General features: G+C 51.0%; 3 protein-coding genes, 1 long non-coding RNA gene, 1 other non-coding gene and 1 pseudogene across 13 annotated transcripts; 3 read left to right on the top strand and 3 right to left on the bottom strand.

Moving 5' to 3' along the window:
- Positions 1 to 12,431: 12,431 nt before the first annotated feature.
- Positions 12,432 to 18,975, bottom strand: TRMT61A (tRNA methyltransferase 61A). Of its 3 annotated transcripts, none has more exons than XM_045823972.1 (4): positions 18,883 to 18,975; positions 17,939 to 18,297; positions 15,316 to 15,582; positions 12,432 to 13,493 (listed from the first exon to the last, which is right to left on the bottom strand). In XM_045823972.1, the coding sequence occupies exons 2-4, from the start codon at positions 18,267 to 18,269 to the stop codon at positions 13,222 to 13,224; spliced, it is 870 nt and encodes a 289-aa protein (XP_045679928.1). In that variant the 5' UTR covers positions 18,270 to 18,297; positions 18,883 to 18,975; the 3' UTR covers positions 12,432 to 13,221. The 3 variants fall into 3 exon arrangements, with proteins under 3 accessions (XP_045679928.1, XP_045679929.1, XP_045679930.1); XM_045823973.1 differs by having other exon boundaries at positions 18,660 to 18,968; XM_045823974.1 differs by having other exon boundaries at positions 18,828 to 18,966.
- Positions 18,976 to 22,599: 3,624 nt separating this feature from the next.
- On the bottom strand, positions 22,600 to 30,339 carry LOC123808729. The gene is made up of 3 exons (XR_006783827.1): positions 30,239 to 30,339; positions 23,289 to 23,508; positions 22,600 to 23,190 (listed from the first exon to the last, which is right to left on the bottom strand). It is a non-coding gene; the product is annotated as an uncharacterized LOC123808729 (long non-coding RNA).
- CKB (creatine kinase B) lies at positions 23,951 to 27,177 on the top strand. Its single transcript, XM_045823538.1, has 8 exons — positions 23,951 to 24,040; positions 24,339 to 24,543; positions 24,713 to 24,867; positions 24,951 to 25,083; positions 25,345 to 25,516; positions 26,203 to 26,326; positions 26,510 to 26,699; positions 26,788 to 27,177. Exons 2-8 carry the CDS (start codon positions 24,351 to 24,353, stop codon positions 26,964 to 26,966), a joined length of 1,146 nt encoding a protein of 381 aa, XP_045679494.1. The 5' UTR covers positions 23,951 to 24,040; positions 24,339 to 24,350; the 3' UTR covers positions 26,967 to 27,177.
- A 7,646-nt stretch (positions 30,340 to 37,985) lies between the features above and the next one.
- MARK3 (microtubule affinity regulating kinase 3) lies at positions 37,986 to 130,450 on the bottom strand. Of its 7 annotated transcripts, none has more exons than XM_045822273.1 (18): positions 130,320 to 130,450; positions 107,824 to 108,015; positions 99,608 to 99,661; positions 79,316 to 79,364; positions 77,359 to 77,424; positions 72,467 to 72,537; positions 67,532 to 67,588; positions 64,472 to 64,708; positions 64,191 to 64,310; positions 63,635 to 63,734; positions 63,208 to 63,320; positions 62,552 to 62,705; positions 58,990 to 59,207; positions 55,344 to 55,447; positions 46,605 to 46,862; positions 42,907 to 42,933; positions 41,596 to 41,640; positions 37,986 to 38,914 (listed from the first exon to the last, which is right to left on the bottom strand). In XM_045822273.1, exons 1-18 carry the CDS (start codon positions 130,368 to 130,370, stop codon positions 38,569 to 38,571), a joined length of 2,262 nt encoding a protein of 753 aa, XP_045678229.1. In that variant the 5' UTR covers positions 130,371 to 130,450; the 3' UTR covers positions 37,986 to 38,568. The 7 variants fall into 7 exon arrangements, with proteins under 7 accessions (XP_045678229.1, XP_045678231.1, XP_045678230.1 ...); XM_045822275.1 differs by having other exon boundaries at positions 62,552 to 62,657; XM_045822274.1 differs by lacking the exon at positions 42,907 to 42,933.
- On the top strand, positions 71,150 to 71,286 carry LOC123809053. Its single transcript, XR_006783928.1, has one exon. It is a non-coding gene; the product is annotated as a small Cajal body-specific RNA 11 (non-coding RNA).
- Positions 122,105 to 122,403, top strand: LOC123808042 (annotated as a pseudogene).
- Positions 130,451 to 139,567: the final 9,117 nt, after the last annotated feature.

Below are 139,567 nucleotides of genomic sequence, written 5' to 3'. Positions count from 1 at the left end.
AGTTTCCTCATTCGTTTCATTTGTTGCTTTCCCCCTGGTTTTTGAGGGTCTAGACTTACCCTGTACATACGTTTTAAGCAAAGCTTTTCCACTTTTGACTCCATCTGGCACTTGTACGAGCTGGGGACGTAGTTGCTGTTTAATGCGGCGTGTGCTGAAGGCACGTCACTGCAGCCTCTTGGGCTCCTGTCCCCTCTGTGCTGACTGGGTGGCTCTTCTGATAGAATGTCTTCCGTATCGGATTATTCAGCAATGTACCTGTCAGCGTAACCTTAATTACTTAATGAAGTTTAAAAGCCCTTCAGCTGACCTTTGCAGTGGAGAATGGGAGGGGGCCTGTTCCGGTGAGTCCTCTGCCTCGGAGGGCGCTGAACCGTGCCCGGCCCTGCCTCCCCGTGAAGGCCCCGCGTGGGCCCGCACAGCAGCAGACAGCCTGGGCCTGAGCCCACCCCCACCCCCCCCCGCCCCTGGACTGGGGCCCGCCGGGCCCTGCTCTGTCTGCCCCTCGGGGGCCAAGGCCAAGGCCCATGGAGTTGATGCGGCCCGAGCTCCGAAGGGCAGGACCCCTTTTTGTGGGAAACGGGAGGCTGCCTCACGCCGGCGCCCTCCTCCGCCCCGAGTCTGGGGAGTGGGTCCTCCGTCTCGTCCTCGAAGCGGGGGTGGTCTTGCCCCTCCGCACTTGGGCCTGCTGGCCACTAGGCCCCGGGCTCCCTCCCTGCCTGACCAACACGGTCTGCCTCCCTCTGCCTCGTCCTCGCCCCGAAGCCGTGGTGAGTGGCTGGTTAATCGGCGCAAGAACCTTTTGGCCCTGGAGCCGTTCCCCGCTGTGTGTCTTCTCACTGCGGGGGCCTGGGGGCCAGCTGGGTCCCGTGAGCCTGGGACGGCCAGGCGCCTGGCTGCGGGCCCTCCTGAAGCCTGAGGCGGGCCCGGGGCCACCAGCGGGGCCCTGGGCTTCGGGGTCCACCGGCCTTACTGCCTCCAGGAAGCCCCGGTTCCGTCTCCCCGTGCTCACCCCTGACCCAGCCACTCAAAGGAAGGGCAGGCGCCCTAGGACCAAGGAGGCCATTGGGGCAGCCCTGTGGTGAGGGGCCACGTGGTCTGCAGAAGAGTGCCCAGCCTGACCCAGCGTGGGGGAGGGCAGGGCCCCATGGGGCCGTGCTGGTTGTGGGAGGACCTGTGGGTGCCTGGGGAGGCAGAATTGCATCCCAGGCCAGAGAGCCAGGTTCGGGGCGGGGGGGCCCTCCCTGGCCCAAACCCGAGCAGCCCCCCAAGCCTGGCCTGGTGGCTTGGCCCTGGATGTCGGGTCATGTGCTAGGCCTGTACCCTGGCGGCTCCAGAGTGCCCCAGGGAGTCCCTCTAGGTGAGACCCGAAGAGGCTTGTCTGAGCTTCACCGCCTGCAGGCGGCGGGGAGAGGGCGGACCCTCAGCGTGGTGGGCCTGCACTGCAGCACCTCCACCTTGAAGTCTCCGGGCCTGTCTTGCCCCGCCCACCTGCAGGGTTCCCGAGTGGCCACCAGGCGGCGCCCGCGGCCCGGCTTCACGTAGCCCGGGGCAAGGAGGGCGCAGCTTGGGAGCGGGCAGGAGGCCTGTGCACAGCTGTCGCGCCTGGGCCCCTGCCGGGCGCACCTGCTTCTTGAGGGTGGCCAGGTGGCCACGGTCTGGCTGCACCTCCTGCCCTAGAGTGGCGCATGCGCTTGTGCTGGGCCCTTCGGCAGCGCCCACGCGCCACAATCCAGGGTCCACTGTGGGGGTCACAGATTCCCACTTGCCCCTCCTGGCGCTGGGCAGCCAGCAGGCCTGTCTCGGGCCCTGGCCAGCTCGCCCACCGGCAGCCCACGTGGCCCAGGCCCTGGGGTGACACGCACAGGCGGGGTGGGGCGGTCTGGGTGCTCCGCCCGCATCTCCAAAGAGCCTCCTCCTCACTCCTGGGTCACTAGCCCCAACCTTCACGCCCACACCCAGTGCCACGTCACTGCCAATGCCACCGCCCCAAGTGCACCCCGCGGGCTCTGTGGTGCTCTGGACTTGGGCAGGCCCTCTGCCCCTGCGCCCCCTGGGGCTGCTGTGTTGTGGGGTCTGGGGCGGCAGGGCTGAGAAAGTCAGGGGAGCTGGAGGGAGGGTAGGAAGGGCCCCAGCATGAGGGCAGCCCAGGCCCTCGGGGCCGGGAAAGGCCGCTGTGGGTAGTGGGTGGGAGGCTGTGGCTGCCCCGCTGCTCCTGGGGCTCAAGGGGCCCTGCCAGGCCGTGTCCTTCTCTGAGCCTCAGTGTCCCTCCGAGAGGCCTCTCAGGGCCCACCCCAGCCAACAGGGCCCCCACACTGCACTGAGGGGTCGGCAGGGCCAGGACAGCTCAGGTGACCTGACATGCAAGGAGGCCTCTGGAGGCTGGCCCCCCACCGTGTCCCCCCGCCCCCGCAGCCAAGCGGGATGGGGGTGGGGCTATGGCATCGGTGCCCAAGGCCTAGCTTGCTGTCCCAGGGCCTGGCAGAAGTGGCCCAGGGCAGAGCTGGGACGGGTGGGGGCCTAACCGCTGCTCCCCAGCAGCTCCCCCGCCGGTGCTCAGGCTCCACCCTTTGACATCAGTCTAGGACAGGACTCGGGTGGGCCCCAAGGCCGCTGCCCGCCAGCGTGTCTCTGGGCCACTGTCTGTGACGTGGGCAGTGAGCTTTGTGGTGGGGAGAGTTCAGTGAGGTCCACAGGGAGCCCGGGGGTGGGGGCGGCAGCAGCCACGTGTGGGGAGGAGCCAGAGGGCCCCCCCACCTCCCAGAGGAGAACCCTCACCTCTTCCCCTTAGGCCTGCACGGCCCCCAAACCCCAGGCCTGCAGAGCGCCCCCCCCCCGCCCAGTCGGCAAACAGAGGAAGTGGCAGGGCGGTCCCTGGCCAAGGCCTCTGAGGCTGGGCTCCAGCCTGCACCGCCCCTCCCCCGCTCTCCCCCCTCCGCCTGCCTGGGGGTGTCCGGGAGGCCCTCGGAGCCTGGAAACGCAGGGGCTCCCACAGCTTCACCCAGCACCGCGAGTGGTGTGCACGTATGCTGTGTGTGTGGACGTGTGTTCTGAGTGCACGAGTGTGTGCACACGTGTGATGTGTGCACACGTGTGATGCATGCATGTGTGCGTACATGTGTGGATGAGTGTGTTGTGCATGTGCACACACATGTGTGGGCATGTGTGTGTGCGTGTGGCAACGTGGCACGCACACGCCCTGCTATGGCGCCCTGCTAGCCTGTGGGTGGGCGAGCGGCCTGGGGGAGAAGAGGGCTGGGAGCCCCGGAGCAGCCCCCCACGGGGACGGGGCCAGGCAGGGCTGGGAGGGACGCCTGGCATCTGCTCCGGCGTCCTGGGAACACGGCCCGGGAGGAAGCCCACAGAGCAGCGCCGGCGGGGCCCTAGCAACGCAGCACAAAGACGTGGCCTACTTACTCCACACAGCCGCCCCGCCCGGCCCCGGCTCCCTGCTGGGGCGGGGGCAGGGCCTTCGGACTTCTGGGGGGCCCACATGCCCTGGCCTTTGGAGCTCAGTGCCCTGGACGCCTGGGGCCTCCTCCTGGTCCACCCCCCAACCAAGGATGCTGGCCCAAGCCCGGGAGAGGGTTTCTTCACTCTTAAAGGGGGCACAGGGATGTCTGGCACCCAGCAGGCAGGCGCTGTGGGCCTTTCCAGCCCCAGAAATTGGGGGGCTCCCTGTGCAAGCCTTGGAAGTCCCCGTGACCCCGGCCACAGGCCTCAAACCAAAGCCCCCAAGTCGGGACAGAGTTGGTGGCAGGGGCTGGCCAGGGTCACTGAGGACGAGCCTGCATTGCCTGCCCAGCCCCTCCAGCAACAGGGCCCACAGCAGGGACGCTCTTCACACATGACGCCTTCTCACCTCTGTCATCAGCCTGGCCGGGGCTTGGGGGACGGACACTCCACGGAGGAGACCCCTCGGACCCAACACTACGGCCCGCTGACAGCACTGGGCTGTCTCCTGACCGTCCAGGCCAGCTCCCTGCTCACTGCCGCCTCCTGCAGGAAGCCTGCCTGGCCCAGGGCCCTGGGGAGGGGGAGACAAGCGTCCCCAGTGCCTAGGGAGGCTGAGCAAGCCACCAGAGGGGAAGGGTGCACTCGTGGGGCAGCTCCAGGTTCTCTGGGGGACCCATGACGTCCCTGTGGCCCCGCTGCCACTGGCCGCCCCGGGCTGCCCCGTTGGGGATGGTCTAATGTGGGGTCATCTCCTGAGGAGGGAGGGCTGAGGGCCAGCAAGGCTGTGAGGATGCTTTGTGCAGCACCCGGGCCCTGGGGACAGGAAGTCCTTGGCCCCACGGGGTGGCTGTCACCTGACACCATGCTCGATAACCAAATGTCTTCCTGACCGCACCTGGGGAGCGCGCCAGGCTGCTGTGTAAGCTCAGGCCTGGGCTCCTGCTGGGCCTCGGTTTCTCCGCAGGGACGGACTGGGGGTGTCGAAAAGCACGCTCCGCCCGCTGAGTTGCCCTCGCCCTGCCCAGCCCTGGAGCCCGCGGGCCGTGGCGACCCCCACATCTGTCCCCATCGCCCCCGGAGGACGGCGTCCGCCCTCCACCCTTCTGATGTCTCCTTCACCCGCCAGGCGCTCCTCTGCGCCCCGGACCCAGATCTGGGGGACACGTGACGGAGTCGAGGTGAATGAATGCGTGGCCCAGGCGGGGGCTGGGGGGTCACTTAGGTGCGTGCGTGTGCGTGCGTGCGTGCGTGCCCCCGCCCCCACCCCGGCGCCAGACGCAGGCGCCCGCCCCTCCCCTACCACAGTCCCCTCCCTAATTTATGCCATGAGGGGGTGCCCACACGCTGGTCCCCCGCGTGGCCGCGGCTTTGTCCCCAGGCGGATTCCCAACGGCTGGCCGCCTTCGGGAAGAAAGGGCCCTTCTCTGGCGGGCGATGAGGTCACCGTCCGTGGCCGGGCACACAAAGGCCTGGGCCCCCACCCCGCCCTGCTGGCAGCTGCCTCTTTGTCCTCCGTTCTCCAGCCCAGGAGAAACCTGGGCCCCTTCCCCCGCGATGGGAGGAGTGGGGGAGGGGCCGGGCCGCCCCTGTGAGTGACTGTCCCTGCTGCGGGGCAGACCCGTCACACACCAGAGGCCACGCTGGGCCCAGGGCCCCTGTGGGGGCTCCGCCCAGTGCGGGTGTGTGTGTCCAGTTGTCTGGGTCCCCAGGGCAGGAAGGCGAGTGGGGGCTACCGGAAGGGGAAGCGGAGGCTGCAGGGTCAGGGCGATGCTCCTTGTCCTCAGCTGCTGAAACCAGTGTCTGCCTGGACCCAGGACTCGCGGCGCGTGTGCTCTGTGTGCCTGCGTGTGCATGCATGTGCCTGCCTGTGCATGCCTGTGTGGTGGGGACGGCGCCAGAGGCCTTGGCCAAGCCAGCTGCCCAGCAGCGTGTCTCTGGGCCACTGTCTATGAATCGGGCAGCAGCACCCGCTTCGTCGGGGGTTGAGAGTTGCATGAGGCGTCCCCAAGCACTTTTCCTTGCAGGAGCCCAGCTGGGGCACTCCTGTGGGCACCCCATTCCTCGGGCCTGGAGGCCTGAGGCTCAGGGAGGACCGGTCCTTTGCCCAAAGCCCGGGGCTGCAGTGGTGGGGCTGTGAGAAAGTTGAGGCCCTCTGCGTTCCTAACCTTCCGTGTGGAGCACAGTCCGGCCAGCACCTGCCTCGGGCTGGGGGGCCCATGCTGGCACGGGGCCAGCCCAGCGGGGGTCGGAGCCCCCAGAGCTGTGAGCCCTGCAGTGGGGGGTGGAGGGGCGCAGCGGCGCAGCGGGGCCTGGAGGCTGCACTGCTGTCCCGGCTGCACTGACCAGCACCTGCTGGGTCCTCCCAGGATGGGGTCGGTTTGGACACGTTCCTGGCGGGAAAGAACATGGGGTTTAGCTGGGACCCTGGGCACCACGGTGAGGTCAGAGACAGGCCTGGGCGGGGGCGGGGGGTGTCGCTCTCAGGGCTGTGGGGGTGCTGGGGGCTTCTGACACCCCAGTGGAGGAGGCCTGGGCCGGGCAGGGGGCCATGGAAGGGAGCAGGGCAGGGCAAAGGCCTGGTGACGGTCTCGGGGGCAGGAACGCCAGCCCTCAGTCCTCCCCGGGCAGCGGCCTCCAGGGCAGTCTTTCCGCAGAGCAAGGAAGTGGGGCCCTGGGGCTCTGGTCCCAGACAAACAGGCCTGGCTGGACTCGGAAGGCACGGGGCCTGCCGGGCGGGGCTGCGGGCAGAGCCCGTGCGGGCCCCTGAGAGCCCGGCGCTCTGCGCGAGAGTCGAGGGAGCTGGGTGCGGGGAGGCCAGGAAGGCGGAGGGGCCGGCGGGGAGGGCAGGGCCCCAGGTGTCCGAGTGCCCAGGGCGGCCGCGGGGAGGAGGCCGCGCACACAAGGGGCCCGAGCGCCTTCGCGTCCCGGGGGTGGGGGCTGGGCGGCCTGGGCCCCTCCCCCCGGCGGCTCCTTCAGCCTGCCTGGTGCCGGGAACGGCCATTGTGCCGGTAGCCTAGCAACAAGCTCGGGTCGCCGCTGCGGGCCGCCCCCGGCCGCCCCCCACGTGGCACTCCGGGCACCACCCGCGCCCCCGCCCGCCGCTGCCGTGGGGCTCTGGGTCGCGTCCCTGGGTGGGCGCGCTCTGCAACCACCGGAACCGGCGTTCGGCCGGGCGCCGTCCCTGCCCCACGCCCCTGCCTCGGCTCGCCATCTCGGCAAACGGAAGAGCAGGGACGGGAGGCAGCCTGGGGCCTGCGGGGCAGCGGCTGGGAGGGGCGGCGGGCTCGGCGCCTGCCGGGCCGCGCTGTCCGTGAAGTTAAAGGGCAGTGGACAGAGTTGGAGCCGTTTCCCGGAGGCGCTGGGCCGGGAAGCCTGCGGGGGGGCAGCAGGGCTGCCAGGAGGGTCTGCAAAGAGCAGACAGGGCGGCTGTCTGGAGTGCAGAGGCCAGAAGAGGGGCCCCCCTAGAACTGGGGTGCTGGGGGCGCCCTGGAGGCCCGTCCCCCACCGAGGCCAACGCCCCCGAGTCGGTGGCCATAGTGCGGGGCGGGGGGGGAGCAACGAACGGCCGGCTGACCGTGGCCCCTGCGGAGGGCGAAGACGGGCCACCTGCCCCTCAGAACCTGCTGTCCCCTCGCCCGGCCCCGCCCCAGGGTGCCGGGTGACCCTGGCAGGGGCGGCTGGAGAAGTGACCCCGGGCAGGGCAGGGCAGGGCTGCCTCCCGGAGGAGCGTGGGACGGAGACACGGTTGAAGCAGCCTCGGGCCTTTTCCCTTTGAACACGCCAACACCTTCCTACCCTGAAAAAGGTCACGGGGGTGGGGACAGACTCACGCTCCCGGGCCTCCGCTCCGCCCATCGTCGGCAAACCCACGCGTGTCCGCACTGTCCCCGGTTCTTGGAGAAAACTCGGTGTGTGCTCAGATCGGAGCCCGCCGAGGTCCCGGCACTTCCGCCGGCTCGCACCCTGGGTCCCGGGCACCTGTGAGGAGGAGCCCCCCCCCCCCGGGACGCAGTGACCCCGCGAGAGAGGGGCCCGGGGATCCCCCGCAAACGCCACGGCCACTGAGGGGGAGTTCAGTTCTGATGAACAGCGTGGCCTCACACGGGGCCCCGCAGACAGCGCTGGAAGCTCCCCGAGCCGTGACCCAGCTGCCTGAGTTCATAAAGGTGCGTTTTGTTTCAAGAAATCAAAGGAAGGAAAGAAGGCGCCCAAGAGACTCTGCCCCCACCTCCCTGGCAGTGACCGCTGGGCGGCCCCACCCTCAGGCGCGGAGTCTGCAGGTCTGGGGCGGGGACCTGCATGTCACGGGGCGGCCAGGTGATGTGTTTGCAGAGCCCGCCTGCCACCAACGTGCCTGTGTCGGAGGCTGCGGAGTGGGTGGTCTGTCACCTGGAACAGTCCCGGGTCCCTCAAGAGCACAGAGCCTGGAGCAGCACCCGGGATGGTGCAGCAGAGATGATGCCGCTGGTGGGGGGCGGTCACTACGTTGTTGCAAGGATGGCTTTGGCATCCCAATGCACCACTTGGTGGCAGTGTACCCAGGTGACAACGACATGTGGGCTGGGAGGACCTGTGACATCACCCTTTCGGGCCCCCTGGGGGGAGGAGGGGGTGAGACAGGGACACTCCCAACTGGCAGCAGACGGCTCTGGGCTTCCTGGTGGCAGAGAGGGACACGGGCTCGCTGACCCGGCCTGTCTCTGCTTCTCACTTCGATGCTCGAGCCCCCTCCCCCTCGCCCCGGGAATCCACCTAAATGCACCTTCTGGCCAGGAGGTCTGGGAGGGGGCCAGGTTCTGCCTCATAAGTAGCCCCCTGCAGCGGTGGGTGCTGCCACGCAGGGACCCCACCTGAGTACAGTTCTCGGGTCCACGGGAGGGAGAGAAGCCGGTAGGTGAGCTGTCCCGTCACTGTGGCACCAGGACCCTGTGCGGGGCGAGCACCCAGCTGCACCCAGCCGGGGCCACACTTGGGGCTGCAGTGTGGGCCCCGAGGGCAGCCAGCAGAGGCCTGAAGGCCAGGAGGGAGGACCGCCTGCCGCCGAGAAGGCGGCTTGGCAGACCAGGCACAGGGGAGGGTGCGCTGTGATGTTGCCATGGAGACAGGAAGTGGGGGAGCGCCGAGCTTTGGATCCTGTCAGAAGGGCGACCAAGCATCTCTCTCTCCTCCCAAAGTGAGCGTCTGAGCTCAGGCAGCCAGGGGCCCGGCTCCACACCGAGTCCCAGGACACAGGCTCTGTCTGCCTGTCTGTCCCTGCGGCCCTGGACCCAGGGTCCCCCCCACTGTGTGGGGCAGGCTGGCAGAGGGGCCGGGGCCCAGGGCAGGGCCCGGCTTGGTTGCCCTCTGCCAAGTGCGGGGGCGGACCCACAGGAGGCATCGTGGGGGGAAGGGCTGCATCCCCCCCCTCGCCCCTGCCCCCCCCCCGTGCAGTCGGTGTGGGGAGAGGGGGTCGGCCTGGCCCCGGGGCTTCAGGTCCGAGGGGTGGGAGGCCCTCGGAGAGGGGGCCTGGCCCGATCCCACCACCGCCTTGACCTGCCCTCGAATGAAGGAGTACTCAGGGGGGACTCGGAGTCGGAGGAGGGGCCCTGGGAACTCAGGACATCGGGGGCAAGGTCAGCGGGGGTGGCGGAGGGCAGTGGAGGGGCACTCCAGCATCCAGGCTGAGCCAGGCCGGCGTGGTGCCCCACCTCCCGGGGCAGTCACTCCACCTGGCCTGTGCGTGGGGGCCGGGGGGTCCCAGCAAGTGGGGTGGCCGCAGGGTGGGCAGGGGGGTCGGGGTGCCTGCCAGGCGGGGGCAGGGAGGGCGCGGACAGCAGGAGGAGGGACGGAAGGACGGCCTCGAACACACTGCCCTCCCTGTCCCCGTCTTCTGGACAGGGACACTGTGCCCGCTCTCGGCCGGCCCCTCGCGAAGGGACAGATGTCGGGGAGGAAGCTGATTATCCACAAAGGCTGGAGGCTGCGACCAGAGCGCTCGGTTAGCGTGACCCAGTTCCGAGCTATTCTTGGCCTGGTGGGAGCTGAGTAATTCCCTCCGGCTGAGGCCGCCCTCCACAGGCGGCCTGACTTTGAAATGCCCTCAGCTGGGCACAGAGATGCAGCCCGCGGAGGGCAGCCAGGCTGGCCAGGCCCTGCCGTCCCCTCCCGCTGGGGACCCGCTCCGCACCTCTCCCGCTGCCGCTGCCCCCCACCCCGCCCGGGCCTGGGGCCATGGACCCCCGCCCTGAAACCTCAGGTCTCTCCAGCCCCTGACCTGAGGGTGGGCCACGTGAGTGAAGGCTTGAAAAACGGCCCCACGACCGGACTCGCCCTTGGAGTGTGAGCAGAGGCTGGGAGAGGGGGTGCCCGACTCCCTGTCCAGAGGGGACATTTCGCCCCCCCACCCTCCTGTGCACGGGCCTGGCTGAGGTCAGCCAGGAGCCGCCAGGCCAGGGATCCGAGAGGACCCGCGGCTGCTTCAGGCCTCCGAGCTGCCTTCCCGGCAGGGGCATGGGGCGTGCTTGTTACGCAGCAGGGCTGTGGGGACGGCTTGCTGATACGATGCCTCGGAAGTTGTGCAGGTTGGCCGACGCGCTCCCCGCCCGTGCCCAGCTGGAGGCTCCCCGTTCTTGGTCTTGTTATGCAATGAGCTAAGCACAGTGGCCAGGGGACCTGCGTCTGCCGGACGTCCCGGCGTCCACTCCTCTCCCCCTGACAAGCTGTTCAAACACCCCTGAAGCTAAAAGCCGTTCAAGTGCCTCAAAGCACAAAAGACAGTGTCAGGTGGACCCAGAAGTGGCCCCCAAATTCTGGCCTTGGTGTCAGCCATGGAGAATGGGGGGCTCCCGAGGAGGAGGGCGCAGCAGCCCCGCTGAAGGTCACGCTTGGGGGCAGCCCGTGTGCATGCCCGTGACCGATGTGGCACTGCATCCCCCCCCGCCCCCACCCTGCCAGAGGCGGGTGTGGCCCAGGCGGGCCCGGAGCCTGGGCCCTCACCCAGGGCAGAGTGTGGCCTGGCTGTCACCCTCCTCCTGTGACTGCAGGGGCCACCTCCCGGCACAGGGCCTGACCCCTCCCCTGCCCTGCTCCCACCCGACGGTGCCTGGTCCCCGGGAGCCCCTTGGGCCCTGACCTGCTGGATCCAGGGTGCCAGGGGCTCCGGCATTTAGGGCGCTCAGCTCACGTTGCCCGAGTCCTGAGGACTGGGCAAAACCAGCCCCCCCCAACAGCACACTCCCCCCTGGGGTGCATCGGGAGCCCCGAGGGCAGACAGGGACATGCCCCAGCCGGCAGTGAGCCTAATAGCCCCCGGGCAGAGGGGCCCTGGGCCCGGTGACCAGCCTGTGCTCAGTGGCCTGGCCAAAGGGCAGGCAGCGGGGGCTCCTGCGGCCTGAGGTCCCTGCCGCCTGCCTGCTCCTGCCTGGGAAGGCCTGCCCCCCCTCCCACCTTCCAGCAGCCCCTCCAGACCCTGCACAGTGCCACCTCTCCTGAGCCTTCCCACACGACAGCAGGAATCCCTCCCTTCTGGCCTGTGTCACGCCCTAGGGGGACGTGCCCGGCAGGGGCCTCTGATCTGGGAGGTCTAGGTGGGTGGGGGTGTGGGGGCCTGGACCCCCGTGAGCGGTATCTCCTCTGGGCCTGTTTCCCCACCTGTGCAGTGGACTGGGGCGGGGCAGGAGCCCACCCACCCACCAGTGAGAGGCAGCGGGCATATTGCCTGGACGACAGACAGGCTGGAGAGGCACTGGGAGGACTGGCACCCAGCACTGGGGGAGAGGAGGCCGGGCCAGGCCAGGGCTTGCTGGGGTGGGACCCTGGCCTGGGGCCCTGTGGGCCACAGGGGGAGCCGGACAGCAAGCCCCAGCTGCTCAGCAGGGGTGGGGCGGCCCGGGGCAGGGTGTGGGGATTTCCGAGGAAAAACTGAGGGCCCCTGAGTGTTGGGGCGGGCAGGGGAGTTGCCGGCTGAGTCCTTGCCCTGTGACCAGCCCCAGGGGCTGATTCAGTGACTGGTGTGACAGTTGGTCACTCGCTGGCTCTGCCTCTCTGGGCATCAGGCTCCCCACCTGCAGAATTGGGGTGTGGCTGGACCCCACTCCTCAGCCTGCAGGCAGCCCCCTGAGCCAGCCCGGGGCCTGTGGGTGCAGAGGAGGGTTGAGCAGGACGCCCCTGCGGGGGCGGGGGGGAGCAGTGCAGAGAGACACAGCTCAGAGGGGCCCTGAAGGGGGCGTGGGAGCCCGGCGGTGCGCTCTGTGGGCCCCGGAGAGTCCGCCAGCAGCCGACACCCCGCAGGCCTTGCCCGAAAGCCAGGGCAAGGCCACGTCCCTCCCCTGTCCCCTAGGCCAGGCAGGCATTTGGTCCAAGGTCAGGACAGGCCCTGGAAGTGGGGGTGGGAGCCCTGGGGCAGGACTACTGGTTCCAAGGACCCCGAGGGATCCTGAGGGGACAAGAGTGGACCAAGGTCTTCCCCGGAGGCTGCACAGGAGAGGGAGCGGGGAAGCCACCTCGTCTCGGGACACTGACACTGGGAGACGGGTCCTCCCGCGGGCCCGCCGTGCTTGGCACCCCTCCAAGGACCCACAAATCCCAGGGGTGGCCTCGGGCCAGAGTAGCAGGTCTCAGGGCCCTTCAGGGAACACTCGAGCCAGCAAGGCACCCACGCCGTGACTGAGACATTGGGGTGGGCTGGGGCGGCGGTGGGGAGGGCACCCAGAGCTCCCAGGCCAGCGGGCTGCACTCCGCTTGCTTGCACACACTGCTCCCTCCTCCCTCCTGGCCCACCCGTCCCAGGGACAGTGGCCCTTTCTGCAGCCTGATGGGGGTGGCCACACACTCGCTCCTTTGTCCCAGGCATCCCAGACCTGGCCCTGCAGCCTGGAGCCTTTGCTGTGGGACCCGAGGACCAGGGCCGGGAGGGCGGTGCACGCCGGGGTCCAGCCCGGATGCTGCAATGGGGGTGGGGCTCCAGCTCCTGGGGACCCCAGAGACCAGTCAGCACGTGGGGCCACAGTGTTTATTTCTGCAGGAGGCTCGGTCAGGGCCAGCCCCTCGCAGGTGCCGTGCGTGGGCTTCCCGGCCCCAAGTGGGGAGGCCAAGGGGGGACACCCAGGCCCTTCATGCACGGCGGCGGGCAGGGACGCCAGCCCCACACTACAGAGCAGGAGGCAGCTGGGGGGCGGAGGGCGGGGCACAGGAGGCGGGTGGGTGGGGCCGCCCCTCCCCCCTCCGGAGCAGGTTAGGCAGCAGGGCCTCCTCTCCCTGGGGGCGGAGCCAGCCCGGCCCCTTCAGCACTGGGGATGGTGGCGGAGGGGCCAGGGCAGAGCGGACCTCTCGACGGGCTGGTCCACGGACCTGGTGTGGCAGCCGGGCCTTGGGGGTCTGGGGTCCATGGCAGCACCAAGCCCCCGGCCCTCCTCCTTGAGTCTTTGCTCCCCCACCTCCTTCCTTGCGTGGGGCCGCCTGGGAAGGGGTGAGACCTGGCCCCACCACCTGCACCCCTGGGCCTCAGCACTCAAAAAGCCCTATGGTCGTGGGGACTTCACGTGGCAATAAGCAGGAGGGCAGGAGACAGGCAGAGGCCTCCCTCCCTGGGAACTGGAGGCCTGGGGCTGGCCGCCCGCTTCCGCCATCTAGGAGGCCCCCACCCCGCACCCCACGCCACCCCACCCCCTGTGCATACACAGGCGCGGCAGGCGTCCGCTGCCCACGCGAGTCGGCCCGAGGCAGGCTGCGCCTCCCTGCCCGGGCCCACACGCTCCCATCTCCCTGGCTCTCCTGGCGAGCAGCCCGCTAGTCTGGAGTCTTGGTGGCGAAGGTCAGGTAGCCGGTGTGGCCCACGGCCTCCTTCATGGGCGTGCCGCTGCGGAAGGGGGCGGTGTCGGGGGCGGGGCCGGGGCCGGGGCCGGCCCCCAGGTCCGGCGCGGGCAGGCTGACGGTGCGCACGTGGTACAGCTGCGGCAGCACCTCCAGCGTGCTCAGCTCCAGGAAGCCTCTGGCCGCCAGCGCCTGGCACGTGCGCTGCACCTGCTCGATGCACGGCGAGAAGGAGCAGAAGCGCCCGCCTGCGGGGGGCAGGACGGCGCGTCAGAGGGCGGGGAGCCTGCCAACGCCCCCCGCTGGGCGGCCTCCTCCGGACGGGCGTGTGTGGCCGGGGAGTGCCCCCCCCAGTCCTTCCAGGAGGGGGGTCTGGTAAAAAGAACAACCTACTGAGAGGGAGGAGAGTGAATACTGGGCCTGGCCCTGGGCCTGAGGCTGGCCATGGGCTCCCTCAGCCACGGAGAGCTGTGGTCAGGGGTCAGGGGTCAGGGCAAAAGCTGGGCTGGGGTCAGGTCGGGTCTTGGCATCACAGCTGCTGGCGTGCTGCACCCAGAACAGCTTTGGCCACACAGCCCTCACCACACACGTCGGCACAGGCTGGGGCAGGGGCAGGGGCGCCCAGGCGGCCGAGGGCGCGGCCATCATGGGAAATCAGAGGCTGTCACCAGCTCCTGGAGCTGGAGGTGCCTGCTCTGAGCTGGGCCACAAGGCCGAGGGCAGGAGCTGACGGCCTCTTCCTGCCGCCTCCCACGGGGGTGCCCACTGCGCCCCTCGGCCTTGTCCAGAGCCAGCCCAGGTCCCAGCCTTGGCAGGGAAAGTCTGGGACACCAGGACAAGGCAGGGGTGTGAGCCGGCAAGCCATCGAGGGCCCGTGAGGCCCAGTCACTGCAGTCCTGACCCCAGGGCCGCAGGGCGGCCTGGGCTCGGAGGAGGCCTGTGTAGCTGGACGCCAACCCAGAGAGGAAACCGTGTCACCCCCAAGAGGGGACCCTGCCTCTGTGTACCTTACCGGGGAAACTGAGGCCCCGCCAGGCAAGGGTCTGAGGCTGCCGGCCAGCCCGGGGCCTGGAGAGCACGGACTGCTGCTCTCGAGGCTGGGCTCGCCCAGCAGGCGGGCGGGAGAGCCGCTGGAAACCGCCAACAGACGCCAGCCCCACGAGTGAGTGAGTCAAGAATCTCTGGGCCCAAGACAAACAGATCCGGGGAACAAAAAGGGCCCGGAGGAGGGGCTGAGAGGGACGTGGAGGATGGGCGCAGCAGACCGCACGGCTCCCCGGCTGGCAACCAGCCCGCGGGGGCCTCCCTGGGCCCAGGGCCTGCACCGGCCAGTGTCCACAGAGCAGCGGGCAGGGGGGCGCTGGTATCAGGGCAGAGCTGGGGAGGGCGCAGATGTGGGGGAGCCGGGGCCACCCCTTCCCCAGCCCCAGCCACCTTGGCAGAGACCAGGGGCCCGGGAGGCCAGGGCGAGCCTGAGCCAGCTGGCAGCGGACCCACTGGCCACTGCCTTGCCGCGGGAGCCACCGGGCATCTGTCTCTCCGAGGGGCAGCCTCCCCCTCGGTACGGGCCCCGCTGCTAGGAGGGGGCTGCTGCCCGACCAGCTCCTTCTCCAGAAAAGGGAAGGACCCAGAGCCCAGCCAGCGCCTCCCTGGCCGGGAGCCTGCTTTCCGCCTCTGCACCAACTTCTTCCCTAAAAGGGGCCGACTTGCCCGGCTCCTGGCTGGGGGGAGGGGCGGCTCTGCAGGGAGCCGCTGGGGTCAGGGGCTGACCTCTGGCCTCTGGCACACCCTGCTACGCAGGGCCGCCTCTCTCGCAGGAGGGGCTGCCACACTGCCCCCACCCCAGCTCCAGACCTTCCCACCAAGCAGGCGCCCAGCTGGGGCCCTGTTCTCCCGTACCTGTCCCCTCCGGCCCCACCGGCTCCCCACACGACCTCCCCGAGGCCGCCCGGCCAGCCCCAGGGACCCCTCGCTCAGGCCTGTACAGTCGGGGTCCTGGCCAGGCCCCCCGAGCTGTGTGGCCGGGCCCAGCTCGGCGCCAGGGCACGCCCCTCCCAGAACCCCACGCACCTTCGACCTTGAGGGCGTCCCAGGCGTGGCCCACGGCCTCCCACGGCGATGGGATGTCCAGGAAGACGGCGTCGGCCTCGTGGCTCACGCCGAAGCCGCTGCGGCACACGTCCTGGTTGTGCACGGTCACCCAGCGGCCCACGCGGTGCTCCCGGAACTCCTCCCGGGCCTTCTCCGCTCGCTGCTGGTGGAACTCCACGGTGTGCAGGTGGCCCGTGGGCGCGATGGTGCGGATGAGGGCGTGGGACACGGAGCCGCTGCCGGTGCCTGGGGGACGGACGGGTGTCAGGCAGGACTCCTGGGTCCACCTGGGGAGCAACCCTGGGAGCCTCGAGCGACCCCCAGAGGGCCCACCAGGCCGGCCGGCCCCGGCCCCGGCAGCACCCCGCGTGAGCCACATGCGGGGCCTGGCTGCCCTCTGGCCTCGGGCTGGGGCGGGCAAGCGGGGACTGCCCACGTGTCCGCCCCGCCCAGAGCCAGTGCAGGAGCAGACCGCACCGCCCAGACCTGGAGACCGGGTTCTGCCAGAGGCTGGGGCAGGCCCGAGGCTCCACAGTGCCTGCTCGGAGCAGACAACGTGGCCTGGGTCCGTCCCCCTCGCCTGCCATGCGGAGGTCGGCCCCCAGGTCCCTGAGCTCAGGCCCACTCAGGCTGGTCCGTTTCTCTGCCCCCCAGCCTCCTCCGCCCTCACCTCGCCGCCCCTCCGGGCACTGTGACGCCAGCTCTCCACGGAGCCCCTCCCCTCACCATGCAGCCGCCCCTCTCGGGGTTCTCTGTCCTGCAGCCGCCAGCTGGGGCCTGTGCCCCCCATCTGCCCCCTGACCTCCCCTCCCCCCCAGCCGCAGCTGCCGCCTACGTCGTGACAACTCCCCAGAGCCACATTCCTCCACTCTCCTCCACTTGACTCCCACCCAGCACCCCCAGCACACTCGCCGCCTCCCTGCAACACCCAGACAGCGCGGCCAGATTCGACGCCAAGTGCACTCCCTGCCAAGCCTTCCGCAGCCCCACCCACCACACCCACTGCTCAGCAGACGCTGCAAGGCGCCCTGGATGCTCTCCTCTCCCACCCACATCTGATCCACCAGGAACTCCTTCCACATCTCTCCGGGACCCGCAGCTCATCCTGTCCCCACCTGCCTGCCAAGGCTGCCTGGGCCCCTCCCTCCTGACTCTGCAACCGCCCCCACAGCCCCATCAGGCCAGGCTGACTCCCTCCGCACGACCTGGCCGAGCTCGCTTCCACACAGGGCGGGATCAGGCTCCTAATGACACTCTGAACTGAGGCCGCGCCCTCCCTGGCCTCGCTGCTTGCTCCTGCCATGCTGGCCTCTGTGTGTGACCCTCGCCAGGGGCCTCTGCGCACTCTCCCTCGGGGTGACATTCCCCCTTGGCCCTTGGCAGATACCTCCTCCTCGTCACCTCCAATTCAGTGCTCCTCTGCGGACAGGTCTCCCCTGACCGCTGGAGCTGTGGGGACCCCCCTCTGAGTGACCCCAAACACGCAGCCCTGCCTCACAAGCCTCAAGCAACCACCACATGGACACGGTCCCACTGAGGAGCAGAAGTCTGGTCTGCCTGGCCCACGGCTGCGCCTGCAGTTCTTAGAGGAGAGCCGGCACCCCCGAGGGGCCTGGAGCGCGTGCCTGCTGGCCGAGTGCTTTTTACTCGAGTGGAGCGAGGCCCTGGCTGAGGGCACAGCAGGGGACGGGCTGGAGCCGGCTGCCCACCTGCCACTGGCACCCCAGGGCCCTCATGCTGAGGACTCGGCCTCTGCGCAGCCCACCCACTCCTGGCCCAGAGCCTCGGGCCTGCATCGGACCCTTCCCCTGGCTGGGCAGCAGGGACCACCCAACCATCCACATGGAGAGACCTCGGCCCAGAGAGGGCCAGGGTGGCCTGAGGCCCTCAGAAAGCTGGCAGCAGTGGGGCCGGGGACTCCCTGTGACTCCTGACCCCAGCTGTCCAGCCATAAGGAACACGCTGGGAAGCTGGGGTGCCTGGGCCTGGCTGTTCCTGGCCAGGCTGCGTGCCGCAGGATCCCCCCCTCAACCACCCCAGTGCCTGCGGCTGTGCTGTGTGTGGGGCGGCCTGGGAACAGCTGGCCTTCAGGCACGCCCACCTGCCCCCCAGGGCCCGGGTTCCGCGACACTGGCACTGGTCGGGCACGCGCACGGGGCAGGCTCCCCACACTCCCTGGGGAGCACCTCGAAGTAGCCCTGGCCACCCTCCAGGAGGGGGCGCCCCTCAGCCCTGGGCCAGGGGTCCCGCTCGCAGCAGTTGGTGACGTTGGGCCTGGAGCTGGGCATTACTAGAACGGCGGTCAGCACCTCGGTCAGCACCAAGCAGCTCGGTGGCCCCAGCCACGGCCACCTCGCTCGGGCCCATCCTTGGTCAAACCCCACCGACTCTCACTCAGATCACAGCACCAGCCTCCTAACCAACTTCCTTACTTCTGCCCTCAGTCCCTGCAGTCAGCTCTGCAGAAAGGTCCCGTTAAAACAGAGACCAAATAGCGCGCCTGTCTTCAGGAAGGGCCCGCTGGACGCTGCCTGAACATTGGGCCTGACCCCCGCCTTCTTGTCGACTTCCGAGGTGGCACGGAGGAAGCTGAGGAACTCACCGGACTCACAGACCACGGAGCCGGGCCGCAGCTCCAGCATCATGGTGAGCAGGGCAATGTCGGTGGAGTAGAGGATCTGGGTGCGGTGTGGCAGGTTCAGCGTCCAGAGCTCGGGCGTGGGGTGCAGCACGTACACCCAGCCGCCTCGGCCACAGGTCACCTTGGAGCCGAAAGGGCGGCCAATGAGGTCTACGGAGTGCCTCAGGACGCCGTGCCGGGTTTGGGTCTGCGCCCCACGCTGCACACGCACTGCCATCATTGCACCGTGGCCCAGTGACAGGATGGCTGTGTCACCCTCTTTGATCAGCTCTTCGTAAGCCACGAAGCTCATGGTGCTGCTCTCCGGCGGTGCCAAGGCCCTGGGAGGAGGCAGAGGGTCATGAGCGTGCGGAGGAGCGGGGCGGCGGGATGTGCGTGGTGACTCCCAGATCCTGGGCCGTCGGGTGGGGGCGGGGTGGCTGGTTCGAGCCCTGGCACTGTCCACCTGGGGCGCCCAGTAGGGCTGAACCGGGCCGGCACTTGAAGCCCTTCTTGGTCTGGGTCACGAGAGAGAAGCCGTCAGCCCAAATCGCAGATGGAGAGACGGGCCAGGCGACAGCAAGATTGCCCACCAAGTCGGGACCGGGCGCTCTCATCGCCCTTATCCCGGGGCCTGGCGCCCATTCTCCGGCTGTGAGAGGCCGCCTCGGCTCCAGGTTAGATTCAAAGGGACACTCCTCACCCCAGCCTCCCCAGGGCGGGCTTCTGGGCGGATGGCGGCAGGGGGATGCCGGAGAGGCAAGGGCTGGGGACGTCCAGCGGGCTGAAGACTGATGCACCGGCCCGGCCCGTGCAGAGGGGGCGCGGGCCGGGCCAGGCTGGCACGGGGCTGGGAGGCTGAGGGACGCACCGCGTCCGCCGGGCGCCCCCGCCCGCGCACCGCCGGTGTCCCCGCAGAGTCCCACCTGCGATGCCGGGCCAACTGCGGCCCGGGAGGCTCCGCACGTGGCTCGGGGACCGCGGCTGCAGCCCTTCCGCCTCCGGCGCGGCGCGCGGCGCCCACCGATGACGTCACGGCGCCTCGCCGCCTCTCGCCCCCCCCCCCGCCCCCCGCGCGTGCTATTCCCGGGTTGACGCTAGCCGGTGGGAGGCCCCCGGTGGACGTCCCACGGTCCCCGCAGCCGGACGCCATGGACTGCGACCGGGCAGGGACCTCGGCAGCCCGGCAGTCACCGGCCGCCGGGCCGGCGGCCCCCTGCCCAGCCCCAGGAGGACCCTTTCCGTGGACGCTTTGTCACTGCAAAACGCTCTGCAACGCCCCCGACTGGGCCCCAGGGTGCCTTCCAGAACAGGGAAGAGGGCCCCAGGGCGGAGGGTCGTCCCAGAAGGCTTTGGCTGGGGTCAGCGCGGCCGCAGGAGATTGGGGGTCTGGCGGGGTCTGCGAAGTGGCTTCCTCCCGGCCTGCCACACCCTCGGAGGGCGGAAGCTGCTTACGGGAGGGAGGCGGCGCTGGGTCCCCTTGGGCCCCGGTGCAACGAGAGCTGGAAGAATTGGGCACATTTGGGCTCGGTGGGGATAGGGCCAGGGGCTGGGGGAGGGGCAGAAAAGGGAAGGCGAGACTCTCTGAGTATCTCAGCAAGGCGGATTCTGAGCTGGCTCCTGGGGGAAGTGAGGGGCGGGGTGCAGGGGCCCGGACTGTCTGCCTGCGGCACTCCGCTTCCTGCAGCCAGAGCTTGTCCTGTTAGCCCCGGGACTGGAGACCTTGGTCAGAGAAGCGCCAGTCCATCCCACTATCCTGGGGCTTAGCCTGCACCTTAACCCAGGGCCAGTTAGCAATGACCCTACACCACACTTCTATGGCCCAGCTGCTCCAGCCTGGTAAAAGGGGAGTGGCCAGGCCTCCGCAGAGCCAGCCCCTCCCCAGAGCCCCGCAAGCCCCTGGGGCTCTAAACTCTCCCTCCTCTGGGGCCAGGACTGGCCAGCCTGTGGTCCTTGCGGTGGGTGCCTCGGAGTCCATGGTGGAAACCCAGGTGCCTGACCCCAGCCCTTGCCCTGGCCGGGCCTGGGTCTGGGAGCCCCAGGGTAAGAAGGTGAGGGGCTTTTGGTGACCCCCTACCCTCTGCGGGTTCATGCACCTGTGGGGCCAGCACTCCGGCCACCAGATGCCTGGGTGGCTGCATCACGGCCCCACTGCCGCCTGCTCTCAACATCCGAGACAACCCAGCCCTATCCACAGCTCTGTGACCTCTGCTCCAGGAGACTGCTCCACCCCCTTGGCGATGCTTGGCCCGAATCTCCCCCTAACTGCTCCCTTGAGAGAGCTCGACTTTCCACTTCTCTGGGTGCGGGGTTCCTCTTTTCCCGGTTACTCGGCTGTGGTGTGGAGCCCAGGCAGGGCACCCGTGAAGTCCAAATTAGGGCTGCATGACTGGGCAGTGGTTTCCTGAGGTCCCAACTTCCCATTTTGGCGGTTACTGGCTGACCAGCGCTTCTGTTGCCCCCTCCTCCAGGCAGCCTTCCCGGAGCTGCCTATCTGCGCTGGCCTCCCCCAGGGCCCAGTCTGTGTGTCAGGACTCCCCTACTAGTAACTGATGCCACGCAAGCCCCGCTGAGTGTCACTGCAAGGACTCCTGACCATAGCCTTGTGAGGGGCCACTTTATAGATGGAGAAACTAAGGCTCAGGGAGGTTTAGTTACACAGTCAATGTGGCCCAAGTGGAACTGGGATTTAAAACCAGTAAACCTGGACCTGGCTGGCGTGAGTGTCGTCCCACAAGTGAAAGGTCGCCGGTTCAATTCCTGGTCGGAGCACATGCCTGGGCGGCAGGCCTTGTTTCTCCCCCTCTCTCCCTGGCCCGCTCTCTAAGTAATACATAAAATCTTAAAAAAAAAAAAAACCCCAGTAAATATGGCTGCAGAGAACTAACGGTGGATTTGAAGGAAAGTGGGAACAGGCAGGAGGAAACGGTCAAGGTCACCCTGGAGGAAAAGGAGAAGCCAAGGATGCCCACGGCTGTGGTGGCTGTCTGCCCGCCCACATCCCTGGCAGGGGTCATGTGACATGAGGACCCCCCCCCCCCCCGCCCTCTCAGGCCAGCCCAGCCCAGCCCAGCCCAGCCCTGTGCAGGCGACTCCGAGGCAGCCCCGCCCCTCCGGGCCCCAGCCAACTTCCCCTGTGGGGTCTGCAGAGCCCAGGCGCGGGGCAGAAGGAGGAAGCAGCAGCTGCACCGACTCCAAGGGTGGCCCCTGGCCCCCAGCCCGGCCCTGGCACCAGGCCCCCTCTGCCAGCCCTGCCGAGTGGCGGATGAAAGGCCAGGGACTCCTTTGAGGCTCCCCTCCCTCTCCAGGGCAGGTGTGATTTCTGAGGACCGTAAACTGGCCAGGTGATGTCACCCAGCTTCTCTCCTAGACGCCACCAAACCGGCTTCTGTGGGCCCCCGGGGGGAAACGGAGGGTCCGGATGGGAGCTAGGCTGGCCGGAAGCACCCTGCCAGTGCCAGCCCCCTTGCTGCCCTGCTCTGGGACCCCCGGGCTCCCAAGCAGCCACTGCCTGGTATGGGGCCTCCCCATGACATTCGGGTCTAAAGGCCTCAAAGGCCTCCTCCCCTTCCTGCACCATTGTAGCTGCTGACCACCCTTGCCATCAGTCTGAGTCCAGCCCGGGTCTGGCCTGCCAGAGGTCCCCAGGGTGGGCCCAGGCAGGTTGCCACAGGGCCAGCCATTCCAGGACCCAGGGTCACTGAGAGATTGCTGCACCTCTGACCTGGCCCCTGCCACCACTTTCTGATCTTCCCTTTGCTCATTTGCAGAACGGGGACAAAACACCCACCTCGGGAGGCCGAGGAGTGCCAGGGCCCCGGCAGGACACCCCCAGGGCCTGACCTTGGCCAGGGCAGCCCCAGGCCTCTGGGTCCCCCTCTGCAGTATGGACCTTCCCTCTCCCCAACCCCCAAAGCGGCCAGGTCCTCCGTGGCCTGAAGGTGGGGGTGGGGGGGGGGCCTTGTGAGGAGCCGCAGAGGCTGCAGACAAAGAGGAAGCTCCGAGTGACCCCCCCACCCCCACCCCTGGGGTCTGAAAGTCAAGTCAGCCTCCAGGAGCCAGCAGCTCTGGTTTCTAGAAACAGAAACTTGAGCCCGTTAGGCCTCCGGGGGTGGGGAGGGTGGCCGCAGATATTTCTGAAATTGGGGGGAAGGGGCTGCAGGGGGCACAGATTGCAGGAATTCCGGGCTTAAAGGAGCCTGCCGCCCGACCAGCCTGGGCCATTTTTACGACGGTTTGTTTTATGGGCCTAAAAAAAAAAAGGAATAAAAAAAAAAAACCCAAATGCAGACTGGGGACAGGTCCAAACAGGCCAAGGTGTGGGGGGTGGGGGCAGAGAGCAGGAGTCCCCTCTGCCGCCACCACGGGGACAGCCGGGGCAGCAGCGAACGGGACTCCACACCCTCCGATGCGATGCCCACTCCACAGGGAAGGGATGCCCCATCCCCAGCCAGCGCACGGGGCTCCCTCCGCCCGCCCCGCCGCTCCCAGCCCCGCCAGTCTCCTCCCACCTGGTGTTTGGTTCCCCGGCTGCTCGGCTGCTCGCGGCCGACCGTGTTCGCTCACCCTGCTGCCCGCAGAGCTCGCGGTGCAGGCCCGGGGAGGGTTTTGTCAAAGACACACACAGATCAGGGTTCTCCCTCTTGCTTCAGTCTCAGAGCTACTGTGACGGAGAGGAACCACAGAAGCTGTGGCTCACTTTTTTTTTATTTTTTGAACCCCCAACCGGCTGAGCCGCACGAGGGACACTCTGTTGGAATAGCCGTGTACGATTCCACCCCGGGCACAGGCCCCCTGCCCCGGCCAGGGTCCAGGTGATGGGCATCGAGCTGCATCCACGCTGCTTTGTGCGAGTGTTTCCCGGTGTGCATCTTTCGGTCCGACTGCGAAGAGAAACGCGGCCGGATCTCTCTGCGGGCTGAATTCCTAGAAGTGGGGTCACAGGGTCACGGAGTGCGAACATTCTAAATTCCAGCGGATACTGCCAAATTACTCTCCGAAAAGGATGTAGCAACCCACAGCGGCGGATGCCTGCCCGCCCGCATTCCGCCCCACAGCCGGCACTGGCTGCTGTCACTCTCTCTGTTTGGATTATCCGGGTGTGTTGGGGGGAGTGGAAGGTGGAGTCTTCGTTGTTTTCATTTGCGTGATTCTGACTCGCAGTGGTTTTTAAGTCTCTCACGTACCGTCGGTTCGCGCTTCCTGCGGGCTTTGCTAGCGTCCGGGCTGGCTGCCTGTGGGGGGGGGGGGGGGTGAGGCTGAACCTGTCCCCTGAGGAGAGGGCCCTGGGGCGGGGGGGGGGGCGGTCTGCAGACGGAGGCTGTGCACTCACCGGCGGCCTCTCCGGGCGTCAAGTACCAGGAGAAGCAGGGCCCGGGGGTCTCCGGCTGGGATTCCCCAGAGCGCTCAGGGACTCGCCCAAGGTCAAGGCGTCGTGGTGCCTGGGGCTGGGCCGCGGCCAGGCTGCGCCTCTGGTTGCCTTTCGCTCTGCACCAAGACCGCCCAGGAGATGCCTGCGGGCACCTTGAAGAAGGTCAGCCTCTGGGAACCAGCTGGGGCGGGGGGGGTCAGGAACTGCTGCGGCAGCCCAACGCGCTCTAGACCGGCCCCTGGCCGCCGCCGCCGCCGCCGCGGGGACTGGCGGGAGGAGCCAAGTGGGGGATCCAGGATGCAGAACAACCCCAGAGTCCTTAAGTTCTCGGGAGCCCGGTGGCTCCCCTGCCTCAGTTTCCCGCCCAGAGGCAGGGCCAGGGGCAACTCCAGGATGTCCAAGGGTCTGAGCTTCAGATCTCGGGGTCCCGGGGCCGGCGACCGGTGGGGTAGGCGGACTGTGCTGGGTCCCGGATAAGTGGGTCCTTAGGGTGGGTGGCCAGGGGGGTTGGTCTAGGGCGACGGGCAGCGGACAAAGGGGCGACACCACCCCGCAGTGTGGGCCAATAGAATGAATGGGCTATAAATAGCGGCCAATGGGCGGCCCGCGTTGCATCCCTTAAGAGCCTCGGGAGCGCGGAGGAGCTGCTGTTCTCCTGCGCCGCTCCCGGAGCTGAGGAAGGAACGAGCGCTCCCTGCACGACCGGTCGCCGGGTGAGTGGGCCCGAGGACCGGAACAGCGGCCGCGCTGGGGGCCAGGGCGGGGGCGCGGCGCACAGAGGGGCGTGGGGGTGCGGCATCCTGCACTTTGGGCACGACGGGGACCCCCGCCTGGAGCGGGTGCGCCCGCAGGGCCGGGGGTCCTGGGCGGTGCAGTTGCCCCTGCGCGCACGCGGCGAACCCCACTGGCCTTGGCCACGGCCCGGGTGGCCGGCGCCGCGGGGCCCCGGTGGTCTGCGGGTCCCTGGGAAGCCGGCGGGCCCGGCCCCGCTGATGCCCGTGTCTTCCGCAGCCCGCTGCCGCCATGCCCTTCTCCAACAGCCACAACGCGCTGAAGCTGCGCTTCCCGGCGGAGGACGAGTTCCCCGACCTCAGCAGCCACAACAACCACATGGCCAAGGTGCTGACCCCCGAGCTGTACGCCGAGCTGCGCGCCAAGTGCACGCCGAGCGGCTTCACGCTGGACGACGTCATCCAGACCGGAGTGGACAACCCGGGTACGGGCAGCCCCGCCCCGGCCCGCGGGCGGGGGTGCAGCGCCCTCGCGACCGCACCTCGGGCCGGGGTCCCCGCGCCCCCTCCCTGCGCGCGGCTGCAGGGCGGCGCTCAGCGGCTGCCTCGGGCCTGGCAGTGACGTCACTGTCCCCGTTCCGCTCCCCCCCCCAGGCCACCCGTATATCATGACCGTGGGCTGCGTGGCGGGCGACGAGGAGTCGTACGAGGTGTTCAAGGACCTCTTTGACCCCATCATCGAGGACCGCCATGGCGGCTACAAGCCGGGCGACGAGCACAAGACCGACCTCAACCCTGACAACCTGCAGGTGCGGGGCGGCCCGGGGGCGGGCCGGGCCGGGCCGGGCTGGGCTGGGGGGCGGCCCGGCGCTCACCTCCACTCGACCCGCAGGGCGGCGACGACCTGGACCCCAACTACGTGCTGAGCTCGCGGGTGCGCACGGGCCGGAGCATCCGCGGCTTCTGCCTCCCGCCGCACTGCAGCCGCGGGGAGCGCCGCGCCATCGAGAAGCTCGCCGTGGAGGGTAGGGGTCCCCGCCCCCCGGGCCGCCTGCCTTGTTTACGCGTCACCCGAACCGCCGCCGCGCGCTCTTATCTGCAAACGCGGTCCGGTTTCCCAAGGGACCGAAGCCCAGCCCGCGCCGGCAGCCGCGTGGGGCCCGGCGAGGTCACCACCTCGGACCGCCGCCAGGAGCGCGTGGACTGGGCTTCCCACAGGGCCGGGCGCACGCGGGGAGGCGGCGGGCGCGTGCCGGCGGCGGCCCCCTGAGCGAGCCTCTCCGCAGCCCTGTCGAGCCTGGAGGGCGACCTGGCCGGCAGGTACTTCGCGCTCAGGAGCATGACGGAGGCGGAGCAGCAGCAGCTCATCGACGACCACTTCCTCTTCGACAAGCCCGTGTCGCCCCTGCTGCTGGCCTCGGGCATGGCCCGGGACTGGCCCGACGCCCGCGGCATCTGGTGCGTGTCCTCCCCACCCTCCGCGGGCCGCGCCGCCCCTCCCCTCCCCTCCCCTCCCCTCCCCTCCCCTCCCCTCCCCTCCGCCCGCGCTCTCCGAGGCCTTGGAGGAAGAGGGAGGGGCCGCGCTCCTGGGGCCCGTCGGTGCCGCCCCAGCCTCCTCGCAGGTGACCTTGAGCGCCCAGGTGAGCGCAGGGGCCGGGCTGGTGGCGGCCTCCCCCTCTCTGGATCTTGGAGGTGGGGGACAGATCGTGCTGGCTTCTCGCTTCCACCCCCCTCTTGGGACCTGGAGCTTCTTGTTTTCGTTCTCAGCCGCTTCGCGCCCCCCTCCTCCGGGACTCTGTCAGGTGCTGGGTGACGCAGCCGCCTCCCAGTGGGGGTGGGGAGGCTTACAGCCTCCGCCCTGCCCTCACCTCGTGGGCGGGCACCTTGCGCCCCCTCAGCGCCCACCCCCCAGGAACATGACTGGCAGGGTCAGGCGCAGCAGCTCGGGGCTTTTTGAACCCTTTCCAAGGCGTCCTGGCCTCCCTGCTGCGCGCCCCCCGCCTCCCCCCCCCCTTCCGCACTGCCGGAAGGACACCTCAGGGACTTGCGAGGTTCCTCAAGCCGGGGGACCCCCTGGAGTGTTTTTCTGGGACGTGCCCGAGACCACAGCCCAGGAAGGCGGCTTGACTGTGCCCCTCCCCCAGGCATAATGACAACAAGACCTTCCTGGTGTGGATCAACGAGGAGGACCACCTGCGGGTCATATCCATGCAGAAAGGGGGCAACATGAAGGAGGTGTTCACCCGCTTCTGCAACGGCCTCACCCAGGTCGGGCCGGGCCACCCCACCGGGGCTGGCGGGGCCGGGCTTCAGTGCCGGGCAGGGCAGGGCCAGGCCCCCGAGTGCAGGCCCTGCTTGCGGGGGAGGGGATCCTGGGCCCAGCCGGTCCCTTGGGGGAGGGGTGTCTCCCGCCGCAGGCCTCCCCTCTCATGCCGTCTTCCCCACCTCCAGATTGAAACGCTCTTCAAGTCTAAGAACTTCGAGTTCATGTGGAACCCTCACCTGGGCTACATCCTCACCTGCCCGTCCAACCTGGGCACAGGGCTGCGGGCAGGTGTGCACATCAAGCTGCCCCACCTGGGCAAGCACGAGAAGTTCCCGGAAGTGCTCAAGAGGCTGCGGCTCCAGAAGCGAGGCACAGGTGCGCGGGGCGGGGTCTGCCGCAGTTCCCTCCCCCCGGGGCCGCGCCCGCCCCCGCGCCAGCCCTGCCCACCCGGCTGTCTCCCCAGGTGGCGTGGACACGGCTGCTGTGGGCGGGGTCTTTGACATCTCCAACGCCGACCGCCTGGGCTTCTCCGAGGTGGAGCTGGTGCAGATGGTGGTGGACGGCGTGAAGCTGCTCATCGAGATGGAGCAGCGGCTGGAACAGGGCCAGGCCATCGACGACCTCGTGCCCGCCCAGAAATGAGGGCCCGGCCCACCCCTGCCACGGCCGCCAGCCCTGCCGCTTCCTAACTTATTGCCCGGGCAGTGCCCGCCACGCACCCCGAGGCTCGCCGCCTGGCGGCTGAGCCCTTAGCCTCGCCGTAGAGACTCCCGTCACCCTTGGTAGAGTTTATTTTTGTGATGGCTGAGATGTTGCTGACGCTGAAATAAACCAGGGTTTTGGTCTGCCCAGAGTCTGCCCTTTCTGCTTCGTTGTCTGTAGGACGGAACAGTGGCCAGCAGGCGGTCACCCTGCTGTGCCCATCCAGGGCCAGGCCGTCCTGTCGACTTGGCTGCCCTGCAGGCCTGATGGGGTCGGGGGACAAAGCGGGGGGAGGAGCTCCAGGGTGGCAGCGCCCCGACCTGAGCGTCTGAGAGCATCTGGGCCCGGGGGGGGGGGAGCTTGGCCCTGGCTCAGCCCCATCTCAGAGTGGGGGCAGTGGGGCTGCTGTGAGGAAGGGGGGCGGGAGCCCGTAAATCTCCCCCAAACACTCCACCCCACCACCCCGGTCCCCTCCCCAACACCTACTCTGTTAGAGTCTCTCTCCTTGGGCTGAACCAGGCCCTCTGTGGTCCCAGCCCAGCCCTCCAGTTCCTTCCAGGCAGCCCTGGGGCCCTTAGGTCTCCCTCCTCCTCACTGGTTACATTTTATATACTGACTTTACACAGGAAGGAAGGGAGAGAGGAACATCAGTGTCTTGTTCCACTTATGCATTCACTGGCTGGTGCTTGTATGTGCCCTGACCAGGAATCGAACCTGCAACCTTGGTGTTATCAGGGCAATGCTCCAACCGAGCCACCCATCCAGGGCACGGACTCCTCTTCAGGAGCCTCAGGTGCCCCAGCCCCCTGGCCTCCCACAGTGGGTCCCACTACAGGGTCCACAGGGTGCCTGGCAAGGAGGACTGGGGCTGTCTAGCCATGCGGGACGGCCTCGGGGCTTGGGGAGCAGGGGTGGGTCTGCAGAATCTTACAGGGCACGGCTGCTGCTTCTCTAGCCCTTCAGCCCCAAGGACAGTCTGTGCTGCCACCTGCTGGCCAGGGCCGCCTGCTACACCCCCAGCCCCTCCAGGGTCTCGAGTTTCCCGACTCCTTAGGCTTGGTCTGGGCAGGCCTCACCCTCCCAGGGTTACACCCTGTCCTGGGCTGGGCAGTCTTGCCCACTGAAGATGGTGGGTGCTCCTTACCTGAGTCAGGTGGGAGTCAGGGGTAACTGGTCAACCCAGGCCCTGGGGCTCAGGACAAGCTGGGAGGTGGAGGGCAGCAGTGGAGCCAGAGCCGCAAGGGTGTCCTGGCATCTGCCTGAGGGCTGGGCTCAGTCCGAGGGGCCCACGAGGGCAGTCCTTGCGAGTGGACACCCGGCGGGGCTGGCCCCCTGGTGCACAAGGCTGGCAGGGAGGGGCGCTCTGCACCCACGCTTTGGGCCCCGGGCTGCGCAGTCAGGAAAGGCCAGGCCAGGGGCACGCGTCAGGCAGGGCTCCCATTCCTCAGCCTCAGTGTCCCCGGCCCACGGGGGCTGGGTCAGACCACCAGGCTGCAAGGAGCGTGGAAGGTGCACCCCTGACCCGGGGACACTGGTCAGCCGGCCCTGCAGAGGGGGTGGAGGGCAGTGCCCTCCCCGGCCAGTCTTGCAGCCACTGAGGCTCTGCTGCGCAGTGACGGCCTCTGCCCCTCTGCAAGGAGGTGGGCCACCGGCATCTGGCGGCCTGCTCAGGCCGGCTCGCCACGTCTCGCTGCCTGCACTGACAGACTGGGCCCTCCCTCAGCACGTCCCCCAGGAGGGCCTGGGGTGGCAGGGCCCAGCTCATCATTCCCCGGGCAGGGAAGCCACTCAAGCCGCCTCCCTGGGGCTGGAAAGGCGGAGCCCTGCCCTCGCCAACTGGCCCTCAGGAACCTGGTCAAGGGGGCTCCCTGCTGTGGGGGCTGCCTCAGGCTCTGCCATGCCTGGCCGGACCCCGGGGCTGCCCTGCTGGGCACCCCCCTCTCCCTCTCCCTCGGGCTGCCTTACCCTCCGGGCGAGGCCTGCGCTCAGCAGCCCGCACACGGACCTCCGTCCAGGGCCCCACGACCTTCCCTTTCCTCTGGGCTCCAGAGAGCTTTAAACAGGGGAGGTCAGTCTTCCCTGAGATCACGGTCGAACACGGGAAGCCTAAGGAACACCACACACGCTGCTGAGGGAACATACTCGGCTCACTCCCTGTCTCGGGCAAGGACACCAGCCGGCCACACTGGCGGCATCCAGACCCGGCACTGCCGCTGCGGCCGGGAGAGGAGCCCGCTGCCTGGCCCCACAGCTGTGGCCCCAAGGACATCCGGACAGGAGGACTCTGGGGGGGGGGGCGGCCCGCTACGGGCCTCCAACTTCTAGATGCCAGCAGCACGGGGACCAAGACTGCCCCCGGCCAACACCCACTGCCCTCCAGAAACAGTTGAGAGACAGAATTACTCAGAACAGGGAGGAACGGGCCGGGACCATCGCCACCACCACAGAGGGCCGGTCACACGCCCGGGACACCTCCCCCGACGCGGAGCCAGGCAGGCACCGACAGCAGCGCGCGAGGCTGGGGGAGAGGGCCGCCCACGTGCCGCGGGAAGCTGACGCGGAAATCGGTTATAAAACAGCCTGTCCTTAGATCCCACACGGAACATGTATGGAAAAACCCAGGCACAGCAGTGAGCTGTAGGTGGTGAGCTGACAGGTGACTTCCTTCTTTCAGTGACTCCCCAACTCCCCGCAGTGAACATGTATTAGTTACGTAAGCCGAGCCAAGTTCTCTCAAGCGTTTTTTTTAAAGTGCTCCTGTGTGTCACAGTTCGTGGGAGACCACCGCGGCAGGACTCCGCTGTCACCGCCCCTCATCTGCTCTGCTCGAATGACCACCGCCCCGGGGTGGACACCAGGACCAGGGAAACCGAGGCTCAGAGAACAGGGAGGACCGGCCGGCCGCGGCGCCATCACGCCCCACAGCGCCCCAGACCCGAGCGTGCAGAGCTGCCGCTCCGGGCGGGAGCTGAAGAGGCGGCTGCCTGACGGTTCCTTATTCTGCGTTTCTATTTGGAGCACCCAGCTGACACCAAGGCCTCCCACGGCACCCTGGGGGCTGCACCCTGGCCTCGCCGGGTCCGGGGTTAATCTCCTTCCCCACAGGTGACAAAGGGAAACGACCCTGGATGACGGGAGTCCCCTTTCTGGCTGAGGTTTTCAGGAGCAAGGGACAGAGACTCGGCGGGGAGCGGGGGGGCGGGGCTCCGTACCGGAGAGCTGTCTGCGGAGACCTTGGGTCCCACGTCTGGCGGGCAGGGCCCGGGGACGTGTGCTGCGTGAGGACTCTTCCCGTGGCTCCCCCACGTGCTCCTGACTCTGTGGGTGCGGCTCTGCTCGGTTTCAGAGGCCCTGACATTCCACACCCTTCTCAGGGCTGGGGCTTGTCAGAGTGGAAGGCCTGACTGCAGTAAGTAACTGAAGACCCAGAAAAACTACACGCACTCCCTCCAGCTCCTCCCATTTCCGAGGAATCCGTGTAGCCAGCCACTAGCCACCCAGCAGACACCTACCCACCCCTCCGCCTCCTCATTAACAAAACCTGCTCCGGAGCCTCCTCCCGGCCTGCGGCCGCCCAGGCCCAACAGGAGCGGCAGGGTTCCGAGGCTGTCACCGTGGGACAGAACACGCCTGTGGCCGTCCTGGGATGAGAGGACGAGGGCCCTCCGCCTGGCGCACACGAGCCACAGCCAGCGCTCCTGACTCGGGGACGGGGGTCGGGGCTGGGACCCCACCCCGCCATCACTAACCCTCTCGGAAAGGCGGGGCCCAGGTGGGGGCTTGCCGGTCTGCCCAGGGTCCTGCAGGGCCTGCAGCTGCAACCGTCCAGTCAGAGCTGAGACCAACGGCTGCGGAAACAGCCCGCACTCGAGCACCCGCCGTCCTGCCATGTCCGTGTGCACTCAGGGCCGCACGTGCAGGGCCTGGGCCTGCTGGAGGCGGTGGCACCACCTCCAGGCCTTTGCGGTTTGGGTCTAACCTGGGGCTCCCTCCTGCGTGTCCCTCTCTGCTGTCCACACTCTGCCCTGCCCTGCCCACCCAAAGCCCGGGGCCCTCCTCCAGGGGAGGGCCTCCCCCGCCCCCATCGTGCTCCTCGGGAGGGACGCTCCGTCACGCTGCCCAGTCATGTCACTGCGTCACGGTGGACGCTGCCTCTGAGAGTGCAGACTGGGGCTCAGACTCGGGGTCTCCCCCCTCCCCCCGCCGTCACTCGGCCCCAGCCCAACGGGGCTGCCTCCATGACTGGTACGGGTGGTCGGCGTTGCCATACACTTATGCTCAGGTTACTCCAGAAATGCATAAGTTTGTGCTCCGCGCTTCAAATGCTTTCCAGTTCCAGGAAGAAATAACAGGCTTTACATAACCGTCCACACTTAACACCGCTGACACCGCGCAGCGGTGGAGGGCCACCTGCACTGCCGCACAGATGCCGCGGCTGCAGGGCCAGTCCAGCGGGGCTGCCGCCTCCTCTTCATTCTTCCTGGAGGCCAGCCTTGAGGACACGGCTCTCTCCTCCTGTCCAGTCCCAGGGTTTCGGCCCCATGTATCAATGACACGACAGCGGGCCCTGTGGCCCCGCCACGCGCCTGGACGCTGAGAGACACCAGGCTGGGGAGTGCAGCAGGCCTTCCCGGGGGCAGGACTCCCCTCACCACTGCAGGCCGAGCGCCCCAGGACAAGCCCGTCAGGGTTCTGCAGAACTGAGCACGTGGAGAGGAGACCCAGGGACGAGGGATGGGGCGGCAGAGGGGGGGGCAGCCGAGCTGGGGCTGGGAGCAGCAGCAGGCACAGCTGAGCGGGGTGCTGGAGGGCCAGAAGCTGGCCTGGGGGCCGAGCAGAGGAACCTGCCCCAACAGCGCCCAGAGTGCACAGTCCCGGTGCCTCATGAAACAAACATGACGCATGTGCTACTTCCCGGCTTACTTCCATGCAAAACATGCCTGCTTTGAAAAGGGACCACGTCGCCGCCGCCTGCTGGCACTCCCTCCCGGGAGGCGGAGGCAAGTTGGTACAAAGCTCGCTCTGGAAGGAGCCAGCATGCCAGGTGCCCCGTGCCAAAATGCTTCCTCTCCGGCCCCCAGGGACCTGGCTCCCCACCCAGGGCAGTGGGGCCTGTTTCGGTCAGGGGCAGCAGGAGTCTGCCCCAAAGCCTCCCGGGTCATTCGTGGAGGATGCGTTAGGCCCGAGTCCCCTTCATAGGACAGACGTGTGCTGAGACACACCGCATCGTGACGACGACAAGACAGAGCCTGCCCTGGACGGCCCAGTCCCTGCCCTGCGCGTCTGCATGGGTCCCACCCACCCAGACCTGCTCCCTGCTTGGCCTCGAGCCCTGGCATTCCTTCGCCCGGCACGGGCCCCACCAGGTTCAAGACCGTGTCTGCACTGCTGTCCTGCGAGGAGGAGCGTCTAGGAGACAGGGCTCTACCTGCTTTATTTCTGGATTCCCCCAGCTCAGCACAGGGCCCTCTGGAGCAGCTGCTGCTCCACCCTAGCCTGCCCCAAATAAGTATGTGGGTGAAGGAACGGAGGAACAAACAGTGATGAAAGTCTTCAGGTCTCTTCCCGAAACACCGGAGAACTGGGCAGTCTGGCTTGGAGCAGCAGCCCTCAGGGACGGGCACAGTGTTTATCTTCAAACCCTGAGCCTCGACCGGAGAGCGGAGGACCCCCCCCGGGTGGGGGTGGGGGTGGGGGGGACAGCCAGCACTTCTGCCCAGCTAGCTACTGGACCCCCGCAACCCCGCTCGAGGGATGAGTTCTAGACACTTAAAGTGACATGGAGAGGTGGGCCACATGGGTGGGAGGAACGGTGTGAGCAGGAAATACGAAAGGCACAGGTTGGGGGGAGAGCCGAAGTCTGATCCCCTCTTTTCTGGGTGACGCCCCACGCGGGCCCCTATTCATCATCCCGCAGGGTGAGAAAGTGTTCCCCCACGGCCAGAGGCCACAGCAACGAGTACCTGGGGATCTGGAAGAAGACGAGGACCTCAGAGCTTGTAACCCATCGGCCCCAGCACACAAACAGCAGCAAGAACGCACATGGATCGGCTCAGTCACGAGACCAAAGCCGATGGCGCCCGGAGGCCACAGTGCGGCCCTCGTTTCCCGGCCTTCACCCTCGGAGGCCCAGACCCAAGATCTTTGCGGGCAGTGGTCTCGTCTCCACGCCCAGGTGACCCCTGGGGACCGGCTTCCCTGCATCCTCGAACCAGGACCCCTGCTCAGCAGATCTCCCCGAGGGACCGGTGCCCCCGACGTGGCGCCCGGGGGCGAAAGCCACTGTCAACACCACGACTCTCACCCTGACGAGTCCCAGGTCGAAATCCAGACCCACTGACCGCGTGACTCCGTGGTGAGGGACACAGCTGAAGGCGCCAAGCCAAGTGTTTCAGCCCCGGTTCTGGTCTGAGGGCCGGCGCCATCAGAGGCACAGGACTTGCCCGGCCTGCCCCTGCCTGCGCTCAGCGACGCGGGGCAGCACCAGCCGTGTGGGCTGTGGGGGAGGGGAGGAGGGGCGCCTGGACCCCCAGAACCCACTCGGCGGGCTCCGTGCCGGTCCCCAACCGCGGCTGTGATGCGGCAAGGGCGGGCATGAGGGCTGCGGGAGCCACCAGGACCTCAGAACAGTTCTGACTGAATGACTGAAGCCACTCGAGCTGCCTGGTGATTCTGAGGTATGTCTCTTGCCTGTGCTTTACTATTACCATTTGAATACTTACTGTGCACTATGTACCAGGTGCTATCCTAGGTACCTGGGATACGGGGGGTGGGGGAGGGAAGGATGAAGACCTTTGCCCTTTGCTGCATGGGGCTGACGTTCTAGTAAGGGTGGGAGGTAGACACGAGGCAAGTTTGTGAAGGCTGCTGGCTGCTAGTGTCACAGCAGAGCGGGGACCGGCGAAAACGTGAGGCCAGAGCAGGCTTCCCTGGGGGGTGTGTGTGGCGGGGATACATGGGCCACGCCTGCAGGGGCAGAGGGTGGAGGGTGCAGTCCGCCCTCTCCGGGTCCTGCCTGTGCTCTTACACCAGCTCACCGCTCTTGCTGTCCCCCGGGGACGCTGAAAGGCATGGAAGGTGGTTGGCACAGGCTGCCAACTTTTTCAACAGCAGGCTCTGCGGGAAACCAGTACCCCATGCCTGAGGAGCTGTGGGGTTTCCTTCTCCTCCTCAGCTGGGAGGGCAGAGTCCCAGAGTCCGAGCCCGCTGCCCTAGGGCTTGGTGCCCCCGCCAGCTGGGAGCGAGCGGTGGGGCGGGGAGGGGACAGCCTGTGATCCTGCGCCTGTGTGAGCAGCTGTTCTCGCCAGCACCTGCCAGGCGCCCTGCCCTGCCCCTGCTGTCTGCTGGACTCTGCCCATGCCCCAGAGGGAGATGTCACTACCACGCTGACTTTCTACGGGGAACCCGATGGCACGAAACTGCAGCCTGGAAACCAGGATGCCTGGGTCAAGGGCGTACACCTCAACCACGAGGCCACACGGCCCGAGGCACCTTCAGACAGGGTGTGCCCTCTCGGTGGACTGAGTCCTAAGAAGTCCTGCTTCGGAAGGAAGCCCAGCCCATGCCAGCCTTGATGGCCAGGCAGACCCTGCTGCGGGGGCCCGTGGGGCAGGCCCACAACTCTGCCTCTCCGGGGCACCCTGCCTGGCACGGGTCGTCCACTCTGCTCTCGGCTCTGGTCCCCGGCACACTGGCCCCCCTCCTTGGGTCTGGCCCACACACGAAGGCAGGCCTCAGCCCCACCCACCCCACTCTCCCTGTCCCCAACCTTCCCCGTCTCGTCTCCCCCCGCTGCTCCTCCCCATCCCGTCATCTCCCTTTCCTGGGGACACGAGACAGGTCCAAGGCCCTGCCTGAGCTCTTTCTGACCCGAGGACCACGAGGCTGCTGAGACACTCTTCGCCCCGAGTCCCCTCTGACCCCAGCTGCTACACTGCCACCACCTCCGAGAAGTGTCACCTCTGCCTGGTTTCTAGTGCCTCAGAGCGGCAAGCCAGAGACCACCGAGACCACCGCTGGGCTCGGTCCCCCTCCCTGAACACCTAGACGCCCGGGTCCCACTGCCGGGGAGTCGCACCGGGGCCCGTCTGTACACTGTCAGGACACCTGAAAGACACATCGTTCGCGTCACACGAGTCCCTCAAGAGCAACACTTACCCTCGTGAAATGACCTCATGGTAAATCACCAATTAAAAAACCCACCCCCCCGAATCAATAACCACCAATTACCGCCCCCCCCAAAGCACAGTTGTAAGCGTCAATCCAGGCCCGTGCTGACCCCTGGCTGCCCACACATGTCCCAGCGCTCCTGTGGTCTACGCCGGCCCGGGGGACGGCCCCAGACGGCCGCCACTTCCCACGCTCAGCAGCCACTCCCGTGGAGGCCACGGCCACTGCGCGTCCCTCACTGAGCAGGAACCGCCTGGACAGGGTGTTTCGGGGCGGTTTCCACAGCAACAGCACCTTGCTCCTCGTGCGCGCAGGGGAAGGCTTTCCTCTGAACTCCCATTGCTTGCCAGGCCCCCGGAGAGCCCTCCGCCGTGCCGCAGCCACTGCCGCACTTTTCCCGCGAGTCAGCCGTGTTCCTGCTGCAGCTCTCAGCGCGGGCGGGTCTCCAGGTGCAGAGGCCAGGGACAGCCCGGGAGCCCGCACGCCACTCAGCAACGGCGCCTTGGTTCCTCGCGTGCTGACCCCAACCAGAGGCCGGGCAGCACAGCCGACACTCGAGCCCCGCTTCTGGAGCAGGGCGGCGTTCTGCTGCCCGGGGACGTGACACCAGCAGCGCTGGCCGGCCAGGTCCCTCTCATCTCAGCTCACCTCACCTCACCTCCAGTCCAGGGACGTGAATGAGGGAAAAATGGGGCCTCGTCTTTGCTGCTTACATGATTTTTAAACACCCTCGAACATTCCCTTTCAAAATTCACTGTACCCAGAGAAGGTAGCATCTAGAGGGAGGGGCTGGGCCCCCTGGGAATGGGTGAGAGTTCATGTTTTATCCTCGGTACAGGAAACACCGTGCTGCCTCTGAAGTCAAGTCAGTAAGCGTCTGTCAGTAATAAAGCCCTTGGCCGTGGCTGTCTCCGAGGACTCCCGTGGGAGGACACTGTGTCTCAGACACGCCCGTCGCCCACGGGATCAGGGCTCAGGCCGTATCAGACTGCAGGCAGGCGACAACAGAGAAGCAATGGGAAACCACACCAACTTTTCTTTTGCACGGTGGTCACTTCGTCAGGGCATATGGTGAACGAGCTTCTCTGAAAGGAGTTCCCCTCAGTGTCCAGTTTGTCCTTGAGGACAGGAGCAAGGACAACAATGTGAAATGTGTCCCAGGTGTACAGACAGGAAGAACAGGCTGCAGCCACACCTGCGCTGGGCAGAGCTGGGCCACATCTCACCAGCTCCTGCAGGGCGGCCAGCACAGGAGCCCGCACAAAGGGCTCAGTCAGGGAAGCCCATGGGGAGGGGCGGGTGTGGACAAGGAAGTGAAGTGCCCCCAGGGAAAGGGGGGGACCTATTTATTTATGTACTAGGGAAGGTTCGAAATGTTCTGGTGAGGTGAAAAATGACGCGCTCCACACTTGGTCAAAGGGCACCCCCCCACACTTCCCCCGGAGGCCCCGGGCCTGGGCTCCACCTCCCTCCCTGGCTGCCTGTCCACGGGGTGCTCCGGGCCCAGGGCGGGTCCTCTCCTCTCCTCTCCTCCAGAGAACTTCTTTCCCAACTGTCAACAGGAACCAGCCAGACCGTGGGCCCCCAGGGTCCCTCCAGTCTCCACCTGGTGTCACAGCCTAAGGAGGCTCCCCCACCCAGCCTAAACCTCTCCGCAGCAATCTGCCCTGACCCACCCCACACCGCACTCTCCTTGCTGTTCATGCCAGAAATCGAACAGCTGCCCTTGGCTTTTTCTCACTCACTCGTATCTGACCCCAGAGCAAATGCATGTGACTCTTATTTCAAAATGTACCCAGAACCCACCCACCGTCCCACCAGGCCAGCATCTCCTAATTACCGCCAAGAGCCTCCAAACTTTCTGGGTTCTCCCTGCTCCCTACAAGGAAGCCGTAACACAGCTGCTAGCGTGGTCCTGTGCTGGAAACCCCCACTGGCTCGTGTCACACAAGGCCGGCACATTTGCAGTGAGTGGCCTGCAAGGCCCGGGTGGGGTCTGCCCTGGAAGCCCCGCCTCCGCTCAAGCACCCCACCCATCATCACTAGATTGAACACAGCACCTCTCCAAGCACTGGGACCCCTGGAATGCCTTACCCTGCGCTGCGATTCTGTTCATGGCTTTTACTGCTTTGATCCAGAGCAGGGACTTTACTTATGACGGCTGACTGACTGCCATCCTACTGGAACATAAGCTTTAAGAGATCAGGGATCTTTGTTTTGTTCGTGGACGTGTCCCAAACACAGGACAGTGCCCTTCGGTGGCAGACGTAAATGTCGTGACTGAGTGCCTGTGAAGAGTTTCCTACTGTGTGACCAACAAGAAACCCAGACCAGTCAAGGCGACAGCTCCCCGGGGAGCGTGGAGCGTCAGACTGACTGATGGGCTCGTCGCCCCTCAGACAACCGGAGGGGTGCGGGGAAAAAGCTGTCAGTCGAATTCGTGTAACGATTCACAGAGAACGAGAAGAAAAGCACATACGTCACAGAGGAGAAATCCAGAGCCATCCAGACCTCTGCACACGGACGCGTGGAGTCTCTGGAGGACGCCAGCCCCTCCTGACACCCTCCTCCGCAGGCTGCCAGGAGGCCGTCTTCTCCCTTTATGGCCTCTGGGGAAAAAAGATGCTCGTAATCACAAGATGTCAGGGTCCCCGCTAAGGATACAGTGGCCCCAGGCCTCAGACACTTTCCCACTGCTTCTGTTCCACTTGCAGGTGAAGGCAAAAACAGGTGCCTTTAGTCACTACCTTAATCTGAGTCTTAAATACAGTACTAAGAGACAATGCGAGGTTTTACTGAGAAAAAGTGAATTTTTAATTATCTTGTGAATCTACTTATAAAAACACAAGCAATGTTCACAACTATAAATTTAAACCTTTCGCACTAAAAAAACACGAAACAACAAACACAAAACCACAGGCATGAACTGTAAACCTGTATTCATTATCCACTAGTCTTAAGGTTAATTCTTAGTAGTAGTTCAGTATTTTCCTCCTTGGCAATTTTAACGTTTTAGCACCAAATGATCTCTCACAGAGGTCCTGCGAACACCTCCGGCTGCCAGGCAGGGAGAGGCTTCTGTATGCACTACCCCCCACGGCCCATGCGTGCCCACAGAGGCACGTGGAGGGGGGTCCCCCGCTGACCGCCAGGGCACTGGAAAGAAGACAGAGGGCACACGTGTCACACAGCTTTAATGTAGTGCATTCGTGGGGAAAGGCCAGCTCGCGCTCCCAGGCGTGCTCTCGTCCTCGTGTCTAATATCATGATTCAGAAGATGCAGACGTTATTGCCTAAATATTATTCTATACATTTCCGTCAGTGTTCAAGAAGACTGTAGACGGCTACTTTAATTTACACCATAATTACTGGGTTACAGCTTTAGCTCATTGGCAATTTTGGAAGCAATATTTTTGAAAGCTATGGATGTCCCTGATATCCGCTTGAACCGGACCCCGTTCAGAGACAGTCTTGGCAGCTTGCACACCTCCATCTCCCACTGCACGAGGTTCTCGGCGTGCCCGTCCCCGTGGACGCAGAAGAGTAGGAAGCGCTCTCTCTGCTCGTAGTCGCAGTTGTTGGCGTCCAGGACTTTGCGGATTTCCCGCATCATGTCATTGGGGTCCATAGAACTAGTGGTTTTCATGCTCCAGGTGAAGCGCAGGGAACGAGGTTTTGCTTCTTTGTTTTCATCCTTTTGCTCCGCAGATACGTTGCGACTGAAACGCACAGTGGCAGGTTTATTTTCATTTGCACAGGACAGCCAGCCCTTTCTACTCTAGCTAGTGCGCGACGGACTCTTCTCCAGTGGGAGAGCCGACGCCCATGTTTCTCCTGCACAGGCTCACACGCCTGCTCCTTTTCTAAGGCGCATTCATCTATTTGCTTCCCCCAAAATCATAAGCCACAAGAGGCAGAAAATCTACTTGGCTGTAAAATCTCCACCAGTCATGGTAGAGACTAAACTAAAATTAGAGACTTTTAGAGACTTACTAAAATTAAAAAAAAAATAGTAATAATTTGTTTCCACGCTGGTGTGGCTCAGTGGACTGAGTGCCGGCCTGGGAACCACAGGGTCGCCGGTTCCATTCCCAGTCAGGGCACAGGCCTGGGTTGTGGGCCAGGTCCCCAGTTGAGGGCGTGTGAGAGGCAACCAGTCAATGCATCTCTCGCACATCAGTGTTTCTCTCCCTCTCTTTCTCCCTCCCTTCTCCTCTAAAAATGAATACATGTAATAAAATATATGAAAAAATAATGTGTTAAATCAGGCGAAGTAGGGATGGGGCTGGGGGCGCGTGCAGGTGCTGAGCCCAGCTCGTCCACCACGATGTTCCTCTCGAACTCACACGGCCCCCACCGTTAACCGTCATCCTGGATCACTGGTGAGCTGGCACGGCTCAAACCACGTTCCCTGCCAACGGTCCCGGGGCTGAGTGCACAGCTGGGTAGGGGGGTAGGGGGGTGGGCCACCCTCTCACTCCCCTCTACCTGTACCTCAGTATTTTTCCTTCTATTTTGTTACTTTAAACATCTAGTTTCAGTTTAAAAGAATTCTTAGGTGACACTCTCTTACCACTGAAACAGAAAAATGAAATGTTAGGGCACATTTGCTGCTGAGCACCAAAGCGACCCATCTGAGTGCAAACTGCGGACTCACAGAGTACAAACTGCGGTCCCCACGCCTGCGAGGTGCTATCAAGGGGGGGCCCAGGCACGGTCTCTCGGGGGTCCCGAGAACAGGCCTCAACTGACTCACTGTCTGGGGCATTTGATTGTTACTGACACAAACTGTTAGGTATATTCCCTACGTGTCTATGTGGAGGCCTCAATGAGGACAGTGAATACCTAACACTGTTGTGCATGAAAAACACCCAGCACAGGATATTTAATACACTTAATCTTCTGGCAAATTCATCAGAGCTGAGGGCGGGCCACAGGTTTTATTGTGCATTCAGCTCTCCCTGTTGCCAACCTGCCTGCAGAACATTCCATTGGATTCACATCCATCAAAACTGGTTGGAGGCTTCCTATGTATAAAATGCTGTGTCAGATACTAAATAGATTATAAAAATGAGCAAAAGCTCTCAAACTAATTTGGGGTCAGGTGAGAGAAGCCTGCCTTGCAAGGAAGCAGCAGGCGCACAGGGCAGCCACAGGGTAGCCACAGCTACAGGGTCTCATGGGAGAGAGGCTGGGCCTGCCTCTTGGGAGGAGCGCCAGGGAAGGCAGGATGGAGAGGGAGGGAATTCTGTCTGGAGGGGCGGCATCTGGGAGGAGCTCTGAAGAGCCCTTAAGCTTTACCACCACCACAGAAGTGGGGCAAGGGTCCCTGTGCGTGCACAGGGAGCATCAGCAGAGGTCAGGAGGTTCGGAAGGTACAGAATGTTTGGGGCTATCACAGACCGCCTGGGGGCAGGTGTGCCCACTGCCATCACCACACCCAGGGGCCGGGCCTATCGTTCCTGATCACGGATGGGGAACAAACTTGAGTCTGGAATGGGGTGGACAGCTGCCCGAGCTCAACCCAGCACTCCGCCTGCACTGGGGGCTGCTGCTGAGGCCACACAGGGCCTCACAGGACATGGTGGGCCAAGCAATGGGGCCACTGCAGGTTTCCACTCAGTCATATGATCAGAGCTGTGCTTTAGAGACGAGGAAGGGAGCAGATGGGTCAGCGTGGACCTGAAACAGCGTGTGGCAACTACTACAAAGAGGGACAAAGGGAGGGAGCAGCTACAGAGATGGAGTTCTGAGCCTAGCTGGTGACACCCTGCCCAAGCCTGAGCAAAGACAGCTATACAAAATTTAAAGGCAAAACACTCAATTACAAAATCATTCCTTTAAAAGTCTAATTTGAAATATGAAAATTCTAAGCCCTGGCTGGCGTAGCTCATTGGATTGAGCGCGGGCTGCGAACCGAAGTGTCACAGGTTCAATTCCCAGTCAGGGCACATGCCTGGGTTGCAGGCCATGACCCCCAGCAACCGCATAATGATGTTTCTCTCTCTCTATCTCCCTCCCTTCCCTCTCTAAAAATAAATAAATAAAATCTTAAAAAAAAAAAAAGAAATATGAAAATTCTGCTCATTATTCTGCTTTCATGCCTTGAGACTAGAACTATGCTAGAAGTTATCAAGGTGTCCAGAAAAATCCCACCAACTCCCAGACCTCAGTTCAGGTCATTAGGGCCCAGGCCAGGCAGGACTAGGAGGAGACTCCCTGGTGCCCTCCGGTGGCACAGCACTGGCCCAGCTCAAGGGTGGCAATGGGGACAGTGGCAGCACTTGTGTATCCCAACCACAGAGTACGCACCCACCCAGCAACCCACAAGACAGCAGGAAAAAGCATCCCTAGCGCCACTTTTAAATATAAAATAGAGTTAAAAAGTCGACGCCCTCACCTGGAGCCCTCATATCTCCCGTTCCTCTCATATTCAGTCGGAAGCCTCAAGGAACAGAAGGCAGAAGCAGAGAAGTGGGAGAGAGAAAAGAGGTCTTACACAGCGGCACACGACGCCGGCACAAACACAACACCGCAGCCCCGACAAACCCCAGGTCACCGCGGGGCTCAGGGCTCTGCCCCTCTCTGTGGGGACCCAGCCAGCACCCCGGCTTCCCGGGCGGAGGGCTCCTGGCCTTCAGCTGGAGGTGTCATTCTGACCCTTGAAACTGTTCCCCCAAGGGCAGTGGGCTTCCACAAAAGGGAACTAACTGGGTTTAGCTGAACTTAATTACAAAGCTTTCTGCCCAAGGAAAACCAGGCGACTGGGAAGATCAATTCAGAACCACCACAGACCGGTGTTCCCCGCGGGAAGAAAGCAGTCTTCTCAGAGTGGCCAAGGACTTGGGTCAGCAGAGCCCCTGAGAAGCCCAGGGGAACCGCAGGCTGGCTGGGAGGCCGAGGCCCAGCGTGGCCCAGCGGCAGCTTTTCTGCCTCGCCCGTGTGCACTCCGAGGTAGTAAGCAACACTTTCGGTCTTTTGACTGTCAGCATCAAAAAACAGTTACCCAGTGGGAACAACATTTACTACAGTAAACGCTTTAATTAAAAATGAGACGTGGTTTCTTTGGTGGTTGGTGGAAACTGGCTTTGGATAGAATACTATTTACTCTTCAACTCTGAAAACATTCAGACATTTCTGCCATGCAGTTGCCCAAACCCAAACCTAATGAGACTGTAAGGTCTGACTATTACGCTTGTCTCCAGTATAAGAATATTAGCTCATTCTCCTGTCACTTTAAAACTTTTTGTTAATTCGGTGCTCCATGAAATTAAAACTGATGACGCACACATCCATCACCACTTACCTTTGCCCATTTGAGGCCAACCGTAAATGCACATGAATGTTACTGCATGTCTCATTCCTCAGACAGAAGCATGCTGAGGGGTATTAGTGTCAAGACAGAATTATCTGGATGCTACAGAGCTCCACAAAGAAAGACGGTGTGCGCGGCATGCGGAGGCCTCTTGTTACATGTGTGCCAAGTGCCTTTAAAAAAGCCTGACGGAGTTAATCTGCTGCTCTCCACAGTTTCTTCTCAAAGAAGTAAGTACTTAGTTCTCAGCAGAGTTTAGTTTTTTTAAGTAAAATATACAAAAACAAACAAAAAACAAACAACAACAACAGGGCTAGAAAGCCAAACCTGATGTTAATTGCAAGAGCCATTTTGGGGTGAGGATTTAAAAAAAATATGTGTATATATAAATCCTACCTTTTGATAAACCTGAATGACATGTTTCTAAAAGAAATTAAGCCAAAAAAAAAAATTAACAAAAATGACTTGCACAAATGAAATATAAAATCTTGTCAATTACAGATCTTTGTCAATAGAGAAAGAAAAACAACAAAGAAAACAGGGTTCCTCTTCTGTCCAATCAACAGTGAAACAGGGACATTTGTTGTAAAAGTAAAATTATTACAGGTAATTGAGTATGTAATCTTTTGAGCAGATTTGTAAAAGCCTGTATTGGCAAGCAAACACTGAGCAGTGTGAACAGCGGTGCCAGCTGAAGTAACACTTGTGTAAGGCTCTATTAAGGATCTATTAAGAAAGTCAACAACTTGTTTTAAATAAATGACTTAAGTCATTTGCAATAAACTAATAACATTTGTCAATTTCTTCAGAATATCTTATGAACAAAATTGTACATTCTTATACAGAACCTTTAAATGTTCATTATAAAATGTTTAACCATTAATAAAATCATTACTTCAGGAAGATGATTTAAACATTAACAGTGGTTATAAATTACTTTTTAATAAAAAATAGTCACTAGGGCTTAAAACAGAGCAGAATTTTTAGATATGGAAACAAATGGAAATTACGTGACAAGGTAACAGTAGAGGTTCACTTTTATGTCTCAGTAATAAGCTGGAAAAATGGTATTTTACAGAGGTGACTCTGCTTGTCAAAAACTTTAGGAAGATGCTTAGGATGTACTGAACATAACTGGACCAAAGAAATCAGAAACTACGGGTCAGGCTGGTCAGGCCTGTGTGACCACACCGTCAGCACTCCTGAGCAAGAGGGACCTGAACTAGTCAAAGTACTTCTAAACCCAGTGCTATGCCTGAACAGAGGAGGCATGTGTATGTATTTGCTGACTTACTGAATTAATGAACCCCTGGGTTTATTTTTTGTAATCCAGGATAACTTTGGCATTGCTTGAGGTACTGACCAATTAAAAAAATCTCTAACTACTGTGAGTGAACACCAACCACTTCACAATCACATTAAATACGGCACACAGCAAGTAGAGAAGGTCACACATTGAGAACATTTTGTAAATAATTATGCATTACATAAAGGCAGTGTCATTCAAAAGATTGTTTTAGCTGAAAATTGATTAAAAGGTCTTTAAAAAATATTTTCACCTCCAAGTTCTCTGCCTGAGGAAAGTCAGGGGCACGGCCAGGGACCACAGGGCTGCTTCTCCGGCCTTTCCCTCCCCCCGACCCTCGCGGGATCAAGAGCAGGCTCCCGCAGGCCCCCCCAGTGGGGGGCCCACAGCTCTCCCCACCACTCAGCCTGCGGGGCAGCACTGTGAGCAGCCCCACCCTCTGCCCACCGCCCCGGCAGGTCTCCCTCGCAGGTCCTGAGTGCCAGTGCCCAAGCCTTTGGAGCGCTCCAACGGCCTCGCTACACTCACTGCTGGGGGAGGACCCGGAGCTGACGCTGACGACAGCAGCGAGGACAACCGTTGTTAGGAAGGAACTGACTGCATCTAAGGACACACAGAGGGCGCTCCACGGGCCACAGCACACTGAGTACTGCAGACCCCAGCCTGCAGACTTGCACAAACAGAAGACCACCCATCGGAAAAATGTGGGGGTGGAAAACGTGAAATAAACGTGAAATGATCCACCCCTGGAATTTTTCAAAGGAGCAACCCAACTCTCCATTCAAAAGATTGATCTCCATTTCAATACAGATACAAGAAATAAATTTAGTTGAAACCCCAGGGCAAGGGCTCCCGCCCACACCAGTGCTTCAGGGTTTCCTGGGGGAGCACCATGGAGGGGCCTCAGGGGCCTTTGCTGGAGTCGCGGCGCGGCTCAGCACTCACTTGTTCCTGTGCCTTAATCTCTCTGAACCTCACCCCCTGGTTCTCCCACGAAACTGGGGAGCACCTATTCCCAGGGTAGGCTGTGCAGATGAAATGAGTGGGTGAGAAGGTTGTATTTACACATGTAAAACGAGTGTATCTGCACCTATAATTCTATAGACATCTACTTATCTTAGTCCACAGCTAGCACTCAATGAATGGTAACTGATACTATTCTTATCAGTAATGAAGATGAGTATTAAGATAAAAAAAAAAAAGCACAAAGGAGACGATTAAATAAGTTCAAGGACTTTAATGAGGAGCCCACTACAGAGGAAGTGCAGGGACACCAAGCTGACTGCCATGACTAGCCCTCAGCCCTGTGCTCAGAGCTGAGCGGGAGAAGCACCAGTGAGAGCAGGCAGGGTCAGGGGAGTGAGCGGCCAGGTGACTGACACCCAGGCTTCACCTTCCACCCACGTTTGAGAGGCAGCCTCCATTTCAGCCGCGTCCCTGTGGAAGGCGCTGGGGGACAGGATGGCCTGGGGTAGGCCGTGGGGTGACACTGAAAGGAAAAAGTGAGTTAGTCTGTAGGTCACCAGGCGCTCCTTGGACTGAACTCCAAGCCTGGCAAGACCCTAAGACCACCTGCTCTTCTGCTCAGCCTGGAGCAAGGTGTCTCAGCAAAGGGGCCAAGAAGAGAGCAAGGGGCCAGACTGGAACTTTCTGAAGTGCTCTGGCCTCTAGCTGATGCTACTGGATGTCAGAAGTCATCCCTAATCTGGTATTCAATGTCGCGACAACACACACCCCCTCTGGGGACACGGTTTAATGTGACCCATCTAAGTTTTAGATGACTGATCTAAAATAAAGTTGCTGAAGGGATTAAGGAGACTGCAGAAGTGGTATTTAGCTCACAGGTGGAAAAAGGAAGGTGGCATGACTCTGAGTGGTGGGGCCCGAGGGAGCACAGAGAAAGAAGGAGTGCGTCAGTTGTCTAGATCCGAGGAGGTGCCCCACCGTGCTGTGGGCGAGACACACACACGACGAACGAGAGGCCTGTGAGCAGGCTCCTGCAGGGCCCCCGGACGCACTGTTCCACGGCCAGGCTCCCTCTGAGTCTCCTCTGGGAGCCCTGAGCCCTCAGATTTCCTGGGTGAATTCCTGGCTAAAGGTGCCTTTGACTGTTTGCTTGTGGTACAAAGTGGCATATTTTCTTTATCCTCTTCTAGCAGCCAATGTTTCTAGGCTTTTGCAACCTCCAGCTAGATCATGGAAATAAAGTTAAAATAACTCAAGGGCCCCACAGAGATTTCTAGAGATTTCCCAAGATCCCAAATGACAGCCTACTGGACACATGAAGGATTTTATACACAACCAGATACTAGTTTCTTCCTGAGAATAAACCAGGAATTTAATCTCCACAGCTATACCATTTAAGAAAGTTACCCTGTTTTCACTATCACTTAGATCAACAGAGAGCATAATTTCAAGATTCAGACTCTAAGAAACTTAGTGCATCTCAGTAACAACGAAATGGAACAAGGGAGAGGAAAAGTGTCCTCCTTGGGAAACGTCTGTGCACTGAGTGCCAGCCCTGCCTACCTTGGGTCGGGGCTCCACTACACCCCGGTGACCATCTCTGCGGACAAATGTGTGATACAAAGGAACAGTGATTAAAAGCTACCACCTCCCAAGTGCTGGAGAACTTTTACTGGGATTTCTCTTCTAAAAGGTTTTAAAATCTAGTTAGATATGTAAACCAGGAAAGCACATGCTAAACACAAAATAAACAGCAGCCAGGCAGTGGCTTCACACACAGGTCTCCTTCTGTTTTCAACAACCACTTCTACCTGGTACTTACCTCCGTGTGAGTTTTGAGGTTAATTTACTGAAAAGATTAGTGGAGCCTCGGCTTCGAGTCTGGGACAAGGGTGTGGCTTCATGGGACAGGCTGGGCGAGGCAGGCGGGCCGTTGTACGTGGCAGTCCGCCGTTCCCGGGGCTGGCCGTGGAAAGTGCTGCGACTGGCGGTGCCTCTGGGGAAGCGGATCCGATCCGGGGTGGCCGCACTGCTAATACTGTGAGTGGAGGCGACTGGAGTTCTCTGATCAGGAACAGTGCTACGGGGTCAGAAAACATAGATCCTTTACAGCTCTGTTCGCCACATCCCATCTTTGTGGCAAACATGCACACAAAAATTTACAGTCACAATATACCTTTGATACAGAGTGGAGAAAATCAGTTTTAATAAATCCAGGTCCAAGGGGTGTTTCACAGGACTCAGGAGCAAAAGGTAAGTTAAATGGGGAAGGGGACCAGAGGAATCATATATAATGAATCAAAGCCTCGTGGTGTTTAAGGGGACAGCAGACACAGTTCCAAGGACAAGATAATGCAGTTCTGGACACAGAACAGCTTGAAACACAATCATTTCTCCTATGCTTCCCTCTCAGGTTGCTCCTGTGCAGAGAACCTTCCCAATACAAAAGAAACACAGTATGTGCCAGTGAAGTGGAAGAACAGGAGACTGGAAAGTTCTGGAAGCACACACGTGGCAAAACTTTCGTAAACCCACACACTGGAAGCCACCTGCAGAGGAGGGGGCTCTCACTCCCTCCACAGCACGCAGAGGCACGAAGACACACTCAGACAGCCTGGGACACCACAAGAAGGAGGTGCGGAACTAAAACCACCCACAGGAAGGGCACTCTGTGGACTTTACCAAAACCTCGGACTGTAAAACCCACAGCACAAAACTGAGCGGCAGCGGGTACACTTTAGTGCCACAAGGAATGTGCACGTTTCTCACACAGCCGTGAAGTTACCTCTTGCACTGTTTACTGGAGGTAACAGCACCTCGCGGTGCCCAGAGGCTGACAGGGACATCGACGACTGACGTCCCAGTGGACAGATGGGAGGTGTGGTGCAGACTCAGGCGGGGCTAGCTGCGTAAGCGGACATTTCTGTCAGGCTGGGAGGGGTGTGGGTTCAGGCAGAGGCAGAAACAACAGCTTGAGGGACCAGGGACAAAAAGAGCAACCTGTGGGGTGAAGCACACACCTCCTTCCCCAAACTGTCTAACTTCTGTCAAAACCCAAACTCTCTGAGACTGGTTTTGGGGATTCTGAAGTAGCGGCCAACTTGTAGCTGCTTTTTCCTCAAACAGCAGTTTAAAAGTTTTTAGCTTTAAAGGAAACATCGTACACGTCCGGATGTTGATGTCAGAGGGACAGTGACTTGAGCTACGGGTGAAAGGAAGTCTCTCCTGAAAGACAGGCGTCCGTGCACACGAGCCGGCAGCGTCAGTCTGGGAGGCGAACACGCTGTGGTCCTGCCCTGCTCCCACAGCAGTGACAGTGAAATCACGGGCACAGGGACCAGCTGTTACTAAACTTTGTCATGCTGTTTAAGTAGAGCTGAGAATTTTCCCACTCAACAGACATCCACTTCCTCAAAAACAAGTCCAAACTCCTAAGGGGTCAAAGGGGCCCCATTTTTCAAGGTGGCATTAACGAGCAAATGAACCATTTGTAGACTGACAGACAAAAGTGGCCTCACACCTGCAGCCGCACCTGGTACTCACAGCTGCAGGACAAAACCAGGACCTCGACATCCCGGTTTAATTCCAGCTCAGTCACCATGTCCTTGGCAGTGTCTCTGCTGTAAGGACAACCAGGGTGCAGCATCCTGGCCACCTTTTTTCAGTACTCGAAACCCAGGGACCACCAGGTTCTTTCCCTCCCGCCCCACCATCCAGAGCAGCCCCGTCCACTGCTCCGCCCTCTCCCGAGGACCCCTGGCCTTCACCCGCACACCTTCCAATCTGTCCACTGTACAGCTGGGAGCTGCCTGAAATACAAACCGGACCTCATCCCTCAAAGCCTTTCAAAAAGCACAGTCTTCAGGACGAGGCTCCAACTCCTCACCCTGGCACCCAGGTCACATCCGCAGGTACCCACAGCCTGGCTCCTGCCACGTCTCCAGGCTTTGCCTTCTAAGTCACTTCCTGGGACTCTCCCTGGTCCTCCGGACGCTGTGTAACCCCCAGTCACGCATCAGGTCGAAGAACGTGCGCAGGAGCTCTGGGCCCAGGAGGCTGATGTCTACTTCTACTCCCTTCAGTGCAGGTGATGCACACACCCACTGCTCCCCGCCAGTATTGCAGGACCCCCCCCCACTCCTGCCTGGCGCCCCGAAAGCCAGACCCACTCTCTCCCTCACCAAGGCACCTGTGTGTGAGCAGAAGGCCCCAGCCAGGGCAGGTAGCCCAGAAGCGCTCTCCTACCTGAGAAGGGATGTCAATGCAATGAGCCACTGGAGTTTTGACAGCCCCGGTATGAGGGGAGCGGGTCTTTCTAACAAATGCTCAAGAAGACCTGCTATTCCGTGACCTTTTGAGAATTCTGCCCTGAGACTTGGGTGAGTGGCTCTACCACAGTCCCAGAAATGCTAAAAACAAATGCCTCGGGAAAATAAAAATGGAGTCAGTTTTGGGTTTTTGCCACTTAGCACCCACTCTTTCCTTGTAGTAATACCACCTGAGTCCTGCTTTGCGGGGGAAGGATTCGGGGTCCTAGACGTTGCTGGCTCCACTCCAGACACTTCCGGCTTCCCTGGCCAGTGACAGGCATAGAGCCAGACCAACAGGGACGAAGGAGATGCCCCGTGCCCCTGTCTGAGCACAGCTGAGCGTGGGAAGACGGCAAGTCTGATGCCGCTGTGCCAGGCAGGGCCCACGACAGAGGAAGCAAAACAGAATAAGGAGTTGCGCCCTGGCTCTACTCTTAGACTTTCCAGTTTTAGGGACTCACAGATGCCTTGTTTCATTTTAGCTTTTTTTGTACAGGGCCGTGTCACTTGCCACCTAACTGATTCAACAGTTTGAAGGAATGCTTGCTTGTTCCCAATGTATACATACAGATATACATTAACATATGTACCTATGACTTAATTTTATTTTTAACAAGTTACAGATAAATTCAACTCTTTGGGCTCTACTATCTGTGGAGGACAGGACCAGGGTCAACATATTTTATCCCCCTGTCAGCTGCTGACACTCGCCTAAACTGAGAGCTGGGATCAATGGACACATTGAAGAAGGGAGGACAAGAAGGGGAGGTAGGGGTTGTTTGGCTTTTTCCCTGGGGAATATAAGGGGTCCAAAGCTTCTGGGGAAGAAACAGGCTTTTGGTCAGGTACTGAGCAAGCCCACGCTCCAGGTACTCCCTGAGGAACGGAGCCACTGGCTGGACAGTGTAGGCAAGGTCTACACTTGGCAGCAAAAAGGACTCTTCCTAGAGACCCTCCTAAAAAAAGAAATGTAATTGATATTTTCATGATAAATTATTGTTTTTGACATACTAATCTTGAAGGCAATTAAGCGAATTCTTTCCTTCTTTTTTAAAAAGATTTTATTTATTTATTTTAGAGAAAAGGGGAGGGAGAAAGAGAGGGAGAGGAACATCAATGTGTGGTTGCCTCTCACATGGCCCACAGTAGGGACCTGGCCTGCAACCCAGGTACATGCCCTGACTGGGAATCGAACTAGTGACCCTTTGGTTTGCAGCCCACTCTCAATCCACTGAGCCACAGCAGCCAAGGCAAGCAAATTATTTCTTTTCTTTTCTTTTTTTAAAGATTTTATTTAGTTTTAGAGAGAGGGGAAGGGAGGGAGGAAGAGAGGGAGAGAAACATCCATGTGTGGTTGCCTCTAGTGCGCCCCCTACTGGGGACCTGGCCCACAACTCAGGCACGAGCCCTGACTGGGAATGGAACCGGCGACCCTTTGGTTCTTAGGCTGGCGCACAATCCACTGAGCCACACCAGCCAGGGCAACAACTTATTTCTTTAGAAATTTAATCCACGTTGCACCACAAAGCAAGGAAAAAAAAAAAGGATGTGTTTTCTGACTTCTACAGTAGGCCTAACACTTTGATTTAGACAACAGTACCCTCAGTAAACGCTTGCTAAATTTTAAGTTTGTACAATCAAACTCATAAGAATTCTATTCACAACACACAACACACAACACCAACACCACAAGGGGCCGCACAGGGCACAGGTCCATTGGGCTGGCTGTTGTGAAAGCTGGATGGCAACTGCCCCATACCTTGGTTACCGGTCGGCTGGGGCATGTGAGAGGCAACTGATCAATGCTGTTTTCACACACTGTCTTTCCTCTCCCTTTCGCCCTCCCTTCCTTTCTCTAAAAAAATAAATTAAAAAACCTAAAACAAACAACAAAAAAAAACCTTCCCTCAAAAAGAGGGTTAAAAATGATGGTTCTATTCTGGAGGCCAGCCCAAAAAACCTACAGAAGCAAGACAATGACCACATCACATTGTTAGTAGTTCTGGGTCTAAGGAAGAACCATTTCTTAAACCTTAATAGAAATAACAATGTGTTTCTTAAAATTCAAATTGCACGAAGTTCCTATTACTCTTCCTAGGTGCTCTGTATTTTACATCTGATTTTTTCTTTTTTAATTTTAAACTCTAACCCACTGAAGGTTACTAGCAGATAAGTATTTTCAATTTGCTTGACATGACATCTATCCCATTCTGATAGGAAATGTTTTGGTTGCTGACTCAAAGTACAGGGGTGACTGAGCAAAAGAAGAATTAAAAAAATATAATCCAAAAGATACATGTGGTAACTGTGATCAAGCATTCTCTGCCCAGTCAGACCCTGGGACACGAGGCAGGACAAGTGTGTAAATGGGCAAGATACCAGAGCAACTGGGTAATTATGAAATTTATGTATGATATCAAATTCCTAAACCTTCTGTGAAAAGGGTCTGCCGTGCTTTGTCACAACGAGTGACAGCACACTAGTTCTTTGAGGGCCCCCCAACGAAGACACTTTGCAGTAGTGCCCCAGGGCCATCCCAGCACACGAGGGCAGGACGAAGCGTCCCTGCTGTGTGTGTGTGCTCAGCAATATCCCTGAACTGAGAGACTGCGCAGAGTTAGTGCAAACTAAGAAAATCCCTCCCAGTCACACATGGACAGTTCATAACCAACAGTGAGAGCTAGCACTCGCTGAGCACAGTGGTGGTGTCGGCGCTGCGTGGTGGGAGACCCCTGGGAACCCACAGGGCCCTGACAAGATGATGATGCAGTGAAGACGTGACTCCACCTCCTCACGCCTGGTTTACCCTGACTTTTAAAAAAAAAATATTGTGCTATTTTTATTTTTATTTATTTTTTAAATATTTTATTTATGTATTTTTAGAGAGGAAAGGGAGGGAGAAAGAGAGAGAGAGAGAGAGAGAGAGAGAGAGAGATACATCAATGTGTGGTTGCTGGGGGCCGTGGCCTGCAACTCAGGCATGTGCCCTGACTGGGAATCGAACCTGCGACACTTTGGTTCACAGCCCGTGCTCAATCCACTGAGCTACACCAGCCAGGGCTCGACTTTTTTTTTTTTTAAGATTTTATTTACTTATTTTCAGAGGGAAGGAAAGGGAGAAAGAGAAGAGGCAACACTGACTAGTTGCTTCTCACATACCCCCAACTGGGGTCCTGGCCTGCAACCCAGGCATGTGTCTCAACCAGGAATTGAACCAGCAACCTTTTGATTTGCAGGTTGATCTGATTAACCCACGGAGCCGCAGCAGCCAGGCCTACACTGACTCACGGCTGGAACACCATTGACGACTGACAGCTGAAGGTGCAATCATCACACCACGGTTTCAGCAAGAGCTGGCTGACTTCAGCATGCCTAGTTTCAAAACGACGGTCTTAAAAATTTCTCACATGACTTGTGCCAAAGCAACAATGTACTACATACCCTTTCCCCACTAGACACCCATGACTAGCTTTATTTTTCACATAGTAAAGTTGATAAAAAAGAAAGGTTGCACTAGTAAGAATCAATAAATAAAATTAATTTTTAAATGAAAATAAACTATATTAAATTATTTTGTGTTGGCAAGAGAAATACACTTGGTGAGGCTTTAAAACATTATTCCATGTTCAAAGCAGAAGGCTGAAGACAGCTGAAGAAGAGCTTGTCTCAGACATGGGATAACCTTTGGCTTCAGTTTCCATATAGTTTTCATCAGCAAGCATCATTCCCATGTTGGAATTCTGTATACACACTCACCCGTAAGAAAAAAGCCCAATACATTCAAGGCTAAAATTGGAAATCACTGTCCTTTCAGACGTTAGCACAGACCCTGGCATCCTGGAGCTCACCAGGACTTCAGTCAAGGAGTAAGATGTGCATGTGGGGGAGGAACAAGTGACAGTCTGCCCAAAAAGTCATTTGTGCACCGAGAAGGCTTGGTGCATCTAATTTCTGACTCATGCATCTATTCTAAGGGCGAGAAAGTTGTCCCATTTACTCACTGCCTTACCTCAAAGTAAAAAGTATGACCACTAGAGTGTGGCACTCAAACCTCCAATAATTTTCCACATTATTGGAAACCCACTTTCAATTCATTTGTAAGACAGAAAAGGAAAATCCAGATGTTATGGATTTATGGACATTATGGGCCCGTCTTGTGTGGTGTGGCGCTGAGGCTCTGTCTGGTTAAAGACAACACTTTCAGAGGCAAGGAGGCCCCATCGGGATGAGGAAGGGTCAGCCCCCGCGAGGACAGGATCTGCAGGCAGAAAAGACAGGCGATGACTGCAATGACACTCGAGAACTACGAGAACTACTTCCAGAGTGGAGTGCACTGTTGCAGGAAGGGGAGTTCGGAGGAGCATGTGCACAAATACACAGGGAGACAGATCCCGGTCCCAACAGCCTCTTAGAAAGTCGGGCTGAACCTCAGAGAATTGTACGCTCTCAAATTTAAAAGGAATCTGATATACTGTTCAACAATTTAAAAGAATTATAAAAAGAGGAAGGGCAATGAAACATTTTCCTAGTTCCACAAACTAAAATCTGTAACATATTAGAAACTTCTAATTAAGTCTTCTACTGACATCGTCTATTAAATCAATCTGAACTAGAAGAAGTAGATTTGAGAATGTAACTGTACTGTAATAAAATTTACCAGAACAGACTACTATTAAGAGATAAATACATGAATCAGGACTTACAAGCTATCTAGCCTAGTTGCTATATGAGTTATTAATCGAGTTTAATCATAAAGAAAAAGACAATGTCAGAACAAGCACACATACACACGAATCAGAAAAGAGAATACAGCCCTGACAGGTGCGGCTCAGTGGCTGGAGTACTGGCCTGCAAAGTAAAGTGTCACCAGTTCGATTCCCAGTCAGGGCACATGCCTGGGTTGCGGGCCAGGTCCACAGTGGGGGGCACACAAGAGGCAACCCACACCTTGATGTTTCTCTCCTCTTCTTTCTCCCCCTTTCCCCCTCTCTAAAAATAAATAAAAATTTAAAAAAAATTTAAACATAAGAGAATACTGGAATGTTAATATTTCTAGAACTTCAACGAATATCAGCATGATCTTATACAGGATGCTTTTACCCTCATACCAACTCAGACCCAGGAGCTCTGTGGGAGAGGAGGGTGAAATACTGCAGTTTGGGCTTCAGGACGACGGGGGGAGAAGAGCCTTTGCTCTGATGACCATGGCAACCCATGATCACACATCTTATGTGACGCATGACATCCAACAGAAAGAAAACTTACAGTGCAATTTCGAAAAGTGTATTTTGGGAAAAAAGAAAGAACCCATTTTGATGCTCGACGTGGGAACGTGACATGACCAAGCAAAGTTCAAGTTAAGTGGTCGAGGACAGTGATAGATGATGCAAACTCATTTTCTAGATTCTACCCCAGACTTCCCTGCTCACCTCACGGAATTTAGTTTATGTACTGCTGTTCCAACAAGAAAGAAGAAAACCCACACAGCCTGAGAACTGTGTTGTGTAGAGACTACACTTAACTGTTCCACAGACTCGTCCTCCTCTCTCCCTGACAAACCAGCTCCGTGTCCTGGTCTCTAGACCCACTCCTCCCACTTTTCTGACCCGACTCTCTTCTGCGGGTCCAGGGAAGCTGCGCGACGACGCTCCCCTCACTGAGGTGCTGCTGGGTGCTTTAAGTCGCAGTCACCGGCGTGCACCTGCCCCCCCGCCAGACCGCAGCCGTTCAGAAGACTGCACACGCCAGTACAGGTTCTCGGGCGGGTCTCTTCTACGGCGGAGTGTACGTGAACACTCATGCCCCGGCCTCTTGGGCACACTGCTCACATGCAGCTGAGGGCTCGCCCACGCTCCTAGTGGCCCGCCCCTTCCAGCAGCATGGCTTCCTGCCCCAGGTCCTTCCCCTCCCCCTTTCAGCCTTGATCAAGCAATTAATGTGCACAAAACAGTCTTGACTCCACTGTTTTATGATTAAACTACAGCTTACCCTCTACCTCCTCTGGGGAAGCTGGTTAACTCAACCCCTTAGTCATCAGACACAGCCAGCTGGCCAGAGGATAAGCTCTGGACAATGAGAAGAATTTGGAATTCTAGTATTTTACTAAAAATTCACACTCAAAATGAACTTGCCATTAAGAGAATACTTACCGTTATTGTTTCCATTTTGGTTACAGAAACTGAGAAGCAAACAACACGCTTCAATTTCCCTCAGGAAAAACAGAGTTCCCGCCAACAGGTGACGTCTCCTACCTGTTTTCTTTGCCGTTCTGAATGACTGAATGCCTGTCAGCTGTAGTTCTTTCACTGCAGACATATGTATTCCGCCGTGTCATTCCACCAGATGCTGTGTTACTCTATTAAAAAAAAACAGCATTTTAGTCTTATACTATTTAGTAAGTGTAGTACAATGAGAAAAAATAACTTGCCTACGTAAACACAAGTGCTCAGTCCTTAAGTAGGCCTGCACTAACACAACCACAGCACTGGCCAGAGAGGGAGAGGCAGCAGTGCCCTCTCCTCCTGGCAGAGGACAGGAAGGAGGGCCGAGTGGCTGGGAAAGGCTGGCTACAGTGATCCACACAGTAGTAACTCAAGGGTTACCTAAAGCAGGGACATGGAGAGACCCACTATTTAAAAACTGATACATGTGAAATACAAAACTAAAAAGCATTGTGAATGTACAAATAAAATAAGATATACACAGATATCGAGTCAAAACTACGAAACTATCAGGAAAAACAGGGGCTAATGAATCTGCATGGCCCTGGACTTGACAGGAAAGTCACAGACATGGCTCACAAAAAGCAGGAGTAACAACAACAACAACAACAAACTGGTAAGGTCGTCTTTACCAAAATGAGAAACCTGTGCATCAGAGCACACCATCAAGAACAATCAAGAGATGACAAAGAGAGGGCAGCGGCCTGGAAGACTGAGAGAAGGAGGGGCACCCAAGGCCAGGTGTGAACGGGGAGCTGCGAGCACGGGAGAAGCAGTCACTGAGGCCAGCCCGCAGACAGGTAGGGCCGGAGGGAACAACTCTGATTTGACCCAGTGCACGCTCTCCTCTGAGGTCATCACAGAGGAGTTGCACGTGGTGCCCCTGCCCTATGCTGGACAGACACAAGAGGGCCACGGAGTCCATGCTGATGTCCCTTCGTCCGTGCCTGCAACTGGGAACCTCATGCCGCAGTGGCTCTGAGACAAAAGCCTAGATATCAATGGAGCAGCAGATGAGTGTCAAATGTACTCGAAGAGTAAAAGGAAACTGAAGCTGTTGTACATCTCTGACAGTGTGATTCTGGGGCTGGTCCTTCACTCTGAAGAGGGCTGGGTCCTTACCTGCCAAATGTGACATCAGGACACTAGAACTTTTCCTAAGGAAGACTCTCCAGCATTTTGGAAGCAGGGAAATAGGGAGAAGAAGCACTGTCATTGTCCTCAACACATTACCAATGGCCAGTGGAGGCAGAAAGCCACCAGGGTCTCTGTGATGGACAGCCGGGATGGCAGAGGTGGGCTCAGTGTGCAGACACTCGCACTGCCGTTCTCCATCAGCAAGTGCCCAGTAAGATGTGGAGCACACACACTGTCCAGCCAGTCAGACCTGTGCTGTCCGCGTGGATCACGTGGTCTGGACTGGAACTGTTGCCCAGCCTCAAGGTGATGAGAACAGGTGACTCCCAGGGCAGAGGGTTCCATGTATGAGTGAGCTTCCACAGTTACTGCCCTTGCTTCCTAGTGAACTGTTTTAATTTTTTAGAGAAAACAGTGTAATTGTGGTATAATTCACATTTAAAGTGTATAATTCACTGGTTTTCATTAGATACACAGCTGTGACACGATCACCATAATCACTATGAGGATATTTTCATGACCCCAAGAAGAAATCCTATAACCTTTATAGCTTAAGCACCCTAATCCTCCGTTGTTCAAACCCTGGGCAACCACTAATGTATATTTTGTCCCTATAGATTTGCCTATTCTAGACATTTCATATATTATAAATGGAATCATATAATAAATATGGGATCTTTTGTGAAAGAAAAAAAAGGAATGTGAAAAGAACCTGCAGCACAGGAGAAAATCTTTCAAATCATGTATGTGGTAAAGGCTGAATATCCGGACTATATAAAAAACTCTTAAAACTCAACCACAAAGTGACAAACAACCCAATTTAGAAATGGGCAAAGGACTTGAATAGATATTTCTCCAAAGAAGACATCTAAGTGGCCAAGGAGCAGATGGAAAGGTGCCGGCCAACACTGGTCACTAAGGAAATGCGACAAAACCACAGTGAGGTACCACTTCACACCAGTAGGGTGGCCCTAAGAAAAATGGAAGATGACCTCTGGCAAGGATGTGGGGCAACAGGGACTCTCACCGTGACAGGGAAGCACAATGGCGTGGCCACTGTGGGAGACTGCTGGGCAGTGCCTCGAAAGAGGTAGATACAGAAGAATTAACTTGATGAGCCTGCAATTTCGTTCCTAAGTATAACCCCAAGAGAAATGAAAACTCAGTCCATGCAGAAATTTGCACCAGAGAGACTGGTGGTTGCCCGACGCTGTGAATACACTAGATGCCACTGAACAGCATGCTTCACAACAGTTAAGTATATGTCACATAAATTTCACATCCACTTTTTAAGAGCTAATACTTTCAAACCTAAAAAGCAAGGAATGAAAGTTGTAACGAAGGAATTCTATCAGGTAAGAACAATTTTTACAAAGATAAAAGCAACCACCTTTAACATGGCACAAGCAGGCCACATGTAGAACTCTAAAAACTATGGGAGAAATGACAGTAACGTTACGCTTCCCCTTTATGGATCATCACATACAGGTGACTGATAACGCGTGGATGTGTTTTCAAAAGGGCAGTGTGCAGATGAGCAAGGGACAGGGACAGAGCTATGAAGGCACAGAACAAGGTTTCTACCCTCCTCTGGTAACTGCCAGCGAAAGTTGGAAGCTAAATTTAAATTGCAGGGTTAAAGAATGACATTCCAATTTTATGGCATTAGGAAGCCCCCCCCAAAAAAGTCTTTTCATACAGGGTTTTCTGGGACAAAGCCCAAGGTCAGAGGCTCAACAGACAAAACCCTCCGGCCCTGCTATGTGCCCGCACCCTAGAGGGCACAGACAAGACCACCCAAGGGAGCAGCAGAGCCCCACCTGGCCATCACTGCAGGGTTTGTCTGGGGCGCAGGAGGGCTGCGCCCCTGTTCAGGTTGTAGGAGAGAGAGTGATCACAGAACATCCTTAAGACTCCTCATGCTCTGCGACTTCTTGCTAAAAATCACGTTAGGAGTGCCAAAGTGCATTACTACATTCGGCCAAATAGGCCACATTTCAACGATTGGAAAAGTGTCTGAAGCTGAATATATTCTATTCATTTTAACAAATACAACTTACAAACCAGGAGATTTTGTTAAGGGCGGGGATTAAGAGGTAGATTCAGGTCGGCAGTATAATTTTAGGCAGTCACCTTTCTTCATTTTCTTCACCTTGAAATTTAATTAATGCATGAAAAAGAACCCAGCACAGTCCCCGGCACACAGTAAAGATGCAGTCCAGGCTCTTCACTGTGAGACCTCTGAACGTGCGGCACAAACCCCCAGCCCAGGCCCACAGGCAGCCAGAGCCCTAGCACCCTGAGTGTGTGGCTACCTGTCCACACTGCCATCAGTTGGTTTGCTCGCCTCTGTTAGGTTGTGAGGTCTTTCCACAGCCTTTCTCGCAGCCTCGGACACAGCCTAAAGCTCAGCAAGTGTCCGGGGGATAACCAGACACCGCCTTGGACAGACAAGGGGCTCATCAAGTGGGCAGGCGAGCACACGGTAGCCTCTTGCCCCACAACCCCCCAGGTGGCTCTAGAGGTCAGCAGGACTTACACTGGGGACAGTGGAGCCAGTCTTGCGCTCAGGAATGTCTGCCTTGTTGGGATTGCTCGCATTCCCAAGCATGGGGCTGGCGGGAGCGATCCCCTTCCCTCCAGCTGCACTGCTGCCTGACCTCCGGGAGGGGGCGCCGTCTTCTTTGAGGTCACTGTCGGCCGTGCTGGTCTGACTCCTTTTTGGGTACGCCACGACTGCAGGGATAGCTGGTCCAGCTAAAACAGAGAGACCACTCTTTAAAAGTCAGAATATAATTTCACATTTTATTCTGTGAAAATAAACATTTTATAAGATGACCCAAGACTGTTATTTATTAAAAAAAAAAAAAGGACAGTAGAGTCCTCTAAGATGTTTCCCATTCATGCACAATGTTCACCCTGGGTAATGAAGTCAATTTTCAAATTTCACTTACTGGACCCCAGCTGTCCCCGGAAATGTGTAACCATGACTATTAATGGGGTCTGCGGTTATCCTCCAGAGGCCTCTTCAGGACAGTTCCTGTACAGAGACCTAACCGCACTAACGTGATACACACACAGCACTGAGCGCGAACGGCCTCACCCGGCACAAGCTGAGTAGAGGGGGGCATGATGCTAATGCGTATCTTCCTCCACACCACCACCAGAGCGTCTAGTAACACTGAACTTTTAGTGTTACTATTGATTTGCTTTGGAACTTTTGTTACCATATTTCTATTTAGAAAACACAGAATCTTTTAAGATTTAAGATTATACATGGAAACAGACACTGATACAGTCCACTGACCTCATTCAGACCGCCCACTTTCCTTGCATCACATCTGTGTACTTAGTTCTACACACTTTAATCACATGTGCAGAGCCACGTGACCACTGCCAGTCAAGACAGGAGACTGCCACCTCAAGGGTCTTGCAGACTGTTTTCCCAGCCACCTGTTGTCCGCCCCACTCCTCCCCTAAACCCTGCACCACTAACCTGGTCTCCATTTCTAATTCAGTTATTTCAAGAACTTATGTGAATGGAATCAACTGTATGTAACCCTTTGAGGTTTTTTTCACCACTCTGCACAACATCCTTGAGACTCAGGTATGTTGTTGTGCCAACAGTTTGGTCCCTTTAATTGTGGAGTGGTGTTCCACAGCATGGATGTATCACACCGAAATCCGATTTTTATGAAGTCAAATTTGTCAAGTGTTTTCTTTCATGGGTTTTAACATTTGCAGCCATAGTTAGAAAGGCCCTTTCTAGTCCAAGGTAAAAAGTAAATTATCTCACATTTTCTTTTACTATACCTGTGGTTTTGTATTTCTATATTTACATCTTCCTTCCTGTTGGAATCTACCGTTGTATAAGATGTGAGAAATGAATGCAAATTTATTTTTCTCGGTAACTACTAAACTGCCCAGTATCCCAGTACCATTTACTGATGAATAAATCAGTGATTTTTTATCTTTTTTTTTTTTTTAACAAAACAAAGAACCCCTTGAAAATCTGATGAATATCACCCTTCCTAGAAAGATATTTGCACACGCACAGGAGCTTCACACGTGGGTCCTGAGTTAAGAGCCACAGATACAAATGAAGTTGTGGTTGTGCAGGAGTGGCCTCCAGAGGCAGGAAACGGGCAGATGAGAGGAGGTGGGAGCCTGGCGACAGGCCCGTCGGCCTGCACTGAGTCTCAGGGGGCACGCTTTACCAGACTGGCCTCGGGGACCTAAAGGAAGAGTGTTCCTCTAGCACTTCGAGAACAGTGCCAGCAACGTAATTAAATCTTTCCTTTGCTGAACACTACCTTCTTCCCCATTAAAAATAAAAAAGAATGTGGAATTGTGTCAACGACTTCCTATATATGTACATGGATTTCTAGAAATATTCTTTATGAACTTCTTTTGAATATTACAGGATCCAAGAAGGAAGAAGACTGACGATTATGAAAAGACTCCTCCAAGAGGAAATGCGCACGTTAGTGGACAGTCACAGGAGCAGGGACCAGAAGTCTGGGGTTCTATCCTAGGTGTTCCCACATCTAAGTAACCTTAAGGGACCTGGTGAGCTCTCTTGGCCTATTTCACTGTTGGTAAAATGGCAATTTGGTGAGCATATGATACCGTGTCTAAAGGCCTTTTTAATTCTAAGATTTTCTGAGCTGGGGAAAAGAGGTATTACCAATCCAGATGGAATCCATACACTTAAAGAAGAATGAATTTATCGAGACACTTGGTATATGAGAGAACTCCATTAACAGCTTTCTCCCAGGATCTAGGAACAATTCCATTTACTTATTTATCCTTTCCTGAGGAAACATTTATTCATTTTAGAGCAAGAAGAAGGGAGGGAGAGACAAATATCAACGGGCTGCCTCACATGTGCGGGGCATATGTCCCACAGGGGACTGAACCCCCAGCCTAGAAACATGTCCTGACTGGGAGCTGAACCTTTGGCATACAGGACAACGTGCAAACCAACCAAGCCACACCAGCCAGGGCAGGAATAAGTCCCTTTTCATTGGATGGTTTGGAGCAATATGTAGGTATTTTGATAATTGCCCTGCAGTTCAGAGGCCTTGAAAACCCCTCCTATTAGCAACTAACATGAACACAAAAGAGACAGAGACCCAGATGAACACTTGGTCTATGACTGCCACAAGCACAGTCCCAGGTCTCAGCTCTCCCCCGAACAGCACACACACAGGCAGTTTACTGACGAGAGTGCAATGTGCTGCTTCAGCCCAAACCATGCAGACAGATGGCACCAGCAGGAGGACAACTGGGAACCGAGCAAAGAGTCATCACTCTGGGTACAAAACCAAAGCTGTCCACACCTGGGATGCTCTGTGCAGTTATAAGTGCCAGCTCTCAAGGTGAAAAAAAGGAGGTGGACAATGTCTAGAGAAGGGAAGTAAAATGAACAAGAGAAAAACAGATGTTCTACGTGAGGATGTATTTTCAAAAGTTAGGACCAGTCCAACATGGATTTGGTCCCCGAACCCTACAATACTGGACTTAAATTAGACACACAAACAGCTAGAGTGGGGCTGAGAATGACACAGGTCAAAACCTGAAATCAATTAAGGAGAAACCAGGGTACTCTATATTGTTCAGTGCTGCACCATCCAATATGGTAGCCACTGTCCAGACATTAAATTAAACGGACAAATTAAATTAAATTAACTAAACAATACCGAAAATCGTTTCCTCAGTTCAAATGCTCATTATCCACACGTGGCTAGTGGCTACTGTCCTGGACAGCAAAGACACGGTACACTTTCAGCACAGCAGCAAGTTCTACCAGACATCCGAGACGGGGAAGAGAATGAGCTGAGAACAAGAGGCTGAAGAGGGGGCCACAGAGCGGCGAGTGGGTCAGGGCCCACCCAGACAGGCCTCACCTCTCAAAAGCCATGGAACGCACTGAGGTGCTGAGGCCCTAAGACAACCACGCCAGCAGCCAGAGGACACAGAGTCAAGCCCAGCCCGGCCCTGGGAGGCCCCGCGCCATGTGAGGAGGCCTCACGCCATGTGAGGAGGCCTCTGGTGTAAGGGAGACGCCCAAAGAGCACTCAGCAACAGTCTGGACTTACCATGGTCACTGTACCGCCGCTGCTTCTGGCTTGAAGAGATACTTCGCTGCACCTTGTGGTGAGGTGACTGGCCAGTGCTGTTGTTGAGGTCACTGCTCGGCCTCACCTTCGCAAGGGAGAGATTGCTGCTGGAGCTGGAATCGCTAGCGTCCAGCTGAGAGCAAACAAGAAAGAGCGAACCACACGCTGAACCAAATGGTTTATTAGGAAACTGAATTTCTCAGAACACACCAACCTCTCACCAACAGTTCCCTTCCAAAGAAGCCACAGCACCACGTACAAAGATGGCAACCCCTGCGGGCCCAGGCAGCAGTGCTGCTGCGACCGCTGGGGGATGGGGGACACCAGGGAGGACAGGTAGGACAGTCTTCTCAGCTTCTTGAATCTACGTAAATGCTCTAGCCACTGTATCTGACACTTGACCTCATTTCTAAACGATGCATAGCTATAGGTTAACTTAGAAAAATCAGGTCTGTGACAGTATCACCACTAAGGTTATTATCTTAACATACAAGTAATGAGATTTATTTGTGGGTACACCAAAAAAATGATATACCAAGTGTTATGTTTAAAAAACTAAAACATAAGACAACAGTTTACATAAACTGGTAATTTACATAAAGGATATTTTAGTTTTTTTCTCTGATTACCCTTACCTCTGAAGATTTTCTCCCCAACAACAAATATGTAGCTGTGATTTCATCATATTTCATTTTACTAAGAGATTCTTGAATTTCTTCTTGGGAATATCCCATTCCCACCATAATATCTAAAAGAAGGGCATAATATAAGGTTACGTGTTTTGTTGGTTGGGTAAGAAATCACAGTATTGTAGAATTTTTAAAATTCCTCTATTTGACCCAAAGATCACACATTTTCTAACACAAGTAGGCAGTTGGCTTATCTGTGAGTTGCTGAGTGCCACACCACAGGATACTATACATGAGTTCCTAAACATGACAAACAGCTAAGCGGGTTCATGTAACTTATGCTCAACTTCCCATGATTTCCGCTGTAGGCGTCCGAGTCAAAACAGAAATGTTCCTGTGCGTGCACACACATTTGTGCACACAGAGTAGTTACCTATTCTTTTCTGGTCTGAGATGTCCAGTTCTGGTTCAACAAATGGTTTAAGTTCATCTTCTTCATGCCCTGCGTTGATCCACCGGTCCTTCATGATTTGCTGAAAGGTGAACTTTTCATTAGTAGCAGGAAACAGTCTGACAATCATGGTATTTAGGAAAATCTACTTTCAACATTTTACTGATTACAGCTCAAAGAGTAACTTAAAAAAAAATGTTTTTAATCCCTGGCTGGCATAGCTCAGTGGATTGAGCGCGGGCTGCGAACCAAAGAGTCGCAGGTTGGATTCCCAGTCAGGGCACATGCCTGGGTTGCGGGCCACGGCCCCCAGCAACCGCATATTGATGTTTCTCTCTCTCTCCCTCCCCCCCTTCCCTCTCTAAAAATAAATAAATAAAATCTTTAAAATAAATAAATAATAAAATGTTTTTAATGTCTCAACTCCCACTGGAAAAGCCCTGGGATAGTTTTCAATATGCTATGTAAACCATGCCAAGTTCTAAAAATACTTCACGGAGCCTCCAAAATTGTTCGTTGTTTTCGCTCAGGCGGTTACCTCCAGAGTGCCTCGCTTTACTGGGTTGAGCACCAGGAAGCGTTTGAGAAGGTTCTCGCAGTCTGTGGACATGTAGAAAGGGATTCTGTACTTCCCTCTCAGCACTCTCTCTCTCAGCTCCTTTGGAGAGGTGGGGAGAAAAGAGAACTAGTGAGACAACTTCGAGATTCAAAAAGAACCCCCATGGCCCCTTCAGGACGTAACATGAAACTATTAACACTCATCGTCTTGTAAAATTCCGTCAGCTTTCTGAAGGACCGGGATGCGACTGCTTCTCATACCTTCAGGTTCTGCCCGTCGAAGGGCAGCGACCCGCTGACCAGCGTGTACAGAATGACGCCGAGGCTCCACACGTCCACCTCCGGCCCGTCGTACTTCTTGCCCTGGAAGAGTTCCGGGGCTGCATACGGAGGGCTGCCACAGAACGTGTCCAGTTTGTTGCCCACAGTAAATTCATTGCTAAAACCAAAGTCAGCTATTTTAATGTTCATATCAGCATCTAACAACAGATTTTCAGCCTAGAGGGAAAACATCAAGAAAAATGAAATGTAACCAAAATAGAGAAAACTGTGACAGATTTAGACATCTCATAAAAGTCTTTTGCAATGATATCAGTTAATACATCTTAATAAATAAGGAAACATTCTTTCCAGGAAAAAATGAAGATAAATCAGAATTTCAATTTTTTTAACATTAACAACTGATAAGATATGAGGTTCAGATGAATTCTAGCACTAATTTAATGAGCAAATGCTCCATGATAAGGAAACAGAACTTTAAAATAGCTTTTCCAATTAGGATATTAAGAGGCTTTTAAAAAATGAGTATTTGCTTTCAACAGATAGCCACCTTCCATAAAAAAACCACATAGCTGTGTAAGGGCGATTATAGGGGAGGGGAGATTTCTAAACCTCACTCAAGACACAGATCAGTGAGTTCAATTATTTCAACAAACATCACTTGTGGCAATTACATGCCAGGTGTTACGTCAGTGCCTGGATCTAAAATGATAAACAAGGGTCTCTGTCCTCAAGAAGCTCATGGTTTTGAAGGGGAGAAGCAGAAAAATAAGTAGCTACACTCTGGACATAAGTGCTGTGACAGAGGTGGTGCGGGGAGCTGTGGGCCAGCTCTGGAAGGGCAGGGTTCCCGGAGGGGGTGAAGTTGAAGCCGCTGCCTGGAGGTTTAGTTGACAGCAGTGGGCATGTTGATGAGAGATAATACCTATTTCAAGCAGAACAGTCTGAAAACCCAGAAGGTAAGAGAGAACGTTTTGCTCAAGAAACTGCCCTGACTGGCTTGGCTTGGTTGAGTGTCATCCCACAAATGACATGGTCACCAGCTCAATGCTCAGTCAGGGCACATGCCTGTGTTTCGGGCCCGGACACTGATGGGAGGTGCATGAGAGAGGCACTAATCAATGTTTCTCACCCTTTCTCCCTCCCTTCCCATCTAATAAATAAACAAATCTCTTATTTTTTATTTTTAGAGAGAGGGGAAGGGAGGGAGAAAGAGAGGGAGAGAAACATCAATGTGTGGTTGCCTCTTGCGCACCCGCTGCTGGGGATCTGGCCCACAACCCAGGCATGTGCCCTGACTGGGAATCAAAACTGGTGACCCCTCTGGTTCACAGGTCAGCGCTCAATCCACTGAGCCACACATGCCATCAATAAATTTTTAAAAATCTTTTAAAAATAAATAAAAATATTTATTTATTAGAAAAAGAAAGAAACAGAGACAGGGCCCTGGCCTGGTAGCTCTGTTGGTTAGAGCACTGTCCCGATAAACTATACATGTGGGTTGGCTCCCTGGTCAGGGCACATACAAGAATCAACCAATGAGAGCATAAATAAGTGGAACAACAAATAAAATCTCTCTCCCTGCCCGCCACCCCCCCCCCAAAAAAAATCAAGTGAACAAAAACAAGGACAGTACATGGGAGACAGATGCGAGAGAGAGGAGTGGCTGGGGACAGGGCCACGGCTGGCTCACAAAGGACCAGCACAGCAAAGTGACTAACAGTCAGGGAGTTTGAGTGCCCAGCCTCAGGGCGATGGGAAGCCACTGCAAAGTGTGTGCGAGCAGGAAGACAACAATCTTACTGGTGTTTGGGTGGTGAAAAGACTGTTCGGGTTGCAATGTGGGAAACACATGGGAGGGAGAGGCAACACAGGAAACCAGGAAGACCAGGTGACACGCTAGCATGGTCATCAAGTCCAAGGCGCTGGTGGTCAGAACCAGGACAACGGGCATGGGCACAGAAAAGAGCACACTGAGGACACCTTCAGGGGACTGTAGCAAAAGCACTGGGGACTGAGTGGACGGGAGAGCAAAGGAGACAAGAGGCCCCGGGACGAGAAATGAATGTTCAGTTTAGACAGGAAGAGCTTCATGCTGTGAACCTGCAGAGCCCGGGGTACCCAAGGATGCTTCGGTGAAAGTGTCCTCCTGTCAGCTGGACACTGGGTGAGCACTCTGGCTCAGCAATGGACTTGGGTGACGAACACGGGGGCAGCCACTGAAGTTACCAGAGCGGATGCTGAGTGCCACGAGGGTGGGTGCAGAGAAGAACCAGAGAGTCGGTGACAATCATGTGGGGGCCAGTTAGGGGGCACAGAGGCAGTATTCTGGGAAACATGGCCCTGAGAGGGAGGAGAGGACAGGGTGGGCCTGGAAGGGTGCTGGTGAAGGACGGTGCAGGCTCACGCGGCTTCGGTGAAGGCTGCTGGTGAGGGTGCAGCTGAGAGCGGGAAAGCGTGCCAGGAGGCAACACACGGGGCACGGCAGTGCCTGGGGGGAGACAGGACCCAGAACACGGAAGCACCTCCATCCTGTGACAAGAGGACAGTTCTGAGAGGTGAAGGGCGGGTCAGGTGCAGCTGTATGAGGACCTGCCAAGAAACTGAGGCAATTTCTGCCAGGTGTTTTAGTTTTCTCTGTGACACAGGAAACCTTACCCTAGGCCAAGAGCGAGGGCAGAGCGAAGGACTGTGAAGGACGTCTCAAACAGCCACTGCTGTTGACAGGAGAGAAACAGAAAAGGGGGCCAGGTGGCACGGAGGAGGCTGTCTGTCCAGGTGGGGGGTGCATGCTTGGAGGCCCCCATCTGTCTGCTGGTGTGGTGATTTTTCTCCAGAAACCAACTACTAGCCACGTTAACTGTGACGTAAAGTACTTCTAATGAACTCCTTTTCATTTCTAATGCTCTTCACTGTAAGTGGATTAAAAGTCAATCTCTACAGGACTGAATTCGTCACACATAAGAGCAGTCTACCCACGCCTCCTGTGTCCTGGCTGTGTGGACAGCTGCGCAGAGCGCCCCGGGAAGGCGCCAGGCTCACCTTGAGGTCTCTGTGAACGATCCGCTTCTGGTGGCAGTACTGGACCGCAGACACTATCTGGACAAGAGAGACGCCACATTAACAGTCATCACTGCTGCACACCGCAACTGAGGCGGAGATGCGTCACTCACGTTCGCACGTGCTAACTACTCAGTGAGCACTTAAGTGTCTTTGCGGACCTCCCAACGTCGTTTTCTCGGGCTTTGAACTTTTTAATTTGAAGAAGTTCAGGAGTGGGGGCAGGAAGAGGTGGGTGCAGATGTCCTTCTTGCTCTTTCTAGTTTAACTGGAATGGCCACCTCTTCTGGGGCCCCATCCCTTAACACGGCAGTATTTTTGAGGATCTGGGTGACCCCAGCTTTCCCCTGGTCCACGAGCAGATGGCTCTGGGGCAAACCTACCAGGCCCCTGTTATCAACTGCAAACCAAACTGGCAGTTCTGGACTGGCCATAGCCAGGTGTTCGCCCAGGTTGGCTCTCCTGTTAATCACTATCCTTCCCAGCAGTCTGCCCCCTACAACACTCTCTTCCTTTCAGCGGATGTGGGTTCAAGGACAGCTGAAGTCACTCCCCTTCTCAGAGGATCGGTTTCTTCTTTCTTAAAAGCAGAAGAATACATTATGTACATGGACTACAAACCATGAGAACGGTCACTGCTCTCTCAGTGAGGACCCTCCCACTCCTGGCAGTGGTATGCTTGCAGTTGGCTTCTCATCAGTCCTACGGTTAACACTGTGCAACAACTGTTTTGAGGAAATTTTGCATTTACTAGTAATTCCTTCCAAAGTCTCCTTTTCTAATTATAAAAGTCTATATGCTCATTATAGAAATTTTAGGGAATACAGAAAAGTTTATATAAATACATTCCAGTATTACCACCAAACAGAGAAAACATTTCTTATTTTGGTGTATTTGCTTCTAGTCTTTTAATTTTCTAAAAAAAAAAAAAATAATAATAATAAATTTAAATTGCTTTTTAGAGAAAGGAGGAAAGGAGGGAGAAAGAAAGGGAGAGAAACATCAATGTGTGGTTGGTTGCCTTTTGCACACCCCCAACTGGGGACCTGTCCTGCAACCCAGGCTTATGCCCTGACTGGGGACCAAACCGGCAACCTTTTTGTCCATAGGCCAGCACTCAATCCACCGAGACACATCAGCCAGGGCTCTAGTTTTTTTTTAGTATCATACACGTGTGTGTGCGTGTGTGTACACACACAGAAAGCTGGGGTTATAATGAAAATACCACTTGTTTCTTCAATCATTATCAAATTTTAACTGGAGGCCACACGCACTCACCTACGCTCGACACAAACTCAGGGCTGTTCTATCAGGTGTGGTTTCAGTTTGGAATAAGCAGCAAGGAGAAGCTGAGCTGAGTCAAGGTGGGGTGGCACTAAGCCAGGGCCTCCCTCAGCAGACCTCAGCTCAGGATAAAGTGACTGTTGCGGGGACAGGACTGCCTCCAGCTGACGCGGCCCACAGCCCCAGTGCCAGCGCGTGCGGTTCGGAGCAGCTGGTGCTCTGGACATGCTGTTTCTGTTCCATCAGCAGGAAGACTGGAAACTGAAATAGCTTTGTTTTCCCAAACAAAGTTACAGGCTTACTGCCTAGAACACAGGTAACTGTTATCACACTTCCACCTGATCCAATTTTCTCTTAGACTTCCCTCTCATACTGACATTTCTCTAGTAGGTTGTTTTCACATTCTGCTTCTGAATCAGATTGAACAATTTCCTACACTTTCTCAAGGAGATTAAAGAATTTTCTTTTTTTACCTCCAAAGAGCTCAGAACCAAAATAATGCCACAATAACATGAAAATATTCAATTAATTATTGCCCCTTTTTTGCATTCTGCTTTCAAGCTGAAGCAGTTACTTTCAAAGAAGGCTGAGAACCCAGGTGTTTCCCAGGTCAGAATGGAAATGCAAGCCCAAGTCACTTCCGGTCACACGAGACAGGACAGAAGCGGCAGGGCCTCCAACCCACCAAGACAGGGGAAGAGACAAGGCAGAACTGGGAATCTAGTGTCTCTCGTTCAAAGAACAAGAGCTCAGCCAAAACAGTGTGAGCAGTAACTAGAATGAGAGTGGTGAGAAAGTGGGAAAAGGAAAACCCATCTGCTAATGACTGCGGGAAGAAGGGCTGATTTTTGATAGCAAACAGATCATGCACAGTGGACTTTGTGTGCGGCATACCTTCTGCTTTGTCATAAACAGAAAAGCTTTTTATCCATCAAAGGAAGAATGATTTCTGAACGTTTGGGAAGCATGGCAACGAGAAACAGAGAAACGCGGGAACAGCAGCACCATGCCCGATCCCCCCAGGTGTGATCAAGCAGTCTCACAGAACTACTGTGGCAAGGAGACAGGGTCACAGGCACTGTTCAGTGCGGTATACCAAGTCATTCGCTGTCAAAGCACAGACACACCATTCCCGAACGTACAGAGCAAGAGCAGAGCGAACTTTGTGGACACTTCTGACAGTCCAACGTGGAGCCACTGTGAGCCTTGAGAACACTGAGGTAGTGGGGTGTAACGGGAACACCCTCGGAGGGGCTGGAAGTCTAAAACCACAAATCTGGCCACTTGGATAAGGACCCTATCTGGACAATGACATGAGTAAGACCTCCGCCCCTGGTGGCCTCGACCGCCCACTGCTCGAGCTCAGCCACACCTCGGGTCAGGCTCGCAGCCTTGCTGGACTTGAACACCACTGGACGCGTGCTGCCACCGCAGCCCCCGGCTTGAGACCGACACCTGGCTCTTCACCTGCGGACACTGCCAGTGACCAGAACAGGACACCATACGCTCGCTATGCTCGCTTCTCTCACGTGAGCTCTCCCTCTCTGTGTGTGAGTGACCTGTTCCAGGGATGCTCCCTTGCTCACCACACTGCACCAATGAATGTTCCCCAAGTACAGGCCTCAGAACTCCTCAAGGAAATTAAAAATCAAAATCTGGAGAATTTCCCCAAGATTTAGGTTAGTAAATGTCTAAGTCCTTCTGACAAGCCAGGTCCCACCAGGGGCGTGGGCAGAGACGGTGGAAAAGAGAATTAGAGGTTTCAGAGCTAAAGGCCCCATAGGAGGGATCCAGGCTCAGAGGTGCTGCTGCCGCCAGCCTCCTCCTCAGTCGGTAAACCACAGCCCACTAATGTCCGCAAGCCGGACACATTCGTCTGAGTGGGAAGGAAATTAAGTTTTATGAGTAAAAAAATCTTGACTTTAGGCGGTCAATTTATAAGAATTAAGAGTACAGCTATGGAAAGGGCCAAACAGACTTGTCTTGTAATACAGAGAAATTGGAGTTTCCGTCCATAGGCCACAGGATAAAGTAATAGACCTGAGAAGAACTTCGTAATTCACCAATCATAATTTCCTCTTTTATAACTAGAACTGAGGATCAGAGAAGTTAAACAAGTACCAAAAACTTAGCTTCAACTTTCATACTTAATAGGTTTTAATTCCAAGTACCATTAGAATTTTTTAAACTTTTAAAATTCAATTTAAGGAACAGCAAAAGTTAAGAAACTTATAAGTAAGCCTTTAACTATAAAACTCTAGACTAAGCAAATCGAGAGGCAAATGTTAAGAGAAATCTTGAAAATCAGCTAAAACTTTGTCCTGGCCTATGCTTTCTCTGCTCCCCTGCGCTCAGCTGTAACAGGGGCCTGGCAGGACACACAGCAATCTCCCTCTCCATTCAGGAGGCTGTCCTGAGTACAGGGCTGGCGCTTAAAGGCACGAGAAGACAATAAGAAAGAAAAAATAAAGAAAATCTAAAACCGCCTGTCCAGTTACTGTCTATATCTCTATCTCGACAACCTTATTATAAGTGAATAAAACAAAAATTTTAAAGTTCTGAGAGAAATGAAGCTATACTGCCATTTAATGTAAAAAACGTATAATGATGGGAGTACAGAGTGCACCTCAAAGTAATCGAGTACATGCTCCTTCCCTTCCTCTAAATCAAGGGTGAGCAACCCTGGCCTGCAGGCCCATGCTGGTCCGCCCCTCGTTTTGGTGGAGAGAGCTTTGTTGGGGGCAATCGTGTGAGAGCATTGGTGACATACTGTCTACAGCTGTGTCTACACCACAACTTCAGAGCTGAACTGCTGTCACAGAGACTGTATGGCCCACAAAGCCTAAAATATTTACTACGTGGCCCTTTATAGAAAGAACCTGCTGAATCTTAGTCTGAAAATAGCACAACACAACAACCGAAACTTTGAGTTTCAGAGTCATAGGATCTGGCACTGAATCAATGGCAGGTCTGCTACTTGCCAGACAACAAATTTCGGGTACATTATTTAATCTGCTTGTGCCTTAGTTTCCTTATTTTTAGCAAATGGGCATAATACTCCTTAACTCACAAGGCTGCTGCAAGAATTACATTAATGTAGGTAAGGCACCCATTCCAGGGTCTGCAGGTAATGATCAATCAATAAATTGTCATTATTATTAATAAAGACAGGAGAGTTAAATCACCTTTATGCTGAAAACCTGCATCTCTTTAAAGGCCAGCATACAGACAAAACAAGGAGGTTAAGTCGTTATTTAACAGAGTAACTTCCGTTTGGTTTTGGCTTCTGCAAGACAAAGCTAATCATGAATTTTGGGATTCTAACACTCTCATTGCTAAAAACTTGAAGATGGTTATGAAAGGATCCAGTTTTTTTTTTAAGACTCAACTGTCAAAAACTAAGGGTAACAGTGAAGACTAAAACTGCAATTACAAACCCAGAAAGAGAGCCCAAGGACCGCATCGCTTCAGGCACCGAAGGCACTTAATGTGTTTGTGCTGAACTGAACAGCCCTAAGCCCTGCTCAGTCCTATGGGCCCTATAACCATTTATTGGGAAAACACTTGTTTGTTTCAGGGTTTAAGTTAGGTAACTTTATCAAATTAATAAACTAAAGGTACATAAATTCATACCTGTCTAAATTTAGCTCTTGCTTCTTTTTCCTTCATTCTTCCATGTGCAACCAAATAGTCAAACACTTCACCTATAATTGAGAGAAATAAAGGTAAGCAGAAGTCCTACTTCTGGGCACTAATTTCCCATAAATTGATGTTTCATTTTTAGCAATGCCTTAATTTTTTTTAAAAATATAGGTATGAAGATAAACAGAAGTATGTGGAATTTACACTAAGTTAGCCTTAAGTGTACTGCGGGCAAAGTTCATCAACAAAATCTTGAAGCTAGAGAAAAGCCTTGAAATTAAATTCTCAGGTGTAAATTATACAACTTTTATTTTAAAGATAATGTTTTAATAAAAACTTAGCAATGAAAATTGAAAGTTAAAATGGGTAAGTTATTTGTGTTAAAAGAGGATGTCTTCACTGTAGGATTATGACAAAACAGCATTTCCTGAATATATTCATTCATTCCACAAATATGTATCAAGTACCTACTGACTGCCAGGCACTGTTCCAGGCTCTGGAGAAACAGAGCTGTGAACAAAGCAAGTCCCTTTCCTCGTGGCGTTTACATTCTAGTGGGAGAGACAGGTGACAGACAGACAAAAGAACACACAGTATGTCAGAGGACCAGAAGTGCTATGGAGAAAAAATGGGGAAAGGAACAGGCAGTGCGTCTGGGTGTGCGAGCACGTTGCTTACTGCTGTGAGCACACAGCAAGGGAGGTGGTGGATGGGCAGAGGGACGGGTAGGAGGGGTGAAGGCCTGAGGGGTCCAGTGGACTTTGGTAAGGACCCGGGCACAGCTTATTCTGGGCCCTGACCCTCTCCCCCTCCAGCAGCCAGAGTGATCCTTGTAAGAGGTCAGTCATTTCATAGTCTCCTCTGCTCCCACAGACAAAGTCCAAGTCTGCCAACATAATTTTAAAACATTTCATATATGCAAATACAATGAAAACCTCTGAAGAGATTTAGGAGCCATAAAGTCATACTCACAATTACTAAGTTATCAATTAGGAATTCGATCCAGAACAGATCTCTTTCCCTCATTAAAAATGTATTTAGCACTCGGACTAAGCAGCTAACCTGAAAACCTCTCAAGGCTATCTGTTGGATAAACAACAGCAAACAGGTCAGGGACTTGACGGTTAATGGAAGGACACTGAATAGGGCAGTGCAGAAGGTCCTTGGGTGCAGGTTCGAGTCCTGCCACTAGTGATGGAACTGCTGGCACAGAACACCTTTCAAGGATTTAGTTTCATCTGCAAAATTAGGATGATTTCTGAGATTCTTTCTAATTCTGTAATTCTATGATTCTACTAAACTGAAACACATCAGGCTTGGGAGAAGTAGGTAGTAAATTTAAAGAAACTTTAGTTATTCACAATGGCAAATACAAACAATCAAAGCAAGAGAAGTCCTGGAGACCGAGAGTGCTGTGTTGAGATGATCAGAGCACACGGCCTAAGCCAATAAACACCACCATGGCCCACGCTTCAACAGTGCTCCTCAAGGGAGGGCCGTCTCAGCGAGTCCCTGAGAAACTCAGAGACATGTCACTTACCAGGCTGCACTGCATGGCCCACGAGAGGCACTAGCTAGACTGACCCCTCCTTTCTTCCCAGAGCCCATCCTCTTTCTACTAAAACTGGACGTTACCCTGACTGGTGTGGCTCAGTGGACTGGACGTCATCCTGCAAAGCGAAAGACCACTGGTTTGACTCCAGTCAGGGCTCATGCCTGGGTTGTGAGCTGGGTCCCCAGTTGGGAGTGTGCTAGAGGCAACTGATTGATGCTTCTCTCACACATCAATGTTTCCCTCACTCTCTTTCTCCCTCCCTTCCTCTAAGAATAAAAAAATAAAGTCTTAAAAAAAAAAGCTGAATGCTTCTCAGATGTTTTTGTCTTGCCCTATGTAAGAGCAATCCCTACAACCTGGTACCTAAACCAGATGGACACAGAAAGCCACAGTCAAATAACACAACCAGGAGGGGCACGTGGTGTCAGAAGGCTGAGCTCCACACCTGGCAAAGGACCGTAGTGAGATGTCCCAGACTCCACTTCTCAAGGGTGAAAGCCTGGCCACATCATGGAGGCATTGTGATGGTCAGAGAGAGATCGGGTTAGAGAAGGAAGGCACTTGTGCACTGCAGAGGTTACACAGACGAAAAGGTAATGAACATCACTCTGTAAGATGAGTAGAAGGTATAGGACTCCATATAGATTTTTGTTCTGCAATTAACCTCCAGCTCTTCCTACTACCGTTCAGTTGTGAAAATCCCAACCAAATTTTCCAACCACACATTTAAAATAGAAATCACACAATTAATAACAAATTAGGAGTATGAATAAGTGGTATCAGAGGCAATGCCTACTAGAACTTATTCTCAACAGGCGTCTAATTTTTTATTTAATAGTAAACTCACTACAATGAGGCTGCGATTCAACTTTCTGTCTTCAGGTTTTACAATCTGGATCAAAGTGCTAATGATAAAACAAAACTCTAACCCAAACAATTTAAGCTATAGAGTCAAACAGAGTATGTTTCCAGGAGTTTATCATTTCATAAATTCAGTTCAATTCTTATTTGTTGAGAATCTGCTAGACAATGTGCTAGAGATAGGGAACACAACAAAATAAGCAACAAAGATTCTGACCTCCACAGACAAACTCACACATGGTCCAAAAACTACAAGCCTACCCCAACCTCAACCCTACATTGATAATCTTCGTAAAAGGCAATAGCCATATACCAGGTCTGTCCATACTTTAAACAGCTGGTATACGAAGTCTGTCCAGAAAAAGCCCAGCCATTGCTAATACGATGAGAACAGTCTGCAGGACGTGGATGTAACCTGGCAGCCAAGGGGAGTGGACTGGAATGCTCGTGCGTGAACAATGATGCCTTCACTGCACTCGTCAGTGGGGCCGGTAGACGCCATTGAGTGAGCATGCGTGCTGTGTGGCCGTCGCATTCAAAGTGACTGAGTGAGCAGAGCAACGAGCCCACGTCAACTCTTGTGTTAAGCTTGAACATTCCTCCGCAGAAACTATCTGGGTGATTCAGAAGGCTTTCAGAGACGATGCAGTGAGTGTGGCGCAAACACAAGCGTGTGGCACAAACACACCAAAGACGGTCCAGAATCTGTTGAGAGTGACCCACGCTCTGGAAGGCCTGCAGCAAGCAGAGCACCTGAGACTGCTGAGCGTGTGCGGGCTGCAGCCAACAGAGATCGGCGACCGACAGTGTGAGGACTGGGAGCGGAGCTCCAGGTTCCAGAAGCTACTGCGTCCGAGATTCTGACGCAGGATCCTGGCATGAAATGTTTTGTGGCAAAATTCGTTCCGTGGCGTCTGCTACCAGAGCAGAAGGAACATCGTGCTGCAGTTGCCAATGACTTGATTCAGACGGCTGCCAATGACCTGGATTTCCTCAAGAAGGTCATGACTGGAGATGAACCGTGGGTCTGCGGCTCGTAAGACCAGGACAGGGAGGCCCAGTCGTCCCCACGGAAGCCGCCTGGTTTTCCACACCCGAAGAAGGTGCGGCAAAGTCGCAGCAAGGCCAAGACCATGTTAACTGTGTTTTTTGCTTGGGAAGGTGTTGTCCATCAAGAGTCTGCTCACCCCTCCAGACCCAATGATTAACAAGGAGCATGACCTGTGTTCTTCGTCAGCTGAGAGATGCAATACGATGAAAACGGCTGCAGCTGTGGGCAACTGGTGATTGGCAGCTTCACCACAACAACACGCTCATTCATGCATCACGTCTCGTGCAGAGTTTTTTGGTGAAACATCAAATCACCTAGGTGACCCAGTCCTCCTACAGCCCAGATTTGGTGCCCTGCAACTTCTGGCTTTTCCCCAAAACTACAATCACCTTTGAAAGGGAAGAGATTTCAGACTGTCAAGGAGATTCAGGAAAACACAACAAGGCAGCTGATATCGATTCCAACGAAGGATTTTGCAGAGTGTTTTGAACAGTGGGAGTGATGCTGGGAGAACTGTGTGAGGTCCCAAGGTGCCTCTGTTGAAGGGAACTCAGGCATCATTGTCCTGTGTACAATGTTTCTCACATCTTGTGTTTTCTTCAATCAGTGCCTCTATTTTTAATATTACATTGCTGGATACTTTCTGGACAGACCTTGTTTATTCATATCAAAAAATGTCTTCATTTATATAAACTTGAAGGCAAATAATTACTAGTCCTTAATCTTTGAGGAAAACCTAACCATATGCAGAAGAACCACTAGGTCTGGCCTTGGGAAAAATGGACACCTTTAACATTACGATACCACACACCACATACAATACCACATACCACACATACAATAATGGAATATTATACAGCCTTAAAAAGGAAGGAAATTCTGTCACATGCTACAACATGGATGAACCTTCAGGACATCATGCTAAGTGACACAGGCAGTCAAAAGCACAAACACTGTCTAATTCCACCCATATAAGGTCCCTAGAGTGGTCAAATTCTCAGGGAGAGAAAGCAGAAGGGTGGCTGCCAGGGGCTCGGGGCGCAGATCATGTTTACTGCAGACAGAGCTATAGTTTGCAAGGTAAAGAGAGCTCTGTGGATACATGGTGGTGACGGTCACACAACAACGTGTACTACTTAGTGACACTGAACTGTCCCCTTAAAGTGGTTAAAATGGTAACTTTTATGTTATGGACATTTTACCACAATAAAAGAATCCAAGTATTTAGATACTGTCAATTAAAAATGCTAATTGTGAAACAATAGCAACCTAAAAAATGCTAACAGTCAGGTTTTCTGATTCTTATCCTAGTGTATCATGATTGTGGATATTAAAGAAACCTTAACAATTACCTGAATGGGCAGGGTGGATATGTACTCTTCTAAAAGGGAAGAAAGAAAAACACCAATTTCTTACCTCCACTTGCATACTCCATGATAAGGTACAGTGTTTTGTCAGTTTCGATGACTTCAAATAACTTCACTGGTCAAGGAGAAAAGATACAGGAGAAAAAGTAACAAATGTTTGTATGCATATACCATGTACATATAAACTGTAACGACACAAAGTAACTTTCTGTGTTTAAGATTTTAATAGTTGGCCCTCTAAAACCTGCTTTTAGGAAGGTTATCAGATATCACAAGAACAGAAAAGAGCTGGTAAAGCACGGAGTTCCATGAAATTGATTTTTTCTGGGTTCTGGAACCATGGAAGCGTGCACTCAGCAGTCCAGGAAGATGTATCTGGCCCCATCCCTCTGTCACTGTCTGGTAGCGCGGCTACACTGGCTCGGTGCCCTCCCAGCAGTCTTTGCACCTTAGGAAAAGCATTCTTATTTCTCATTCACACTGCAGAGACTGCTCAGACCTACTCTACTCCTGCAAGTCTGTTGACTTCTTGTTCAGGCTTTAAGGATATATATCATTCCACTTGAGACTTTTGTTGCTTGGGAAACATCACAATTCTCCAAAAACATGGTTTTTTTGTTACTATTCTGAAGACAGAGATGGAAAGAAGAAGGGACTGTACTATAATTAATTGAAAACAATTATAGAAATAATTATTTTCAATGGGTCAGTGTAACTTTGCTATACCAGTTCCTGTTACAGATAGAAATAATATTCCTATTACTGCTAATTCATAAAACTATAAAACAATCAATCAGATATATACATATAAAACTGAAATTTCTAAAGCTATCAAATCACTACTTCACATTCTACTTTATTTTGGTAATACATACTTTAAAATTGAATTTATCACAGGAAGGAAATGGTAGTCATCTTTTAGATTTTGGGCTATTTTCTGATGCTTTAACATAGAGTATTAGACCAAATAAAGTACCTAATGCAGAATTTAATATATGTCTCTTGAACTGACAAAACTATCATATTTCTAAGATGATGTGTTCAGGATGTCAAGAAAAAAAATCACTGAAAGAAATTTAAGGCATATATGCTAATAAACTATCAACATATAAATAAAACCTTTCTAAAAATCCCAATGCAAATATTAGCTCTCCTGGGAAAACCCCAATGCAAATATTAGCTCTCCTAATCCAATAGGAATTTAAATTTTTAGACATTTACATCCATCATCAAAGATGTCATTTAGTAGTAAGTAGAGAAAATGCCAGTAAGGGTATAACTTAAGTAATTAAAAAATAAAATAAATATGTTTGAGTTAGCTAGTACCAAGCAATAGTAAGAAAATGTTTTTAGGTGAAAAGTTAAAATTTGAAATCCAGAATTGGCTGGCTAACCCCAAAGGTTGCAATAAAAAAGTGAAGGAAGATTTTCTTCTCATTATTATATTACTTGTTATTTTTCTTTTCCACGTATTTTAATGATTTTAAGATGAATATTTTTTCACATTTTAAAATATCACTGATAATGGGATGATGGCTTGGTAGCACTGCTATTTTCTTAGTAGTTCATAAAATAATGTCTTTTAAATAATGGTGGCTCAGACTGGATGAAACAAGTTTTTCTCTCCTGTGGCTCCATTCTCTTCTTGTGCCTCAGGAATAGGACAGGCTATGAACAGGAAAGCCTTAATATCAAATGTTACCTCTCTTACTTCCTAGAAGTGATTTTGATAATAAACTAATACAACGGTCTTCAGAGCCACATCACTTTCAAAGTAGTATTTTTAGATTGCAGTAGCTATCACTGTGTAAAGAAGCTGTTATATTATTTTTAACTAAGTTTTAACCCATTTTTAGTAATTTCAAAAGTTTAATACATGTGAAAAACAATCTGGATATATATTTTATTAAATGTGCACCTACATCTCCTGGAATACAAGTTTAGCCTTATGACATACTTTCAAGAATGCATTTAGACCCCAAAATATTTAAGAAAGCAAAAAGTACCTATGTTTGGATGATTTAAAATCTTCATTATTCGTACTTCTCTGAAGAGCTAAAAAACAAACACACAATCCCCCCCAACACAGGTTACTACACATCATATTTGGCTTTTGCAATGTAAGTTTACATCTTGATTTAGAGAACTGATTCGATGATAATGTTCAGTAGTCCACACTAGGACTAATATAAAGTCCAGCATAACTATGAAGTGGCTTTTGTTTTTTAATGGAATGAGTTACTCTTTTTTTTTTAAGATTTTATTTATTTATTTTTAGAGAGGGAAGAGAGGGAGAAAGAGAGAGAGAAACATCAGTGTGCGGTTGCTGGGGGCCATGGCCTGCAACCCAGGCATGTGCCCTGACTGGGAACCAAACCTGCGATGCTTTGGTTCGCAGCCCGAGCTCAATCCACTGAGCTACGCCAGCCAGGGCTACTATGAAGTAGCTTTATAACCCAATACCATGTGTTTCAATTTTACCTTGTTGAGGAAGCAGAGGTCCCAGGAGAACAATAACACAATCTGAACTCTATTTTGTAACCTTGAACACATAAGATCAGATTCAGGCAAGAATAGCTCGTGACTAAATTTAGTCTGACTCTGTATCTACCCTGGGGTTCTAATTCTGCAAATCAAAACTTCTATACTCCCAATAAGCTACCCCCTGAGTGCATCAGATTTATAATTACAACTGATTTCATGAGATTTTGATAAAGCACTTCAGGAAATCCTCACTGGAGGTAGGTAATTTAGCATGGAAGCTGTGAGAGACTTACACTAATGGCTCTAATCAGTACTGCCTCATGTGTTCACACTTTAAAGTGTGTTCACACTTTAGCACTGGCTATGTAACTTGCCTTGGCCAATGGGACATTATCAAATTCAAAGCAAACAGAGGCTGGGTAAAATGCATGTGCAGCAGGGCTTGCTTTCTTGGAATGACGTCACCATGATATGAAGAAGACAGTCTAGCCTCCTCTTTGAGGATGAAAGCCTGTACATTGAAGAGACCCACGGTTCCAGCTGAGTGCAGCCCCCACCAACTTGCCAGGAGAATGCTGCCAAACAAGTGACCCCAGGGGAGACTGTGAGAAAGCAGAGCTGCCCAGCCATCGCAGAGGAGGAGGAGAAACAGTAACTGCTGTAGCAGGGACACGTGCTGGGAGTTCAGAGGTGGATCACAGCATTAGGGCCCAGGCTCATATGAGATGATCTCAGAACATAATGAAAATTTAGAGGCCATCTCATCCAACCCTCTTGCAAACACGCAGAAACCAGAAAAAGAGAGGACAAGACCTTCCAAAGCGCAAGCCCTCCGCAGGGAGTCTGGCCAGAACCAGGTCTCCCACACCCCCCACACTACAGCCTTCAGGAGACGAGGGCTGGGAAGAGTGCTGACGGACTAGACAGAAGGGAAGCTGGAAGACACCCCAAGGCACTCACTGTCCTCGTCCTTGCCCACCATTGCTAATCTAGAAGTGTGCTAGCAGCTACCAACTGCGAGTATGGAGAGAGACACGGATGTATCTGACCTACAAACTGAGCTCAGCTCTTAAAAAACACAGAATCACATTGAACAGACTTTCTGTCTAGAATACCACACCACCTCTGAAGGCAGGAGCGCATCTTTCAGCAACAGAAACACCGCCAGGTGCTATTGTGGCCACTCCCCACCTTTAATGTCCTGAGAGGAGTCACCCTGAAAACCACTCGGGTCTGAGTTCTCCCTTTTCTCCCCTCTGCCAAGCTGCTCAGAAATCCTCTTTTCCAACCTGTTAGAGTTGAATTTGTCCCTATCACGTGATTCTCCCCATTATTTCCACAACTGCTAAGTTAGAAGAGCCCCAGGTAGGATGCCACACCACCACGGCTCAGGATACTGCACGCGGAACAAAGCCAGGCCATGGCAGCCTCTGGTCTCCCCACAACCTCAGCTCAGCCACGGGCCTCCAGCCCCCTCCGCTCCTCTCAGGCATCAGCACATGCCACGCTCCTTCCTTCCTGAGCGCCGTTTCTCCTTCTCATCCTTCCAGTCTCAGACAGATTCTCTGAAAACCGTGCCCACGCAGGTCTCCTGTGTTTTATAGCATCCTTCCCTAGAATGTTTTCCAAGATGTGATGGTACTTTTCTGTGCACCTGTTTACTGTCACTTCACCATCCACAGGGTGCACATCTGTCTCCTTTACCTGTGGTGTAGCTGAAACCAAGCCTGGCACACAGCAGGAACTCACATGTGTGACAAATACCAAGAACTGTATAGTGTGAGCTGCCCCTCTGGCAATACTTATGGCCACACTGCTCCTTACCAACCTGTCATAGTTCTGCTGGCAGGAGAGCAGGTCCAGAAAATGTAATCATTTTAAAAATTCCCACTAGTAGCACAGTGCTGAAACAAAGTAACGAGAATGAAACAAAGTAACGAGAACCAAAGAGCTGGAAAAAGATGGACTATTACAGGAGTTCAAGGAATAGGGAGCTCACACATTAGAGGGCATCATGGAAGTATTTAGGATCATGTAAGACCTAAAAAAGGATGTCCACAGTTGAAAGGGGTTATGTATGCTCTGTTCATGGGGCAAAGATATGGAGGTGTGACCAATGAGAAAGAACTATTTAAGAAAGACCGAGTGACCCATCTGGCAGAACAGCATGTTTCCAAGTGTGGACCCCGGGCCACCTGCATCAGGATCACTCGGGTGAACTAATGGTGCAAACTGCAGGTTTCTGGGCCCCACCTGTCACTAGATCTGAAATGGGCCTTGAGAACCTTACTTTTCAACAAAGTAAGGTGTGGTGGTTTCTAAGTATGTCCACAGACTCTGTGGCACTCCTCCCCCTCAAAAGGAAGAAGTTAATCTCCCTCCAAGTGTAGGGCACTTCGTGACGTGTTTCTAAGGAATGGAGTAAGGCTGAAACAATGGGGGAAAGGGAAGGCACTCAAGAGATTGACCTAGACAATAAAAGGTACTGTGGCTTCCTCCCTGCTCTCACAGATCAATGGTTTTTGTCATGAGGACACTAAGCTCCTTAAGGGACAGGCCCAGATGGCAAGGAGGCCTTGTGCCCACAGTGGGTGAGCAACTGCAATCTCTTGACAGCAGCCAGGCAAGAGGGCCCATTTGGAAGTGATCCACCAGCCCCAGCCAAACCTTCAGATGCCTGCAGCTGTGGCTCATCCAAGAGCACCTGAGTCAGAACCATGCAGCTAAGTCACTCCCAAACACGACTCAGAGACTGCGAGATAACACGATGTTTTGTCTAAGTTGCTAAGTTTTGGAGTAATTTCTTAGAGAGCAGTGGATAACCAACACACTACAGACAACACACAAAAGTCTGAGAATCCCTGAGCTACAGCGTAAGCTGCACCAAGGGATGGGCTGTGAAAACACACAGGAAAGATGCTGGGAGCAGGAACACAGCCTTCACGGCGCAGGCAGAGAGCACTGCTGGAGAGTCCCTGAGTAGGGCAGTGTCCGGACATCACCAAAATCACCAGCAGCATCATGCATCAGGTGGAAACGAATTAATGAACTCTACACCAGGGGTATCAGCCTCGAGGTTGCCTTCAAAGGGCCAAATGTAATTTCAACTCCTTAACAGTTAAGCAGTAGTTACATTTATATAGTCCTCAAATTATTTTGGCCCTTTGAAGGCAACTGCCAGGCAGATGTGGCCCCTGGTGAAAATGAGTTTGACACCCCTGCTGTGCACCAAGTCAGTTAATGGTGACCCCCCCCCCCGCCCGCAGGGAGGTATGAAGGGGAAGCAGAAGCTAGTGGTTATCACATGCCTACTGTGGCTGAAGCCCAGAGCCAGATGCTTCACGTCTATGATCACGTCTAACTTACTTTTCCCAACTCTGTCAGGTGACTGATCTCCAGCACCCAGGAAAGGAGGGCTGAGAGTTAAGGAATTTGTCCAAGGGCTCCCCCTAGCTAGGAGCTGCCAGAGCCAGGACTCGAAGCTGTCTGACTCCAATGTCCACATGCATCCCAGGATTCCACTCAGACACCTTAGACATTTACAAGGAAATTAACTGACGTATTACAAGCTGTGGATACAGAAAACTTCAGAGCAACAGGTGGGCTGGCACAGAACTTTTAAAAAAGTCAACAATTTGCATGTAAGAGATAAAAATGCAAGAGATTTCATATATTCCGATCAACTGTGAACCTGATGGCTTAGGATAGTTAAATTTAGACAGTAATAATTGAGAAGAAAACATGAAGTTTAAAAGTCCCTACGAGGACTATAAAAACACTTTAAATCTTGTTATTGTAAAAGAACATTTAAGACAGATTTACCTATTTCTACTATGTTAATTCAATTTACTTTTCTACATCCGCTTTCAATCTTATGTAAACACTAGCTGTAAAAAAATAACAGAAATGGCCCTGGCTGGCATAGCTCAGTGGACTGAGTGCGGGCTGCAAATCAAAGTGTCACAGGTTCGATTCCCAGTCAGGGCACATGCCTGAGTTGCAGGCCATGACCCCCAGCAACCACACACTAATGTTTCTCTCCCTCTCTTTCTCCCTCCCTTTCCCTCTAAAAACTAATAAATAAAATCTTGAAAAAAATGAACTGAGCATATAACAGAGGGCATGGGGGAAGGGGTGAGGGAGTTAAAGGGATAGAAGGGTGACTGATCAATAAATAAATTGCCATGACGACGTACTCCCTTCCCCAGACACAGAGGCATGAGGCAGAAGGGACAGGCCAGAACGCAGAGAGCCTGAAGGACAGGACAAATGACTACTTATGTGCAGGCAATACTGGAAGGGAGTCCATGACCACCCTTGTCTTTAATAGGAAATAGCTGCATCATAAATCCAAGGTTAACAAACAAAGAGCAGCAGCCTTGCATGAAAAGGAGGAGACACAATCAAGAAATATTCAGAGGGGGAAGGAGGTGGAGGCCAAGCTGACACTGACACCCACGTCTGTGGAGATGGGTGCGGGGCAGGCTGAGCCTGGGCAGTCGAGTGAGGACAGTGCGTACACAACTTGTATTTGGTAACTGGGCCTGAAGTTCAGGACAGAAATCTGGGCTAGAGATTACCAGTACAGAGGTGCCATCCTCAAAGGAAACGGCACAGCCTAACTGTATAAAAGGAAAGACAGAACCACCAAGGGACAAACACTTCAGAGAGACGAGTCCACAATGCAGGCGGGGAGAAAATGAAGTCCAGCCACTGGAGCCCCGCAGACCAACCTGTGGACTCAGAAATGTTTGAAAACAATTCTCAGATCCCGGAGCACCTCTGGGTGCTTCCTGAAGAAGGAAGGATGCCACACCTGCCTTCCCTCATCATCATACGGAAATCTGTTCCTTTGTCTCACTCACCACACTGGTCACAACACCTCTGCTGAATGGAAAGCATACAAGACCCTCTCAGACAAACCAGGGAGAGAGGCTGGGAAAAGCCCAGGGTTCATGGAGAAAAAAAAATTGTCGAGAAAATGCATTGGTGTAAAAAAAGAAAAAATATGTCTTTGGTTCTCCACACACAGAAGTATCTCTGGAAGGACTGACAGAAACTGATGCCACCAACTATCCCAATGGCAGAGACCTGGGTGTCTAGAAGTCAAGGGGTAGGTGAAGACTTCCTTCTGTATTTCTTATGTCCTTTGAACCTTGAACTACATAATTGTATTACCTATCTCCCTTTCTCAATTAATCTGAATTTTAAGAAAAAGTGTTGAGAATAAACAAAAGTAGAGTGTTTCTGGTTACAAGAGAAATTCCTAAATAAGAAAAGCTAGCTGAAAACCAGTGTATTTTGGTAACTCAGCAAGAAACAAGGTTACTATTCCTTTGCATTATGTGATTCAAAGCTGCTGGGGGTGAAAGGTGAGCAAATCTCCCAGGGCATAGGTTTCAAACCAAGCAAATATGGGAACCAGAGCAGTAAGGCAAAATTTAAGGCATATTAGAGATTATCCTCACTCTCAGAACCACCTTAACACGAAAATAAAGAACAGAATAGGAAAGATGACAAATGCCAGGGGAATACAATAACTACCAGCATCATTAAAGACCATTTGTTCAACACGAGCCAAAAACAGTGACCTCGCCCACCCAGGGAACGCTGCCTGTAGATGTGTGGAGGCAGGGTATGTGCAGATGTGCTGCAATGTGCTTAACCAGAATTTCACTATAGGCTGTCACTAACGTTTTGCTATTATAGCATTACCGTGATCACCCTTGTATACACATCCCCGCAACTGTATTGGCAGAGTAGATGCCCAGAAATCAATTGGCAAGGGCATACATGCTTTTAAAACTTTTGTTACTACTGTATTACTCTAAAAATATAATTTATTTACACTATTGTCAAAATTACAAGATTTTCCATTTCCCTGCACTATTGTCAACACTATGGATTATCAGTTTTCTACAGATCTGATTGGTATCGTTTAGGGTGGTGAACATTTTTACTCCAATATTCACTATCTGTCCTATTAACTGCCTAGTGTGTCTTCTGGTGATTTCTATTACATTATATACTTATGTTTCTTATTAATTTACAAGACCTTTTTATAAACACTTGATTCTTAAGTGGGAGGGTCAAGGGCACTGACCCCCTGCAGAGTTGGAAATCCACATGTAATTCTTGACTCCCCCAAAACTTAGATGTCCCACAGATGGTATCTGTGGAAGACTGGTTCCAGGACCCCCGTAAATACGAAATCCACTATATAAAATGGTATAGATCAATGTATACAGTCAGCCACTGGCATCTGCTGACCCCCAACTGCAGGTGAAAAAAAGTACAGGTATTTATCAAAAAGAAGTAATGCATATAAGTGGACCCACACAGTTCAAACCTGTGTTATTCGGAGTCAACTGCAGGAGAAAACAAGACCTTCCTCTGCCATGGCTGACAATGTTGGGTACTAATCCAAAGCCACTAGGCCCTCCTTTGCTGCCTTTGTAGGAGCTATGCTTTCAACTTCACTATTTCATCTACGGTTCACCTACACATTTCTCAAAAGCTTGAATATACTGCCCTGGCTGGTGTGGCTCAGCCTGCGAACCAAAGGGCTGCCGGTTAGAATGCCAGCCGGCACATTCCTGTGTTGCGGCCCAGGTCCCCAGTAGAGGGCGCACGAGAGGCAACCACACACTGATGCTTCTCTCCCTCTCTTCCTCCCTTACCCTCTGTCTAAAAATAAATAAAATCTTTAAAAAATTAAAAAAGGAGTCTGACTACCTATTGTCTCTCTCTACCCTCAATCCTCGTTCACAAGGGCAAGCACTTTCAGAACTGGTATTTGCTGCCTTACTTCTGAACAGCACGTTTGTGAGGCTCTTCAATGACTTTTCAACCCCGCCCCTGGGCTATCTACTTTGTTAACACGGGCAGTTATGATTTGGCTTTCACATCCTGTCCTCCACTCCACATCCCTTGCCTCCTTCCTCCTAATAAGTTATCATGATGTTTGTCTAAATTACTCATTTACATCATATAAATATTACTTACAGCCATGCTAGAAATATATTTCCACTCATTTTATTTATTTTTAAATGGTTTGTGCCCCAGCCAGGTATCTCAGTTGGTTAGAGCGTCTTCCCAATACGCCAAGGTTATGGGTTTGACCCCAGGTCAGGGCACATACAAGAATCAACCAATGAGTGCATCAATAAGTAGAATGACAAATCAATTCTTTCCTCGGTCTCTCCCCTAACCTCCTCTGTCTCTCTCTAAAATCAATAAATTAGAAATATTTTAAGCCACATTTAGCCCTGGCTGGTGTAGCTCAGTGAATTGAGTGCCGGCCTCTGAACCAAAGGGTCACCGGTTCGATTCCCAGTCAGGGCACATGCCTAGGTTGTGAGCCAGGTCTCCAGTAGGGAATGAATGCGCAAGAGGCAACCACATATCCGTGTTTCTCTCCCTCTCTTTCTCCCTCCCTTCCCCTCGCTCTAAGAATTAAATAAAATCTTTAAAAAATATATTTAAATGTTCTTTTATTTCCTTGGAGATATTACCTGGCTCAGTTATTTTGTTAAATTTTCTACATACCTGTCACTTTACTAATGTACCCTTAAACTTTCTGACAGAAGTGTAAATCTCCTCTCAAATGCTTGCAAATAATTATCTTCCCCCTTTATATCAGTAGACACTCCTATTCTGGAGGCCTTGGTTCTGTCCTCAAGGACCATTATGTTAGATTTTCTGTTCTGGAGTCTTTGCTTGTCTCTTTCTTGGCATTCTCTCTTGTGTCGGTGAAACGTAACCCACCGACAGCTCCTGAGGAAGGAGCTGCTGCCTAACTCAGGATGTTTTGGTTTCATCTTCACATCTGATTGACAGTTTGCTGGGTAAAGAATTCTAGGTTAGCACTGTTTTCTCTCAGAAAATCCACCCCCAAGCTTTAATGAGATATAACTGACATATAATATGTAAGTTTCACGTTTTCAATGTGGTAATTTGATACACATATATATTGTAAAATCTACCACAGTAAAGTTAGTTAACGCATCCTTCACCTTACAAATTACCATTTTGTTATTTTTATAATGAGAACATTTAAAATCTACTCTCATAGCAGCCTTCAAGCACACAGTACAGTAGTGTTAACTACCGCCACCAAGCTGTACCTCAGATCCCAGAACTTGCCCATCTTCTGTCTGTAATCCCCTTTAACCACCATCTGTCCAACTTCCCCATCCCCAATCCACCTGGCCACCACTCTGTTTTTATGAGTTCAGTTTATTAAGATTCTATATATACATAAATGATATGTACTGTCTTTCTTTGACTTAGAATAATGCCCTCAAGTCTATCCATGTTGTGGCAAACAGCAGGATTTCCCTTTTTTTTTATGGCTGAATAATGTTCCAATGGGGGAGCATGTTTCTTTCAAGGTAGATATTATTTATTTCCCTTTGATGTTTTTTTTTTATTTTCACTCAATTTACCGCAGTGACACTGGTTGATAAAATTACATAGGTTTCAGGTGTACAATTCTATAATAGATCATCTGTATACTGTATTGTGTGTTCACCACCCAAAGTCAAGTCTCCTTCCATCAGCAGTTATCCCCCGTCTACACTCTTCTACCTCCCCCCACCCAGCAATTTTTTATTTCTGCAAATGGATCCATGGTATGCCCCAAGTTAACCTACTTAAAATACTCGGTTCTTTAGTAACTCTTTAAAATAGCACAATGAATAATTGGTACAATTAAAAATAAAGTGTAATACTATCAATTCTCAATTTACTTTAAATATCAACTTCATAAATTCCTGCCAAAAAGAAAATAAGTCTGACAATAAATTAAAAAGTTTCCCATAAGGCGGCAGCAACACCAAATCAGGATTTTCCATTTCTATTACTGCTTTTAAAATCTCACAATAAAGAAATATACATCCATTCTCAGTCTCCATACGTCAAACATGTAGAATCAAGAAGCGCCGCAGTTGCTTTCACTTCCCACAGTCCGTTCCTGCCAGCGGAGCAGAGCCACCTCGCGCTGGGAATGCAGAGGCCAGGCTGTCGGCAACAGTCAGGGCTCTCCTAATGGACCCCTTTTGTTAACGGCCTGAGCTGCTAGCCTGCTGCAAGTCCACAGGAAAAGAGGAAGGTATCAAGACAGGAAAAAATGAACCAAGTTGTTCAATGAAAAGGATCTGTGCTTCACCGAGAGGAAAGCGGTGAAACCCCTAGGCATGGAGTCACTCCCTGGAGAGCTGGAGAGAGCAGGACACAGTCAGCAGGGGCAGGAGTCGGAGACTTTTAGGACACCGGGGAGGTCAGCTTCAGGAAGGGAAAAGGAATTACAGACTTTGACGGGAACCAAAGAAGTCTAGGAACCATTCTCCCCTGGGCTGCACACTGGGGGTCCCTCAGCCTCACCCTGGAGTCGTCAAACCAGGACCTCTGGGGGATGTGCAGTGGGCATTTTGAAGAAACCATGGCTTTTTGTTTTTTAAACTCCACAGATGATTCTAATGCACAGCAAGGGTAGAAAATGACCGGTTTAAGGAGGCTAAAGCAAAAAGCACCCCAAATAACCCAGGGTGGTAGCAGTAATTTCATCCTAGACCACATGAAAAGCATGAGCTGGCCCTCTCTGCCCTCAAATTACATAGTTCCCTGATCTGCTCCATGACTGAAATTCCCTGAGATGCCAAAAAAGGCCACCACTGTTACAGAGCTCTAAGCATTACCCATGGCTCTAGAATAAACACCGGCTCAAAAAAGACGGAGCAGAATTTCTTCACAAAAAAACCTGATAAAAGGAATCTACTGTCAATCATACTTCAATAATCATTCAGCAACCTACTGCATATTTACCATAGTATCAATTTGATGTTCGGTCTTCTTTCAAAACACAGGGAGTTCCCTTTGTCTCTTACTAGAAGTGTGGACTTCAGAATGGCACTTGAACCTCACTCAAAAAATGCCTTATTATTGGGCCAGCAGGATCAACTAAAGGATGGATTCTCCACCAAAGGACCTTGTTGGATATTGGAAGTAGATGAATTCGTCCTCATCCAATTTATGTAGCATTGAATTAGAAGTGATAGCTCATACAAAGACTCATTATTCAAAAATACCCCAAAAGACTGGAATTACTACAGAAAACCAATAGCTCTTTAGCAGGAATCAAATAAATTCAGGTAAGGGGAAAAAAATGACAGTTGGCATGAAATGAAGTAGGCCTGTGTTGAGGGCAATTCCTGTGGCTGGCCCAAGAGACTGAGTACTTACTCGGGAGATGGAACCAAGGAGACCCAAAATAAACTGGCTATATCTGGAGTAGTAGATTTAAACTCTATAGCTCTGTATGGCAGAATAGAGAACAGTGTTGCTGAAGTTTCTAGAAGACAGATGCTAGCGCAAATGAAAAGGAAAAACCTGGTAACTAGAGCATCTGACACTGAAACAAGATAGCAGAGCAAGGAGCAGCATCCATATCTACACACGTTTAAAGCTGGCTAATGAACCAGTTACCATAAATGTGCATTTCTTAAAATCAATTATTTCACCCTCGCTGGTGTGGCTCAGTGGATGGAGAATGGGCCTGTGAACCAAAGGGTCACTGATTTGATTCCCAGCCAGGGAACATGCCTAGGTTGTGGGCTGGGTCCCCAGTAGGGGGCACGCAAGAGGTAACCACACATTGATGTTTCTCTCCCTCCTTCTCCTTCCCTTCTCTCTAAAAAATAAATAAAATCTTTTAAAAATCAATTATTTCGGTAGATGTTATAAATTTCTTCTTTTTAATTAAGTGGTTCCAGTGTAAAAAATACATTATGGTATAAATAGTGTCACAGTTTGGTGACAATTAAGTTTCTGCCACTTAGTAAACCGAATAACAAAATCTTAGAAATAAGGACCCTGGGGAAGGTTAGGGAATCACTGAAAAGTTCATTACAGAGACGACTGTTCCTTAAAAGGTCTGTGGCTTTTAGTGCTCCTGGTTGGGCCAAGACAAACCTCTAGCTCACATGTGTCCAGCACGTGGCGCTGCACTGCCCCCGCACGCCCGCAGGCCGCCTCCACCCCTCAGACTCTGTGTGCACTGACACCGAGAACCCCCGCATCAACTCTGCAGTGAGAGCTACAGGGGTCTTCCCATTCTTTGTCACTTGGTGAAAAATATTTAGATCCTTCAAAGAAGAGGTAAAATTTACACCAACCACATGGACTCACTGAGAGTCCGCTGCCCTATGCATCTCTTCATCTAGCTGTCAATTTGGATAGCCTTTACTATCCTTTGTGATTAATCAGTGATCAAGTGAGTAGATAGGTTTTCTTGAGTCCTGTGAGCCAAGAAGAGGGTCATTAGAACCCAGACTTTGTAGGTGGTCGGTCAGAAGCACAGACATCTGAAGGGAAAGGCAGTGTTGTGGGACTGAAGCCCTTACCTGTGGAATCTAACTCTATCTCCAGGAAAACCGTGTCAGAATTCAGTTGAATTTTCAGACACCCTACTGGAGTCAGAAAATTGCTTGTTGGTGTGGGGATGCCTGCACACACATACTTGCACTGGGTCCAGGAACCCTTTTCAGATGTCGATTCCATGAAAGCAAGAACTTCATTTGACTCAATATTGTATCCACAGTGCTTAGAACAGTGTCTGGCATACAGCAGGTGTTTAATAAGAAGTGTTTGTTAAATGAGTGAATAAACAAACAAACCTGCATAAAAACATGGCTTATGCAATTTTTGGAAGAAATGGTAGGGTATAAGGTCTGCTTGTGTCAAGTAGTTGAAATAGTCCTGCAAGCTTGAAAGTATTAGACACTTTCTTTATAGCTACCAGAAAGGAAAGCCTCAGGTTTGCTCCCATCCAAGTTTTCATAAATCCTGAATGAGGGAAACTTAACTAATCACGGTGAGTGGCATAACGGAATGCAGAAAGTCTGTATTTCAGAGGCAGACCAATACCCGGGGTCTGTGCTCCATCTCTCACTGACTGAAAGGGTGGACTACATCCACGTCTCAGTCTGTCTCCTCACCGGAAAACCAACATGGTAATAAGACTCAGGCAACAGAGCCTGAAGAAGGAAAGAGACCTATCAGAGCAGCTACCCGGAAATTACGGCCTGCACGTGTGAGAGCATGGGAGGCACAGGCTGGCACTAATGACAGTGAATTCCTACGCCCTAACAGACACTGCTCAGCACCAGTGCTCCACGCTCCGAACCATGGCGAGCACGTGTCATTGAGAACTCAGCAATGCCTGAATTACTACTGACCACACCTACCAAAGAATGACTGCCCACGCACCCATCACTTACTAGTTAGGTGACTTTGCATGGGTTAGTTTATCTCCCTAGCATCTATTTTCTGAATAACAGAACTTTACAACCTCGTGAAACTGAAAGCATTAAATGACTACTAAGAATAAATTTTGTTACCCCCAAATTCACATGCTGAAGTCTGAACCCAGAAGGCAAAATGAGAATCGACTAGGTTTAGATGTGGTCATGAGGGTAGGTCTTCATGATGGGCTCAGTGCCCTTCTCAGTGGAACCACTAGGGTGCACCCACTGGCACCGTGCGTTGCAGCTGCAGCCCCAGCCCCAGCCCCAGCAGGGGCAGCAGCAGGAGGAGAACTCTCACCAGAACGGACTGTGCTGGGTCCTGACTTGGGACTGCTCAGCCTTTGCAACTATGTGAAACAAACACCTGTGGGTTCAGCCTGTGGCATTTTGTTATAGCAGCTTGAAAAACTAATACAATGAGTCAGTTTGGACAAAACACTTGAAACCAAGCTCCGCATGTAATAAATGCTCAAATATTAGCTGTTATCACAAGTAGTCTAAAATGAAGACAATTGTATTTGAACAATAAAAAAAAAGTAGTCTATAGCAATTAAGTCCTACAGAAGAGACCTAGCCAGAACCTACCATTCCATTCCTAAGCTCTACTTACTTCCTGTGAGGAAAAATTATAAACAAAAACATCCCTCACCCCCTAAAACCAAGCAAACAAAAACCTAATTTTCCACAGGATGCACAATAATGGCATGGCAAATACCCCGACCTTACCGTGTGCCAAATACTATTCTCAGATCTTCCAAGGCGCTGTGAATGTTAATTTATTTAATTCTCTCTACAGCCGTTAGGAGGTAGTTATTATTCTCACCTTACAAATAAAAAACTAACACCCTGCCCTGGCTGGTGTGGCTCAGTGGATTGAGTGCTGGCCTGTGAACCAAAGTATCTCCAGTTCGATTCCCAGTCAAGGCACATGCCTGGGTTGCAGGCCAGGTCCCCAGGAAAGGGCACACGAGAGGAAACCAGACACTGATGCTTCTCTCACTCTCTTTCTCCCTCCCTTCCCCTCCCTAAAAATAAATAAATAAATAAGTAAGTAACCCCTAAGACCCGGGGAGGTTAAGCGCCTTGCCACAGCAAGGATGGGTTGAAGCCTGGTTTTGAATCCATGCAGCCTGGCTTTACCATGTTCCTACACTACTTACACTTCCTCTCTTTGTGTTCAAGCTCTATTTACTCCAAGACTAAAGAGAATGTTAATAACTGTAATTGAGCTACACTTAGTGTACTGGCACATCTTACTAAAGTCTAGTATTTTTTAAAAGGTAATCCACGTTTTTTTTTTATTTTATTTATTTATTTTTAGAGGGGGGGGAGAGAGAGAAACACCAATGTGGGGGTCATGGCCAGCAACCCAGGCATGTACCCTGACTGGGAATCAAACCTGAGACACTTTGGTTTGCAGCCCGCGCTCAATCCACTGAGCTACGCCAGTCAGGGCTTGTAATCCACGTTTTTAAAAAAATGAGCTACAGCTTACTTCTTAATGATAAACTCAGATTTAATAAAACAAGACGCAGCAAGATTACCTGGGTCTTTTCAGCTTTTTGAGCTAAAGCTAAAAGTGACTTTAAAAAAACAGGAAAAAGACTAACGTATTATTCATGCTGTTTTCAAAAACATCAGAGTTATACCACATTACAAAGTTCTTTAAAGGCTGACCAAAAAGACACTGATGAACAGAAAACTTCCAATGGAGAAAAATACAGGGTCCAGCAGAAGTAACACCTGCTTCAGCGTGGTTGGTAGGGCAATAATATGGGTGTACTAATTTACAGTTTTAATTTGAACATTTCACCTAAAATGTGATATGGTGTGCTTGAGTGTGATACTGTTATGTTATAGAATTACATGCTTATGATTTTGTAATAAAAGATTCTGTACTAAAAAGGGGGTGTTATATCAACTTCTGGCCAAGATGGAGGCGTAGGTGGACACACTGTGCCTCCTCGCACAACCAAAATTAAGGACAACAAAAATTTAGAAACAAAAAACAACCAGAATAGACAGAGAATTGAGCTGTATGGAAGTCCTGACAACCATTCATCCAGACTGATAAGAGGGGAGGAGTCGGCGGCCGGTGAAGAGGGGTCCTGACAGGAAAAAGCAGTGGTTGGCAGACCCAGGCGCACAGGGCGCAGGTGGTGGCTAGCAGTTGCCGGTGGCAGACCCCAGGCATAGGCGTGGGAAGGCAAGAGCAGACCCAGTGAGGCGCACAAGGCAGCTGGCTGTCCACAGTCACACATTTGCGCACAGATAAACCAGGTGAAAACGAGCAGAGAGACAAACCACGCAACCCAGGGCCCCAGCGCCGGGAAATAAAGCCTAAAGGCACTGATTAAAAACACTTTTGGAGGTTGAGGTGATGGGAGAGACTCCCAGCCTCACAGGAGAGTTTGTTCGAGACACCCAAAGGGTCCTAGAACGTACACAAGCCCACCCATCCGGGAACCAGCACCAGAAGGGCCCAATTTGCTTGTGGGAAGTGACAGAGGGAACTGAAATCCAGTGGAGAACAGAGCAAGCACCGTTGTTCCCTCTCTGACCCTCCCCCATGTACAGTATCACAACCCACTGACCTGGGTTGACCCGCCCTGGTGAACACCAAAACTCTGCTCCTCATTCACTATGCAACAGGTGTGACCAGACCGCCCCCCTCCCCTTGCAAAAAAAAGGCTCAAACAGAAACATAAATCAAAGCTCCAGAGCCAATACTTCTCAACGACCAAGAGATAGCCAACCTATCAGATGCACAGTTCAAAACACTGGTGATCAGGATGCTCACAGAATTGGTTGATTTTGGTCACAAATTAGATGAAAAAATGAAGGCTACACTAAGTGAAATGGAGAAAAATACACAGGGAACCAATAGTGATGGGAAGAAAACTGGGTCTCAAATCAATGGTGTGGACCAGAAGGAAGGAAAAACCATACAATCAGAAAAGAATGAAGAAACAAGAATTCAAAAAAATGAGGAGAGGCTTAGGAACCTCCAGGACATATTGAAACGTTCCAACATCTGAATTATAGGGGTGCCAGAAGGACAAGAGGAAGAGCAACAAGTGGAAAACTTATTTGAATAAATAATAAAGGAGAACTTCCTCATTCTGGCAAAGGAAATAGACTTCCAGGAAGTCCAGGAAGCTCAGAGAGACCCAAAGAAGTTGGACCCAAGGAGGAACACACCAAGGCACATCATCATTACATTACCCAAGATTAAAATGAAGGAGAGAATCCTAGAAGCAGCAAGAGATAAGGGGACAGTTACCTACGAAGGAGTTCCCATCAGACTGTCAGCTGATTTCTCAAAAGAGACCTTGCAGGCAAGAAGCGGCTGGAAAGAAGTATTCCAAGTCATGAAAGGCAAGGACCTACATCCCAGATTATTCTATCCAGCAAAACTTTCATTGAGAATGGAAGGGCAGATAAAGCACTTCTCAGATAAGGTCAAGTTAAAGGAGTTCATCATCACCAAGCCCTTATTTTATGAAATGTTAAAGGGACTTATCTGAGAAAAGAAGATAAAAAAATACGAATGGTAAAAAGACAGCAAACTCACAATTATTAACAACCACACTAAAACAAAATCAAACTAAGCAAACAACTAGAACAGGAACAGAACCACAGAAATGGAGATCACATGGAGGGATAGCAACAGGGGAGTGGAAGGAGGAGAGGGGGGGAAAAGGTACAGAGAATAAGTAGCATAGATGGCAGGTAGAAAATAGACAGGGGGAGGGCAAGAATAGTATGGGAAATGTAAAGAACTTATGACCCATGGACATGAACTAAAGGGGGGAGTGTGGGTGGGAGGGGGTGTGCAGGGGGAGGGGAGTAAAGAGGGGGAAATGGGACAACTATAACAACATAATCAACAAAATATATTTTAAAGATCATGAATAACCAAAAGGGGGGGTGTTATTTGTGCCAGACCCTGTATAATTCTTCCTAGAATCTCATATCATTAAATCAATGTGTGAGCCTAAGTATCGTCAACACTTTGCAATGGACACGATTTTAACACCTGTGTTCTAACACTGCCTGAATAGGCCAGTCCATATTTTTGGGTAGTCACATTATAAAAAATTACATATTGTTGATAACAGAATGTTCCTGAAAGTGACTGTTGGCTTTTAAAGCAGTGCTCCAAACTCCAGGGCTTAATATTACAATAGAAAGAGAGCATGTTCCATGGGAAGCACAGGCTGGCACTAATGACGGTGAATTCCTACACAGTGAATTCCTATGCGGTGAATCCTGGCTGGTGTGGCTCAGTGGATTGAGTGACAGACTGGGAACCGAAAGGTCACTGGTTTGGTTCCCAGTCAGGGCACATGCCTGGTTTGCGGGCCAGGTCCCCAGTTGAGGGTGTGAGAGAAGCAACCACACATGGGTGTTTCTTTCCCTCTCTTTCTCCCTCCCTTCCCCTATCTCTAAAAATAAATAAATAAAATATTTTAATAAAATGCTTCTAATTTGTAAGACAAGAATATAAACTTATACACATAATTTATAAATTACCCTACAAACTGAAACATTACACTTACTAAGCTGTTTCACTTGGACAGACCTGGCTGTAGAGTAAGTCTTTGTGGTTGGCTCATACTTGAACTACATTGACAGACAACCTCAAAGTTTCACCTATCACATTATGTGCCAAAATTAACATTGATGCAAATCTGCATAATCATACTATCAACCTATAATGCACTAGACTGATAATAATACAACAAACAGTAATTTTTAATAATAATAAAATAGAACAGCAATTAAAATCTAAGGTTAGCCCTGCTATAGCTCAGTTGGTCAGATCATCACCCTGATATACCAAGGTTGTGGGTTCAGGACCCAGTCGGGCAACCAATGACAACATAACTAGGTGACAACAAGTCAATGTCTATCTGTCTCTCTCAAATCAATTTAAAAAAACAAACAAACGAAAAACCCTATGGCCAAAAATAAGCAATCAAGAAAAGAGGAAAAATTACAACCAGCTCAAGAAAATACTATGATAAAATTCTTTCTAGAAAACTGCTAGGATTGCCTGCAAGGACACTAATGGTGGAAGATTTGTAATATCATTTGAATACTGACCTTGAATCCTCAGTGAACTTCTTTATATGCTAATTTTAGTTCTGAATACTAAATTTCAGTAATCCCTAACTTACTATTAGTACTGAGTCCTTAGCTCTATAAAGACAGAAAAGTTTAGCCCTGGCTGGTGCAGCTCAGTGGACTGAGCGCCAGACTGCGAAGCAAGAGGCTGCCTGTTCAATTCCCAGTCAGGGCACGGGCCTGGGTCGCAGGCCGGGTCCTCAGTGCAAGGCACACAAGGGGCAATCACACAATGATGCTTCTCTCCCACTCTTTCTCTCTCTCTTCCCCTCTAAACAATAAATAAAATATATATATATAAGAAATGAAAGTTTAAGGAAAGGAATACAATTCCATCTTCAAAACAAAGGACTGGAATTTTTGGATCTGTTCCAGGGCCACTTTGAGAACCCTGCTTACGGCCTACCTATTATGCCTTTCAGAACCACTTGTTTAAATATCACTTCTAGTGCAAGGTAAGGTCTACCCCTGCCACCCCACCTCACATACACAAAAAGGGATTCAAAACCCTTAGGATATAAATGGGGATAACCATTAGGAATGTACACAGGGCATTCCACTTACAGTATCGTACACACAGTGCTTTGCAGTTTTCAGAGCTTTTATAATATGCATCATTTCATTAATAATCCATCCTGAGGAGATGAAGTTACAGTCGAACCTCAGTTCTTGAACTTAATTGGTTACAGAAAACTGTTCAAGAAGTGATTTATTAAAAAACCTAATCTTCTTTGTTTGTTGCTGAGAGACACGTGACTGATCACACAGGTTATCAGCAAAAGAGTTGTTGGGTAGAGCAGTAGTCTCCACCTTTTTGGTACCAGGAACCAGTTTTGTAGAATACAATTTTTCCACGGGCAGCAGGAGGGACAGGAAGCTTTGCTAGATCTCCCGCCACTCACCCCCCGCTGTGCTGCCCAGTTCCTAACAGGCCACGGACCTGTACTGGTCCGAGACACAGAGGTGGAGGATTCCTGGGGTAGAGAATTGAGATCTGAAATTTTGTTAGACAACCAAGACCTTTTTTTCTGAGAACAACTTGGTCAAGAACTGAATTGTTCAAGAACCAGGGTTTTGCCTATATATCCGTTTTATAGGTGAGAAAATTAAGTGACCTGCTGAAGGTCAAAGAAGACATATGGCTAAGTGTCACAGCTAGGATTAAAATTCAGGACTTCCTGCCTAGTGGAATGTCTGTTTAACCCCCACCTACTATAGACCAAATCAAGAAATCAAATGAAGATACAAAAAGGTTTTGCAAAACTAAAAATACTAGGAGGATCTTATTATAAAGATCATTAGCCCTGGCTGGTGTGGCTCAGTGAACTGAGCACCGGCCTGTAAACCAAAGGGTCGCCCATTTAATCCCCAGTCAGGGCACGTACCTGGGCTGTGAGTGAGGTACCCAGTACGGGGCACACGAAAGGTAACCACACATTGATGTTTCTCCCTCCCTTCAAAATAAATAAATAAATAAACAAATAAATGAAATCTTTAAAGATCATTAATCATTTGCAGATGCACCAGAGAAATACCTACATTTAGGCCTTACCTGAGCAATTAAATCTCCCCTGCAGGCCAGTCACTAGGGATCTGAAGAGACCCAGATGATGCTTATATGCAGGAGGTTAAGAACTCCTGAGTTACATTAGGTGATACAAATGACAGGAGTGCATTACAAATGTTTTTTTCAACTACCACTCAGTTTTCCATTTGTATGAATTAACCATTACTCCTTAATTCAACCTAATGCGACAATTTATAAAGCCAAAAATGCTGACCTTAAAGATCTTAGTATTACCAATATGGTGTATAATGCTGACTAAGACTAATTACATGAAAATACATTGTTCTGTCTTTTTTTTTTAAAGATTTATTTATTTTTAGAGAGAGAGGAAGGGAAGAGAAAGAGAGGGAGAGAAACATGTGCAAGATCGATTGGCTGCCTCTTACACACCGCCAACTGGGGACCTGGCCTACAACACAGGCATGTGCCCTGACCGTGTATCAAACCTGCAACCTTCCAGTTCGAAGACTGGCGTTTGATCCACTGAGCCACACCAGCCAGGCTGTTCTGTCTTATTTTTAAAAACTCTGTTCTAATCACTACTTAGAACATTCAGTTTAAAAGCACAGCCTTCTGTTTGCTATTAAGAACATTAAAAAGCATTATTTTCAACTGAACAAAAAAATTCAACAACACTACAGCGCTACATTTAGATAATACTACAGTTAAGTTGTATGCTTTTGAGTAATATACAGCTTTACTGTACTAAACATAATAAATAAAAATAATGGTAGCAGTATTTAAGAGGCAAATTATATGGCAATTAGCACAGAAAATCATTTTAAAAGTACTGGATACCTGACCAATCTTACCTTTTGTAGACTTGTTGGATTCAACTGAGTTTTGTCTATTATTTTTATTGCAACCTAGAAAAAATAAATAAAAATTTATGGATTTTAAGAATTTGATGATTACAAACTGGTAAATTTTGTAAATGCCCAGACGTGTGGCATTGTTAAAAAGCAAGTAAACCTTAAAACCTAAAACTCAACTACTTTAAATAGTATTTTATATTTTATAATTGAAAACAGGGACTTTGTGCAAATAAGGGTAGTATTATAACATTTTATATGAAGATACCTGTTGACACAGGACAATAATATCTCCCACAAACCAAAAAATAAAAAGACAGATTAACAATAAAAGCACTTGTAAAAACATTGCAATGCAGCAAATCTATCTATTCACTATTTACTGACCCTTTAACCATGTCTGATTCTGAGACCCAAAGGCAAGCAGCGCAGTTTTGATAGGTTTAAACAGCCCCGAATGCCCCCCGGAGTGTCTTGCACACAGTGGGAACTTGGTAATTGAGCAAATATATGAACAAATACGTAAATGTTGAATCTGCAAACCTTAAAAACCTTTTATTATCAAAAGGATAGAAAAGATATATGCACTCCTATGTTCACTGCAGCACTATTTACAATAGTCAAGATACGGAAGCAATCTAGTAGTCCATCGGTAGATGAATGGATAAAGATGTGATTACACACACACACACACAGCATATTACTCTGCAATAGAAAAGAGTGAAATTTATGACAGCATGGATGGACCTAGAGGATATTACACTAAGTGGAAATGAGTCAGACAGAGAAAGACAAATACTACATGATTTCACTATGTGGAATTTTAAAAAATCAAAACAAATGAACAACTGAAACAAAACCAGGCTCCTAAAAGCAAAGAACAAACTGATGGTTGCTAGGGTGAGGGGTTGGTGAAAAATGCAGGGGTGGGTGGGAAAGATTAGGGAAAATAGTCAACAACAGTGCGATAAGTGTACTAGACTTAGTGTGCTATTCACATTATCAAGTACATAAATGTCGAAGCACTATGTTGTATACCTGAAGCTAATGTTATATGCCAACTATGGTTTAATTTTTAAAAAAGATAGAAAAACCCTTAGGTGGTTAAAGAAGGAAAAGGGACTAATGCCACACTAATCTGTAGACTAATCAAGTGAAACATACAGAGGCAAAAAATGGGTCATAAGGAATGAGTGCGCCCTAGGCGGTCTAAAAACAAGCCACTCGGAAACCCCAAAACCCTGTAATTTCTAGTTATATGCATTTCTGATCTTAAAAGAAAAGCAAAGAAAAAAAAAAACAAAAAGAAAATCAGCTTCACTCATACTTAATAAGTGAGCCTAGACTCGCATCCTCTCCTGGCTGGTTTGTCATTTCTCTCATACGAGTGATTTCTAGAAACTATAAACATCCCGAATGGGGAGGTGGGGTGCCAGCGGAGGATGGAAGGACACCGAAGTTAAGAGAAAGGCTTTGCCGTGAACTGGGGAACATAAGTGTGTAGGCTCTGCACTGGGGTCCAGGACAACCAGTGCCCGGCCCGGTGTTGCCGAGGCTTGCTTCCTGCTGTGCGTGCACCTGGCAGCTCCAGTAAGAAGGGCCAGGAAGGAAGAGGCTGCAGCCAACGCCTGGGGAAAGCACTCACGGAGCCTGTATGTCAACGGTTCTCAAACATTTTAGTCCCCTTGCCACTCTGAAGAGTACTGGTGACACCAAATCAGTACTCCTCGGTACTGATGGTACTCACAGGCTGATTGAGCGCCAGCCTGTGAACCTAAAGGTTGAGTTGTATCTATTGATATTTATCCTATTACAAATGAAAACTGAAAAAGTGTAAAAATAAGTGAACAATTAATTTAAAAATAATAATATTCAACAAATGGTGCTGGGAAAAACTGGATAACCACATGCAAAAGTATGAAACTGGACTTTTACCTAACACCATATACAAAAATTACCTCAAAGAGGATCAATGACCTTAAATGTAAGACCTAAAACTATGACATTCTCAGAAGAAAACAGGGCAAAAGCTTCATGACGTTGGGTTTGGCAATGATCACTTGGATATGACAACAAAGTGCATCAAAAGGCAATATCCAGCTCTTTATCGTGGCACCTCAGAGGCAGTCGGCTGCTTTGGGATGAAGCTGACCACCCCTCTCCCAGACACTGGCTGCCAGAAACTCCCTGAAGTGGATGATAAACCCAAACTTTGTACCTTTTATGAGAAGCGTATGGCTGAAGAAGCTGCTGTTGATGCTCTGGATGAAGAATGGGAGGGTTATGTGGTTCAAATCAGTGGTGGAAATGACAAATAAGGTTTCCCCACGAAGCAGGGTGCCTTGACCCATAGCCACATCCACCTGCTACTAAGGGGCATGCCTGTTACAGACCAAGGAAGACTGTAGAGAGAACGCGCAAATCTGTTCGGGCTTGCGTTGTAGACACCAATCTTAGTGTTCTCATCCTTGTCATCGTTGGGGAAAAAGGGAAGAAAGGTATTCCTGCTGGGGACCTGGAGTCTGCATGCCAGTGATACCACCGTGCCTCACTGCCTGGGGCGCAGAAGAGCGAACAGAATCGGCAACCTTTCAATTTCTAAGGAAGATGATGCCCACCAACACGTGGTGAGGAAGCCCCTAAACCAAGAAGGTAAGAAACCTCAGGCCAAAGCACCCAAGATTCAGCATCTTGTCACCCCACGTGCCCTTTGACACAAATATCAGCTTATTGCCCTGAAGAAATGGTAAAAAGAAAAATAAGGAAGAGGCCACAGAACATGCTAAATTTTTGGCTAAGAGAATGAAGGGGGCCACAGAAAAGCGCCAGGAACAGACTGCCAAGAGACAGGCTGTCCTCCCTCCAAGCTTTCCACCTCTGAGTCTGAATCCAGTCAGAAATGAGATTTTTAAGGGTAAAAAATACATAAGATCAGACATCAAAAAAATAAATAAATACAACCCTGGTGGGTGTGGCTCGGTGGATTGAGCGTTGGCCTGTGAACCAAGGGTCACCAGTTTGATTCCCAATCAAGGCACATGCCTGGGGTGCAGGCCAGGTTCCCACTAGGGGGCGCACAAGAGGCAACCACACATTGATGCTTCTCTCCCTCCCTCCCCCTTTGTCTAAAAATAAATACTTTTTTAAAAAAGACAGTATCACCAGAGTAAAAAGACAATCCACAGAATGGGAAAGAATATTTGCAAATCATATATCTGGTAGAGGATTAATATCCAGAATATATACAAAACTTCTAAAACTTCAACAACAACAAAAACTCAATTCAGAACTGGGTAAAGGACTTGAAGAGACATTTCTCCGAAGATGTACAGAAGCCAATAAGTGCATGGAAAAGATGCTCAACATCACTTGTCGTTAGAAAACTACAAATCAAAATTAGAAAACAGCACTGCACAAGCAACTACCAAAAATCAATTAATCAACAAAGTAAGACTTGGTGAGGATGCACTGTTGGTAAGAATGCAAAAACAGTACAGCCTCTGTAGAAAACAGTGCCAAGTTCCTAAAAATATTTTTTAAAGAATTACCATATGATCTAGAAATTCCACTTAGGGTATATGCCTGTCACATTTTAATGAAATTCTCACATGCCCTTCTGTAATCCCTTTGTTGTGATACCACACATCACATAGCCTTTGAAAAATTCTACTTTACACTCATGAGAATGGACAACGCAAATAATGTCTAAACAGTGTTACAAAAATTGTTTTTACTTTGTAGGCCTACAAAAACAGTCTCAGTAAACCCACAGAGGTCCCCATGCTTACTTTGAGAACTGCTGCACTATTCATATTAACGCTTTCAAAAAATGCTTAACCTGGTCTAAAGCCTCCATCTGCCAAAGCAGAGGGACTGCAGGGAGGGAAATGCTGCAGTAAGGCACCCAGGGAACCTGATCCTGCAGTGAAAGGAACCACCACCCCTCATCCCTGCCTGGGGGAGGGCAAAATCAGAATTGGAGGAGGGGCAAAGAGTAAGTATGCGCACCTGAAAAAAGCAAAATCAGGATTCTAATTCTGTATTTGGAAAACGTAGTTATCTTGATGGAAACTATACAAATAAAGTGAAAGGAAATACTGCTGCTGGACTATGCCTGTAGTGGCCACCCTGCGACTGTCTCAAACAGGAGAAGACGCCTTGTCCACTGTCACAGCCCTCACACACAACGTGTGCACAGGCAGCACTCTGTGACTGACTGCTGAGCTGACAGAGGTCTAGACCACTCACACCTGCGATGGCATACACCTCAGAGATGGAGATGAAACAGTGAGGAAACAAGGTTTGGGTATTTTAACAGATACCAAGGTGGTTTAAAAAATTACATCACTTCGAAAGTTGAATGAATTTTCTTTAAATTTTACTTGCATAAGTGATTTTATGTGGTACACTTGGACCTCCCAAATTCCAAAGAAACCCCAAAGAAATGCTGTTCTTTTCTGGCCATCACTCTATTTTCTTCCCCCTCCTCACAGCAAGATCCATCCAATATGCTGCCTTTCCAGTTCCTCTTTCCTCTGATCTTCTGAGATCAGAAGTGATCCTCAAAGCGAAACACTCACTTAACATGGGAGGGAGTGGGGGTGTGGAGTGTGGAGTGTGTGTGTGTGTGTGTGTGTGTGTGTGTGTGTAGCTCCTAATCCCCTCTTCCTTCCAGCTCCCTGTCGGATGACTCAACTACCAAAATAACCTTGGCCCAGAGCTGGATCCTGGAGGACAGCTCAGACCTAGGTCACCAAACAGGAGGCAACTGTGGTGCAACACTGCCTTAGGAAGACGGAGACTGGAGAGAAGACCCCCCTCCCCACATTCCCAAGTTCGTGGAGGGTTTTTTTTTTTTGCGGGGGGGTGGGGCAATGCCGGGCAGAAGGTATGCACAAGAGTGTTCATTAGGCAAGGAAAGAGCAGTGTCCCTGCCACTTGCATGAAGTTCTGGGAAATTCCACTGATTCACCCTGATGTCAGAAGCACATCACAGTGGAAAATCACAGAATAGGAATAGAGAACTCATGCATGACAAGGGATGAAGTTTCCCCATGACATTCCTCCACCCAAATGGCCCAAGAAGCCCGTAGAGCACACCCACTGGAGGAAAATCCTATCTTCCACTTCCTGTCAATTAGCTACTCGTCAAAAGATCCTAACATGCAGCTCCAGACAGCTGTTAAGCCATCCACCAGGACTGAAAGAGCAGATGAGAAGAAAGATCCCAAGTCCTTTAGGACACAGTGGCCTGGAGGAATGGCCTATTCCTCAGATTAGCTGAAATAACAAAAAGCACTACAGACTGGGCAGCTTAAACAGAGGAAATGTGTCCCCCACAGTCTGGGAGGCTGAGAGTCTGAGGTCAGGGTGCCAGCGTGGTCAGTTCCTGCTGAAGTCTCTCCTCTGAGCTTGCACGTGGCCGCATTCTTACTGTGTCCTCAAACGGCGGAGAGAGAAAGCAAGCGCTCTGTTGTCTCCTATAAGGACACAAACCCTACTGGATCAGAACCTATACTTATGACCTGATTTAACCAATTACTTCTCCAAAACTGTTACATTGGGGGTTAAGGCTTTAACATATGAATTTTGGGGGACACAATTCAATCCACGCAATAAAGACCAAGCCAAACAACTAAAACAGGTAGTACAAAATAAAATTTCCAATGAAAACCTAACCATACACAACATGGAATAATGTCACAAGCATAAAGTGGAGTAAAAGAGGCAGACACAAAGTATGTACTGAATGATTTCATTAGTACAGTGTTCAAAAACAACATCTCTGGTGTTAGAAGGCAAGACATGGTTACCTCGAGGAGGAAGAACTGTTAAGTGATTAAAGGAGGTAGAAGGAGGGCTTCTGGGGTCCAAATCATGGCACACTTTTTCCCTGGGTCATAGCACTGCAAACACGATTACTCTGTGATATTTCATCAAGCTATACTTGTATACATGGTGATTTTAAGCACTTTTCTAGGATGTGTTATATTTCAATAAAGGCTTTATTTAAAAAAAAAAAAGTCAACGATGACTTTAAAAACCATGAGCCCTGGTCAGGTAGCTCAGTTAGTTGGAGCATTCATTGTTCCAATGCACTAAGGTTACAACTGATCCTCAGTCAAGGTTGCAACTGATCCTCAGTCACGACACAGACAAGAATCAACCAATAAATGCATAAATAAGTGGAAATATAAACAAATTTGGCCACTAACTAGTCAGATGCAAGCACTTCTGGAGACAGAACTTACTAGATTGCCCTAGTCAGTTGGTTAGAGTGTTGTCCCAAAACACACCTAGGGTGTGGTTTTGATATCCGGTCAGAGCACATTCAAGAATCAACCATGGCCCTGGCTGGCGTAGCTCAGTGGATTGAGCACAGGCTGGGAACCAAAGTGTTCCAGGTTCGATTCCCAGCTAGGGTACATTCCTGGGTTGCAGGCCATAACCCCCAGCAACCGCACATTGATGTTTCTTTCTTTCTCTCCCCCCCGCCGCTTCCCTCCCTAAAAATAAAATAAAATCTTTAAAAAAATTTTTGTTTAAAAAAAAAAGAATCAACCATGAATGCATAAAATGGAACAACAAATTGATGTCTTTCTCTCTCCCCCAACCTCTCTAAAATCAATCCAAGAAAAAGGAAAAGACAAGAGAAGAGAACCTACTAGATAGAAACACAGTAGACCAGGCTCCAGCCGTGTGAGTGAAGCGGAGGGGAGCAGGGCTGTCTGTCCCACTCCTCTTCTCGCCCGCCCTCCCTCAGTCCACATAGAAACACTGGCAGAATAAGCCCCTGCGACTGGTGGAAAGTAAACTCAGAAGTGTTCTTCTTCAGTTCAAAAAGCGTTGATCAAGAACAAGAAAAACTCTACCTACTCTTTGCTGTTTACTGATTCCCAAAACAGTCCAGGCATCACAACAAGGAGTCCTAACCAGGGATGTGTCACTAAAATAGATGTGAAATTTGAAGAAGGAAATCTTTAGTTGTCTCAGAAAATGAGGACATGTGTAGGGCACACCAGAGTGAACAGAGGCTGCTTGCTGGCAGGAATGACAGGTCCAGTCCCACTCCAACAGCTCTGGGCATGATGGGCTGCGGGCATCAGTCCCTCAGCATACCTGTAACACCATCTTGGCGTATGTACCAGGAGGGTCTGGGGCAAGAAAAGCATTTCTTTAAAAAGCTTCCCCTCAAAAGTATAATTACAGTCAGACCACAATATCAAGTACCTGATATGTGCCAAACACCGACACCTACCCTACAGACTAGAGGGGGAAGACAGGTAAACAATTCCAATAAATGGAAAACTTGTTATCTAGGAAATATCAGGATTTTTAAAAAAGGTTTTATTTTTAGAGAGAGGGGAAGGGAAGGAGAAAGAGAAGGAAACACCTATCAGTTGCCTCTCACAGGCCCCCAAACTGGGACTGAACCCACAACCCAGGCATATGCCCTGACTGGGAATCAAACCAGTGACCTTTTACTTTGCAGTACAATGCCCAACCAACTGAGCCACACCAGTCAGGGCAGGAAATATCAGGATTTTTAACATGAACCCCATGCCTGGGGAAAGAGAGTCCAACAACTACTTCCCAGGAATGATATCAACAACAAAAGCCTGCAATGTGTTTCGGGCAGAGGAACAGTAGACAAAAATCTAAATGCAAGAAACAAAGCACGTTGTATACTGCCCAGGTAGAAAATGAGGAGAGAGTTAATTTAGTAGTTTTGATAGAAGTATTTTTGATAAATACATAAAGTGCTTGAGCAGAAAGCCGGTATCACAAGGCAGAAAAGCACGTGCCGTCATCCACAATAACCCATCAAACATAAACTATGAGAAGAGTATTTGGAAAGACAAAGAAACTTTGTGATTATAAATCCATTAAAAAAACAGCACTAGTGATATGCAAGTATCATGAGCTTATACATGAAGTTGAAAACAATTTTTACTATGGTGGCAGATACTACTAAAAAAGAACAAACCATCACCCATTTTTAAAGGCAAAAGATAACTCAAACAATCAGGGTAATATTTACAACATTTAAAGGAATGAGAAAGCAAAAGAATCCCCAGATAATTAATGTTTCTTCTTTTAAAAAGTTTAATTAGTTTAGAAATGAGCCCAAATCTATACATTCTCTTCCTCTTCCTCTCACATGGAGCCAAACAGAACAAATGTAGTAACAGAAATTAAGCATAATTCTCATTTACCTCTCTGCCTGTAAGGATGTGTCTTGCCAATTTCACTTTTGCAAAATTCCCTTTGCCGATTGTTTTCAACAGTCTGTAGTTTCCGATGTGAGGCTGTTCATCTGCACAGGAAGCTATAGAGTTTCTACACCGAGCTCCAGAGCGCCCAGTGCGAGAGGTCACTTCTTGCCGCCCATCTCCATGTGACGTGTGCTACAATACAACATACAACAAAGATAAGGACATGAGAACACACGGTACCCTATGGAGCTATAAGGGTCTCTAGCTGAAAAAAAACAAAACATTACTGCTTTAATTTTAATCCTAGAGCACCTAACACTTTGAAGAAAGTTGCCTACATGATAGAAATTTACGAGGAAAACAAGGATGCTGAGAAGAAAAATACCCAACACCAAATGTTGCAGTTCAGCTGGGTGCTTGAAGAGAGGTCCTTCTATACCTGGCTGTAACATGACACAGAAGCAACAGGCCTGCCAGCAGTTGTTAGGAACCCAACTTTTCCATGTGCTATTAAAATGCTTTGGCATACAGGACCCTATGCCACACCCTTTGTGAAAGAGGCATCATGCTAACATCACCATCCCAGAAGAGGGAACTTCTGTGATTGACCCACGGCCACATCACTAGTGAGAGAAATCTAGAGAGAATCTGGATTCCCAATTTCCTTCTACAATATGCTGCTAACAATAATTCAAAACAATGTATTTAAATATAGAGCCAAACTCTTTATTTAACCTTGTGACCCTTGTGTGACCCTTGATAATGTTTTTTTTAATTGCTTATGCTATCACAGTTGCCCTGGTTCTTCCCCCTTTGCCTCCCTCCACCCAGAACCACACCATCCCTCAGAAATCCCTACACCATTGTTCATGTCCATGGGTCATACATGTAAGTTCTCTGGCCACTCCATTCCTATACTGTACTTTACACCCCCATGGCTGTTCTGTGAGTACTTATCAGTACTTCTTAATCCCCTCACCTGTTCACCCACTCCCCCAAACCCCCCTCCCATCTGGCAACCATTAAAATGCTCTCTGTATCCATTATTCTGTCTGTTGTTCTTGTTTGCTGAGTTTGTTTTTTTAGATTCAATTGTTGATACATTTGTATTTTTGCCATTTTATCATTCATAGTTGTAATATTTTTTCTCAAATAAGTCCCCTTAACATTTCATATAATAATGGTTTGGTGACGAACTCTTTTAGTCTTTTCTCGTCTGGGATGCTCTTTATCTGCCCTTCGATTCTAAATGATAGCTTTGCTGGGTAGAGCAATCTTGGCTGTAGGTCCTTGTTTTTCATGACTTTGAATTTTTCTTACCAGTACCTTCCAGCCTGCAAAGTTTCTTTTAGAAATAAGCTGAGAGTCTAATGGAAATTCCCCTGGAGATAACTAACTTCTTTTCTCTTACTGCTTTTAAGATTCTCTCTTTATCTCTAACCTTTGACATTTTAATTATGATGTGACTTGGAGTGGGCCTCTTTGCATCCAACTTGTTTGGGACTCTTTGTGCTTCCTGGACTTATATATCTAGTTCTTTCAGCAAATTAGGGAAGTTTTCTTTCACTGTTTTTTCAAATAGATTTCCAATTTCTTGCTCTTTCTCTGCTCCCTCTGGCACTCCTATGATGCGAATGCTGGAACTCTGAAAGTTGTCCCAGAGACTGCTTACACTATCCTCATTTTTTGGAATTCTTCTTCTTCTTGTTCTGATTAGTTGTTGTTTGCTTCCTTATATTCCAAATTGTTGACCAGATTCTTGGCTTCATCTGCTTATTGTTATTTCCCTGTAAATTGTTCTTTATTTCAATTAGTAAATGCTTCATTCTGACTGAATCTTTTTTATGCTGCTAAGGCCTCACTAAGTTCCTTGAGCGTCCTTATGACCAGTGTTTTGAACTCTGCATCTGACAGACTGCTTATCTTTATTTCATTTAACTTTTTCTGGAGTTTTGATCTGTTCTTTCATTTGGGCCATGTACCTTTGTCTCCTTGTTTTGGAGGCCCCCCCTCGGTTTGTCTCTTTGTATTAGGTAGAGTGGCTTTGACTCCGTGTCTTGGTGGTGTGGCCTAATGTGGTCGGTGTCCTGTAGGGTCCAGTGGCAGAGCCTCCCCTTTCACCCAAGCTGGCTACTGGAGGTGCACCCTCTATGTGGGCTGCATACCCCTTCCTCTTGTAGTTGAGCCTTGATTGCTGTTGGCACATCAATGGGAGAAACTTACCCAGGCCACTCAGCTGCAAGGACTGGCCGTGACCACTGACCACCAACCTCTGCACTCCATGGAGGATCAGCTGTGCAGGGGCAGGGTGGTGGTGCTCCCAAGTGGTTTGTTGCTGTCCACTGGGTGCACTGGCTCTGGGGCTTCCTAGGTGGTGCAGGCCAAGGTCAGTCCCCACTTGTACTTTGCCTGGAGCCACTCTGCCTGAGCTACAAAGCAATTTGAGATGGCTGCTACTTGTGCTGAGCTTGGAGATTCCCAAGTGAGCCAAGCTGTAAATCTAGGCTGGCTGCTGCTAGTGCCAGGCCTGGGGTTCACTGAGGCCAGCTGTTGATTGATTGAGAGGATTTAGGAAGTTGGGAAGCTTGAGCCAAGACCAGCCACTCATATGGAAAAGAAGCTTGGATGTGCCTGTAAACTGGGTAGGGTAGAGTCTGAGAACCTCCAAGGCGGGTCAAGCAGTGTTAGCTAGGTTGATGGGAGTCTCGGATATGGTACCCGCTTGCAGGCTCTGTGAGGGGAGGGTTTATTACAGTGGCCTCTGCTTGCCTGGATGTCAGACACTTCAGTGCCTCTCTGTCTACCACTGGGGCCTTTCAAGTTGCTCCCTGGTGCTGGAGCTCGGAGGGAGTGAGTCTGAGTAGGTGAGTCCATGTGTGATTTCTTTAAGGGGAACTGCTTGGGGCTCCAGCAGTTTCTTCTACTGAGTCACTCGCCACTGGTTTTTGAGGCCATAAGTTGTGGGGACTTATCTTCCTGGCACTGGAACCCTGGGCCAGAGGGCCTGGTGTGGCGCTGGTACTCCTCGCTCCTGAGATATCCCTCCCGAAATTTTATCCACCACAGATGGGTGAAGGACCAGCCCATTCTGCACCTGTGCCCCTCCTACCAGTCTGGATAGATGTGGTTTCTTTAATTCCATAGTTGTCAGATTTCCATTCAACTTGATTTCTGACATTTCGGAGTGATCGTTGTTCTATATTTTAGTTATAACTTTGATGTGGCTGTGCAAAGAAATGAGCCATGTCTGCCTACTCTGTCAAATTGACCAGGAGATAGTATTTGTTGAATAGATGAATCAAGTACTTAATATGCTCTGTAAAGGTAAAAGAAATCATATATGCCTCAAAGTGTGCTAAACATAAAAGTACTAGAGTTATAAACACCAGTACAATTCTGCAGGGACAAGCATCAGTTCCAGCGCTCCCTTCTTCCCAGCCTGTGCTCAGTGGACAGAGGCCTGCCCCACCAGCTGCCAGCTCCTGCTCAAGCAAGGCGTCTCCCTCTCCCAGTGCTCACACAGGTGCCTCCAATCTGCTTCCTTCTTTCTCACTTTCTGTCAAGGGGAATGCCCCTTCCTTCTAATGTTCTCTCTCTACCAAGAGGTCAAAACAAGCCTGATTGTAGCTGATAAACATCAGAAACTATTTTCTAATATACTATTATCAAGTAAAAATGAAAAACAAGTGTTTTAAAGTAAAAGCTTAGGAATTTGTGCCATAAACCTCTGATGTCCTCCAAAAATACCCTTTTCAAGGGAAACAACCATCTGGGAAAATATATTTGCAAATGATACCTCAGACAAGGGTTTGATCTCCAAAACATATAAAGAACCCACAAGACTCAACTCCAGAAGACAAACAATCCAATTAAAAAATGGGCAAAGGACCTGAACAGACACTTCTCCAAGGAGGACATACAGAGGGCCCAGAAACATATTAAAGGATGCTCAGCATCACTAGCCATCAGAGATGCAGAACAAACCAAAATGAGATACCACTTCATACCAGTTAGAATGGCTATCATAACCAAACCAACAAACTAGTGTTGGCGAGGTTGTGGAGAAAAAAGAACCCTAGTTCCCTTTTCCACTGTTGGTGAGAATGCAGACTGGTTCAGCACTGTGGAAAACTATGGAATTTCCTCAGAGAACTAAAAATGGAACTGCCTTTTGACACGGCAATTCCATTGCTGGAACTATACCCTAAGAATCCTGAAACACCAATTCAGAAGAACCTATGCACCCCAATGTTCACAGCAGCACAATTTACAATAGCCAAGTGCTGGAAGCAACCTAGATGCCCATCAGAAAATGAATGGATCAAAAAACTGTGGTACATTTACACAATGGAATTCTATGTAACAGAAAGAAGGAGCTCCTACCCTTCTTTTGCGACAGCATGGATGCAAATGGAGAGCATTATGCTAAGTGAAATAAGCCAGGCGGTGAAAGACAAATACCATATGTATGATCTCACCTTTAAGAAGAACCTAATCATCAAATCAAACAAGCAAGCAAAATATAACCAGAGATATGGAAATTAAGAACTGACAGTAACCAGAACGGATGTGGGAGGGGATAATGGGGGGAATAGGGGGAAGGGTTTTAAGGAAGGAATATGTATAAAGAACACATGGACAAAGCCAAAGTGGGGTAGGATCAAGGGTGGAAGGCGGGGATGGCTGGGGTGGGGGAGAGTACAGGGTAGGGGGGAATGGAGATAACTGTACTTGAACAATAAAAATAAATAAATAAAGGATATTTTAAGGTAAAAAATATCCTTTTCAAAATTGCCATATTAATCTCCATCTACTTTCTCACATTCATCTATTTTTCCCTGAGAAGTCAGGTTCTGAGATAGGTTTTTTCTGTTTTACTCAATTATCACGTAACACTACGTTACAAACAATGATGTCTATATTTTTATTATGTGTGTATGTTTTAGGTAGTAAAACAGGATTTTACAAACTAGTTATAAATCTAAAACCTGTAACATCATTTCTGTAACAAAAAGGATTCTAATTTCCAAATCAGAATTTAGGGGAAATGGCCTAGTTATAAATGAGGTCTTGCTGATCAAAGAAAAGACTAAAGCAAGCCCTAGCCAGGTAGTGCAGTTGGTTAGAACATTGTCCCAATCTGCCAAGGTTGTGGGTTTGCTCCTCAGTCAAGGCACATACAAGAAATAACTAATGAATACGTGACACAGTGGAATGAAATGGATGTTTGTCTCTCTTTCTCAAACCAATCAGTAAAAAAAAATTTTTTTAAAGAAAAGATTAAAACAACAACTAAATTATAACACGAGGCTTTACAGAAAGCTGATTTTACTCTGTTGTACACAAGACGCAATACTGTAATGCAATTTTGTAGATCAGCTGGAGTATGGCTTTAAAAGAAAATTGGTGACCATTTTAAGATTTGTTTGTTTGTTTGTTTGTTTATAGGGGGAGGGAAGGAGAAAGAAAGAAGAGAAAGGTCCACGTAAGAGAGAAACATCAATCGATTGCTTCTCAAACACGCCTTGACTTGAGGGCTGAACTTGTGACCCAGGTATATGCCCTGACCAGGAATACAACCCAGTGACCTTTCGCTTTGCAGGACGACGCCCCACCTACCAAGTGACCTCAGTCAGGGCTCATGTTTATTTCCAAACTAGATTTAAGTTTAATAAAAACTAGACAGTAATTTATTGTCCCTTTGATTCTAGAACAATAATTGGCACATAACAGGTATTTAATAAATATTAGAATGACTTAAATAAATATCAAAACACTAATCACTGTGGTGTTCAGATGGTTAAATTAAGAAATTTCTCAGGCCCTGACTGGTGTAGGTCAGTGGATTGAGCGCAGGCCTGCGAACCAAAGTGCTGCCGGTTCAATTCCCAGTCAGGGCACATACCTGGGTTGTAGGCCATGTCCCCAGTAGAGGATGTACAAGAGGCAACTACACACTGATGTTTCACTTGCCCTCTTACTCCCTCCCTCCCCCTCTTTTATTTATTTACTTATTTTTATAGAGGGAAGGGAGGGAGATAGAGAGAGAGAAACATCAATGTGAAGTTGCTGGGGGTTATGGCCTGCAACCCAGGCATGTACCCTGGCTGGGAATCAAACCTGTGACACTTTGGTTCACAGCCCAAGCTCAATCCACTGAGCTATGCCAGCCAGGGCTAAATAAAATCTTTAAAAAAAAGAAATTTCTCTTCTATCACCCGAATTTTTTCCTTCTATTTACTCATTCAAATATTTATCAAGTGATAAAACAAAGTCCCTAACCCCAGGAGGCACATGTGTGAAGTGGTTTTACTATTTAGGAAATAAAAATGTTGTCAGCAAAATTTTACTACTATCCAAAATTTTGGTTAAAAAAGCTTTTGTACATTTTCTGATTTATATATTTTATAAATTCAGCTTTTTATATATTTTTGTAAGTTTTCTGGAGAACAATTAGACAAAATATTGACTTTTGTGAAAATCAACCTTTTATTTCATGTACAGTAAAAATATTACAACAATTAAAATTCATAGGTACCCAAAGTTCATATTTTGCCTATTCCCTAATCTATTTATAATAAAATACTAACTCTGTTGATTACATCTACTAGCATGTAACTTTCAGGACGAAGATTTTTGTGTTTTGTTCATTACCAGCTATCCCCAAAACTACAACAGAACCTGACACACAATAACTGTGAAATGCATTGCTGCTGTATGAATATGAAATGAGTTGAAGGCCCTCTCTGATCCACACCACCCACTATTCTCTAGCGCAATACTGGTTCCCTAGTTTGAGGCCTTTTCTTCTCTTCAAACCTAAGAAAACCCTACTCATTATTCCCTTATGTTTGGATAATTTGTCAGCAAACTTATGAAGCCTCCAGGACTCTCTCTGCATCCCATCAGAATTTCTTTCTTTCCCTGTAGGCTCGCAGGCTATTGTGCTTGTACCTGTATCTCTAGTACACGAGTTTGTTGACAGTACTACTATGCACCAGACTGACTCTTGTGCTGAGTTCCTGGAGGATTACACAGACTTCAGGGAGAAACTCATTCCCCTCACCTGAGGTTAGGCATAGCAGAAAGCCTGAATTTGGCTAATGAGATGCATGTGAAAGTGACATGTCATTCCCATGCTGAAACATTTCATTGCCAATGCTTAACTCCATCCTGTCTTCTATTCTTCTGAACTCTGAGCATTGTCCAAAGACAGAGGCCACAGGACAAAATCAGTCTGGACAAGATCTGTCTTCATGGAGCAAATGAGCCCCCAAGCAAACTTGGTGTAAACGAGGATTTTTTACTGTGTTAGGTCAGTAGATTTCAGTCACATACAATACCACAGCATAACCCTGACTAACCTAATACACCCTCATGCAAATAATCATAATGCAAAGCAAAATGAAAACTGAATTGCCCCATCAGATTATAAATCCATACAACAGACTGAAATATCTGATGTGTATTAAATTCTAATAAGGTTAAACAGTATATTTAATTTAATGTTTCCTTACATAAAGTCCATAAATTTACAATCTAATGTGTTTAACTTAAAAAACTTTCAAAACAGAACCAAATTAAATTGCTGTTTGCTTCTACACAGCCTTCATTTTTTCCATGTACCCACCAGTGGCCCTAAATAAGAAAAAGTTTCCTATTCCTGTATCATAGCACTCAATGCCACTACTAAACTTTTTAAACTAACTTTGAATTCTTGTACCCTTAGTCAACTATTTCACGCATGGGATTTTTTTCTCCCTAAGAAGCCAATAAACAACCTGAGGACATAACAATGTTACATAATTCTTCTGTAGTCATTTTATATTTTTCAGCAGCACTAAGCACATAAGAAATACTGAGCTGTTGAATTTAATTCTTAAAGATAAAGGAGTCTCAATCCTTCTCCCTTCCATGAAATAGAATCAATACTATTTCATCCATCATGGAAACTAGAATATGTACACTGCTACAGAAAATAATGCAGAAAAAGCCAAAGATTGGAGATTAACAAATTCATAAAGTGTTCATTTTCAAATTAAAACTTTTCTTTAGAGAAAAACATTTAAATTGCCAATATTATTAGGGAATAAAGCAAACGTTATAGTTAACAAATCAACATTCATGCCTTCCTTTTTCATTTCCAAGAGAAGCTGGATGTATTTGGGAGGCAACGTGGCCAGCTAAGTTCTTGTTTTCCCAAACTCCCCTGCAGCTAGAAGTAGCATATGGCTTAGTTCTGGCCAGTTCTAATCAGTGAACCACTACTGGAAGGTTCTGCGGGCCGGGGAGAGGGGAGACAAAAATATTTTTTAAAACCACTAGCTCAAACAGTATTGAACTGCTGAATCAAAACTAGAAACTGCCTAGATTTCTTTTGTGAGTAAAACAAACCCCTACTTAGTTAGGTGGTGTTGCTCTCAGTCAAAGCACTACTGTTACAGGGTTCATGGCTATATCAATACTAACGTAAGAAGCAATAAGAAAATAAATGGGAAATGCACTCCATTTTGTGTTATATGTATTAGTTCATAAAAACAACTGTCCATATATACAGCCATAGAATATAAAACATCACAACCAGAAGGCACAAATGAGAATATATGCCTTAGACACACACAAAACTATTACTGACATAATAAATAAGGTTCCAGGTTTGTTCTTGTATCTATCTAGTAAGGCACCAAACTGAAATGTAGAATTACTTAAGAAATCAAGTTTAAAAGTTTACAACAACTTTATACTGTTTCAGTTCTTCCAAAACAGAGCTTACTTGGTGCCTTCCTTTAAACACAAGACATGTGCCTAAACATCCTTTCTAATACTTAAAATAACAAGCCACCTCTTTAACACATGGGCAGTTTTTCAAATGTTGGGGGGAAAAAAGTCTGCAAAGCCAAACTGTTTCAATAAAGGGCTGTTCTCCAAGTATTTTGTAATTTAGAGATAATCATAATATCAGATTCCACTTTTCAAAGAAGCTGAGCAATTATTTCATTCTCTGCAGAAAAAATATATGATTCAACAATTTGTGATTTAAAAACCTCTTACCAAACTAGGAACAAAACAGAACTTCCTTAATTTGATAAAAATCATACACCATAAACTTTCAGCAAATATTACACTAAACGGAGAAACTCCAGAATCATTTAAGATCAGAAACAAGAAGCTGCTTAACATAACACTAGAAGTCATGACCAATACTTCAAGAGTTTTCAGATGTAAGGTCAAAGAAAAGAGATTAAACTGTCATTATTTCTAGATATTATCTACCTACAAAACAAAAGAATCAGAAATACTATTGAAACTCATGAGACAGCTTGGCAAGGTACAAGATCAACCTATAATATTCTTCCACATCAGTAGTGACCTACCACAGAAATTAATTAAAAGTAACCATTCATAATACAGTAGTCCCCTCTTATCCAATTTCACTTTCTACAGTTTCAGTACTCATGGTCCAAAAATATTAAATAAAAAGTTTCAAAAATAAACAACTCATAAATTTCAAACTGTTGCCCTGGCTGGTGTGGCTCAATGGATTGAGCATCAGCCTATGAACCAAAAGGTTGACAGCCAGGGCACATGCCTGGGTTGTGGGCCAGGTCTCCAATGTGAGAGGCAACCAACCAATGTATCTCTCACCTATTAATGTTTCTCTCCCTCTCTCCAAAAGTAAATGAGTAAATCTTTAAAAAACACTTATTAAAAATAAATAAATGTCAAACTGTTTACCATTGTGAGTAGCGTGATGAAATCTTGCACCATCTCCACCATCTGCTTTGTTCTGCCTATAGGATGTGCATCATCCCTTTGCCTAGCGTCTCCACGCTGTGTATGCTACTGGCGCAGTTAGTAGCCATCTGGATTATCAACTACTGCAGTGCTCAAGTCACCCTACTATTACTCTACTGAACATACAAATGGTAAGAAAGTGAAACAGCCTTATTGCTGATATAGAGAAAGTTTTAGTGGTCTGGATAAAAGCGCAAACCAGTAACAACATTCCTTTAAGCCAAAACCTAATCCAGAGCAGGTCCTAACTCTCCTTAATTCCGTGAAGGCTCAGAAAGGTGAGGAGGCTGTACAAGAGGAGTCTGAAGCCAGCAGAGGTTGGTGCATGAGGTTTAAGGAAATGAGCCATCTCTGTAATACAAAAGCACAAGGTGAAGCAGCAAGTGCTGGTGTGGACAGAGGCTACAGCAAGTCCTCCAGAAGCTCTAGCTAAGGTATTCATGAAGGTGGCTACAACAGATTTCCAGTGTAGATGAAAAGGCCTTTCACTGGAACAAGATGCCACCTAGGGCTTTCCTACACAGGGAGGAGAAGTCAAAGCCTGGCCGCAAAGCCTGAAAGGACAAGCTGACTCTCTTGTCAGGTGTTAATCCAGCTGCTGACTTTAAACCAATGCTCACTTACCACTCCAGAAATCCTAGGGCTCTTATGAATGATGCTAAATCTACTCTGCCTGTGATCCCTAAGTGGAACAACAAAGCTGGTGACAGCACATCTGTTTACAACCAGGTTTCCTGAATATTTTAAGCCCACTGGTGAGACTAGTGCTCAGGCAGGGGGGGAAAAAAGATTCCTTTCAAAATATTACTGCTGACAATCCACTTGGTCACCCAAGAGCACTGATGGAGACATACAAAGAGATTAATGCTGTTTTCATGCCTGCTAACACATCCATTCTATAACCCACAGGTCAAGGTGTAATTTTACTCTCAAATCTTATTATGTAAGAAATACATTTTGTGGGCTACAGCTGCCATAAGTAGTTCCTCTGATGGACCTGGGCAAATAAATTTAAAACCTTCTGGAAAGGATTCACAATACTAAATGTCATTAAAAACATTTGTGATATATGGGAAGAGGTCAAAATATCAACACTAGCAGAAGTTTGGAAGAAGCTGATTCTAATCCTCATGGATGACTTTGAGGAGTTCAAGATTTCCGTGGAGGAAGTAAATACAGATGTGATGGAAATAACATAACTAGAATTGGAACCTAAAGATATGACAGAATTGCTGCAATCTCATGATATCAAACTTGATCAGATAAAGAGTAGCTTCTTATGGATGAGCAAAGAAAGTGGTATGTATGGTTTTTTAAAAAGGTTTTATTTATTTACTTTTAGAGAGAGGGGAAGAGAAGGAGAAAGAGGGAGAGAAACACCAATTGGTTGCCTTTTGTGCACCCCTAACTGGGGATCTGGCCGGCAACCGGGCATGTGTCCTGCCTTTCAGTTCGTTGGCCGGCACTCAGTCACTGAGCTACACCCACAAGGGCAGAAAGTGTTATCTTGAGGTGGAAGGTATTCCTGATGAACGAAGATGCTGTGACGACTGCTGAAATGACAATAAAGGATTTAGAACATGACAAACTTAGTCATTAAAGCAGGGCAGGGTTTGAGAAGACTGACTCCACTTGAAAGTCTATTGTGGGTAAAATGCGAACAAACAGCACTGCTGCTCAGAGAAATCATTTACGAAAGGAGGAGTTCATCAATCTGGCAAACTTCATTGTTGTCTTAATTTGAAGAAACTGCCACAACCACCACTTTGATCAGTCTAACAGCCATCAACATTGAAACAAGACTCCCACCAAAGAAAGATTACACTTGCTGAAGGCTTAAATGAAGGTTAGTATTTTTTACGATAAACTATTTTTGAATTAAGGTGTACACATTGTTTTAGACATAATGCTATTGCACACTTAGACTACAGTATAGTGTAAACATAACTTCTGTGTGTGCTGGGAAAACAAAGAACTCACGTGACTCACTTCACTGCTGTACTGTGGTGGTAGGAACCAGACCTACACTACCTCTGAGGGATGTCTCTACAGTACAGTATGATATTTTCACAGAAAGGCAGACCACGTTCATCTCACTTTTATTACAGTATATGGTCGACCCTCTATTTGTGGGTTCAAACAATCGCATACAGAAAATAATCAAAAAATAAAAATGTTATGTTAATGCTGATGTATACTACCTAGTTAGATCAAGTTAACAATGAGGTCTCACAGTAAGACCTTAATTAGACTGGTAAAAAATTAGAAAGCTAGGTAATGCTAAATGTGGGCAGGAACTACAGAAACAAAACCCCTGCACACTACTGGTGGGACTGTGGGCTGAGGCAGCCATCCAGAGGAGCAGCCTGCCACTTCCTGTGCCCAGGCAAGTTCACGCGTACTTGTACATCCCCAAGAAATTCTTACATAGCTCCATAAGGAATGGAAAAGAAGATATCCATTGTAGCATTTTTTGTGGAAGCAGGGAATTGGAGGCAACCTGAAAGTCTCCCCCTGGCAAGTAGATAGGTAAAAAGTAGTAGATACACAACACAGAGTGATATGCAGCAGTTAGAAACAACAGATTAGATACATAGATGAGACATATGCAACATATACATAAAGTACCAAACATACATATTTTAAGAACACAGAGATATACACATATGACAATATATTGAACAAGTTAGAATGGTAAGGGATAAGGGAAATAACATATGGGAACTAACAAAAATAAGTGTAACAAAAAATGGCCTCATATTCACCAATGATAATGTGTCTTTTTGAGAGTTTAAATAAAAAGGGAAACTATTACTTCTTATACCCATAAATTCAGTCCAATTGTTTCACTTTTAATAAAATACTTGTATTAGTATAGCAGGTGAACTACCATAATAATTAAATACACTGAAAAACAATTTACTTGTCTAATCTGCATAAGAACTACAAGGAATAAATTGTGGTTAAAGAAAACTTTGACTTAGTAGCTTTTCCCCAGTTAACTGTACATTAAGCACCTATCAAGTGCCAGGCACTACAAGGGGTTAAAAAAAAAATGTGGTGTCAAACCTTTAAGTCACCCCATCTAGCTGGGGAGGTAATATGGGGAACAGTAACCACCCTGTGAGAAAATGAGTGAATACTCCAAGTGCTGCCTAACAAATATAACATAAGCTACATATGTATTTTTCAACTTTCTAGTAGCGACACTAAAAAAAAAACCAAAACATGAAAAAATAACTTCAGTTACTCCAATATATTCCCAAATACTTAATTATATAAAATAAAAAGATTAAGATTTTACATTTTTTAAAAATTATCTTTGAAATCCAGTATAAATTTCATACTTACAAAACATTCCAATTCAGACTAGGCACATTTCAAGCCTCATGTGACTGGTAGCTATTGTGCTGGTAACACAGTAGGCATTCAGAGGATATGACCGTGTGTGTGTGTGTGTGTGTGTGAGAGAGAGAGAGAGAGAGAGAGAGAGAGAGGGAGAGAGAGAGATGGAAAAAAAAAAAAAGATGCCCTAGAGGTGAAGGGACAGAGCCTTTGAAAGGTAAGTAGTAGAGTTATTTTGGGAAATAAAGGTCATTTCAAGCCAGGCACTAAGCACAAGGAAAGCTAAGAAAGTTTGGGGTTCAAGAAGAAAGACCTCCCTTAACTTGCACATCTAGCCAGTTTTATCTCTCACAACTCATTTTATTCATGCGCTACTAACACTTCAAAAAAAAAAAAAAAGCTTTAGTCCCTTAACATCGTGATTGCTAACAATTTCTTACCTTTATGCTCTCATTGAGGAGACTATCTTTCTGCCGTTTTCTCCCCTACAATCCCCAGCCCTTAACTTAGTTAATTTCCATACTGAAGTCCTTGACTATAAGCTCCTTGTGGGCAAGAACCATCTCATTTTTGTATTCTGATTATACCGGACCTGGCACCAGGAGGTATGAAATTGCTGGGTAAACTAATAGCCATGCAGAATTGTCTGGCTAGAGTATAAAGTTTATACAGGTGAGCAGTTAGGAGTAACAAAGCCAGAAAAGTGGGTCAAGAACTTTGAATACTGAGCTCAGCTGTTTAGAGCATCATTCAGATATACCAAGTTTGCGGGTTCAATCCCTTGTCAGAGCACATACAAGAATCAACCACTGAACGCATAAATAAGTGCAACAACAAATCAATGTTTTTCCCTCTTCCTTTCTCTCTCTAAAAATCAATCAAAAATATATTTTAAGAAAAAACTTTGAATACTAAACCAAAAATTTTAGATTATCCAGTTTTACAGTGACACTACAAAAGCTATACATATTAAGAGGATATCAGACTAAGGCCCCATCTCCGGTCTGGGCAGTTTGGACAGCAGGGAAAAGCTGTAATGGCCAGGAAGTCCAGGTTTGCAAAGGTTCCCTGGGAGCCTCGGCCCTCAGGCACCCAGCAAGCATCCGGCAGGCACCCAGCACATGCATGCCCTGCAGCCACAATGCCCAAGAGGAAGGTCAGCTCCAATGAGGGGGCGGAGGAGGATCCCAAGAGGAGATCCCGGAGGTTGTCAGCTAAACCTGCTCCTGCAAAAGTGGCTACCAAGCCAAAAAAGGCAACTGGAAAGGATAAATCGGCAAAAAAGTACAAAGGAAAGGGAAAATGGGAGAAAAGGAAAAACAAGCTGAAGCGGCTAACCAGGGACCTAAGAAAGATCTACCTGCGGAAAATGGAGAAACTAAAAACGAGGAGGGTCCAGCCTCGGGTGAAGTAGGAGAAAAAGAAGCCAAGTCTGATTAATATCCTGTTATCATGACTTATCAGTAGCCCCTGTCTCCCTTCTTGTACAATCCAGAGGACTATTTTTATCAACTATTTTGTGAATGCAAGTTTTTTAATAGCTCTAGAAACATTTTTAAGAAGGGAAATCTACTTCATCCCACTTTAAGTGTAAATTATTTTTTTAAAGAGGTGAAATCATTTGCTGGTTGTTTATTTTGTGGTACAACCTAAAAATAGTGCGATATTGAATATGGAAGGCTTTGATTGTCTTGGGTGTCAGCTAAACATTCCACAGATGGGGTAGTTTATACATCCTATAATACAAAGCATACTAAATGGCAATTTGGAGTCAGTTGTGTATCTACTATGTCTTGAACATTTTGAATCACTTCTATTCTCATGGTTTTGGTAGAACTGTTTCCTAAAGAAAACCACTCCTTAATCTTGGATACCCCTGTCAGAATTTTGTACACTCTGTAACATCTTTGTTATGGTAGTCCAGTTTTCCTAGCAACATTGTTAATGTGCTGTGAAAGAATGAAAATTCTATTATGTAGTATGTATGATATTAAACTGTAAATTAGTCAGGCTTTGATGTAACCAGCAAACACAAAGGTTACCAGTTAGATTCCCAGTCAGGGCACATGCCTGGGTTGAGGGTCAAGTCCCCAGTAGAGGGCGCACAAGAGGCAACCACACACTGATGCTTCTCTTCCTCTTTCTCCCTCCCTTCCCCTCTCTAAAACTAAACAAAGTCTTAAAAAAAAAGTCTTAGCTGAGCCCAGGCTTCTAACCATACCTGCTTCCAGGGTACCAGATATATGAGTGAAAAAGTCACAAACATGGACCTTCCAGCCCCACTGTTCATATCCCCTCTAGTCTTTCAAAATCCCCCAAAGTCCCAGACATAGAGGAAGAGAGATAAGCCATCCCTGCCAGAAGCTGTGAGCATAATAAAATGGTTGTTGTTTTATACTACTACTATGTTGTGGAATGGTTTGTTCCAGCAACTCTAAGCAGAAAAACTATACAACAGGCAGGAAATAAGTGTTAAGAACTTAACTAAATTAACAGAAATGAGAAAAAATGTTGAGCCCTGGCTGGTGTAGTTCAGTGGATTGAAGGCGGGCCTGAGAACCAAAGGACCATTGGTTCAATCCCAATCAGGGCACATGCCTGGTCTGCGGGCCAGGTCTCCAGTTGGGGGCCTGCGAGAGACAACCACACACTGACATTTCTCTCCCTCTCTTGCTCCTTCCCTTCCCGTCTAAAGATAAATAAATAAATAAATAAATAAATAAATAAAAAAAATCTTTAAAAAAGAAAAAAATTGGAATACATTACCATGGTTCTTTATCACTGAGTATCTCTAACAGCTAAATGGCAACCTTCTTTTAAGAGAAGAAAACATAAACTCCTGTAGTCCACTGCACTAGTAAAGCTCATACATGCCTATGGGCAGGCACACCAAGGCAGGCCTAGGTTAAGCAAGGGCCAGGCAAGTGAAGTAGGACAAGGAAAGAGGTGGAGTTAGTATGTATTCAGAAAGTCATCAAAACACCTCAATGCCTCAATAACAAAAGCTGCTTGCCCCAGTTTAAATTATTCTTCTGGATGAATATTAAGTCTAAGGGCAGAAGGCTGAGTTAGGAAATGGTTCTAGGTCTACTCCTACCCAGGATTCTCATTCTACTGTAGAATCTGCTATTGTAGTCAATGAAGTAATAAAGGTACCGACTGCCTTGATTGGTGTGGCTCACTGGACTGAGCACCGGCCTGCGAACCAAAAGGTCACAGGTTCGATTCCCAATCAGGGCACATGCCTGGGTTGCGGGCCAGGTTCCCAGTAGGAGGCCCTCAAGAGGCAACCACACACTAATGTTTGTCTCCCTCACTCGTTCCCTTCCCTTCTCTCTAAAAAATAAATAAATAAAATCTTTTTTTTTTTAAAGGTACTGACTGTATGTGTAAAGAATAGGGTTATATAAAATTCTGGAATTAAAAATCTTTGGGTTCAGCTTACTCAAATTTCACACAAATTCTACCAATACAGATTTTCATGTAAAATGTTCGTAATACAAACCGCACAATATTTAACTTCCACCCCAAAGCGACTGCCTATTAACAAGAAATACAAACAAAAGACCTGCTTTGTTCAAGTTTCAACTGTGAACGCCAGGATTCCATGTAATCCACAGAAATAATGCTTTACCTAGTCTGCATAAGATTATGTAAGACTAACCATGGCTGAGCTGCCCAGGTGGCTAAAGTACAATGCTAAAGAATTCTAGTTTGAAGAAAAAGTTGGGACCCCTCCCCCCAAAAAGCCCCTTTCTTCCAGGGCCCTCTCAATTAGGATATAGACAGGTACATACAGGTCAGCACAAACCCCTCTTACTACTTGCAGACCAACTCCAGGCACATACTTTAAATTCTTGTATAAGACAACATTCAAACTGGAGATTCCCAGGGAAGAGATGTTTTCTTCTTCAGGTTTAATATGACAATTTAAAATGGATGTAAGACAAGTGAATTTCTGCTTTAGTCCTCTCAGTGGACTTGATCAGAAGATTGCTGCATTTCCTAACCCTTATTCCAGCTTGGGAACAAATTCCGGATAAAATTTGACTTCATACAGAATTCTCTTTGAAATTAAAGATAACAGGCCCTGGCTGGTGTAGCTCAGTGGATTGACTGTGGGCCTGCGAAACAAAGGGTTGCCAGTTCAATTCCCAGTCAAGGCACATGCCTGGGTTGTGAGCCAGGTCTCCAGTAGGGGGCGCACGAGAGGCAACCACACATTGATTTTTTTTCTCTCCCTCTCTTTCTCTTTCCCTTTCCTTCCCCTCTCTCTAAAAATAAATAAAGTCTTTTTTTAAAAAAATGATAACATACTATTTTATATCAAACTGTGTATAAGTCTCCTGTAATTACAACATAATCATGTGCTACATCAATAATCAAAATAATATTCTACTCACTATAAATTTTCACCTTCACCTAATTTATGAACAGAAGGGATTAAAAATAACCCTCAAATTGAAGTCTGTAAGATCTTTCCCCAAACACTTTGACCAAATAAAAAATATTAATTCTGCTCTGGCTGGTATGGCTCAGTGGATTGAGCACCGGCCTGCAAACCAAAGGGTGGCTGATCTGATTCCCAGCCAGGGCACCTGCCTGGGTTACGGGCCAGGTCCCCAGTATGAGGCGCTCAAGAGGCAACCACACATTGATGTTTCTCTCCCTCTCTTTCTCCTTCCCTTTCCCTCTACCTAAAGATAAATAAAATCTTTTTAAAAAATTATTAATTCTTCAGAGACTTTTTAAGGCCCAAACAGCTTGATTCAATTGATAATTGTATAAGTTAAAAAAACAGATTAAATGAGATTGTCGTATCATGTATCTTTAATGAGACATTACATAAAGTACTTTGTACTATTGTCTGATGTCCAGTAAGAATAAGGGTAAATATTTTTATTCTCCACAACCATACTTTCTTACAAAGAACCAATTTTAAAAACTCATGGAACCAGAAAATTTTACTGAATCTATTGGAAACCTCTCATCTGTAGTCACAATACAAGCTACAGGAATGTAAGTTTAACTGGCAAACCTCCACTGAACACTAAAGCAATGATTCGTATTTTTTGTTTATTTTTTAATTTTTATTTTTTGATTTTAGAGAGAAAAAGGGAGGTACAGATAGAAATACTGCTTTTGTGGTTCTACCCATTTATGCATTCGCTGATTGATTCTTGTATGTGCTTTGACTAGGGACTGAACCTGCAACCTGGGCATATAAGAACAATGCTCTAACCAACTGAGCCACCTGGCCAGGGCAAGACAGTGATTCTTAAAGTGGGATCCCTGGACCTGCAGCATCTACATAACCTGAAACTTGTGAAAAATGAAAACTCAAGGTCCAAACAGTGGAATCAATGTCTGGAGGCCCTCCAGGTGATTTTGGAGTTTGCTCCAGTTTGAGAGCTTAGCTCAGGGTGCTCTGATCTATAGGACTGTAGAACTTGTCCTAAAGAACAAGAGCAATTCAGCAATATACCACGAGGTATATCCTCTATGGCACACTGTCATACACACAGTAAGTACTCAAATTTGAATAGGTTAATAATAATCTCATATTCCCAAAGGTTGGCTATATAATAACACCATCAGTTCATCTATTTCACAGAGATAAAAAATTCTGATGACTGTTTGCATTAACTAAGTACATGGTACACACACACCGAGAGCTGTTAAGTTCATTGGCAAAGCCCTGGGGCCTCTGGTACTTTGGCAAATAACCAGGCTTACAAAGTGTCATAGGCTTTGAAACTTCAGTGAAATACACATTTCTACTTTTACAAGTGTACAAACAGGATTTTTCCATGGCTCTATACCAAGTCAACGGTAAAACATACATTAAAATGCACACTTTTTAAAAATTTTATTTATTTTTAAAGAGAGGGTAAGGGAGGGAGAAAGACAAGGAGAGAAACATCAGTGTGTGGTTGCCTCTCACGTGGCCCCAACTGGAGACCTGGCCTGCAACCCAGGCATGTGCTCTGACTGGGAATTGAACTGGCAACCCTTTGGTTCACAGCCTGCACTCAATTCACTGAGCTATACCAGCCATGGCTTAAAATGCACACTTTTTAATTTAATAAGTATCTTTTTTTATAGTTTTTTAAATTTCACTTAAAAGCATTACTCATTTTTTAAATTTTAATCATTGTTCAAATGCAGTTTTCTCCTTTTTACTCCCAATCCAGTCCCCCCTCCCACAATTTAATAAGTGTCTTAATTCACATATTATCCAACTATAATAGATGGATCTGGGATGGATTCTAATTTCAACAAGGTGTTCAAAAAGTAGACAATTGAGGAAACTTGAACGCTGACTAGATATCTGATATTCAGAAATTATGATAAAAGGATTATAATTACTTTTTTGAAGCTTTATCTCTTCTAAAAGCTTTAGAAATGAAATGATAAAATGTATTGAATTTGCTTCTTGGGGAGAAAACAAGTGAAATTAAAAATCAAGACTGGCTATTACGCTGTTGAGCACATGGGGGGCCAACTACAAGCCAGGTCTCTCAATCCTGGCACTACTGACCTTCTGGGTCAAAGAGTTCTTTGTTGGGGAAAAGGGGTACTATCCGGAGTACTGTAAAATGTCAGCAGCACCCCTGGTCAGTAGCAAAGCAACCCTCTTCAGTTGTGACAACCAACAACGTGCCCAGACACTGTCAAACATCCACTGGAGGGCGAAACTGTCCCTGGCTGACAATGTATTAAAAATCTCTTATTCATTTGAAATTTTCAACAAGACTTTTTTTTTGTCTTATTTTAATCATACTCTGCATTAGTATAACTACATCTCTGTAGTTGGATAATCTTTTACATAATATTTTTGGAAATCGCCTGATACACAAAAAAGCAAAGGAGACTGAGCTAGAGAACTGGAACCTAGTAGAGGTTCTGCTACTACAGTCAGTGGTCACAAGCAGCTCCTGTCACCTGTATGAGCCTCAGCATTTCATTATGTCTGATTATCTGACTGGTCCTTCGTGTTGTAAAATGTTTTTTACACCCATCAGCTAAAAGTGGATATTCACATTTGGAAATAAATGAGAATATAATATACAAGAACAGAAAAAATCTTCGTAGCGAATTACCTACCTTTTATTATTTCTGACCAATAGACAACATTCTTATCAAAATACATGTAGTTATTTAAACTTCAAATAGCCCTGGCTGGTGTGGCTCCGTGGACTGAGTGCCGGCCTGTGAACAAAGGGTCACCAGTTCCATTCCCAGTCAAGGGCACAAGCCTGGGTTGTGGGCCATGACCCCCAGTGGGGGCGTGTGAGAGGCAACCACACACTTTTGTTTTCTCTCCCCCTCTTTCTCCCCGCTCCCCCTCTAAAAATAAATAAAATTTAAATAAATTTGCCACAACATGGATGGATCTTGAGAATATTATGGTAAGTGAAATAAGACAGAAAAGGACAAGAATCCTGTGATTTCACTCACATGGGGCAGAAAACAAAAAACAACCAATGAACAAGCAAAACACACTCACAGAAACAGACGGCAGAACGGTGGTCACCAGAGGGGGGTGGGGGAGGGGGGGACCGAGAGGGTAACGGGGACCAACTATTCGGTGGCGGAAGGAGTCCAGGCTTCCGGGGGTGCGCACAGGGGAGCGCGGAGTGTCCTACTAGGTTGTATTCCTGAAGTTTACATACTGTTATCAACCAATGATACCCGAACACATTTAACTGAAAATTTAAACAAAATCTGCAAGGTAAGCAAAATGGAAACTCTTCCGCGGGCCTAGCCATAATAACCGAAATGCCCACCACTGGCGAGCGGATCTTTGAAAACGGGCACACCCCAACAGTGAACCACCGACACACACACGCACACACACACACACACACGCACACGCGCGGGTCAACCTCACGAGGAGGGGTGCGCTGAGCGGCGGGCGCCAGGCCCGGGACCACACACTCCGACTCCGAGCGCCCAGCGCCCCAGAAGAGGCGCAAACTGCAGGGACGAAGGGCGGCGCCCGGGGCCTGGGGAGTCAGGGAGAGGCCTCCCCCCGCAAAGGGCCCCGGGGCCCTGTCTGGACGGCGGAAGAGCTCCGTCCACCGGGAAGGCGGTGGCTGCGCGGCCACACGGCTGTCAAACTCGGCCAGCCGTTCCCCGCGGACACCGCGCCGCCACAGCCCGACCGCAGCCGGGGGGCTGCTCAGCCGGCGGAGATTCCCATTCTCCTCTCCCCGCTCGGCGGGCAGGCGACCAGCCTTCCGCGGCAGCGCGGTGACGGCGGGGGCGCAGCCCGGGGTCCGCCGGACGTGCAGCACCGGCCCGCACCGAGGAGGAAAAAGGGGCCCGGCACGGCCCCGGACGCGGGGCGCCCGCCGACCTCGGACGGCAGCGCCGTCGGCGAGGCAGGTCCAGTGCGCGCCGAGAGGGCGGGAGCCGTCTGCGCACCCCGCGCCCCGCGCCGTCTTTAAAGGGCAGTCAGCGCTTCCCAACGACCCCCGAGAAGGCCCAGCGGAAACCGCGGCGGACGCGCGCCGGGCGCGAACCCCTCACTGGCACGTGCCCGCTGCGGCGGAGCCCGGCGGCAGGTCACTCAGGGGGGCGCAGCGCCCGCTCCGGCCCGCGCGCGGCGTCCTTCCCCGAGGGGGGGCCCTCGACCCCGGGGAGTCGGCTCGCGGCCGCGCCTGCCCCGCCGAGGGCCCGCCGGCCGAGCGCCCCGGCCCCGGCCCCGGCCCGGTGGACGCGCCGCGCACCGCGGACGTGCCCGGGGTCACAGCCGGAACTCTCGGCCGAGCAGCGGAAGCCCCGGGCGGCGCGGGGCCGTGACGGGAGCCCTGGGGACGGGCGAGCGAGGGCGCTTCCCCCGGGGCGGGCCGGCCCCGGCCAGCCGTCTCCTCACGACGCCCGCGCGGAAGCCCCGGCAGGTCCCCCCGCGAGCCCTCCTCTCCCCGTCGGGGAGCCCCGCGCCCGCGCCTCCCCGGGCAGCGCCGCCACGGGCTGTCACCCCCCCCCGAACGCCGGGCCGGCCTCCCCGCGCCCCCGGGGGCCCCGCGCCGCTCCGCGACCCGCTCGGTCCCAGGCCGTTCTAACGGCCGGCCCCGGCCCGGCCCGGCCCGCTCCTTCCCCGCGGCCCCGCGGCCGCGCGTGCCCCCCGCAGCCCCTCCAGAGCCGCTGCCCCGGGAGCCGCCGCCGCCGCCGCCGCCGCAGGGACCGGCGCGCGACCACCGGCCCCCGAACACGCCGCGGAGCGCGCCCGCAGCCCCGGCCCGCGGACGCACCGGGTCGCGCGCGGCCGCGGGGCCACCTCCCGGGTCCTCCCAGGAAGCGGGCCGCCCCGGCCGGCCGGCCGCCCGCCGTCACCTCGCGTCACTTACGTTCTCGGTGTCCCGCTCGTTGACCGTGGGCAGCGGAGTCCTCGTGGACATTTTCCTTCACTCCGCTGGCGCACGACGCGAGGGGGAACAAAACCGCACGGCCGCGGGGGCCGGCGACGGCGGCGTCGAGGGGCCGGCGGTTCTGGAGCGGCGCCGCGGGAGGGGCTCCCCTCCCCCACGGCCGTCTAGATCCCGGGCCGGGCCCGGGCCGTCCCCCGGCGGGTCCCGGGGCTCATGCTCCCCGGCCCCGGCGGCCGCGCCGAGGAGCCCGCGGGCGGCGGTGGCGGGGCCGGGCCGGCGGCGGCGGGCTGCGGGTCGGCCCGCCGGCGTCCCCGCGCCTCAGGGCGCCCCGCGGGCCCGGACCCCTGCGCCGCCTCCTCCGCCCGTCGCTCCGCGGGTTTCAGCGCCCGGGCCTCCACACAGCGCCGCCGGTGGCCCCTGAAGAGAAGGCGGAGGAGGACGTGCGAGAGGTGGAGCGCGAGACAGGCCGCCGCGGGCTGCGGGCGCCGACCATGGAGGGGGCTGCGGAGACGGCGCCTGCGCCCGGCTGCTCTTCCCCCTCCCGCTCGCTTTCCGCCTCAGCCTCCGCCTGGTGGCCGCCGCCGCCGCCGCCGCCGCTCCCGGCACCTCAGAGCCCCACGGACCCAAGATGGCCGCCCGACGGCTTCCTCTGCTGCCTCCGGTGGCGGAAGTGACGAACCGCCCCTCCCAGAGTTCGGCCAATCAGCGCGGCCGAGGAAGCCGGACCCGCCGCTGTTGCTAGGGGCGACTTGCTCTTGTCCCGGGCCCAGGGGGCGGTGCCCAAGGCTGGGAACTGGTGGCGGGTCTCGGCTGGTGCCCGCGGGCGGCGGAGGCAGCGGTTCCCAGCGTCCAGGGTACGCTGGCATCCCCAAAAGAGCCAGCAAACGGCCCTGGCCAGCGGCCTGAGTCCCACCGCTGGGTTGGCATTAACAGTGCTGATCGAGTGCCTGCTCTGCAAAGGCTGAGGTCGCGTCCCCCGGACCGCGCTGCACAGAATGGAGTCACCGCAGCGATTACAGGGCCAGAGAGGCGGGAGGTGCTGAGCTCCTGCATCGTAACCGGAGTCGAGGACTCAATCACCCTTCCTGCCCGGCTCTGGGTAGCTGGGCTGGGCTCAGCATCCTGCCCTCGAGGAGCTCGCTGTCATGAGGAAGACGGACCCGGACCCAGTTAAATGCCCAGCGGAAGGAAGAGTACTAAAAAGAGTGTTGGCGGGGGCGGGGTTGGAGGGCAAACCAGTGCTCTATAAACTACCCCCCCCCCAACACACACACCGGTTCCTAAATGCCGCTGGGGATTTCTAATACACCAGCGTATAACTGCTGGAGGGCTGGAAGCATCTCCGGTCCCAGCCTGGGACTGAGCTCAGTGGACACTTGCAATCCAGGACATTGGAAATGCTACCTCCTCTGGAAGCCTGCCTTGTCCACTCTCCTCTGCATGTGCCCTGTGGTTGTGCCCAGAGCCTGGCCAGCGGTGGATGGCATCCACCGGTGCGGGGTTCTGAGCAAGGAGATCGTTATGGGTTGGAGTGACATGAACTGTTATGGAGAGGCTGCCTTGTGGTCCATTACACTTGTTACCTCGGTGAAGCCTCAGTGTAACCCTATAGGGTGGAAAGGCACACCTGGACATCTGAAGTCTAAACAGGGTACAGTGACTTGACCAAAGCACCCAAGCTGGTTAACTGCAGGGCTGGGATTTAAACCCATACCCTAAAACTTCCCTACCAGATAAGTCTTTGTAATGGGTGTGTGCTGCTTTTCTTTTTCTATTCTTGTTTTTTCCTCTTTTGTCCCCTAGCAGGTGAACTATATTGCTATGCCTGGGACATTTCCTGCTCTGTAAAACACGTATGTCTTTCAACACCAGGACCATCCCCAGAGAACACATGCTCCCAACTTAAAAACATGTGAGGACTAAGGTGGAAGAGGGCTTCCATCTCGCCCTCTCTGGCAAGTGCTCACCAGTCCAAGGGCAGCCTTGTATAAATTGTTATTGGGGAACCTAGCCGGGTAGTGCAGTGGGTTGGAACATCACCCCAATATGCCAAGGTTTCGGGTTCAATCTCTGGTCAAGGGCACAGACAAGAAGCAACCAATGAGTGCACCACTAAGTGGAACAACAAATTGATGTTTCTCTCTCTCTCTCCCCCTCACTCTCTCTAAAATCATTTAGTTGAAAATCTTATTGTCTTTCTCCCTATTGGCCAAGCATAAGTGGTTGATCCTTGTTAGTTAAATGTGTGTCATACACTTCAACTGAAACGGGGGAAGCACAAGATTTTGGGAGCCCCAGCAGGGGCATTTGGCCCGACTTGGGTTGGGTCAGGGAGGCCTCCCGAGGAGAGAAGAGGAGAGGTGGCTGTGCTGAGTCTGAAGGCACGAACAGAGTTAGCCAGGTGAGGAGGGATGGAGGGCAACCCAAGCAGAAGGATGGCCTGTACAGGGATGCAGAGGGCAAGAGGTGAGCCTGGAGGGGTGAGCAGGAGCCAGGCCAGGTTTGCATACAGCGTGGCAGTTGGTACTGCATCCCAAAGACGGAAGAGTCAAGTAGGTCAACTGGAAAACACCCACGGGACCCATAAAAGGGTGTTAGCTTTGGGCAGGAGTACTGGGTACGAGGTTTCCACCCAAATGGTGTCTAACCGAAGCCACACATTAAATGAGTCAGTGAATGCCAAAAGGTAGGAAAGTAAGCTGACACACCTCCACCCAAGGTGCTTCTGGTTCTCATACAGGCAAAAATTTAAAAAACACTTTGAAAATTTCATTGCACTTATGTCAGATGACATCATGGTACTATAAAGAACCAGGATAGGGAGGCAAGGTATGCCTGTTAAATGCACAAACAAAAAACAAACAAAATAAAGGGGAGGAGGAGGAAGAGGAGTAGAAGGAGAAAAAGAAGAAAAGAAAATGCGAAGTACCGTTCTATCTGAAGGACCCTCTGTGGCTCTGGATTACGCCCACGTACATACAGACCTATGGTCTAGAAGGAATGGAAGGGCAAGTCCGGAAATTGTTCTTGGATGCCTTCTGTCCTTTTTCATGTTGCTCGTTTCTTATTGTCCTGTTAAAATTGGTTCTTTCTCAGCCTCCTGAATCGGAAAGACATACCTAAATACACTAAGCTGAGCGTGTGCATGGGTATGCTCTGTCACTGTCACGTCAAGAAGAAAGGTGGGCCGAGAGGTCAGGAGCTGAAGGTGACGCAGTCCTACCCTTGCTGCTCCAGGACAGAAGGGGGACTGAGCCTCCCGGAGGCGAAGTGCGTGTCTGAGGCGCCACACCCACTTAGCAGCAGAGTTGGAATGGGGCCCTGACGTCCTCAGCCCTAGACCTGTGCCCGGGACATTCCTAACCAGGGCCATGGTGTGGGGCCACCGGATTGGACCTCCGAGCCTGTGCTCTCAGCACCTTGTCCAGGCTGCACAGCGGTGACCACCGCACCGCAAGACCCGCAAGCACGGCACCCGTGTCAGAGTGCGTGGGGACTACGGGGGACCTGGCAGCCGTTCTCCCGTGTGTGTGTCCGTGTGGTGTTGTGTGATTGGTGGGGGGTAGAGAGAGAGCGGAGCACCACACCAAAGCCACAGAGACTGAGACGAGAAGGGGGGCGGTAACTGTGAGTGCTGGGGGCATCAGGCCTGCGGGCAGTGGGAAAGTCAGGGCAGGGCCCCGTGTGCTCCCAATAGGCCACAGAAGCTTGGAGGCTCCAGGAAATATGGAGTCTGTTCCAGACTCCACCCTCTGGCTCTTCTGCAAGCTCCCAGGCTGCCCCTCCTACAGGCGCTCCTGGCCTTGCCCTCCCTCAACCGTCTGTGGCCCCTGAGAAGGCCGAATGGCCAGCCTGGCTTCCCTCTTATATTCCTGGCCTCTCCTGCAATGTGTGCGTTCCCATTCCACAGATGAGGAAACCGATACTCCTAAAGGTTCATATGTTTGCTGAGCTCCCCCAGCTGGTAATTGCTGACCCCGGCATTGGCCACAGGCCCACAGCTCCACCTTCTGTACCCTGGAGTCCGTGTGGGGTCTGGAGAGTGTCTAAGCCAACTGGCAAGGTGGGTCTCCCGTCTCAGATGCCACTTCCAGCACCAGCCGACCCTAGGCACCAGGGGGCTCAAGGAGACTTAAGAACCTGGTACCCCCGAACCTGGGCATTGAGAAAATGAAACTGAATGATGCGTGACTGCCTTACCTACCGACACTGGGTGCTCAAGTGGCCGACCTCTCAAATGGACCAAGAGGAAGCTGAGGCTGGGGACGTGACAGGGACTGGGTACTGGGGAGCCTGGCATCATTTCCAGCTATGACGATGCAGGAAGTTGAAAGGCCTCCTGAGGGGCCACCAGCTGGCTCTCAGTAGTCGGAATCCCAGCAGCCACACCACCAGAGCAGGGGCCGGGGCTTCTCCATGGGGAACAGGGTGCAGCACCTCCACGGTGCCCCACGGCGCCATCCTCCCCTGGTCTCAGCACATCAGTTTCCTGTGGCCACGGTGACAAATGACCACAGACTGTGGCTTAGAACAACCTACATCTATTCTTACAGTCTGGAGGTCAGGGACCGAAATCAAGGGGTCGGCGGTGCCACAGTCCCTCTGGGAGTTTAGGGGAGGGTGTGTCCCCGCCGTCTTCCAGCTTCTGGTGGCAGGCTAACTTCAGTCTCCAGTCATATCACCATCTCCTCTTCCGTCTGTGTCACTGTCTAACCTCCCTCTGTCTTCCCTTTGTAAGGACTCTCGTGGCATCTGGGGCCCACTCCGATAATCCAGGACAGCCTTTGCCCCCGAAGACCCTTAGAGAATCACATCTGCCCCAGCTGGTGTGGCTCAGTGGATTGAGCGCAGGCTGCAAACCAAAGGGTCGCTGGTTCGATTCCCAGTCAGGGCACACACCTGGGTTGCAGGCCAGGTCCTCAATGAGGGCTGCATGAGAGGCCACCACACACTGATGTTTCCCTCCCTCTCTTTCTCTCCCCCCACCAAAAGTAAATTTTAAAAATCTTAAAACAAAAATAATCACATCGGCAAGATCTTCCCCATCTGCAAGGTCACATTCACAGATTCCAGAATCAGGGCCTGATGTCTCTCGGGGGCCACTGTGCAGCCCACTATAGTCGGGCTTAGTGGGTCCAACTACCTTGTCACCAACCTGAAGTGACCAGATGACCAAGAAAGTGTGGCCAATGTGTGTGGGCAGTTTTTATTGGCTATTTCTGTGGTTTCAAAAGAAAGGATAATTCTTCACTTGCTAATGATACACCTAATTTTCTCTTGAAGTTGGTGCGCATGGGCATAATGAATGGGACTCCGTGTGGGAAGGTGATACCCTGCCCTGGCCCCTGGCTGGCCGAGTGGCCTTGCCTAAGACCCTCCCTGCCCTCCCTGCCGGTCACAGTGACTTGGACGGTTCATCATATCCTCCAGCACACATCAGCTGGGAGAGCCGCTGTCACGGCAGCACTGGGAAAACATCTGCAGCCAGTATACTTCCAGGTGAAAGACGGAGGCAGAATTGAAGGGGGAGAAACCCTCAAAGGCCCGGCCTCCCATCCAGAAAAATCCCCGTCCTCACGTGGACCGCTCAGGAGCAGCGCGTGGCGGGGCGGCCCGGAGCCCGCGAGATGTCAGAACAGGCTCCCGCTCCGGTGGGTGCGGCCTCAGACGTGAGCTGTCCGGGGCCGGCCTTCTGAGTCAGCCCCGAATCCCACCTACATGCCCTCCCCGCAGGGCTGCTGGACTCAAAGCCTCCTTTCACAAGGAGGGCAGGGCACGGATGACTCGGAGTGTGCAGCGTGTCTCAGCTCGGATGAATACTTGATGTGCTTCAGTATTAATAAGCAGGGGCCGGTTTCCGTAGCCAGGGAAGCCCCAGAGAGACCCTGTCCAGGCAAACTCTCTAATGTAGACCTAAGGCAGGGCAAGCAAACATGCAAACAACAAAACTTCTCTAGAAAACAGAAACTTACGTACATTTACACACACCCAGATACTTTATAGGTCAAAGAAATCAAGAAGGAAAATGTAGAATTGAATGGCAATGAAAATTTCACTCATCAAAACTTGTGGGATACAATGGAAACGGTATGTAGAGAGAAAATTATAATTTTATATGTCAAATAAGAAAAAAAGAGGAGCTAAAAATGAACAAGCTATGTGTTAATATTATGTAGTTAGAAAAAAAAGCCCTGGCTGGCGTAGCTCAGTGGATTGAGTGCAGGCTGTGAACCAAAGCATCGCAGGTTTGATTCCCAGTCAGGGTACATGCCTGGGTTGCAGGCCACGGCCCCCAGCAACCGCACATTGATGTTTCTCTCTCTCTCTTTCTCCCTCCCTTCCCTCTCTAAAAATAAATAAATAAATAAATAAATAAATAAATAAATAAATAAAATCTTAAAAAAACCTCATATACCCAAAGAAAATAAAAAAGGGGCAAAATGAAAGCAGAAATTAATGAAATAGAGAACAAATGAGGTCATCAAAACCAAGAGAAAGTTATCTGAAAAAACTAGCTGGAAAGGTGGAACTCTAGCCTGGCTGAGAAGAAAGGAGAGAAGCACCAGGGAAGCGGCCGAAAGTACAAAGGGAGATGAAAAAGATAAGAGCACACAGCCAACACATTTGTGTCAATATTTTGAAAGTTTATACGAAACCAATTCCAGAAAATTATATCGCTGCTGCCCAAGAAGAAGTAGAAATGAATAGTTCCATAACTTTGAAGGAAACTGAAACAGTTTCACAAGCGGTTTGACCAAATTGCCCAAGAACACACTATTTCCGTTGTATGCAAATTCTCTCACGCAAGAGGAAAGGCCGAAAATCCACAGCCTAAGCAAGCACCTCGGGAAGCTTGGGAAGGAAGAGTTAACTAAACCCAGAGAAAGAGGCAGAAAGGAAATAACAAAGAGGTGACATTAACGCAACAGTCAACAAAGCCACCAGGCTCAGCCTCTCTGGTGAGGCTGATGGAAGGGAGAGGCACCCAGAGAACATGTCACGTGCAAGGACATCACTAGAGAACGGCAGTAAGAGGGCATGCTACACAACTTGATAGTAATGTATTTAAAAAGTTGGATAATGTGGTCAAATTCCGAGAAAAATACACGTGACCAAACTGGCATGAGAATAAGCAGAAACTCTAACCAGTCCTGTAACCAACAAGAGGTGGAACCTGCAAGTCAGAACCTTCCAACAAAGCAAGTCCTGGACGATGACTTCAGCAGCTGTTCTCCCAGACAGCTCACACAACCTGTCCCGGAGAAAAGAAAGGGAAGAGACACTCACAGAAGCCTTCTCCCCTAAATCTGACGAGGACATTACCAGAACAGAAAATTGCCTGCCAATACTGTCTTGCTCAGGAGCACGTATGGAGTGAGCTACGGAATGTTAGTAATTAGTTTATGTGCGCCATGAGGTGAAAAAGGTTGAAAATCACTGCCGTAGTCTCTTAGATTACATAGAAAATAAAACACGTAGTAATAAACCAGTTATAATATTATACTAGTTTTTAGATAAGTAATTGTTTTTTAAACGTATTGTTCTTTTAGATCATGTAGAAAACAAAAAGGAGAGTTACAAATCATTGTTTAAATAATATGAGCTTTTATCATTGTCCGTGTATTCACCTTTACTGAGACCTCTCTTTCCTCCTCCAGCTTTGAGCTACTGTCTAGTGTCCTTCCACCCTGCAGGCCACCCTTGAGCATTTCTTGCAGGACAGATCTAGTGACAAACCTCCTCAACTTTGGTTTATCTGGGAATGTCTTAATTCCACCCTCATGTCTGAATGACAGTTTTGACAATATAATTCTTGGTTGACAGGGTTTTTCTTTCAGCACTTTGAGTCTATCAACACATGGCCTTCTGCCCGCTAAGGTTTCTGATGAGACATCTGCAAGTGATCTTACTGGAGACCAAAAAAAAAGAAAATCCCTGTGACGAGTTGCTTTCCTCTGGTTGCTTTCAAGCTTCTCTTTGTCTTTCAAAAGTTAGATTATAGTCTGTCTCAGTGTGAGTCTCTTTGAGTTGACCTTACTTGGAGTTTGTTGAGGCTCATGTCTTCCATCTACTTTGGGAAGTTTGCAGACAGTATTTCTTCAAATATCCTGCCTCTTTTTCCCTTCTTTTGCAACTCCCACAAAGCATATGTTGGTCCCCTTCACGGTGTCCACAGGTCACTAAGGTTCTGTTCACTTTTCTTCTACTTGTCTTTGATCTGTTTTCTTTCTGTTCTTCAGAATAAATAATTTCCATCGCTCTTTTTCATTATATTTTTAAATATAGTTTATTGGTTATGCTATTACAGTTGTCCCATTTTCCCCCTTCACTCCCCTCCCCCTGCACACCCTCTCCCACCCACATTACCCACTTTTAGTTCCTGTCCATGGGTTGTACATATAAGATCTTTGGCTTCTACATTTCCCATACTATTCTTGCCCTCCCCCTGTCTATTTTTTCACTTTATTTCACTACCATCTATGCTACTTATTCTCTGTACCTTTTCCCCCTCTCTCCTCCTCCCACTCCCCTGTTGCTATCCCTCCATGTGATCTCCATTTCTGTGGTTCTGTTCTTGTTCTAGTTGTTTGCTGAGTTTGTTTTTGTTTTAGGTGTGGTTGTTAATAATTGTGAGTTTGCTGTCTTTTTACTGTTCATAGTTTTGATCTTTTTCTTAGATAAGTCCCTCTAACATTTCATATAATAAGGGCTTGGTGATGATGAACTCCTTTAACTTAACCTTATCTGAGAAGCGCTTTATCTGCCCTTCCATTCTCAATGAAAGCTTTGCTGGATAGAGCAATCTGGGATGTAGGTTCTTGCCTTTCATGACTTGGAATACTTCTTTCCAGCCCCTTCTTGCCTGCAAGGTTTCTTTTGAGAAATCAGCTGACAGTCTGATGGGAACTTTTTTGTAGGTAACTGTCTCCTTATCTCTTGCTGCTTCTAGAATTCTCTCCTTCATTTTAATCTTGGGTAATGTAATGATGATGTGCCTTGGTGTGTTCCTCCTTGGGTCCAACTGCTTTGGGACTCTCTGAGCTTCTTGGACTTCCTGGAAGTCTATTTCCTCTGCCAGATTGGGGAAGTTCTCCTTTATTATTTGTTCAAATAAGTTTTCCACTTGTTGCTCTTCCTCTTGTCCTTCTGGCACCCCTATAATTTGGATATTGGAACGTTTCAAGGTGTCCTGGAGGTTCCTAAGCCTCTCCTAATTTTTCTGAATT

The sequence above is a fragment of the Phyllostomus hastatus genome, unplaced genomic scaffold, assembly GCF_019186645.2.
Source record: "Phyllostomus hastatus isolate PE091 unplaced genomic scaffold, TTU_PhHast_1.1 phas_scaffold_501, whole genome shotgun sequence".
Taxonomy (NCBI): Eukaryota; Metazoa; Chordata; class Mammalia; order Chiroptera; family Phyllostomidae; genus Phyllostomus; species Phyllostomus hastatus.
This window is presented reverse-complemented; position numbering and strand designations above follow the sequence as displayed.

Coding starts and splice junctions, on each gene's coding strand:
- TRMT61A (XM_045823972.1), bottom strand. CDS start 18,269: ATGAGCTTCGTGGCTTACGAAGAGCTGATCAAAGAGGGTGACACAGCC. Junction 15,583..17,938: donor CTCCGTGGTCTGTGAGTCCG/GTGAGTTCCTCA, acceptor TCCGTCCCCCAG/GCACCGGCAGCGGCTCCGTG. Junction 13,494..15,315: donor GGACGCCCTCAAGGTCGAAG/GTGCGTGGGGTT, acceptor TGCCCCCCGCAG/GCGGGCGCTTCTGCTCCTTC.
- MARK3 (XM_045822273.1), bottom strand. CDS start 130,370: ATGTCCACGAGGACTCCGCTGCCCACGGTCAACGAGCGGGACACCGAG. Junction 62,706..63,207: donor TGGGGAGAAAATCTTCAGAG/GTAAGGGTAATC, acceptor GTTTGCTCTCAG/CTGGACGCTAGCGATTCCAG. Junction 41,641..42,906: donor TCATTCAGGTTTATCAAAAG/GTAGGATTTATA, acceptor CTGTTCCTTGAG/GCTTCCGACTGAATATGAGA.
- CKB (XM_045823538.1), top strand. CDS start 24,351: ATGCCCTTCTCCAACAGCCACAACGCGCTGAAGCTGCGCTTCCCGGCG. Junction 25,517..26,202: donor CCCGACGCCCGCGGCATCTG/GTGCGTGTCCTC, acceptor CCCCTCCCCCAG/GCATAATGACAACAAGACCT. Junction 26,700..26,787: donor GCTCCAGAAGCGAGGCACAG/GTGCGCGGGGCG, acceptor CTGTCTCCCCAG/GTGGCGTGGACACGGCTGCT.